This window comes from Hypanus sabinus, chromosome 14 (assembly GCF_030144855.1).
Source record: "Hypanus sabinus isolate sHypSab1 chromosome 14, sHypSab1.hap1, whole genome shotgun sequence".
Taxonomy (NCBI): Eukaryota; Metazoa; Chordata; class Chondrichthyes; order Myliobatiformes; family Dasyatidae; genus Hypanus; species Hypanus sabinus.
In genome coordinates this window covers 43,421,551-43,565,729 of record NC_082719.1, presented here as the reverse complement: position 1 = coordinate 43,565,729, position 144,179 = coordinate 43,421,551, and the positions used below count along the sequence as shown (strand labels likewise).

Below are 144,179 nucleotides of genomic sequence, written 5' to 3'. Positions count from 1 at the left end.
AATCAAATACCTCAGACTTTTTTTGAGCTCCATTACTAGGTTCAGTACCACATGCATCCACATCTTGAACACACTCAAACGGGACATCTGCCTCTTCCAGGCTTTCAATACCCGTACCCTTTTCAAATTCTAAATTCCCCTGATCCTCCCAGCTATTCTCTGGGCAACTCCCTTCCGGAGTAAACTCAACCCCGCGGGCTGAAACAACCTCATCTGCCAACCCAGCAGACTTCTTCAAGGCAATGGCATCCTTTTCATCTAGGGCTGCCCTCATTTCATTATCGGGAACACATTTAAAATTTTCAACTTCTTCAAACAGTTCTGCCAAACCAGACAGATCATCTATGTCCAACCCTGGACCTTTTAACAGCCTTATCTGCTTCTCATCTTTACTCCGTGCCTCTATAAATTTCCTCCTGGCTAAGGGCAGGTCTACCTCCTCTCCCTTACTCTCTTTCACTTTCCTATTCTCCGTTTTACCACCCTCTAACTCCTCTTGGCACAGGGTCAGTAAAAATGTCTCGGCCAAATCGATACTGGCCGGATTTAAACTGGTCTCATTCTCAGGTGCCTTTCTCGACATGCTGCGAGTGGTCGCGCACGCGGGATAGATCTTGGAATCTAGGGGCGGGACCTCAACAACTTACAGGCTGGCTCGGCAGCTCCATGGCCGACCAAACATCACCACCAGCTAAATCATTACCCAGAAGGATGTCTACGTCAGTTCTCGGAAATTCTGATCGCACCCCATTTCAACTGGTCCAGATACCAGCTCACAATTTATAATGATCCTATGCAAGGGCACCGCTTCTGTCCCTTTTCCTATGCCTCTCAAAGCTACCTCTCCAGTCTTGCGACCAAAACCTAGTACCGTACTGCGAATCAATGACAGCTCAGCTCCCGTGTCTCTCCAGATCTGCACTGGAACTGGTGTGTCTCCCTCTTTCACAGACACGGTTCCTTCTGACTGAAATTTCTCACGCCCCTCTTGTACTCTATCTACCTGGGGCTCTCTCGTCGATTTTCTGATCGATGCCTATAGGTACTGCTGCTCTCCCTTTTCCTGTCTCCTTCCTCGGAGCAAAGCACTTAGATGCAATATGACCCACCTTTCCACAACTAAAACAGGTCAAGCCAGGACCTCTCCTGCTGTCTTGCCTTTCCTCCTCCTTTTTACCGCTAGCTCTCAGCTTAGTTTCTCCCTTAGCTGGCGGGCTTTCTCTACCATTCCCACGGTCTCTCTGGTAACTTTTATTCGAGGAAAACTTTGCCTTGTGGGTTAGGGCATATTCATCTGCGAACCTAGCAAATTCAGAGATGGACTTATTCGGCTTCTCATTCAAATACATCCGGATATCATCCGAAACATAACCTTTAATTTCCTCAATCAGAATTAACTCCCTGAGACGCCAAAAATCCTCTTCCACCATTTCTGCTGCACACCAACGATCCAAGAGCACACCCTTCTCATAGGCAAACTCTGCATACGTCTGATTCCACCCTTTCTTTAAATTTCTGAACTTTTGTCTATACGCTTCAGGTACCAATTCATAGGTCCGAAGAATGGCCTCCTTTATTTTCTCATAATTCTCAGACTCCTCCTCCTCCACGGACCACGCTGCATATGCTCGTTGTGCCTTCCCTTTTAACACACTTTGTAACAACGCCACCCACTGATCTTTGGGCCACTTCTGACTCACTGCCATCTTTCCAAAATGCAAGAAATAACAATCAACATCTGTCTCCTCGAACGGAGGTACTAACCTAAACTCCCTACTAACATTAAACCACTCCTCTTGGTCTGGCCCTTGAGCTCTTCGCTCTTGCCTTAACTTCTCCATGTCCAAGTCATGTTGCCTCTGTTTCTCTTTCTCCTCATACTCCCTCTCCTTCTTGGCTCTCTCCTTCTCTTTTTCGGCCCTTTCCTTCTCCTTTTCAGCTGCTTCCAGCTGTTTTAACTGAATTTCATGCTCCCTCTGCTTCTCGGCTCTTTCCTGCTCCTTTTCAGCTCTTTCCTTCTCCCTTTTCACCTCTAACTCCTTTAGCTGGAGCTCATGCTCCCTCTTTCTCTGTTCCGCGTCCAGCCTCAATTTCTCCAACTCTAAATGAGCCGTCCCACTAGCTGGTACCTTTTCAGGGATATTTTCTAATACCTCAGCTGAAAACACATTCTTCACAATATAATACTGAGTTATGGCCCACCGCAACTCCCGCTTTTTCATCGACAACCTCACCTCTGCGAGGTTTAGTCCTTTCGCAATATTTATCAAGTCCGACTTTGTGGCAGCCTCTAGCACCTCCAGAGTCGGGTTTTCTATAAATTTGTCAACGTCCATCTTTGCTGGTTTCCCATCTGGTTACCCGCGCAACCAGACCCACATTTGGACTTAAAAGCCGATTCACTGGCCCTGCAATTTGGTATCAAATCTCAAGACGAGCCCCCCACTTTGTTATGAACCCCATAACTGGGTCACTTACCAGCAAAGATAGAGAGGTCCGTTGAAGTCTGATGTTACTATTTTTAACAGTATTTATTAGGAAAAATACACAAAAATAATATCAATGCAAATATACAGATACCATACGTCGTCAATACTAAATCTAAAAGTGCGGGTATAATAATAATCAATAAGAAATAAGCTCTATCGTTGTCTAGGGGATAATGAATTGTCCGATGGAAATATAAAAGTCACTCCGTTCATGCGGGCTGCAACCTTTGGGGACCGCTGGGTTTGCAATGGTTGGAGAGAGAGAGAGAGATTTGGAGAAAAACTTGCCGATTCCTTTTATGATTTCGATCCGTCGGAGTCTCGTTGGTGTGGCCGTTCACTTGTGGCCTCTCCTTTAGCTAAGCCGTTCTTCCGTGGTGAGGCCGCCAATCCCAGGCAAGGGAAGGACGCACACGAGCCCCCACCGGCTGTCACTACTAAATGCTGTCACAGGATTTCTAGCATTTCTCCTGGTGTGTCTAAAGGAGTTGTCCCCCAGACCCTCTTTTATCCTTACTCACGGGGTCTCAGATGTCAATCAGGCTGGGATGATGCAATCCCTCAACCAGCCCACTCTGGTTGTCCCCTGAGGGGTTTCAATGAATAGTACAGTACTCAATACACAATTTCGTCTCCAAGAGACAATAGCCGTTATCAATGGTTTTGTTTCACTGAGGCCAGGACACATTCCAAACCTTGTGGATTCTCTCTCATTTCCTGGGTCCCAGACCCGAATTAATAGCGATCTTGCGATTCTCAAAAAGGAGGGGGCGACTTTGTACCCTCAGAGTTGCATCATATTCGTAACAATTGACAGACAGACAGACAGACATACTTTATTGATCCCGAGGGAAATTGGGTTTCATTACAGCCGCACAAATTGATTGTTAGAGTAGCCATGAGATTCTGTGGATGCGGTAGAGACACTCGGATGGTATATTGCCTCCCAGGTGTGAGGGTCAGGGACCTTATGGATCAGGTGCCTGACATTCTAAAGGCTGAGGGTGAGTAGCCAGAAGTCTTGGTACGTACTTGCACCAATGACACAAGTAGGGAAAGCGAGGAGGTACTGAAAAGAGAATTTAGGGAACTAGGTACTAACCTGAAAAACAGGATCTCCAACGTAGCAGTCTTTGGATTGCTGCCTGTACTATGCACCAATGAAGGTAAAAATAGGATGATGTGGCAGATGAGTACCTGGCTGAGGAACTGTTGGAGGGAGCAGGTTGGATGGGTTCAGATCTTGCGATCATTGGGATCTCTTCTGTGGAAGAGATGACTTGTATTAATGGGATGGGTTACATCTGAACCCAACGGGGACCAATTTCCTTGCGGGCAGGTTTTCTAGAGCTGTTGGGGAGAGTTTCAACTAACTTGGATGGGAGCTAGAGTGATAGGGCTGAGGATAGTGCTGTGGTTTACAAGCAGAGGCAGCTTGTGGTGAGGCTGTCGAGAAGGATGGACAGATGACCGACAAAATTGCAGTGAGTGGGATGAGTTGCAGTGCAAAAGTGGAACAAAATCAAAATGTGTGACGGATGCAGGACTGAAGTTGTCAACATTCAGGATAAGATAAATGATCTTGTAGCACAGTTAGACATTGGCAGGTATGACATTGTGGGCATCACTCAGTTGTGGCTGAAGCAAGATTATGGTCGGGAGCTTAACGTCCAAGGATACACTTTGTATCAAAAGGACATGTAGGTAGGCAGAGGGGTTAGCATGGCTCTGTTAGTAAAAACACAATTCAAATCCTTAGAAAGTGGTGACATATGATCAGAAGATGTAGGATCCTTGTGGGTAGATTTAAGAAACTGCAAGGATAAGATGTCTCCAATGGAAATTATATACAGCCTTCAAACATTAGGTAGGATGTGGATTACAAATGACAAAGCGAGATAGAAAAAGGCAATGTTACGATAATCATAGGGATTTCAATACGCAGGGAGATTGAGAAAATCTCGTTGATGCCGGATTCCAAGAGAGAGAATTTGTAGACTGCCTATGAGCTGGGTTTTTAGAGCAGGTTGTGATTGTGCTCATTAGGGGATCAGCTGTTGTGGATTAGATGTTGTGTAATGAAACAAATTTGTTCAGGGAGTTTAAGGTAAAGGAACCCTTAGGATGTAGTGATCATACTAAGTTTAACTGCTCCAACCAGACCAGATGAAATGAACGTTGTTGATATTATGAACTAAGTTTAGAAATGAATCCAGAATTGAGTCCATTGTTGATTGCAGAAAACTTCATGTTTCGTAATTGGAATCAAAAGGAAGGAGAGTCCATTTCAGCCTACATGGCTGAACTGAAGAGATTGTCCGAGCACAGTGATGGGGTTAATGGTGCACTTACTCCATGGAATCTTCTGAGGCAATGTTCAAAATCGGCTCCTAACTGAAGCATGACTTACATTTAAAAGAACGGCTGGATGGCAGTATCAATGACAACAGAGAAGCAATCGAGTGGCAGCAAGGAATGAGAATGCAACACGCACAAAATGCTGGAGGAACTCAGCAGGTCGGGCAGCATCCGTGGAAATGAACAGTCAACTTTTCAGGCTGAGACCCTTTGTCAGGACTGAAGAGGGAGGGGGCAAGAGCCCCTTGAAAGTTACTCATGTAGTAATAATATAAAATACAAGCAGAAATGTATTAATTGTTAAACTGCAAAAGATAACAATTAAACAGTATAATCTAAGAATAAGCATTTGGATCCAACAATGGTATATTGTGTAGGGAAGTAATGGTCATAAACTTTGGCAGAAGGAATAAAGGCATAAACTATTTTCTAAACAGAGAGCAAAATCAGAAATCAGAGTTGTAAAGGGACTGTGGGAGGGGGAATTCTGTGTGAGAATTCCTACTGCAGGAATTCTTAAATACTAACTTGCAGGTTGAATTTGTAGTAAGGAAGGCAAATGCAATGTTAGCATTCATTTCAAGAGGACTAAAACATAAAAGTAAGGATATAATGCTGAGACTTTATAAGGCATTAGTCAGTCCCCATTTAGAATATTGTGAGCAGCTTTAGGCCTCATATCTTAGAAGTATGTGCTGGCATTGCAGAAGGCATCACCTGCCTTTTAATCCTTTTTATCAGTCACATCATATGCCTTTAAGTTATTTCCTTCTCTGCCAAGGTAAGTGTGGCTCTCCTAACTCTTTTAATCATTCCATCCAGGCTTCTCAGAATTTTATACACCTCTGTTGCCAATTGCAGAATATGGTAAAGCGTGTCAGACAATCAATTTGTATAATAACTATACAGGTAACTTCATTGTCATGGCAGAGTTGGGTTCCTACACTGCCTGTATACTGATTCATAACACAAAACCCTATTTCTAATTGAATCCGATGCAGACGTGACAATGCATTCCCATGGAATGTTTTTTCTTTTAACAGTAATTATAGTAATACAGCTTATGGCAGGGGGCCACTTAAGAGATTACCTTCTCAGTTTCTGAAAACTTCAAGTACAAAACAGCTTGAAAACATGAGTCATTGCAGGTGCTGTGATCTGGAGCAGAATACAAATTGAAGGCTGGAAGATGACAGGTAGAGATAGACCTGTCAGATAGAATAGAATAGAATCAGATAGAGATAGAAAGAAGAAGAAAGAGCAGATGGAAGTATGTGGGGTTGGAGGTAGGTGGCAGCCTCTTGTGTCACCACTCATCACCTTCCAGCTTCACACTGAATGGAGACACATACTTTCAAATGCATATCAAATATAAATCAGATAGCTTAAAGAGGTCAAGAATAACAGTGATTATTTAGGTTTGCAACCTTCACTTAAAGTTACTGGTCCTGTTTCAGACATCATAAAGGCAAATAATATGGATAACTGTTAGAAGAAAAATCTTCCAGACAGCAAAATGAACTTTGTACACTAAGTAAGCTGCCATATTATTCGTGCACGCATAAAGAAGTGCAAGTTGGTAAAAATAGACATTTGCTTTTTTTTGCTTTTAATGTTAATTTAATTTTTCCTCACATAGATTCCATGAGAGTGAATTTTACTCTGCATATGCAATTTTAGGGTCATGATTTGTGAATTCTACTGGTGTTAGTTCTTGTAACCTAAATGGCTGTAATGAATGTTACCTGTACTCTTTTATTGTGATTAGTTCGACGAACTCTAAGATTCATGTCATTCTTTAAAAACTTAACTGCAAAGTTTTTCAATTCTTTTACTTATGTAACTCATTAGTTATTTTCACTACTTCTGAAACACACACGTAATTAGATATTGCCTCCTCTAGATGGATCTTTTTGGGGTTAGACTTGTTGACATTGTTTCCTTTGTTACAGCCAATTATTTGGCTATAAGACAAGTCCTACCTTCCAGGCTTTGCTTGAATTGTTATAGTCAATATGTGGCTATTTCTCCAGTCCTTAGCTCTACATGTTTCTTTAACTCCTTCAATTTCCTACTGTTGCTGTACCACAGTTACTGATCATTGGGGTGAATTTTGGACGCCATGGCAGTGTAGCAAATAGCACACTGCCATTAGAGCACAATGCTAGTACAGATCAGATTCTTCCATAGGTTTGGAGTTCAACTCTGGTGCTATTCTGTAACGTCCTCCGCACGGAATGTGTGGGTTTTCTCCAGCATCTGGTTTCCTACCACAGTCACAAAGATGAGCGGGGTATATTAATTGGTCATTGTAAATTGTCCCATGATTAGATTAGGGTTAATCAGGTTTGTCGGGGATTGCAGCGGCAGCGTGCCGAGAAGGACTAATTCTGCTCTGTATCGCTAAATAAATAAAATTTGACAGAGACGCTATAGGAGGCGAGATGGAAGTTGCGCCTTTGAGGTCATCAGTGGATTCTGCAATGCGAAACTGAACTGGATTTCTTTCCTCTTTTTTTGTTGCTAATTCCGCTTTCCTTTTGGTTTTACCTTTCTGACATATTTTATTCTGATATTAACTTCTGATCAGAAAGTAGCTTATAAAGCCCTTTTTAAAAGATTTTGCAGTGTGCCTCTTATTTTTGTATAATAAGCTACCAAAAATGAACCAAGTGTATTGCAGTAACTGATTAATCTCATTAGTTTCAGATCAGAGGTTTCTGAACGTTTTATTACGCTGCACCCTGAGTGCTGAGAACAAGACATTTCCTGTACAACATACAGGCCTTGCACTGCTTTGGAGATTGCTACGGAGAATTGGTTTAAGCATACTACTGAGGTAAGAATCCATATCTTCAAAAGAAATTGCAATTTATATTAGCTAGTTCTTCTTAACGCCATAAAATCAAATGTAATGTTTAATTAGTTATAGAGGAAAGTAAGGGTATGGAATAGAAATATATAATTAAAACCGTGTGGTTCAGAATAAAAATATTTCAATCTGTGCTGAAAATTTAGAATTTATCTACTGTGGATATTTTATACATTCTAATTTATTTCTATTAACAGATTTGCATTTCATCTAATTGGGTATAAAGATTTTTATGACCTGCAGATCAACTGCAGACATTCTCAAGAACATTTAAGAGTGTCAATCAAAGGCAGGCTTGTGGGTGATACTCACACCTTGAAAGTGTGAAGGAAAACCAAAATAGATGAGGTAAAAGGACACTTCAGCTTTTAGTGTGTAGCTGTTTTTAATATATGAGACATTTCAGATATTTCTCCACAAGGGCAGCGGATTCGTGAGAAAAATCTCTCGTGCCCCACCTTGTTCTCTCGCTCTGCTTCTCTCATGAACTTAAAGGATAGTTTAGAGTAGAATTAGGATGTGCCTTGTCAGAGATCTCTAGACTTCCTCTATGTTTGCACAAAGTCAATCCAGGGAGTGGAAGTGATATAATAAGTAGGATGGAGGGACGTTCATGTAGAAAAAGGTAAGAGAGAGAAAGATGTTTTATACATTCTCCCAAAGAGCAATACCAGACACTTGTCTACATTAAATTCCATCTGCCATTTTTCAGCCCATTTTTCCAGCTAGCCCAGATCCCACTTCAAGCTTTGATGTTTCCTCGCTGCCCGCTACACCCCCAGTCTTGGTGTCAGCCACAAATTTGGTGATCCAGCTTACCATATTATCATCCAGCTCATTGATATAGTTGACAAATGACAACGGACCCAGTAGGCATCCCTGCAATACACCACCAGTCATAGGCCTCCAATTTAAAGGGATATCCTTTTTTAGGATGTACCTTCTGGTCGCAGACTCTCCCACTATTGGAAACATCCTTTCCAAGTCGACTCTATCTAGGCCTTTCAATATTCAGAAGGTTTCAAAAAGAGCCATCAAACAATGCTGATACATTAACTTTTTTATTCCTGGGGTCATTCTTGTAAATCTCTTCTGGTCTATTTCTAATAACAGCACATCCTTTCTTAGATATGGGGCCCAAAACTGCTTACAGTATTCTAAATGTGGCCTGATTGAGGCCTTATAATTCTTCAGAATTCCAAACTTGCTTTTGTGTCCTAATCCTCTCAAAATAAATGCTAACATTGCATTTGCCTTCCTATTCCTGAATCATTTTTGATTAACTTTCACCCTACTGTCAAGTTCACATAGACCATTTCTGACACTTTCCCTTTTCTATATGTCTCTGACCCTGTGTCAGGAGAAAAACCGTCCACTAACATTTATTGTAAATAGACTATTTCCACAGATGCCTGGTCTACACTTTTCCACACACTGTTTTTTGTAAGAATGTCATTCTTTTCACCCGGTTTCTCCTTCTTTGACCTATCTGCTCCCAAGAGGAGTCTTTCCATTCCAGCAGGATTCTCAGAATACGAGGTGTTGTTTCTTTGGTTTGTATGGGCCCTGGCAGTGGAGAAGACCAAGGATGGACAGGTCATTGTGAGAACGGGAAGGAAAATTGAAATGGCATGCAACTTGGAGTCCTGGGCTGGACATTGCAGACATTTCTGAATATGTTCTCCTTTTCAGGAAGTATGGCTTTCCTTCTACTATTATGGAGGAAGCCCTCTCTTGCATGTCTGTTTCTTGGACTTCTGCTTTCATTGCACCTCCCTCCATGCATCATCCTTCATCATTGCTGCCAGATGCAATCAGGTGCCACCATCTCCTCCCTACACCACTCAGTCTTCTGCAGGGATCTCTCCCTCTGTGACTTCCTGATCGATTCACTCCCTTCCCACTCCATCACTTTCCTCTGCACCTACATGGGGTGCAATATTTGTTCTTGCACCTTTTCACTCATCACTTGAACAGCCCATCCAGCTGAGGTAAAGATTTGTGTGCACTGCTCCACCCTTGCCTACTACATTTGGTGATCCCAGTGTGGCCTCTTCTGCATCAGTGAGACCAAGAAACAGATTGGACGACCATTTTGCAGTGTGTCTATGGTCTGTCTGCATTGGCCATCCTGCACTTCCAGTTGCATGCCATTTCAATTCCCCTTCCAATTTCCACAGTAACCTGTCCATCCTCAGTCTTTTCTGTTGCCAGGGTGAGGCGCATGGTAAACTAAATGAAGAACAGCTCAATTCATGTACCTCCCTCTGGCATATTTTCCTCCTACACACCCACATTCCTTCTAATCATTCTCCATTTCCATTTCTGTCCCTTTCCCATTCCACTGAGCTCCCCCATCATCATCCATTTTCATTCCTTCTCTCTCCTATATGATAGTTCCTCTTTACGCTTCCCACCCTTCTCCAGTTCCCAGATGCCTCTCCTTTAATGATTCCATTATCTCCTTCTTTACTTATTAGATCACAGTGCTCGTAGTCTTTGTGTTCCCGATAATCTCCCTTCACCATTCTATTGGGTCGTCTGGACAATGAAGGTGCATACATTAGGATGTTCTTCATTGACTACAGCTCAGCATTCAATACTATCATCCACTAAAACTAATCAATAAGCTTCAATACCTTGGCCTCAATAAATCCTTGTGCAATTGCATCCTTGATTTCTTCACTTGTAGACTCCAATCAGGTCTGGATTAGCAAAAGCATCTCCACAATCTCCATCTGCATGGCTGTGTTTAGCCCTGCTCTAATCTCTTTATGCTTATGTAACCCCCTCACTGGGCTCATATGCAAACTTGGCTCGATGGCTAACAGCAACATGACTCAGTGGTGAGAAGGCCACCTTTCATGAACCATATACATGGAGGGTTGGTATGACTTGGGTTTCAACCAAACAGGAACATCATGATGTCCAATTAAAGAAACTTTGTTTTGAGTGAATGCTGTGTAAATACAGCCCATACACAATTACAGGTTAGCAAGAAATAACAGATAGTACACCGCATAAAATTATAAAGGAAGTATATTTACCAATTTCAGCTTTATCAAACAGTTAATAGGAAAAAGGAGAGAATAGAAAATAAAAGGGCCCATTACAATTAAACCAGTCCAACATGCATATAAAGGTGGAGCTCCTACTCAAGCTTTCCTGAAAGACCATCTCAAGCAAACTGGTTCTCTCTCTCTCAGGAGTATTGGCCCTTTCTCCTTGGAGCCATTCATCTGCACAAAACACTTCTTGAAACAGTGACTCTTCCAACGGCATTCTGTAGCATCTTCCCTTCTGCCCCTCTTTGCAATGCCTGCCAAAAGACCCCAAACAAGACTACTGTCCTTTAAGAAACTCTTCCCCACAACTCTCTAGAACCTTCTCTCACATCCCACAATCCTGATTGGCTGACTCATTCCTAAACTGGACAACCTTATCTCATCCAAAGCCGGAACACACTAACCAACATGGCACACTGCTTTTACAGAAAACTGTGAATATAAACTACCTCACAGCATAGCAGTGGATATCTTAAGCAGGGCATTGCACTTATAACTTATTTATAGTAAGGTATGGTGTCTTTCATGAGTTTGCATTTTAAAGCAAGATTTTGGTGAATGATGTTTCCCACTCGATTGTGGCTGTGTAAGTAATCAGATTGAGTTAAACTGCTGCAGGATCCTGTAATATGTCCGATTCTTTTTGGTTTCTCTAGGCATTTATTGCCTTGAATTTGTTGGTCTTTTATTATGTACTTTTGATATTTTTTGTGTGTTAACCACCTGGTCCTGTATTGCCACAAGGAACCCTATTCTGTTTCTAGGATGAAACCTCCAACTTTGAGCCAGGTGTTTGAAACTTCCTTGTCAACACCTGGTCTGCTCGGATCATGGGGATGTATCTCATGGAGGGTCATGCTCTTCCACTGGTTAATGCTTTCTTCTATAGTGATAATTTCTTCATTTTTCTGGATTGTTCATTTAAGTTAAGTGGTTGGTACTTAACAGAATTGCATATACATGCGTGGAGTTGGTACTTAACAGAATTGCATATACACGCGTGGAGTTCTGAATCCTGTTTTCATTGATGAAAGTATCTCCTTAGAAGTTTTATCTGACTGTTGTGTAAATTTTTAATGATTGTTATTCCTCTTCCTCCTTCTGTCCTAGGTAGTGTTAATCTAAGGGTGTTTAAGTATACATAATGTTACCTGAAATTTGTCATTTCTGTTCTTATTTTTCTTAGTAAATTTTCCAGATCAGTTTTGGACCAAGGTATTATGCCAAAAGAATATGTTAATGTGGGGAAAGTGAAAGTCTTTATTGCTTTTGTTATATTTTTACTACTGAACTCTGTTTGGCAGACTTTTTTTAAGCCTTGAAGTAAATTCTGTTGAAAGCTTTCCCTTTATCACAGAGTGATCTGTTTTCTTTGCATGTTGTTGTCCCAGATACTTACATGTTTCGTACTCATCCATCTGTTCTGTTGTATCCTGCTGCTCTGTTTTAGATTTTATTGGCTCTATTGCACCTTTCTTTATGTTTAATGTTCTGCATTTATCCAGTCCAAAGTTCATGTTTATATCTTTTGAAAATAGTTCTACTATTTGAATTAATTACTTTAGCTTTACTGATGAAGGAGTGTATCATTTCAAATTGTCCATGTATAGAAAGTGTGTCAAGTTATAATTTGTTTTGTTGTTTCTGATTTGATACCCAATTTTTCAGTAAATTAGAGAACGTGATTAAAGCTAGACAAAACTGTAGTGGGCTTAGAGAGTCACCCTTGAAAATGCCTTGGCTTATTTTGATAATGATGGTTGTTCTCTTTTGGTTGTTAATAGATAAGGTGATTATAGTACACCAATGCTTCATCAGCTGTTGAAGGAATTTCACAAGTATTGGGTGTAGTTTATATGTTAACTTCTATTAACTGTGACTGTGGGACAGAATCAAACGTATTTGGTAGTCAATATAACACCATGAAAGTTTTCTGCCTTTGTACTAGCCTTGGCTTAGAGTTACAGAATCTATAATCAGTTGATATTTACATGCTTTTCATTATCCTTTCTGCTCTTCTGTAAGTGGTTATCTAAAGTGAGTGGTGATTAGTAGCGAGATGTATGGTGTTACAACTTTATATATAGTTTATAAACAAGCACTGCCATTCACTGTGATCATGGCTGATCATACACAATCAGTACCCCATTCCTGCCCTCTCCCCATATCCCTTGACCCCGCTATCTGTAAGAGCTCTATCTAACTCTCTCTTGAATGCATCCAGAGACTTGGCCTCCACTGCCTTCTGGGGCACAGCATTCCACATATTCCCACTCTCTGGGTGAAAAAGTTTTTCTGCATCTCTGTTCTAAATGGCCTACCCCTTATTCTTAAACTGTGGCCTCTAGTTCTGGACTCACCCATCAGCGGGAACATGTTTCCTGCCTCCAGTGTGTCCAATCCCTTAATAATCTTATATGTTTCAATCAGATCCCCTCTCATCCTTCTAAATTCCAGTGTATACAAGCCCAGTTGCTCCAGTCTTTCAACATATGACATTTTGATGGATTATTTGTGATTTCTCCTTTAGGTAAGAGATATATTTTACCTTCTGCAAAAAATTCAGGCACTTTTTCAGGATTTTTAAGAAAATTGTTGATATGTATTAATAGGAATGGATGAAGGCAAGTACATTTTATACCAATAATTATGAATATTATCTTTGCCAGTACTTTTCTATTTGTGGGTATTTTTTATAACTGTTTTTAGCATACCCATTGCAACTTCAGGTATTTGCATTTCTTAAATTAATTTTCCTCCCTAATCCAGCTTGCTTTTTGATTGTGCGTAATCCTATATGACCAGATATTAGACCAAAAGTTCATTATCTCTGTGTTTGTTGGTAGTTCTGTACTAGGGTTATTATTATTATTATTATTGGTATTTTTGTATTTGCACAACTCCTTTGCGTACCTTCGCACATTGGTTGTCTGTCCTGTTGGGTGCAGTCTTTCATTGATTCTATTGTGTTTCTTGTCATTACTGTGAATGTCTGCAAGAAGTGAATTTCACACTTTGATAATAAATTTACTTTGAACTTTGAATCAACTTTCTCCAATTTCACTCTAACTTCAGCATGCCTTTACGGATTATTTCCAATATTTTTTCATTGATTAGCTTCTGCTGTTTCGTGTCTGTAGGTCAGTCTTTATTTTGTGTCCTTGAGTCAGATTTCCAGCATTTGAAAACTTAAATGCAATTACTGTGTAAAATTAGTTTGATGAGAAAAAGGAAGTGATTTATATTTTTTGCAGATTTTTGCCATTATTTTTAGTTCTTCCCCTTTTGAACATCTGCAGTGTGGTTGCAGAAGTAAAAATGTCTCTAATTTTCAAATCAAAATATCCTTTTGAAAAGTAGTTTTCTCTCTCTTTCTTAATTGTTTAATTGTAGATATCAGAGAAAGATCCTTTATAAAAAGATTTTTCTACATTTAGAGTCTCATGTAATTGTGTGGTTTATAGCAGCAAGATGTACACAATGTTTAGGCATGGACAGTGAAATGGCAAGTGAATTTGTGCTGAGGTGATCCGTGCAATGACAGTCTTCAGCAAATGGGAGCATGACTGCTCAGTTATGACAGGGGCTGGATGAAGCTGCCAGGCACGTGTGGAAAGATCAGCAATCCTAAACTCTAGGCCACATGTTTACGTGGCTGTTACATGTTATTCCTATGACTATATAAGACCATAAGACTATAAGGCAAAGGAGCAGAAGCCGGCCATTCGGCCCATCGAGTCTGCTCTGCCATTTCATCATGAGCTGATCCAACCTCTCCTTTAGTCTCATTCCCCCTCCTTCTCACCATAACCTTTGATGCCCTGACTACTCAGATACCTATCAATCTCTGCCTTAAATACACCCAATGACAGCCTCCACTGCCGCCCGTGGCAACAAATTCCATAGATTCACCACCCTCTGGCTAAAAAAATTTTTTGCATCTCTGTTCTGAATGGGCACCCTGCAATCCTCAAGTCATGTCCTCTCGTACTAGACTCCCCCACCATGGGAAACAACTTTGCCACATCCACTCTGTCCAAGCCTTTCAATATTCGAAATGTTTCTGAGGTCCCCCCTCATTCTTCTAAACACCAAGGAGTACAGTACAAGAGCGGTCAAACGTTCCTCATATGTTAACCCTCTCATTTCCAGAATCATTCTAGTGAATCTTCTCTGAACCCTCTCCAATGTCAACACATCCTTTCTTAAATAAGGAGCCCAAAACTGCATACAGTATTCCAAGTGGGGTCTTACCAGTGCCTTATAGAGCCTCAACATCACATCCCTGCTCCTATACTCTATTCCTCTAGAAATGAATGCCAACATTGCATTCGCCTTCTTCACCACTGACTCAACCTGGAAGTTAACCTTAAGGGTATCCTGCACGAGGGCTCCCAAGTCCCAGTTGCATCTCAGAACTTTGAATTCTCTCCCCATTTAAATAATAGTCTGCCTGTTTATTTCTTCTACTGAAGTGCATGACCGTACACTTTTCGACATTGTAATTCATTTGCTGCTTCTTTGCCCATTCCCCCAATCTATCCAAATCTTTCTGCAGACTCTCTGTTTCCTTAGCACTACCAGCTCCTCCACCTATCTTTGTATCATCAGCAAATTTAGCCACAAAGCCACCTATTCCATAATCCAAATCATTGATATACAACGTAAAAAGAAGCGGCCCCAACATGGACCCCTGTGGAACACCACTGGTAACCAGCAGTCAACCAGAATGGGATCCCTTTATTCCCACTCTCTGTTTCCTGCCAATCAACCAACACTCTATCCATGTATGTAACTTTCCCGTAATTCCATGGGCTCTTATCTTGTTTAGCAGCCTCATGTGCGGCACCTTGTCAAAATCCAAATACACAACATCCACTGCATCTCCCTTGTCTAGCCTACTTGTAATTTCCTCAAAAAATGGCACTAGGTTTGTCAGGTAGGATTTTCCTTTAAGGAAACTATACTGAATTCAGCCTATCTTGTCGAATGCCTCCAGGTACTCCGTAACCTCATCCTTAACAATCGACTCCAACAACTTCCCAACCACCAATGTCAAACCAACAGGACTATAATTTCCTTTTTGCTTCCTTGTCTCCTTCTTAAATAGCGGAGTGACATTTACAATCTTCCAGTCCTCCGGAACCAGGCCAGAATCTATCAACTTTTGAAAGATCATTGGTAATGCCCCCGCAATCTCCAGTGCTACTTCCTTCAGAACATGAAGGTGCAGTCCATCTGGTCCAAGAGATTTATCTACCCTTAGACTATTCAATTTCCTGAGCACCTTCTTTGTTGTAATTGTGACTGCGCATATTTCTCTTCCCTGACACCCTTGAATGTCTGATATATTGCTGATGTCTTCCTCAGTGAATTCTGATGCAAAATACTCGTTCAGTTCCTCTGTCATCTCCTTATCTCCCATTACAATTTCTCCAGCGTCATTTTCTATCAGTTCTATATCTACTCTCACCTGTCTTTTACTCTTTATATACTTGAAAAAGCTTTTAGTATCCTCTTTGATATTATTTGCTAGCTTCTTTTCATAGTTCATCTTTTCCCTCTTAATGACCTTCTTAGTTTCCTTTTGTAAGCTTTTAAAAACTTCCCAATCCTCTATCTTCCCACTAATTTTTGCTTCCTTGTATGCCCTCTGCTTTGCTTTTACTTTGGCTTTGACTTCTCTTGTCAGCCACGGTTGCATCCTTTTTCCATTCAAAAATATCTTCTTCTTTGGAATATATCTGTCTTGTACCTTCCTCACCTCTCGCATAAACTCCAGCCATTGCTGCTCTGCCGTCCTTCCCGCTAGTGTCCCTTTCCAGTCAACTTTGGCCAATTCCTCTCTCATGCCACTGTAATTTCCTTTACTCCACTGAAATACCGACACATCAGATTTCGGCTTCTCTTTCTCAAATTTCACAGTGAACTCCATCATGTTGTGATCACTGCCTCCTAAGGGTTCCTTCACCTCAATCTCTCTAATCACCTCTGGTTCATTACACAATACCCAATCCAGTACAGCCGATCCCCTAGTGGGCTCAACAACAAGCTGTTCTAAAAAGCCATCTTATAGACATTCTACAAATTCTCTCTCTTGAGATCCAGTGCTGACCTGATTTTCCCAATCCACTCGCATGTTAAAATCCCCTACAATTATCATAACACTGCCCTTCTGGAAAGCCTTTTCTTTTTCCTGTTGTAATTTGTAGTCCACATCACTGCAGCTGTTTGGAGGCCAGTAGATAACTGCCATCAGGGTCCTTTTACCCCTGCGATTTCTTAGCTCAACCCATAAAGATTCTGTACTTTCCGATCCCATGTCAACTCTTTCTAATGATTTAATATCATTTCTTACCATTAAAGCCACACCACTCCCTCTACCTACCTGCCTATCCTTCCGATACACTGTGTATCATTGGATGTTCAGCTCCCAGAGACATGCATCCTTTAGCCACGTCTCAGTGATGGCCACAATATCATACCTGCCAATCTGTAACTGTACAAGAAGATCATCCACTTTATTCCTTATGCTGCATACATTTAAGTATAACAACTTAAGTCCAGTATTTGGTACTTCTTGCAATGATTGCATTGCAACTTGATTGCACTGCAACTCATCCCAATCGCTGCAAATTTGCTCCATCACCTGCCTGTCCTTCCTGACATCCTTACTGCTCACTACCTTAGATCTATTTCTGTTTTCCCTCTCCTCCGCTCCATCATTCCGGTTCCCATCCCCCTGCCAAATTAGTTTAAACCCTCCCTAACAGCTCTATTAAACCTTCCCGCCAGGATATTGGTCCCCCTAGGATTCAAGTGTAACCCGTCCTTTTTGTACAGGTCACACCTGCCCCAAAAGAGGTCCCAATGAACCAGAAACTTGAATCCCTGCCCCCTGCTCCAATCCCTCAGCCACGCATTTATCCTCCACCTCATTCCATTCCTACTCTCACTGTCACATGGCACAGGTAGTAATCCCGAGATTACTACCTTTACAGTCCTTCTTCTTAACTGCCTTCCTAACTCCCTATATTCTCCTTTCAGGACCTCTTCCCTTTTCCTACCTATGTCATTTGTACCTATATGTACCACAACCTCTGGCTCCTCACCCTCCCACTTCAGGATATCGTGGACGCGATCAGAAACATCCTGGACCCTGGCACCAGGGAGGCAAACTACCATCCGGGTCTCCTGATTGCATCCACAGAATCGCCTATCTGACCCCCTAACTATCGAGTCCCCATCCTCTTCCTTTCTCTACCCTTCTGAGCTATGGGGCCGGACTCTGTGCCAAAGGCAAGGCCACTGTTGCTTCCCCCAGGTAGCTGTCCCCCCAACAGTACTCAAACAGGAGTACTTATTGTCAAGGGGTACAGCCACTGGGGTACCCTCTGGTACCTGACTCTTCCTCTTTCCCCTCCTGACAGTAACCCACTTGTCTGCTCCTGTGGCCCCGGTGTGACCACCTGCCTGTAACTCCTCTCTATCACCTCCTCACTCTCCCTGACCAGACGAAGGTCATCGAGCTGCAGCTCCAGTTCTCTAACACGGTCCCTGAGGAGCTGCAGCTCGGCGCACCTGGTGCAGATGTGGACTTCCGGGAGGCTGGGAGACTCCAGGACCTCCCACATCCAACACTGAGAACAACAAGCTGCCCTCACACTCGTAATTCCTCTTTCCTCAAATAACAGGAAAAATTGAAACCTAAACCTACCTTGCCTCGCCCGCTTCCTCCTAAGCCCGTTGAGCCAAAGCCCTTAAGCCTTCACTCTGCTGCCGCAAAATGATGCTGCCCTCTGTATAAGGCTGTGTCCTTTTTAAATCTTCCTCACTTCACTGCCTGTCGTCACACGACTGTGCAGTCCCGCCTCTCTTAACTCCGATGTGAAGAAGAAAAAAAATCGAGATGGCTCCCGCCACACTTTCGTTCTGATCCTCTGACTTCCTTCTCCAAATGAAACCCAATTCAGAATTTCTTGCCCTTTTTAAATCTTCCCCGCTTTACTGCCCAATGTCACACGTCTGTGCAATCCCGACTCTCTTAAATGGGTTTTGGGTTCTCTGAATACTGTGATTTTGTTCCTATGCAGTTCACCTTTAAATTGTATCTGGATCGTGTTATATAGTGGTCTCTACCTTCCTCGAGATATATCCTATTAATAAGACCATTGGAGCAGAATTAGGCTATTCAGCCTAATTAGACCATGAGTCTGCTCCATTATTCCATCATGGCAGATTTATTATTCCTCTCAGCGTCATTCACCTATCTTCTCCCCATAATCTTTGACACCCTTACTAATCAAGAACCTATCAATTTCTACTTTCAATAAACCCAATGACTTGGCCTCCACAACCATTTATGGACACAGATTTACCACCCACTGGCTAAAGAAATTCCTCATTTCGGTTCTGATGCACCATCGATAACTCTCGGAGACGTGAGGCGAGATATAGGCTTTTATTCGCTGGAAGAGAGCAGTCAGCAGCAAGAGACCATCACACAACATCCTGGGGACTGAGGGAGGAGCAGTGCCTTCAATCGCCTTTATACAGGGGTCTGTGGGAGGAGCCACAGGAGCAGTCAGCGGGGGGGGGGTCTGTGTCCAGACAGGTATATGTAGTTCACCACAGGTTCTAAAGGGAAATCCATGTATTTGAGGTTGCGCCCTCTGATCCTATAATCCCCCACTACAGGAAACATCCTCTCTACGATCACTCTATTTAGGCCTTTCAGTATTTGATAGGTTTCATTGAGACACCCCTCTCCCCAACTCTTCTTAACTCCAGGACATACAGGCCCAGAAGAATCAAATGCTCCTCATACGTTAACCCTTTCATTCCTGGGATTATTTACATGAACCTTCTCTGCACTCTCTCCAATGCCAGCACATCCTTTATTAGATAAGGGGCCCAAAATTGCTAACAATACTCTGAGTTTGTTTTCCTTCCTTTTCTTTTCCCTTCACACCCCAAAGACATGCAGGTATAGATTAATTGGCAACTGCAGACTGCTCTTGGTGTGCAGGTAAGTGGTAGAACCTGGGGCAAATTGATGGAAATGTAGAGCGAATAGACTGAAGAAAAATCAGTGAGAATGAAATTGCTCTGTGATTTGGCATGGACTTGATGGGCCAAATGGTTTTATTTATCATAAGGAAATACGGAAATTAATTGTCTTTTCATGTCACAGTAGTAGTTCATTCCTATCATACCTCCTTTGTTCCCTTTCCAAGCCCTTGATATTCTTCTTAATGTTTAGTTTCTTGGCATTCGACATTACTCCAAATAACATCCATCCATTAATTTTGTAAAAGTTTTGCATTACAGCCTGTATTTTATGATTAATTTATTGATATTCAAAGATAAATATTCTGCATCCTTCCTCATCTACCTGAATAACCTACTTTTCCCTTTGACAGCATTCTGAAAAATGTGGCTTCTTTTCCCTCACCTTTCACAACACACACAGCATGCTGGAGGAACAGGCGTGGCTCTACTTGCTTTATAATTATGACTGTTTGGTGGAGCACAGCTCCAATGCCATACTTATGTTTACTGATGACACCACAGTCATTGGCTGAATCAAAGGTGGTGATGAATCAGCAGAAAGGAAGGAGATTGAAAATCTGGTTGAGTGGTGCCACAATAACAGCCTCTCACAGCAGCAAGACCAAGAAGCTGATTATTGACCTCAAGAGGAGGAACCCAGTCTTCATCTGCGGATCAGAGGTGGAGGAAGTAAGTAACTTTAAATTCTTTCGTGTTATCATTTCAAGAGGTTCGGTCTTGGGTCCAGCAAATAAGTGGCACTACAATTACTTTGTACCATTATAAATAAAACATGGCAGTGCCTCTACATCCTTAGAATTTTGCGAAAATTTGGCATGTTGTCTAAAACTTTCATAAACTTCTATAGATGTGCGATGGAGAGTATTTTGACTGGTTGAGTCACGGCCTGGTATGGATATATCAAGTCCTTGACCAGAAAAGCTTACAAAAAGTAGTGGATACCACTCAGTACGTCATGGGTAAAGCCACCCCCACCATTGGAGTGCTTTTGCAGGAGAGCAGCACCCATTGTCAGAGATGCCCACCACACAGACCGTCCTCTCTTTTCACTACTGCCATCAGGAGGGAGGAGAGGAGCCTCAGAAACTACATCTCTGGGTTCAGGAACAGATATTACCCTGAACCATCAGGCTCTTGAACTAGAGGGGATAACTTCACACAACTTCAGTGCCCCAACACTGAACTGTTCCCACTGCTTTTTTTTGTTGTTTCTTTGTATTTAATGTGAATGCTTGCAATAAAATGAAATAAAATGAAACTCATGGTTGTATATAATGTCATATATGTACTTTGATAATAAAATACTCTGAAATTTTAACTTTTGAGATGGCCAGTGACTGGAGCTTGCAGGACATGAAGGTTACTTTGCATTTAACATTGAACCTTATAGTTTGAACATTGACTTCAGGATCTGCATCTTTAGAAACTCCACACTGATTTGTAAATTCTGAAAAATGGTAGACCTGAAGCAAGTTCATGAAATAAAATAAGCTCCCTGCAAAGGCAGAATGTAGGAAACTGCAAAGGCTGGAATTCAGAGCAGCATGCAGAATGCTGGAACATCCCAGTGCATCAGGCAGCATCTATGAAGGGAAATGCACATCGACTCCAAATCATTGTCTCCTTTTCCATCCTTAGATGTTGCCTAACCCATGGAGTTCTGCTGGCATTTTATGTGCTGCTCTCTATAACTGTTGTTTCATTCTATATTGTTTTTTTTCCTTTAAAGGTAATCAGGAAACAAAATGTAGTAAAACTTTGATAATCTGCTGTCTGACTAAATCATAATGGTTTAGCATTTAGCTCATTGGGTGCTGGTTTCTGTGATGTATTTCACATAAAATGGTCCAGGTTCCTGTGCACCCTTATAAAATAATAGATCCTAGATTTCCTGTTCCACTTCACAAACCAGTGCTCTTGTTTCCTTACTCCCTTTATTTCACATGGTCTTGGTTTATAACCATATAACAATTATAGCACGGAAACAGGCCATCTCGGCCCTTCTAGTCTGTGCCGAACACTTACTCTCACCTAGTCCCACTGGCCTGCACTCAGCCCATAACCCTTCATTCCTTTCCTGTCCATATACCTATCCAATTTTACTTTAAATGACACAACTGAACCTGCCTCTACCACTTCTACTGGAAGCTCGTTCCACACAGCTACCACTCTCTGAGTAAAGAAATTCCCCCTCGTGTTACCTTTAAACTTTTGCCCCCTAACTCTCAACTCATGTCCTCTTGTTTGAATCTCCTCTACTCCCAATGGAAAAAGCCTATTCATCTCAACTCCATTTATCCCCGTCGTAATTTTAAATACCCCTATCAAGTCCCCCCTCAACCCTCTACGCTCCAAAGAATAAAGATCTAACTTGTTCAACCTTTCCCTGTAACTTAGGTGCTGAAACCCAGGTAACATTCTAGTAAATCTCCTCTGTACTCTCTCTATTTTGTTGACATCTTTCCTATAATTCAGTGACCAGAACTGTACACAATACTCCAAATTCGGCCTCACCAATGCCTTGTACAATTTTAACATTACATCCCAACTCCTATACTGAATGCTCTGATTTATGAAGGCCAGCATACCAAAAGCTTTCTTCACCACCCTATCCACATGAGATTCCACCTTCAGGGAACTATGCACCATTATTCCTAGATCACTCTGTTCTACTGCATCCTTCAATGCTCTACCATTTACCATGTATTGAGAAGTTTTGAAAATCTGCTCCACCAAAGTACAAAGTTTGCAAGATTAATGGAGTTTTTCTGTTAGTAGTTAATCCTGGGAATGCATAATATGTTAGTTACTACCCAAGAAACATAAGATTCAATGTGTTTTTAAAATTGAACTGTCCTGCTGAAGGGTTTTGGCCCAAATCATCAACTGTACTCTTTCCCATAGATGCTGCCTGGCCTGCTGAGTTCCTCCAGCATTTTGTGTGCGTTGCTTGTAAACATGCTCATATCCACTTTCAAATTTTTCTCAATGAGACCAAATGTTACATTATTATATTTACCATCACAAATTTTCACCACTTTTTCCAAAATAAAATTCTCTCATCTTTTTGAAATGTGCTGGTGGTTAGTTCAAAAGTGCATTATTGATGTGTTTTGTTTGGCTACTGTATAACCATTGTGGACTGCATGTTTCAATTAACATTTAAGTATCACTTTGAATGTGGCACTTAATGCCATCTTCTGTTTTCAACTCAGCTTTCTCAACATATACCATTAATATTACTCATATTTTGTTTTTCTTTCAGATGTTCTAAGTGGATTTCACTTAAGAGATCTGTAAGTGTTTCATTGTGGGAAAATCATGCATTATGGCCAACTCTTCCTTCCTTAGCTGGATTTTTATCTTTAAAACTGCCTGTAGTTTGTGTTTTTCTGCAGAGAATGGCAAAGTCATAGACATTTCGTCTTCTGCACTGACAACCGTCCCAAGCAACTTACTAAACCAGGCAGAAGTATTGGATTTATCACAAAACAGCATCACTGAAATTCATAACCAGGACTTTGCTTCTCTTCACTGGTTAAGAAATCTGAACTTGTCCAGCAATAGAATCAACAATGTAGCAAATGCTTCCTTCAGGTCTAATCAAAATCTAGGATGTTTAGACCTTTCTAAGAATGAACTTTCAAGTATTGAATGTCAATTTTTATATAATGTTACATCCCTCAAATACTTGGATATTTCTTATAATCGTTTTCATTGCCTGGCCCTTGGGAAAGCATTTAGGTTGTTGAAAAATCTGGAATATTTAGGCCTAGGCAGTAGGGAAACAATAAACTTACAGAAAAATGATCTGAAAGAAATATCAGAAAAACAGTTTCAAGAAGTTTCTATCGGATTAAAATATTTGTCTGAGTATGTTCCCGGTACTTTACTGGTTTTGAGAACAACTAAACTCCACATTATTTTGCCATCTGCAGGCACATCAGATTTACTTGAAAAGCTCTTGCGTGATGCCTTCATGTCTTCTGATACTTTGAAATTATCAAACATTGATTGCTTTCAAACATGTATCAATTATATTAAAGGCTTTCAAACAGTAGAAAAATTGTCAAGGGTTAGTAGTTTGTCAGTAGAAGATTTTACAATCTCTTGGCAAGATTTAATGAGCATAACAGAGCTTATTTGGGAGACACAGGTTAAACATTTAAGTCTTTTGAGCGTAACATTAAATTACATTGAGGATCCTGAATTTCAGTATTCAGACAAAGTATTGGAAACATTAATTATTAGAAGATTAAGAATTGCTACATTATATTTCAATCAACAAATCATTTATGATTTCTTTGCCAAAATAAAAGTTAAAAGTCTAGCTATTTCTAATTCGAATGTTATATTCCTGACCTGTCCAGAGCAAGGAAACCTTTATCAGTTCATGGACTTTACAGATAATTCAATTACCAGTGATTTTTTCTTGCAAGGGTGTGATTCCCTGATTTTTTTGGAAACTCTTATTTTACAGCAGAACAAATTATTTCAATTTTACAAATTGAGTACAATGACCCAAGATATGAAATCCCTTAAATATATGGATGTGAGTCAAAACCAACTTAATCTTAATGAGAAAGGAAAATGTCTTTGGACCAACAGTTTAAAGAAACTGAACCTGTCATCAAATAGTCTGACAGATTTGGTTTTTACATGCCTACCCAGTAACCTGGAAGTCCTTGACATGGAGAAAAACAATATTTATACTGTGCCCAAAGAAATACATAATCTGGAGATGTTGAGAGAATTATACCTTGGCTCTAATAAGTTGGTTAGATTGCCTGAATGTGGCAACTTTAGAAATCTTGAGATGTTGTATGTTGAGGAAAACTTATATCAAGAACCTTCTACCAATTTCCTTCAAACTTGTCAAAGGCTGACCAGACTGAATGCAGCCTCTAATCCATATGCATGCACCTGTCATCTGAGAGACTTCAGCAGGATGAAGGAAAATACCCAAATAGAACTGGTGGGATGGCCAGAGTCATATCAGTGTACTTATCCAGTGAATCTTAGAGGAACTCTACTGAAGGATTTTCAAATATCAGAAATGATGTGCAACACAGCTCTTTTATTGGTGATTATACTGGGCAGTATGTTTGTTTTAGCAGTTGTAATGGCACTGACATGTCATTTTTTGGACTTGCCTTGGTATTTGAGAATGATTTGTCAATGGACCCGGATGAAGCGCAGAACGATGAAGACAGACAGCCGCCAATTAAGTGAACATTTGATCTATCATGCTTTTGTGTCTTATAGTCATAATGATTCTGCGTGGGTGAAGGAACAGTTGTTGCCAAACTTGGAAGAACGAGAAAACCCATTCAGGATATGTCTTCATGAAAGACATTTTATTCCTGGCAAAGGAATTATTGAAAATATAATCAATTGTATAGAGAAGAGTTACAAATCAATATTTGTTTTGTCACCCAACTTTGTTCAGAGTGAGTGGTGTCATTATGAACTGTATTTTGCGCAGCACCAGGTAGTAAGTGAACAGTCTGATAATTTGATATTGATTATTTTGGAGCCAATTGCTCAATACATGATCCCACCCAAATATTATAAACTAAAATCACTTATGGCAAAGAAGACTTACTTAGAATGGCCTAAAGACAAAAGCAAACAGAGACTATTTTGGGCCAATTTGCAAGCAGCAATAGGAATAAAACTAGCTGTTTCAACAGAGGAGACATGGCTGTAAATTGTGATCAATTGAATTCTGAGCTGTGTCTTAATAACTTTCATTGCACTCTATTTTTAATTCTCTTCATCTAATAATATTGTTTTGTAGAATTATATTGATAGAAGATAATCCAGAGATTACTGATGCAATTATCCAAGAAAATCTCTTTCGGTGGAGTTTTGGCTGCAATCACATGTTGTCTTCAGACTGAAAGATCAAATTGAAGGAAAATAGTAACATGCAAATAAAGGAAGGAAAGCAGGAACATTGGATAAAAGTTGGAATGGTGGGAGGGGAAAAGTGGGATGGGGTGGGCAGAAGGGTAGGAGATGAAGAAATGTACCCAGTAGGCACACTGAAGTTCTAAAATGATAGTTGGAAATTTCTCCATACAGCTAGAAAGGGACTTTGTGCATGAGGTACTACAGACTCTATACAGCAAAGCAAGTGCTTGAAATAGACATAGTGCATTCAGCACTACAGGCTCCATATATCAAAACCAAGGAGTTGGAAATGCCTTTTTTTTAAAAAAAAGAAAGACATGAAATATGCTGGCTAAGCCATGTACAATCATCCATGAGATATCAAAAGATGTTAGGCTTCAGGGTAAGAGATAAGCTCCAGAAAAATTGTGGAGGTTATTAACCTATATTGACATGACTGAGGCTAGAAGTGAGAGAACCAATGTCTAGAACCAGGACATCCTGACATACATCAACCTTCTAGAAGTGGCAAGACCCTTAAGAATAATTACAGGAAAATGATAGATAAACATCTTTTATGCATGCAGGTATGAATGTAATTTGATTGTCTCAAAATTCTTCCATAGCTGCAACTGATTTTACCTTTGATTTCTCTTTTGTTTTGGGACTACTGTAGCCATTGTCCTTTTTATAAGAGGTGCTCTTTTATTTTTGCTAGTTGCTTTTTCATCTATCATCAAACAAGTATTATTTTTGAGACACTTTGATTTCAGTATTAGATTCATTTAAATTATTCAAGTATTTCTTTGCTGATGATCATTTGAAATTTGACAATGTGAGTTCATAACCTATTACAATCCATGATAGTGTGATTGAGTGTCTTTCTTTCCCATCCTAACGAGGGCCTCAACCAAAAATGCCGACTATCTATTTCCCTCCATGAACACTGCCTGACCTGCTGAGTTCCTCCAGCATTTTATGTGTGACTGTGATTCATAGAGCTATTGAGCAATACAGCATTAATGCAGGTTCCTCAGCCCAATAAATCTAGTCTGACCACTGTGCTCACCCAGCTGGTCCCAATTTCCTGCATTTGGCCCATATCCGTCGAGGCTCACCCTTCTGTGTACGTGCTCAAGTGCTTCTTAAGTGGTAATATTATAAATGCCTTAACCAGTTCTTCTGGCAGCTAGTTCCATATCTGCAACACCCTCTGCATGGAAACAGTTGCCCCTCATGTCCTTTTAAATCTTTCTGCTCTCTCCCTAGACCTATGCCCTCTAGTTATTGATTCCACCACCCTAGGGAAAAGCCTGATACCATCCACCTTATCTATAAACCTCATAATTTTAAACTTTTCTGTACAAGTTGCTCCTCATTCTTTGACATTCCAAAGAATAAAAGCCTCACCTGACTACCTTTCCCTATAACTCAAGCCCTCAAGTCCAGACACATAACAGTGTCATCGGAACTGTACACAGGACACCAAGTGCAGGCTGGCCAACGATCATAGCTGACTCAAAGCTTCAGCCCTGAGGATATTCACTTAAATTTATGATTGTGTACAAAACTTTCAAAAAAAGAACTTCATGATATGCATTTTAAGTTGATGCCTTTGTTGTGGATTTATTTTGAATAAAGTTTACTGAAGCAACAGCAAAAAGAAAGAGTGCTTAATCAAAAACAAAAAAAAAGCTGTTTCATTCTTGAAGAACTACAAGTTACAGTTTCTGGTGGGAAATAATCTAAAACATCTCGTTTTATGCATTTGCAACCCAAGTGTAATTTAACCATTACGAGAAAAGGCACACATGCTTGCTTTAAATCAATTCAGTCATATATGTGTCTCCATTTACTAAACCATTTTGGTGTTCATGTTCTGGATGGTAAACATAGATATGATGAGCTGAAACATGCCTGTCTTTGTATTACAGGATCCTATATGACAGTTCTTTTAATTTGATGATTGAGACATGCTACTGAATGTTTTTAAACTACCAGCTCAAACGATGTTCAAATAAAATGTTTTGGAGTTATGACTGGTGCCTCTCAAAATTGTGACATGCTTTAAAAACCAATTGAACTTTTATATAGAGAAGAGATGTTCTCTCTGATTAGGAATGTTACAGGTTCATATTACAGTTTACTAATGGCAGAATTGTGCTTGATTCTTGTAACTTGACCATGCTGTCGCCCTCCTTACCCATTTACATTTGTCAATCTGCCACACCGGTGGATTTTCTGCAACTCTGTGGACCCAGATGTCTTGGAAGTCAGGCTATGATGTCAACGTGAAGCGGACCACAAGTAACTAGTAGACCTGTTTGATCCTATCTCACAATCCCATGTATGGTTGTGCTGCTTGTGGTATGGGGACTTGTTGGGTCAGGTCATCATGTCCAGACCTACTGCAGAGACTTCAATTAACTCTGAAAAGTAATTGCATGTCTCTGATGATCAGAAAAATTGAAATATGTTTCAACATATTGAGATAACCAAATAAAAAATGTTAAAGTACACTTTAAAACATTTTCAGTGATTCAAGTGATTTAGAAATTGAAGTGTAAATAAAATCAAGAAAACATCTTTTAAATTGAAGCTGGCTTCCTTGTTCAGATGGATGAGATTTTGTTACATTTGGCAGATATCACAGGCATAAAGTCATTTGCTCGGGATATTTGTGCTACTTCCATGGACTCAATACAGAATCCATCATTGGCATATCACATTCATTGAGATCTATTCTCTAGCTTTCATCTGATATTGGAGTTGCAATACCCCGTGGTAGAAGTCAGAAACAAACTAACTTCTGGTGGTTAGCTGGCCATTTATTACAGAACCACCCACTGGCTGAAGATTAGTACCTACTGGCTTAATATTTATGTTGTTTTAATGGATTTCAATTCCTGAAGATAAAATAAAGGCTTGGAAGGATTTCCTACAAGTTTTAATGATATAAAACTTTAGGAAAAAAGTAAAAGGTATTTTTTTCCTTGTCCACAGCAGAAGTATTATTTAAAGTTTAAGTGTAGTGACAGAACTGATTCTGGTGACAGTTTTACAGAGATATCAGCTCTTTTCATTGAAGTCCTTTTTAATTCATCAAACAAAAATTTTTGTATTGCTGGATGTGAAAGTGTTCAGATTTACACATATATGAAATAAGGCACTATTACACACTGAAATTCTTAAAATGAGTAGATATGTTCCCAATTGAAAGAATGAAATGAAAATTTGACCCATTAGGCTGTCAAGACAAATTGCAGAATCTACAAACTATTCATTCTCTCCATTACTGACTTAGATGAAGTCACTGTGTGTATCAGGGCTGAACTTAGACCATAAGACCATATGGCATTCGAGCAGAATGAGGGCATTCAGCCAATGAAGTCTGCTCTGCCACTTCATCATGGCTGATCCCAATCCCATTCAAGCCCATACACCTGCCCTCTCCCCATATCCCTTGATGCCCCGACCAATAAGGAATCTATTAACTTCAGCTTTGAGTTTACCTATGGACATGGCCTCCACCACACACTGTGGCAAAGTATTTGACAGATTCACCATGCTTTGGCTAAAAAATTCTTCCTTTCTTCTGTTCTGAAAGGTCGCCCCTCAATATTGAGGCTGTGCTCTCTAGTTCTGGATACCCCCACCAGAGGAATCATCCTCTCCACATCCACCTTATTTAGACCTTTCAACATTCAGTAGGTTTCAATGAGATCCCCATGCATTTTTCTAAATTCCAGTGAGCACAGGCCCAAAGCTACCTGATGCCCTTCATATGTTAACTCCTTCATTCCCGGAATCATCCTTGTGAACCTCCTCTGGACTCTCTTCAATGACAATATATTTTTTCTGAGATAAGGGACCCAAAATGTTTGGCTTGACTCGTGTCTTATGAAGCTTCAGCGTTATCTCCTTGCTTTTATATTCTATTCCCCTTGATATAAATGCCAATATGGCATTTGCCTTCTTTGCCACAGACTCAACCTTTAAATTAACCTTCTGGGAGTCTTGCATGAGGACTCCTAAGTCCCTTTGCACCTCCGAGGTTTGAATTTTCTCCCCATTTACATAATAGTCTGCACTCTTGTTCCTTTTAACAAAATGTATTATCATACATTTCCCAACACTGCATTCCATCTGACACTTTTTTGCTCATTCTTCCAATTTGTTTAAGTCCTACTGCATCCTCAGCACTATCTACCCCTCCACCTATTTTCATATCATCTGCAAGCTTTGCCACAAAGCCATCAATTCCACTATCTAAATCATTGACAAACAATGAGAAAAGTAGTGATTCCCAATACTGATCCCTGAGGAACACCACTAGTCACTGGCAGCCAACCAGAAAAGGCCCCCTTTATTCCCACTCGTGGCCACCTGCATGTCAGCCATTCCTCTATCCATGTCCGTATCTTTCCTGTCAGGACTTTATCTTGTTTAGCAGCCTCATGTGAGGCACCTTATCAAATGCCTTCTGAAAATCTAAGTGTAACAAGCTGTAATGTTTCACTGATAATGTAATGGTTTCTCTGTAGCAGCAATGTTTGGGTTATGACTAGAGATAACAGGGTTTGCAATGCTGTTGTTCTTTCTTGAGAGTCTGGAAGAGAGGTTTTCACAGGCTTTTGCTGGGGAGAAATGAGGAGAGAAGATGCAAATGGAGGGAGTTGGTAGACCGCCAGATTGGAGGAGGCTGATGGTGGATGATTGGCTTATCAGTTAGCTCCAACATTGCGCAATGGACTGTTTCATAAGAATGGGCCCTTATTCTTTTCTTTCGTTGTCATCTTTACTAACCGTATGGTCAAAGTAAGAATTGTAAAGCTTAATCGTTTAATCGCATGTTGTGTACTGCTTGTTATTTCGAGGTATTGATTTGTAACTTATTTTTTCATTAGTCTCCAAGACCCCGAAACCTCGTCCTTAATAATAGACTCCAATACTTTCCCAGACACTGAGATTAGGCTAACTGGCTTATAATTTCCTCACTTTTGTCTTCCTTCCTTCTTAAAGACTGGAGTGACATTTGTATTTTTCCAGTTCTCCGAACCATGCCAGAATCAAGTGATTCTTGAAAGGTCATGGTCAATGCATCCATTATCTCTTCAGCGACCTCTCTCAGAACTCTGGAATGTAGTCCATCTGCTCCAGGTGACTTATTCACCTTAAAACCTTTCAGTTTGCCTAGCACTTTTTCCTTTCTAATAGCAATGGCTCTCACTCCTGCTCCCTGACACTCATGGACATCTGGCATACAGCTAGTGTCTTCCACAGCAAAGGCTGAAGCAAAGTACTTATTAATTTCATCTGCCATTTCTTTTTCTCCCTATTACTACCCCACCAGCATCATTTCCCAGTGTCCATTATTAACTCTCACCTCCCTTTTATTCTTTATATAATTGAAAACACTTTTAATTTCCTGCTTTATATTATTGGCTAGTTTGCTCTCATATTTCATCTTTTCCCTTCTTATAGCTTTTTTAATTGCCTTTTGTTGGATTTTAAAAGCTTCCCAATTATTTAACTTCCCACTCACTTTTGCTACTTTATATGCCCTTTCCTTAACTTTCTTTGTCAGCCACAGTTGCTTAGCCCTGCCATTTGAGAACTTATTTCGAAGGGACAGATCTATCTTGCGCTTGGTGAACTATTTACTGAAACTTCAGCCACCTCTGTTCTGCCGTCATCCCCACCAGAATCCCCCTCCAACCCACCTGGGCAAGCTCCTCTCATTCCTCTGTAATTCCCTTTAATCCATTGCAATACTAATACATCTGACTTGTGCTTCTCCCTCTCAAATTGCTTATATAAGAACTTACTGATGATACATATATAGTTGACAAAGGACATTATGAGGAGGGCATAGCTAGAGATTAGAATCAATTTTTTAAGTCTATTAATCACACATAAAATATTTTAGCATTTGTGCCCCTTTCTGGTTGAAGTCCTGCCACTTGGGAAATTAGAAGCAACACGTACAAAGTGCTGGAGGAACTCAGCAGGCCAGGCAGCATCTCTATAAAAGAGTAAACAGTTGACGTTTGAAGAGTCTCAGCCCAAAATGTTGATTGTTTATCCTTTTCCATAGATGCTGCCTAGCCTGCTGAGTTCCTCCAGCAATGCATATGTGTGTTGCTTTGGATTTCCAGCATCTGCTGATTTTCTCATGATCTAGGATTCTCAGTCTACAACCTTTGTTTTTAACTTACAGTCTGAAATTTCTCCATTTGCTAGTTTAAATGGAAAATAGATACTTTGATCACAGTGTCTCTTCTAGAGACACTGCCAAGAAATACATTCTGCTTTCAGAAGCACTGTCTGAGATCACAGTTGTAACCCATAATACACTTCACTGGCTCTGTATGATCCCATACTTCCAATGACCAAATTGATTATTTACTCCCATCAACCACATCCATAAATATAGAGAAAAGTCTGCACAGGCAAAGATATGTCTGAAAATTATCCTGTCCTGGTGATGCTCATATCTGCAAAAAGCCACACAACAAATACCAACAAACGTCCAACGTGCAAAAGAGGCCAAATTGTGCAAATAGTAGAAAAATGTTAACAAATAATACATGGAACTCCAGACAGTCAGGTTCACCAAATCCTTCAGGAGCTTGTAAAATCCTAGCTCATTAAGATGGTTCAAAAGTACATTTCTTAAGGGGAAGTTGCAGATTGCAGTGATCATAGTTCAGAAGAAGTATATCTATTAGAGTATCTAGGAGTTTAGTGCTTGAAAAACATCACTGTATATTGCCAGCACCATTTACATACAATATGCATGTATGTGTATGTGTGCATGCACGTTTGCAGTATGTGTTTGTGCATACATCTATATGAGTGTTTGTATATGTGTGTACACTGGTGAATGTGTGTGTGTGGCTGATTGAGAATAGATTTTAGTTGTGATTTTCCCTACATCTGAATAACTAAGGATGGCATGAGAAGTGTCACATGGGACAGCTTCAGGAAGACCACCAGTGACGTGAAGACATAAACCAGCACTTTCTAAGGAACGACAAGGATTCAGATATTTAACTGAGTCCAGAATTGCACATTTCCATCCCACATAGTAAGTCACCAACCAGCAGTTTTCTGTTGTCATAAAGCCCACTGGCCTTTCAAGTTTTATCTTGTTCTGAAATTGAGGATGACTTGCTTCCAAAGCAGGCAAGTGCATTCATTGTTCATGAGGTGCTTCTTTCCATCTCCTGCATTCAGGACTTCTATGTGTCCCCAATTGAAAACAATAAATCTATAGATGACTCAAAACCCATTAAAATAATTGAAATAAATATAAACATCAAAATATTTTAAAAAATGCTTGCCTTACCCTTTGAACCTTGTAAGTCCATCTGTTTTTATTAAGTCTCATAGGTATATCGGGCCTTTGTTAGCCTGGGGCTCATTTTTGGAACCAGTGAGGACAAGAATAGGAAGGGTCTTGGTCCGAAATGTTGACTGTATTCTTTTCCATCAATGCTGCCTGGTTTGCTGAGTTCCTCCAGCATTTTGTGTGTGTTGCTTGGATTTCCAGCATCTGCAGATTTTCTCTTGTTCTCAATGTATGGATTTTGGCTTCTCGATATCATCCTGAATGCTTACTCTTTAATACTTTGAATAGTCATAAATCAGAGAATCAAGGGTCATGATTTACTTCTTCAAGGGAGCTCTGAGTACATCCCTGCATTTTGTTGGGCTTTTGGCAAGGTCTGGTATGAAAAACTGGTGGCTTGGTAACAGGAGGCAGGGCATGACGGCAAGGGGTTGTTTATATGCCTGGAAGAGTGTAGTCTACCTGACTTCTCATTGTATACTTTAATGCCAGATAGAATGTATGAAGTATGATTAATAAGTATGAGATGACATGAAAATTGGTAGCATTATTTATGGTGAGGAGGATTGTCAGGCTTCATGACAATATTGACCAGCTGATAAGAAGGAGGAACAATAGCGGGTGGAACTTAATCCTGCTTGGTGTGACATGATGCACTTTTGGTGGATTAATAGGGATAGGATACACATAGTGACTGGAATTTTGAGGAAAAGTACAATCTTGTTTTAAATGTCCACGATTCCCTGAAGGTTGCAGTACAGGTAGTTAAGACGGAGAAGAAGGCAAGCAGAGTATTTGCCTTCATTAGCTAAACCATGAGAACAGGAAGGTTATGGGGCAACTGTCCAAAATACTGATTGGTCCACAGCTGGAGTGTTGAGTGCAGCTCTAAATACCACATTATTAGGATGAATGTAATTATACTTAATTGAACAGAATTGTTGAGGGCGCTGAGGAGATTCATCAGGATGTTGCCCAGGATGGAGTCTTTAAGATTTACAAAGAGAGGTTGGATTTGTTTTCCTCTGAGTGGAGGAGGCTGAGGGTACACTTGATTTTAAGGGGCTTAGATAGGATAGATAATAGGAAACCTTTCCCCATAACTAAGGTAGGTAGAACTTGAAGGCATAAGTTTAGCGTAGGGGGTAGCAGGTTTAGAATCAAAGTGACAAGACTTTTCTTTCACCCATAGAGTGTTTGGAATCTCGAATGCACTGCCTGAGTGAGTATTGGAGGTGATGCACCATCAATAACTCTCTCTGAGACGTGAAGTCGAGATATCGGCTTTTATTGACCGGAAGAAAGGACAAGCAGTAGTTGACCACCATACTACATCCTGGAGACTGAGGGCCGGGCTCAGGCCTCAATTGCCTTTATACCGGGGTCTGTGGGAGGAGCCACAGGAGCAGTCAGCAGGGGGCGTGTCCAGACAGGCACACGTAGTTCACCACAGGAGGTAAGCACACTTTCAATGTTTAGGCATGTAGATGAGTGCTTGAACCAAGTGCTGGTAAGTAGAATTGGTATAGGTGGGTCCTTGATGGTTGCCATAGGCATGATGGGCCTAAGAGCCTGTTTCTGTGCTGTATGTCTCTGTAATTCTCTGACTCAACTTTTCTCTGCACCCTGACAATTTCTTGCTATGACAGAGCCTGGAAATAGAATGCCTTGTTGAAATCTGGTGATGCTCGTGTGAGTAATGTGGCCTGTTGCTAGGGCCTCAAAATTGGGTATGTCGGTTTGGGAGAAGATACTGACATTAGGTTCACTCATCCTTACTGGAATTTTGAGGATTTTACAGAAACAGTGCTGGTGGTGGTACTTCTCCTGCTCCTTGTGGTACCTACTGGATGTGATCCAGTTTGGAGAAGCATGGACGTAGAACAGCAAGACCATGGATGCTTGACATCAGGAACTACCTCAGATGACCAAAGCTTGTGCTAGTGCAGTGAAGGCTGAAGTAAATTTCATCATCATTGAGGTGGGGTCGGGGGCTTAACGTATAGCAAGCAGTTCACATTTTCCAGGGTCTTGCTGTGAGCCTTTATGCTGCTGTGTTACGGAGGTCAGTGAGAGGGGCAGTTGGGGTTATGTTGGCATTCTGAGCAACAGGAACCACTAGGGGGCAATCTAACTACGTCAGAGCAAAGTAGAGTTCTTTCCTCTTTTTAAAAAAAATTTTTAGCTGCATTTTAATTTTTACTATAATGAAACACTATGCAAGTAATAGGTGATTGATATCAATAAGGAAACAATAGAATGAGGAAGAGCATTCAGGTGAGCAACTACTGTTGTTGAAGTTGTCAGACAAAAACCATACCTGTTTGCTGGCATTATTTTATCAAAGATATTGAGAGACATGGAAAAACTAGTAAAATTGATACAGATAATTAAAAAATATAAATGTATAGATGATTCAAAACCCACTAAAACAATTGAAATAAATGTAAACATCAAAATATTTTAAGATATGCTTACCTTACCCTTTGCACTGCATGGGTCCATCTGTTTTCAGTAAGTCTCATAGGAATATCAGGCCTTTGTTAGCCTGGGGTTCATTTTTGGAACTATTGAGGGCAAGAATAGGATTATTTGGCAGATGAGTGCATGGCTGGGGAACTGGTGCAGGGGCAGGGTTTCAGATTTATGGATCATTGGGATCTCTTTTGGGGAAGGTATGACCTGTACAAAAGGGATGGGCTACACCTGAGCCCGAGAGAGACCAACATACTTGTGGGCAGGTTTGCTGGAGCTGTTGGGAAGGGTTTAACCTAATTTGGCAGCGGGATGGAAACCGGAGTGATAGGGCTGAGGGTAGAGACGTTGGTTTACAAGCTGAAGTAGTGTATATTGAGACAGCAAAATTGCAGTCAGTGGGAGGGCTTGCAATGTAATGGGGAAAACTGAAAAGGATGACAAATACAGGGCTGAAGGTGTTATATTTGAATGCAAGCAGTATGTGGTGGTAAATCTGTGGAACTCATTGCCACAGATAGTTGTGGAGGCTAGGTCATTGGCATATTTAAGGCAGAGATTGATGGGTAATTGATTAGCCAGGGTGTGAAAGGTTATTGGGAGAAGGCAGGAGAAAGGGCAGGCTCAATGGGCCGAAAGGCCTAATTCTGCTCCTATGTCTTATGGAACCACTAGCCGCAGCCAAGGGGATTTGGTCCATTAACTTAGCTACAGAGAGTAATAGGCCCATCCAGCCCAATGAGCTGTGCCAGCAGCAAACCACCTATTTAACCCTAGCAGGACAATTTACAAAGATCATTTAACTTGCTAACCGGTACGTCCTTGGACTGTGGGAGGGAACTGGAGCACCCAGAGGAAATCCACACATCCAAGGGGAGAACGTACAAACTCTTTACAGACGGTACCGGAATCGAACTCTGAGCACTAACCTTCTGAGCTGCAACAGCTTCACAGTAACTGCTCTGTTACTATGGCGCCCATGTTGGGTGTATTTGGGCATGTCATAACTTTTATCTCCCTCTGGACTGTTGACAATTAAAATGTGGTTTATGGAAGTGAAGTAAGCTTAAGCTAGTTAATACATTTTCTTTTACTGTTTCATTTCCTATCTATTAGGAAGAGTTGTCTTTAATTCAAGTAAATCCTTGGATTGATTGTAACTTGCTATTGCTGGACAGATACAGTGTGTTTAAAATACTCTCTGTTTTTGCTGGTCTTGATATTTCCAAGTGTATCCTGTGTTGCTAATTCATGTTCAAAATAATCCTGGAGGTTTGGTCTCACAACCTCCTTCCTGCGGCCCCACCCTTTTGACCAAACTACTTCCCATCTATAATGCGGTTTATAGAAAACACAGCACTAAAGAAGTCCCACCCTTCCCTATTCATTCATACCGTTGAATTAACACCAGCTCACAGCGCAATCCCATTTCCACTCATTCCCCTTGTTGGTTGCTCCCTACATTCCTATCAAGGGCACTCCCCCACCCCAACCCCATTTTCTACATTGAGGGACAAGTGATGATGCCTAATTATCTTATTGATCCAGATGTCCTCAGGAAACCAGAGGAAATGCAGGCAGTAACATCGAAAACATGTAACCACCCCTACCATCCCCACAGACCACTCTGGAGATCAGGATTGAACATGGATCACAGGGTCTTCGAGGCAGCAGCTGCCCTAATTCCACTGCTGTGCCACCCAGAAATTTCTCACAAGCCTTGGTGGGATTTGAACCGAAGGTTTTAATCATTCCTTGAACTTCTAGTCCAGCAATTTAACTACTACACTATCACGATAATAGCTCAGGCTGCCATTTAAGTTCAGTTCCAGCCTCCTGTCATACTTCCTCATCTAACTCCATCTGTGCATCCTTCTCCCTCAGGGGTTTATCCAACTTTTAGACATCTACGTTATTTTCCTCAGCCGCTGAGTTTGCGAGACTCGAATTCTCACCAGGTTCTCGGTAAAGACACCTACATTTCTTTTTTATTTAGAGATACAGCAAGGTAACAGGTCCTCCTGGCCAACGAGCCCACTCTATTTAATTCCATGCATGTGCCGATTAGTCTACTGTCTTTGGAATGTGGGAGGAAACTGGAGCACCTGGAGGAAACCCTTGGACTCCTATGAAGTCATAAAAGCTCCCTACAGACGGCAGAGGAATTGAACCCGGGATGCTAGCATTGTAATACCGGTATGCTATCTGTTATACTACTGTGCTGCCCTTTGATTTCTTGTTGATGCTCTCTAGCTCTATAATTGGAAGCAAACATTCATTAAAAAAAAACATGCACGCCAAGGATTTTTACTGCAACCAAAAAGGTTGTATTGCAACAGCAGATCACTTGGGATGTAACTGATGTCAAAATTCAGGGGGTCTGTAGCTATGCAGCCTTGTGTGACAAGAGGAAGAGGGCATTGAATGCTGGCTTTATAGAATAAATAAAGGGAGAAGGACTGAAACTGGTTATTGTGATACTGGGAGGTGGAGATACTGGGTAGGCTGGGAATCAGGAATGGTAGAATTAGATTGAGGAGTCAGAGGAATGGGACTCAAGTTTTGGGGAAAGGGGTTGGGTTAGAGGTGAAAGTGGGAATAGTGGGCTTGAGTGAGGCCTGAGGATGGAAGTAGGTAATTCACTACCTGAACTGTTTTTCCATTTGCATCGTGAAGACAGACTGTGCTCTTCATTGTTTTTTGTTATGCCACTGCATGGGAAGTGGGTAATGGTGGCAAAGGCATATCTATTGACTGGTTCCAGTCGTTCATGAAAAGATGGCAATAGATTGTCTTCAGTGCAGACTCCATGGTATACAGTCCTCCCATATTGTGGTTAAGGAGCAAATTCCAAGGTTTTGACTCAGAGATGATGAAGGCCTAACATTATATTTACAAATCAGAATGTGGTATGAACAAGATAAGAAGGATGTGATTGTGCTGGAGAGGATACCAAAGAAATGTTGCCTAAATTGTAGGATTTCAGTTCTAAGGAGTGACTAGGCTGCATTCTTTTTCCCTGGAGCAAACGAGGCTAAGGGATCATCAGACAGAGGGGAATAGATAATATATTCCACTATTTCTCTTCTTCTGATGGCAGAGAAACTAAGGATAGAGGGCATTGGTTTAAGGTGAGAGATGAGGGGTTGACTTTTTTTTCTCACAGAGGGTATCTGAAGTCTGGAACTCTCTGAAGAGGTGATGGTGCCGGATACTTTCATGACATTAAAGAAGCAGCAAGCCAGGTACCTGGATTGCCAAGGCATAGAAGACAATGGACTGGGTACCAACAGCTAGCATGGACATAGTGGGCCGAAGGCCTTTGCTTTGTGCTGTAGGATTCTATGGTTCTCTGCGGAGGTGATGGTGTTTCCAGCCAACTACTGCCCTTCTCCTACGTGTTTGGGAATGTATTACTTGAGTCATTAATCATATGTAAAATTTTTATACTGTTTGTATTACATTTGCTCAGTATTCTTTCTAGAAAAATATTGCAGTTATATATCTTCCATTCTTTACAGCCCGAGCACGAAGTCTTCTCCAGTAAAAGGACAGGGAGGTGACTTGGAATGCTTTATACCTACAGATTGCACAATATTGGCAATTTACCTACTGATCCTCTGCTCTGTTGAAAGTCTTGACTGAGGTCACAACGTTAGAACAACATTACAACATTACTGTCAAAATGTGGGCGTCAGTGTAGCAGGAAATAGTTATGTTTTTGTTTGTCCTTCTGTACAAGGCATGAATCACAATGTAATTAATGACATGTGAATGATCTCTTAAGGTATTGCTCATGGCATCTTGGGGGACAGGACATTCTGTAATAGTTAATTTTGTTGAATAGTATCCAGATAAAATATCAGTCTTTCATCAATGTTCATGCAGTCCTCTATCTCTTATTGAATAGTTGAGCAGGTTCAAAAGATGTGTTTCTATTTCTTATCTTCAAAATATCAAGTCAATCTTGGTACCTGGTAGAACAATCAATTCAACTTCATTCCTTTACTCTATTTCTCTAGCCTTTGAATTACTATCCCTTAAATACATATTAAATTTGCTTTTGAAAGCAATGATTGACCCTCTTGTCCTCTCCTTGCAGGTGGTATGTACCAGATCCAAATTATAACTGATCTCTGCATTAAAAGTGTTTTTTTTTCCATTATATCCTTTACCCTTCAGCTTTAATACATCCTCCAGTCCTGAAACCATCTGGTAATGGAAACCAACAAGTATTTTCCTCACATGTGTTTGCCTGACAATTTTTATCTTGCTGAACGATTAATTTGGAACAGTTTCGAAGACAATGCTTTGCTGGGATCCCACATGTTTATTTTAACTGTTAGAGAATTTCTTTGCAGGATCTGCGCCAGAGATCCAAATTACAGGGCTCATTCACACAGGCTGGTGTCATGTGCCCTTCATTTCATTATAGAATTAGTGATATGTGAGACACAAGTGACAAATTTAGAACATTTTCCTCACATTTATTTGTCAGTAATCATTTCCTTGTTCCCTACCAAGGATTGATGGTCATTTGTATTTTTTAAGATTTTATGAAGAAGCTTCCTTGGTGAATCTCTAATTATTCTGATATTTCAATTTCTAATATGTAATTTTACACTCAATTCAAGGTGAGTTCAGCTGCCTCAGCACTTCAGATTCTGCATAATTTTGTCTGTTGTGTGGCAGCAAGTGTACAAATTCCCAGTAGTGAATCACAATGTGCCTGACTCAATAAAAAATACATGTCTGGATGTGGCCTATGAACAGAAGTAGAACAATTATAGTTAGCTCTGCTCAAACTCTTAATGGCAAGAAATGGCTAATGTTCCCTTAGTCACAATTTCACAGGACATTCTATCTTAGTGTGCACATAGATTTTCTGCTGGTGTTCTGAATGAACTTGTTCACAGATATGCCCGTAATGGAGCACCTTCAGAGCAGACACAGTAGGGTAACAGGTCCAGCATGTCATCTAAAACTTTGACGAACTTCTGTAGATGTGTAGTGAAGAGTATGTTGACTGGTTGCATCATGACATTAGTAAGGTAATACTAATGCTCCTGAACAGTAGAGCCTACAAAAGTAGTGGATACAACCCAGGGTACAGGAGTATCAGGACCCATACCACCAGGTACAGAAGTAGTTATTATTTCTCAACAATCACGCTCTTGAACCAGAGGGGATAACTTCATCCTCCAATTACAGAATTGTTTTCACAATCTATGGAGTCACTTTCAAAGTCTCTTCATCTCATGCTCTCACAACTTACTGTTTATTTATTTCTTTGTATTTGCACAGTTTATTGATTCTTGCACATTGGTCGTTTGTCTGTCTTCATCGGTTCTATTGTGTTTCCTGTATTTACTGTGAATGCCTGTAAGAAAATGAATCTCGAGGTTGCGTATGGTGACACATATATGTACATTGATAATAAATTTACTTTGAACTTTGAGGCGTCTGGTTGGATTCCAGGAGGGCAGCAGGATCTTTCGTACACTTCCCAGCTCTCAGACTTGGAAATCTGCCCACTGAATGTGAGTCAGATTGATCTGGGACAATCAGGCTCTGATTGTTTGGGATACAAACATTTTACTTAAAAAGGTTGGTTGGTGATGGTGAGGGGTTTTGGGCAGTTGTCATTCTTGCCTCTACAGCTGGTGGTGTTAGAAAGGGTGCTGGCTCCCACCAGTGGAAGGCTGCACCCTAAACTATGCTGGGTCTATGGTGACTGACAGTGAGGTCACCTCACAATGGTGCTGTGAGTATTTATTGATGTGGAACATTTGTTTTCTCTTTGCACAGAATTTGATTATTTTGTATAACTCTGATGATTTAGACCATAAGACATTGGAGCAGAATTAGGCCATTCAGCCCATCGAGTTTACTCCGTCATTCAATCATGGCTAATCCCAGATCCCACTCAACTCCATACACCTCCCGTATCCTTTGCTGCCCTGACTGATCAGGAAACTATCAACTTCCACCTTAAATATACTCACTGACTTGGCCTCCACTGCAGTCTGTGGCAGAGCATTCCACAGATTCTCTACTCTCTAGCTAAAAAAATTCCTCCTTACACACAAAATGCTGGTGGAACACAGCAGGACAGGCAGCATCTATAGGGACAAGGGCTGGTGACATTTCGGGCTGAGACCCTTCATCAGGATTAGTCCTGACGAAGGGTCTCGGCCCGAAACGTCAACAGTGCTTGTCCCTATAGAAGCTGCCTGGCCTGCTGCGTTCCACCAGCATTTTGTGTGTGTTGCTTGAATTTCCAGCATCTGCAGATTTCCTCATGTTTGCTCTTTAAATTCCTCCTTACCTTTGTTTTAAAAGGTCACCCCTCAATTTTGAGGCTGTGCCCTCTAGTTCAGGATACCCCCACCATTGGAAACATCCTTTTCACATCCACCCTGTCTAGTCCTTTCAACATTCGGTAAGTTTCATTGAGATCATCCTGCACTATTCCAAATTCCAGTGAGTACAGGCCTAAAGCTGTCAAATGCTCCAGATATGTTAACCCCTTCATTCCCGAAATTATCATCTTGAATCTCCACTGGACTTTCTCCAATGAAAACACTTTCTGAGATATGGGACCCAAAACTGTTGACAATACCCCAAGTGCAGCCTGACTAAGCCTCAGCATTATCTCCTTGCTTTTATATTCTATTCCCCTTGAAAGAAATGCCAACATTGCATTCGCCTTCTTTACCACAGACTCAACCTTATGGGAGTCTTGCATGAGAACTCTCAATTCCCTCTACACCGCTGACATTTGAACCTTCTCCCCATTTAGATAATACTCTGCACTATTTTTCCTTTTACCAAAATATATTAATTTTTCCTAACACTGTATTCCATCTGCTCCTTTTTTGCCCATTCTTCCAATTTGTCTAAGTCCTGATGCAATCGCATTGCTTCCTAGCACTACCTACCTCTGCACCTAACTTTGTATCATCCGCAAACTTTGCCACAAAGCCATCAATTCCATTTATACTTAACATAGACTCATGTGATAAGTCTTACACACTTCTCTAGCTGATTGGGCATAACATTACAAAACATGTACATAGTATTGAAGAGAAGTACAGGTTTTTTGTGTACATAGAGTTTTATTGACAGATGTATGATACATACACACACATATATATGTATGTATATATTGAATACAGAATAAGAAGACTGTACAGTACAAATTTGTGTTCACAGTTTGATATGACAAAATGTCATTACTAAACTCCCATGGGACAATCAGAAATGTTGAAGAAATAGTAAAAAATATCTTAAAAATTTCACATCTTTAATTATACTGACTGCATACACTATTAAATGATTTAAATAAAGTTAACAAGACTTAATATAAACCCAGAATTACTCATTTAGTCTTAACTCTTGAAATATATTCCTATGTTGTTCTATATTTTCCAGCACAATTTACTGCTTAAGCTATTAGCAATAATCTGCTGGAGTATTCAAAAGCAGGCTTGCAGAGACACTGACCAGATGAAATAATCGTAGCCATGTAACAGTGGAATGCTTAAATCTCAAGTGAAAGTACATAATGGTGAAAACGGAGAATTATTTTTACAAATATGTGTAATAACAATGATTTGCAGAGAAATTTCACTGATCCCCACAAGAATTTGATTTAAAAAAAAACTACAGATCCTGAAAATCTGATATGAAGCAGAAAATACAAGAAACATTCACGAGGTTAGGTGGCATCCGTGGAAAGAGAAATAAAAGTTAACGTTTCTGGTTGAAATCCCTTTGCTGGACGCTATTTGGCCTACTGAGTGTTTGGCATTTTCAGTAAGAATTTATAATATTCTTTTGAAAATCGGAAGTCTTTTTCTAACAGAGTTAGCTTTTTTCTCTCACCAGCTTTACCTTCTGTTGCAGTCATCTGCACCAGTTGGCAATCTGGAGTACGTGGAGAAGTTTGAGGGCCTGTGAGGAAGAGGGCAGTATGAACAGGATTCTATGACTGCTACAATGATGATGAATTGCTTTCCCCACCATTCTGGTTGCCCATTGACGTTGGTAAAATCCATCCAATTTGATTGGGAGGGAGGGACATAATTAAGCCACCTTCTGTTTTGAATTCTTCACCCATGAATTATTTTGCTAATGATTAACTTTTTCTTGAATTCCTTTGAAACAAAAGCAGCAACTATTTAAAAAAAAATCAGTTGTCATGCAGAGATGAATTAATTTTCAGCATTCCCCTCATCCAGAAAAATGATGTTAAATTCATGGATCAGTGGAACTACTATAGAAAAATTAATTTAACTTCTAGTTAACCAAACAAATACCGCTGTACAACAGAAACAGTGCCTGTGTGCCACTATTAAAAGCTATTACATATTAAAATTAAGGAATATTTTTTCTGAAAAGTGTAGGATTGACAGCTACATACATTGCTTAATATCATCACTGTACACAGTATAAACCTGATTAACTCTTCACCTTACTCATGCTTGGATTGGTTCAGATCTCTTTTTATAATTGCCTCTCTATATGATTATGAAAATAAAAAAGAAAACCATATTTGTTACCACCTTGACTTTTAATTTCATCTGTTCAGGATCACTTTTATACCATCACAATAAGCTTCTCTAACTATTATCCCAAAACCAAATTCTAAACCAAAATGTATGTTCCCCTCAAAAAATAATAAAAATTCACATTTTAGATGTCTAAGATGAGAAGAATAGATTCAAACTGTGTATGCATCCAAATCCTCCTTCCCATCTCAGTCTATGACACAGCACATTATGTGCACTTCGTAGTCTTTTAAAACTCTTTCTGCTTTATTATTTATTTTTAAAGCAGAGAGGCAATTTATTTTTATATCTCCTCTCCAAAAAATACTCCCAGATTATTATTCATGTTGTGAACATTACCTGATTACACCCATTTTCAAGTGCATTTTATTTTAAATTCTTCAACATATCACCCACACAGCTTCCTTACAGGAAATAGTTCACTCTTTAATATGAAACATAGAATATGTATGACTACTGTCCATAAGGCAGGCCAGCTGCCACAAGGTGTTGTGCTCACATTTTTAAATTTTTAGCAACATTTTACCAAGTTATATGTGAACTACTGGTTTCTACTATTCTTGTCCTATTGCACAGAATGTAACATCTTGTGCCCCTGAAGCAGAGCGTTACCTGTAATTCTATTCCAGACAGACATTCCTATCAGCCATGACCTACTCTCAATCTACTGATTTGATCATCTAAACGTTTACTTCTTCTCTGCATCCACATGTTGGTTGAAATTATAAACACTATAGAGAGGGTAAAAATTCACCTCTGGTCACTTGCACTAACACAGATTTTAATCCAAAGGCACTATTATATTAGTGAAAACAACTAAAGATGAATATTGATCCCCTTGGATCTGATTTTCTATGTGGTGAAGTTCTGATCTTCCCTGTAGAAAGCTTAACTTTACCAAGATGATAAATTTAAAAACCCAATTTTCAACCAAAATGAAGTGAGAGAAAAAGAAACTACTCTAGCTCCAGTTCTGCCCCTGAACTGATTGGCTTGCTGTTGGGTTGCAGTCCATGGATCGAGATACCTCTATACTCTCCCTGAGTTATTTAATGATCAGTTAATGTTCACCTGCGACCATAGGATAGTGCAGGCCCACTTAATCATTGACAACTTCACAGCCATGTCCTTCCCTGAGAGCCACATGTACATCTGCTTTATTGTAGCAAGTTATTGATTTTGATTGCCAAAAGAAAGTCCTGCAACTTTTATTTTTTTCAGAGACAGATTGTTATCAGGAGCATCTGGGCTGGGATTAACTAACTCTGTACCAATTGGAGACTGACTTATTTACCTTCTTTTCTGGACTCAGTCAATGCTTTAAACAACATCGGAGGCCTGTATAAATGAATCCATTTCAAATTGCAAGAATATAATCTATGGAATATGGTAGATTGAATTGCATTAAATACATATTCCAATCTGCTGCAGGAGTCACAATGCATATCTTACAGGAAATGTTTTCCCAAATCATGGAGCTGAACTGAAACCTAGCATGCTGATAACTACTTATTTCAGTCTCTAAGTATAGGGAAATAATTCAAGATGTGTATTTTAAAAGCTAAGATTTATGGCTGAGGACGTCAGCAATGTGTGGCTTACAAACATATTTTCATAGGTAATTGAAACTTATCTTAATATGTCATAATGGTTTATCATTGTGTGTCTTGCTCATTTAAAAGTTTAAATGAAAAATATGCCAATCAATGTATTGGAAATGTTAGTAGTGATTAAATTTGATAAGCCATTCCAATTCAGCTAAAATTCTCTTCTCAAAATATGGAAGTAACAAGAAAAAATTGGATTTTAATACACTCCATTTTGAAATATTTTAGTGACTGTAACAGTAATGTTACACAGACCTGTCCTAGTGGTATGTAGAAAAACTAGTTTTGCCATTTATATGCTCAGAGTATTCAATTTGTTGACTGGCTACAATGAGTGCTCATAAAACTTTAACAACTACATGCAATGGTCCAATAGTAAAGAAACTTAACAAAGAGTTAACTAATTGATGTTGTTTGAAAAGCTTAATATTATTAACCCAATACCTTAAAATAATTAAGCAAGATATTACACATGTTGCAGTAAATGCCTTATTGGCAGATTGTATTTTCTTGCACTGATTTTCACAATTTTTCTTTTCAACAAATATACCTAATTTCTTTAGGATGTTCTGGGTTACAGTTTACAGGAATAGACCAAATGCTGTATTTGGTTAGTGCATTATGAAACCAGCAGTACATTCCACTGACCATAGGAATATGTCAGGAATAGCTGTACAATTAAAGATGTGTTATGCTGTTAGAATAACTAATAATAAGAACTAAAATCTTTGAGACATATATTGAAACAACCTCCTTTCTCACTCAGGTGACTAAAGAGTTGTGCTTGCTGATGTAAATTGATGTTTTGCCATTGTTCACAATTAGGTCAATATTGTTAAATTCAGTACGTGATTGCAAGACTTTTTGAATTATTTGGGTTATAAGGAAGAAAATTTTGGCAAATCAGTGTAAAATTTACTGGAAGTTTTACAAGTGACTGGTAGAGATTGAACATTTAGATTTTTTTTGTTATTTTTATCAATTTGTTCTGTGAACTTTTTCATTTGTGTTTACCCACTTTCTTATGTTGGTGAAAAGAAATCTGAAAAGTAAAAATATGTGATCCAATCAACAATGAAAAGGTAGAGGAGCATTACTATGTTCCTGAACCACTTGTTTATAACCTCAGGTGCAAAGGATTGACTTTTCTTCTTCTTCTTCCTTTATGAAATTTCAGAATCATTGTTGTAAGTCTTGAGAAAATGGTAATTGTGCCTTCTGACGGATGAAATTTCTGATAGCTTCACATGTGGGCCAATATGAAGAGAAGTTATTGCTGACGTATCTTTGGTGCTTAACTTCGTGAACTGGCTTGAGTTGATACTGAAATACAAATTTAACCACTGAATGGAGTTCACCTTCAACAAAAATACTGAAGAAATGTCACTGGATATTTGGCTACATGGCAATAAAGGTCATAGTGAGCAGATTTCCTCCAACGAAGACAGAAGAGATTTCTGCAGATGCTGGAATTTTTGAGCAACACGCTCAAAATACTGGAGGAACTCCGATTGTATCTTGAAGTCTTTTCTCCTTTCACAGTTGTTAGGGATTGAATTTTATGACGTCCTCCACCCTCACAGTAAAAATATTATAATTCGAAGCACAAACCAATCTCTGCACAATAAAGAGATAGCACTGACAATGTTTTTTGACAATATAATCCGCTTTAGATAGGATGTAGTTTTGGTGGAGGATATAGCAAAGAGCAGCATTCTATGGTGATGAAAGAATCTCTCTGGCAAGAACATTAAGGCCTATTAATCAGAAGAAATTCTGACAATTTCAATGAACTGATGAGGCGATAAAGTGGGGAATGTTACGCACTAATATAAAGTCATCCTTATTGTTAACCATGACTCCTGCACATAGCAAATGAGTTCTGTTTGTGTTTCAGGTGCTGAGAGCATGGAAGTGTTCATCTGTTGAAGGATTCAGCCCAGCTGAATCTTGGTTAAGAAAAATTATGTGAATAGTTTGCATCTGATCTGGATTACATTGTGAACAGTGAGAGACTCAGACCAGCATGTGACGCTTTCTGTGCAGGGCAAGGTGGTCTGAGCGAGAGAAGCTGCGGTCACAGTCAGGGCACTGGAAAGGTTTGATGCCTGTGTGCTTCCGGTAGTGCCTGGTCAACTCATCCGAGCGGGCAAACTTCCACGTGCATCCTTCCCAAGTACACTTGTAGGGTTTCTCACCTTCAGGAACATGGAAAAAATGTAAGTTCAGTCATAACACAGCATTTGAAGTCTAATTAAATTGTGGACATAATTTAATTTGATGTGTTTAAACTGTGGACAAAATGGAAGTAATGCCAGATCTACAAAACAATGTAAATGTGAATTAAGATAGTCTTTGACCCTGCAGTAATTTGGTTTAAGGATTATTCACTATTTCAGCTGATCCATTAAAACCCTGCAAACTCAGTAATACTTAAACGATTGAAAATGTTTCTTGAAAACAGAGACATTTGCAAAACAATGAATTGAACCCACTTATAGCTGAGTGAATTAACTGGCATTACCATCAATCTGTTAGAATGTATACTTTCACTTGGATCTATGAATGTAGAGCTTGATTTTAAAGTTCATTAAAATTAATTTGTTCTCCACTGGTGTTAGTATGTTCCAGGCAAACCAAGAAACCTTGCTAATAAATAATAAAATGGCATGCTAATGAAAAATTGCTAATGATAGATACAGAATAAACATTGTAATAAATTCAAAGAATGTAGGAAGTGGAACAAAATTTAATTCACTCACTTTAATTCAGAATGGGTCTCTTTTAAAATACCCTGACACAAAGCATACTAAAGTTTTGATTACGATAGTCCTTCTTATTATTACCTGTATGTGTCCGCCTATGTGCCTTGAGGTGTGAACTCTTTGTGTATACTTTATTACATCCCTCAAAGTCACATCTGTGTATACGACGTTTCCTTTGAGTATCTGGTGACTCAATAGGATGTGGTCTTCCAGCAGTATGTACGATAACTGAAGGAGTATGACTCCTGAAAAGAGAGAGAAACTTTGCATCACTTTTCAACTAATCACCTAACAGTAGATTATACACACAATGACAACACCAATCATTTATTTCCCCCTGCATCTTTTAGAAGGTCAAAACATGAAAACTCTAGAATGAACACTGATTTACGCTTCCCTCATTACACACGATGGATAGGTATGCCGTCTGTAAAAGTTCTTTTCTTTGTAATTCTCCTTAAGTGTTTATATTCATGGTTAGCTTCAAATTTGCATAGTCGTTGCCAATCATGTTATATTTTTAGTCACTTCATCTTGCACAATACAAATCACATTTCTCTCTCGTTATAGTTCAGCATTTAGTTGATATGTGCAAAAGATTTATTGGTGAGATATGATGAATAATGAAGATGCTTTTGATAACAAATTTTAAAAAAAGTAATAATTTTTGTGAAGCACAATAATCTTCAGCTTGAAGAAATATAATATTGTGATTACTCTTTTTTGAGATCTCCTGAGACCAAAGACTTTTGGTTAATCATTTCCCAGTGAGAATATGAGCAAAATCATGTCCGTTTAGAACAGTATGCACCTATAAAAAGTAACATTGTTTGGAATGAGCTGACCATTCCTGATTAGTTAGGAGCATCCGGATTGGCATCATTCTTCTTATAAAATGTACAGGAAACCCTCAAAATATGTTTCCCCACAGGAGCTTCTGAAGAAAATGGACGACTTTTAAGGTGGCCATATGCCTGATTATATGCATTCCCGACAGGGCAATCCCATCAGCCCACTCAGTCCCATTTCCCTTAATCTAGCCCTGTCAACCCCTCCACTGGAACACTACCTTCTTCTTCCCTGCAGCCCTATAATGGTGTATAGGGAACGCTATCATATTTTAAAGGACTTCTTACGATGTCAAAACATAACATAAGAAATAGGAGCAGGATTTGGCTATCTGGCCCGTTGAGCCTGCTCAGGCATGGCTGATCTGGCCATGGACTCATCTCCACCTACCTTCACATAACCCTTAATTCCCCTACTACGCAAAGATCTCTCCAACCTTGTCTTAGCTATATTTACTGAGGTAGCCTCCACTGCTTCATTGGGCAAAGAACTCCACAGATTCGCCACACTCTGGGAAAAGCAGTTCCTCCTCACCTCCATTCTAAATTTACTTTTCCTGGTTCTGGTCTCACCTACCAGTGGAAACAACTTTCCCGCCTTTATCTTATCTATCTCTTTCGTAATTTTATATGTTTCTAAAAGACCTCCTCTCATTCTTCTAGAGCCACATAGTTGAGGGAAAGCATGGGGTAGGGAAGACAAGAGGATCTCCCGGAAGTGTAACCACACCCATCAAGCAATCCACTGCTCGGATAGTGTACTGAGCCAGGAGAGGCACTACGTCAATGCAAAAACAAGCGATGATCAGTGTGGCAGGCCAGGCAACACTTAGATTTGAAGGCAAGCAACGTTAAACAAGATGGGGTATTTGGAATGTTGCTTTGAAGAAGAAAACTATTGGCATCATTTACTGCCTTCAAGATCATAAGGGTTCCTGACAGGATGGATATGAAGAATGTTTCATTTTGTGGGAGAAATTCAGAAATAAGGGTCATGGTTTAAAATATAAGGTTGGGTATATAAGATAGGGGTGAGTTGGATTTTTTTTCCCCACAATGGGCATGCATCTTTGGAATTCCGTTCTTCAAAGGATAGTGAAAGCAGATTCATAAGATAAAAGTGAATGAATTCTTTATAATCAAGAAGGAGAAATATTATTGTGGGAAGACAAGAATGGGTTTGCATTTAGACCAGCCACATCCTTATTGATTTGCAGAACAGGCTTGAAGGGCTGTGTGGTTTACTTTTGCTCCTAATGCTCATGTTTGTGTTTCGGTTTGAATGTAAATCCAGGTGAGGCAGACACAAGGAGTTTGTTGTTAATTCCTTTTACTCAAGGCATCTCATTCAGTAGAATGGGTTTGGCACCAGGAAGCTGCAGATGTCTTTCCTCTGCATGCCAAGGCAAGACAAGCAGAGGAGACATGCAAGCTGTGGGTTTGGGTCACAGATCAAAGAGGAGAGTTTGCGACAAGGGAACTCAGTGTGAAGAGCAGGGTTGGGGCATCAGTAATTAGTTGCGGTGAAAAGCTAAATACTGAGAATCACTGCAAAGCATCAGAGGGGATAGGTGCTACTGGGGCTTTGGGATGTGACGTGCTCAATTTCATGAAGGGATGATGGGTGTTGTTTCATTATTGTCATGAATACCAAGATAGAGTGAAAACACTTCTGTGTTAAGTGCCATCCTGGTGGATCATGGCATACATAAGTACTGAGAGTTAGTAAAAAGAAACCAACAAGCAGGAGTGTAGGAACTATAGAGAAAGTGCAATGCATGTAAACAAGCAAAGTGCAAGTCGGATTGATGTGATAGATATTCACTGTTCGTGGGCATTGTTTTTTTTTTACCAAGCTCACCTTTCTAAACATAGATGTGAGCTTCTGAAGATCAAAGTGTTGATTTTAAATCATTTAAACTTCCAGCCAAATGTAATTGTTTAGCTTCTGGTCATAAGTGGGAGCCAGACTTCAGTTCTTGATGTAAATGGCAAGCAGTAATTAGTTTGAAGCTGAAAACAGCTTAGAAAACAAACACATTGTCTATAGAGCTGACACTGGTTCGCAGCACCTGCTCTGCTGCTGAAGAGATACAGTATAAAACCAGCTTATTTAATTTGGCATGTTTCAAAACAGAAAGCACTGGGTAAGTTATTTAGTCCAAGGAAGCTTGCAGACCAGATGGAAAATATCACCTAATATATCAATAGCTGACCTGTTAATAAGTTAGGAAGTTCATGGAGCCAGCTTCACAGCATTGATTTTGGGAACCTGGGAACTCTATCACCAGAAACTTTTAAATCAGTTGTGTGAAAGGATTTCTGAAAGGAATATCACGTGTGTGAAACTACTCAAGTGACAAAGAAATAGCATAAATCAAGATAGTATTTTGGGCTTTTTAGGAATAATTAAGAAACACTAAGCAGCATAACAGAAACATGGGGTGAACTAGAATCCATTTCCCTGGTCTTCGATGTCTGCAATGGATGACTGGTTTGTCTGTGACTCTTTGGTATGTATTTTTAGCTTATAGGAATTATAACAGTGATTTGGAAATACCCTGTATTTTAGAAATGGTTTGTAATTTGGAATTATTTTATAAGATAGAAATCCTCTGTGAGTTTTAAATGTGTTTCAAGAATGTTGTTTGGATTTAAATGTGTCTGAAAAATAAAGAACTGTATTTAAACTACTTTTGTTAGTTGGAAGCATATCTTCCTTGGTGGGGGGGGGGGGGGGGGGACCCATGACTCAAAGAACGGGCATCAGCAGCTAAACTCACTGTGGAGGGTAAAATGGAAAGTGAACTAGTTACAGGAAAGGTAGTTACCATATAACCTCCCTTTAGTGAGAGCACTTGTGGCTATTTATATCCAATAGAGGTTAAGGTCTTTGCTTGAGTTTAGAACTACCTGGTCAGCAAACCCATTACCAATATATGGGAAGAACAATAATTCATCTTTAGCATATCAGAGGTCTGTTCAAGAGTCTGATGACAATGGGTCAGAAGGTATCCCTGAGTCTGATGGTGTGTGCTTTTGAATTTTTGTATTTTCTGTCCCGCGAGAAGGGAATGGCTGCATGTGATAAATTTTCAACTCAAAGAGCACTGGACATCACAGGCTGTTCAGGAACTCCACACTTGTTTGGGAACTGCTCCCTTACATTCCCTAAAGCAGGCCTTCACACTCTGCAAAGAGTGGTCTGTGAGTGCTGATGCCATACTGAGTTTCACAACCGTGATGTCCTGATTCAAGTTGTACACTGTTGATCATCGTGTAAGTGAAAAGACAAATTTTGCAATGAACCCAATCAATCCTAGATCACAGATTTTTACTGGAGTTTTCTAATTAATTCACATTATGTGGCGTAATGAGACAGAATTTCCAGAAATTGTTACTGACAGAAGAATATACAGCAACAATGTTTTATGGGAAAAGCTTAAGCATTGGAAATACTATTAGGAATTAATAGATCAGAGATCTCCCAATCCAGTGGTCTTAAGCTGAGAAATCTCACATATTTCCATTCACTTAGTTCTAGTTGTAAACATTTTTCCCACTCATTTGCCAATATCTAATAGTTTAGAAATACATTCAAGGAAATTTACTTTAATGTCATTCTAACAGAGAAACATGCATCTGCTCATTGGACAGGTTCTAGGTGGCTTAAATTTGTCCAATCATCATAAATATGGGGGAGAGTAGGACACGTATTTTCTAAAGTATTAACAGCACATAAAGAATCTTGTTAATACTGAAATACAAGAAAATATTGTATCAAATGGCTCACAGACGTGTTCCACAAACTACAATGAGAAAAATGAGCACAGACTAAGTGAGGGCAATAACACAAGGAGCTACCTCAACATTCACTCTCTGAAGAATGGGGTTCAACCAGTTAGTCAAGCCACAATATGGCATTGAAAAATAAAATTATGCAAATCATAAAATATACCAACAAATGTTGTTTGCTTGAATTTTCTGACTGTATTTCTAAACATTTTGAGTGACATATTTCAGCAGAGTTGTTCTTCAGCTATGTCATTTATGTCCTAAGAGATAAGAACTCATCCTGATGAAAATACTTTCATCTTTGTTTCTGTTACAAGTGTGTCAAGAATGTAATGAATTTGACATTATAGAACAAAGAACAATACAGCACAGTACAGGCCATTTGGCCCACAATGTTGTGCCGACCCTTAAACCCTGTTTCCCATATAAACCCCCACCTTAAATTCCTCCATATACCTGTCTAGTAGTCTCTTAAGCTTCACTAGTGTATCTGCCTCCACCACTGACTCAGGCAGTGCATTCCACGTACCAACCACTCTCTGAGTAAAAAACCTTCCTCTAATATCCCCCTTGAACTTTCCTCCCCTTACCTTAAAGCCATGTCCTCTTGTACTAAGCAGTGGTGCCCTGAGGAAGAGGCACTGGCTGTCCACTCTATCTATTCCTCTTAATATTTTGTATACCTCTATCATGTCTCCTCTCATCCTCTTTCTCTCCAGTGAGTAAAGCCCGAGCTCCCTTAATCTCTGAATGTAATGCATACTCTCTAAACCAGGCAGCATTCTGGTAAATCTCCTCTGTACCCTTTCCAGTGCTTCCACGTCCTTCCTATAGTGAGGCGACCAGAACTGGACACAATACCCCAAGTGTGGCCTAAGTGAAGTGAGTTTTATAGAGCTGCATCATTACCCCGTGACTCTTAAACTCTATCCCTCTACTAATGAAAGCTAACACTCCATAAGCTTTCTTAACTACTCTATCTACCTGTGAGGCAACTTTCAGGGATCTGTGGACATGTACCCCCAGATCCCTCTGCTCCTCCACACTCCTGCCATTTACTTTGTACTCTACCTTGGAGTTTGTCCTTCCAAAGTGTACCACCTCACACTTCTCCAGGTTGAACTCCATCCACCACTTCTCAGCCCACTACTGCATCCTATCAATGTCTCTCTGCAATCTTTGACAATCCTCTACACTATCCACAAAAGCACCAATCTTTGTGTCATCTGTAAACTTGTCAATCCACCCTTCTACCCCCACATCCAGGTTGTTAATAAAAATCACGAAAAGTAGAGGTCCCAGAACCGATCCTTGTGGGACACCGCTAGTCACAACCCTCCAATCTGAATGTACTCCCTCCACCATGACCCTCTGCTTTCTGCAGGCAAGCCAATTCTGAATCCACCTGGCCAATCTTCCCTGGATCCCATGCCTTCTGACTTTCTGAATAAGTCTACCGGGTGGAACCTTGTCAAATCCCTTACTGAAATCCATGTAGATCACATCCACTGCACTACCCTCATTTATATGCTGGTCACCTCCTCAAAGAACTCTATCAGGCTTATTAGACACGTTCTGCCCTTCACAAAGCTGACAGTGACACAGCACTACAAACTTTCTACTTCAAATACTGGCAGTGTAATTGTAGAACCATTGAAAAAATGTAGTTTCTCGGTAACAGTAACAGCTTATCTGCCTGCTGTTGTTGTTTTCCCTTGTGCTACCTTAATGCAGCGTTGTGGTAAAATGATCTGTATGGATGGCTCACCAAAGCTTTTCACTTTACTTCGGTACTTGTGACAATAAGAAGCCAATTTACCAATTTAATCAGTCCTATTTAAATGGGAAAGAACTGTTCTTGCCACATGACAACGAACAGTTTATTTCCAAAGAATAATAAGCCACTGAGAAACTGTTTAATGCAAAGTTGCAGAGTTCTGTGTTACAATTTGTGACTGTTGACTATTTCCTAGATGAAACATAAAATGCTCGATATACTCAGTGGACCAGAGAACATTTATGGCAATAATAACAAAACTGCAGATACGATCGGTCAGAAATAAAACCCAAAAATGCAAGAAGTGCTCAACACCCAAGACAGTTACTGCGGAAAAACAGAGATAACTAACCTTCCACTTCATCTGAACCTTCATCCGAACAACCATCTGTTTTCTCTTTCAACAGAAGTTGTGTGTTGAGCACTTACTATATTTTTGTTTTTATTTCAGACTTATCGCATCTGCAGTTTTGCATTTAGTTTTGAGTTGACTTTTTTCAGAAACTTTCAGCAAAGGTACTTTATAGTTACTACTAGGAATATACTTTCACCCCGCTAACTGTGCAGAGAGGTGAAAAGTTCATACCCATGGCATCAGAAGAAGCTTATCACTAAAACCTATCTTTCACAACTCTTGAGAAATGAGTGAATGCTTTTGCCTTTCCAGATTTGAGTATCACCATGACTCAAAGAGATTTTTATTGTTCTAGCATCATTGTCATCATCATCAAGTGCCATGTCGTATGACACAGGTGATTGTGGTCTGGACCATGATTGTTCTCGGCGAACTTTTTCTACAGAAGTGGTTTGCCATTGCCTTTTTATGGGCACTGTCTTTACAAGACGGGTGACCCCAGCCATTACCTGTACTCTTCAGAGATTGTCTGCCCGGTGTCAGTGGTCGCATAAACAGGACTTGTGAGATGCAGGTGGGGCTAAACTTGCACTGCACCTTGCCTTGCCTAGTGGTGACCTGCAGGCTAATGGAGGGAAGGAGTGCCTTACATTTCCTTTGGTGGAGACACATCTCCACAGCGCCACCCAAATTGTTCCCAAACCATTGTTATAAATGCCTTTCTGAAATATTGTGCTTTCTAAACGAATAACTATAACAGTTCTATATTACATTTATTTTCAGCATTATTTTGCACAAAAAAACTTCCAGACATTTATTGTAATATTGTGTGACAATATTTGAGGGACATTCCCCTTTTGAGAATTCCACTCTGTAGGACTGACCTCATTGAGTGAAAATTTTTGTCCATTATGTTTCGATATTGGCAGGGCAATGTATTTTTTCCCATAAAATATATAAAATCTTCCCCCATTTCCTCAACTGTCTTTAAAAGTTCAGAACTCTGGATTTTTACTGTAGGAGCCCCCCTCCGATCTGCTATTAAACATTTCCTGTTGTTTTGATACAGCCTGTAGGGTGTGGCTTCTCTCGAACATTGATGTCAACACCTAAAAGTAGTTTCAACTGTGGGCCCCACCCACAGGATGTCTGCTGCAGAGTCACCACTTCATAAGCAGATTTCCAAAGGCTTCGTTTGTTTATCCAGTCTAAAGCAAATAGGTGTTTAATTAGAAGGTGATCTGAAATTCACTTATCTGCTGAAAAGCTGCTGTGAGATTTTATGAGTGGGGTCTTTTAATAATGATCATGTTGCTAAAATTAACGTGGAAAGAAACTACAAATTTTTAAGTATGACCAATCACAGAGCTAATTAACAGCACTTTACCATCAATTAACATGTAAAGTTGCTGATTTATTCCAACCTTTATTTCGAGTAGACTACACACATGGAATGCCGGAAGAACTCAGCAGGCCAGGTAGCATCTATGGAAAAGAGTAAACAGTTGATGTTTAGGGTCAAGAGTCCTGATGAAAGGTCTTAGCCCGAAGCATCAACTTAGCTCGAATGTTTCCTCTTTTCCATAGATGTTGCCTGACCTGCTGAGTTCCTCCAGCATTTTGTGTGTGTTGCTTGGATTTCCAGCGTCTGCAGAATTTCTCTTTATTTAGATTAATTCTTTACAAAATATTGATGCTGAAACAAGATTATGCATGTTTAATTGCTGAGGGTGGATGTATATTTTAGACTACATGGTAACTCTTTTAAAAATAGCTGAGAAAGTGCCGAGCACAGTATGAAAGCTTCTTTTAGAGCAGAAACAAGTCACCATTAAAAAACAATATTAATGTGTAGGACATAAATCTAATGGTGACTATAGTATAACAGATGCAATACTTTCTTACTCTACAAGGAGACCTGAAGAGAGTTGGTTTTCACATTTCAGTTTGAAATTCCTTTATCCTGGGAAGGGTTTTTGATCAGAACTCTGTCCTCTTTCTGATGCTGCCTGATAAGTGATTTCATTTCAGATAGCTAGCATCTGTAGTTTTTAAAACTTTAATTCATAGGGTGTCAGTGTCTAATCTCCTCTACTTCTGTTTTAAACAATGAACCTACCAAAAACTCTATCCCAGCCCATGTTCTGTATTCATTGACCCACCTTGTCTCCCAATCTACCAGCACTTCAGTTCTTCAATACTTATTCTTGTTTTCAAATCCCCTCTTTTGCTCAAATAACTCCTTGAGATCTCTGACTTCCGTTGAGTCAGTAACTTTGTCTCTATTTGAGACCCTTCCACGGGACTGAAAACCAGTATAAAAAGGGAAGAGCAACAGGGTGGAGCAGGAGCTGGCAGGTGATGGGCCTTTTTAATTGTTTTCAACTGACAGCACAATACTGAGGGACCAGGCCTAAATGTGTAACCGACAGGAAGAGGGACGATTTCACTTCTGTTAAAGACTTTGTGGAATTACTGGGCCTTGAGCAAAGAATGGCCTGCTGGGGGAGTGCAGCAGGTCAGTCAGCTGGACGAAAATGGAAGCACTTACAGTGCTTTGCGCTGAGATTCTTTATTGGAACCGAAAGAGCAGAGGGGGAGATCGCTAGTTAAAAAGCAGAACCATGGAGCAGCAAGCGATAGTTTAATCCAGGTGAAGCTAGGTTAATTGGCAAATGGGATCAGGTGGGGGAAGAAAGGGCAGAGATAGCAACAGAGGTTGGGAGACAACAGTTGGCTGCAGGTTATGGAATCTGATCAAGGAATATGAGAATGTAACAACTTGCATTTTGAGAATTGCTGATCAGATTTTATCCAAGCAGTCTTATTTATCTCTAAATTAACAACTTACAGGTTCCACACCAAGCATGTTGGCTTGCAAGTCCAGTATCAACACCAAGTTTCTAAAACAATATTAATCACTTTGGGGAAAATTGTGCGGGTGGAGAGAGTTAGATATCACTGACTAGCCCTTAAAGGGTATTTAACTACTAAGCAAAATATAAAAATGGATCAATATTAGCGGAGGTAATCATGTTTTAGAACCCAAAACAGCTGATATTAAACTATAACAATTCCATTCAGCAACGTGTATGCATTGTTGGATTACAGAAATAAATATAGACCTGCTTTATTAGTTTACGTGGCACACAAGAAGCTGATGCACAATAATGTTCATAAACATCTCAGGATGGAAGCTTGTTTTTTTTGTAGTTTTCTAATCTAACCCAAGGCAGTGTCTGGGAACTACAATTAACCAACCTCCCGGTTCTGGGTTGGGTGGGGTGGTGTTAGTGGTCTTGAGCTTGTTACTTGCTAATTACCCACATGTGTCAATGAGGAAAGGATGAAGCCCAGTGAAAGTATTAACTATACTAAATAAACTCAGTCCACGTTCCATCTCAAGAATGTAAAATAGCAACGGACAAGAATACATTGGCTAAAACGTAGCTCAGAAGGGCGCTGGTGTCTTTGGACAAAAGAGGAGAGAATTTATCACCAGAAGGAGAATATTTTAGTATCTATTTAATTTTCTACTGAACTGAAGATTGTGAACTGCAGCTTGATACTCTACCACAGTGTAATATCTACATAGCAGTGTGATATTTTTCTGCACTATATCGACTTACAAAGCATCAACATAACATTCATATATTCCATAATTTATCATTTAAGCCTGACATACTCCATTAAATGTATGGGGTGTCCAGGGAGGGGTGGCACCTCTGGTGAAGGGGCTTGCTGTGTCCATTCTGGGGCAGTGGACACTTCGCTATTCCATGTGGCTCCAAGTCACTTTTTTACACGCAGCAGCGGCCGCGCCCGAGTACGCTGCTTCAACAGGCTGGCTAAAACAGGTGAGATCTACAGTGAGAGCCAATGGCCAGGAAGGCAGCAATGCAACACTCTGTGGAGAGTGAAGAGCGCAACAAGCCTCAGAAGATGTCATGGTCATCTATTGCAACCAATAGGTGACCTCAGTTTGTGATGCTTGTTGCAACACTGGCCCAGGACGTCTAAGGTCAAGAGAGTGGAACTGCCTTAGTGCAATGGCTTTTGCACTTTAAAAATTCTTCTGTACAGATTCCCTGTCATTGTTGGACAGAATGGGCAACTACCACTCCACTAATTAATGAAACCATAACTGGTTCTCTAATGAGCTGTCAGAATTCACCAATTCTGACATAAGTGTTTCAATCATGAACCTGGAGCTCTCAATGACTTGACGTTCTCTCCATTGGGACTAAAGATAAATTGTTTCCATTTCAGTTTCTTGATGAGGCCAATGTCGCACCCACAGAGGTGGTGAAGTGAGTGTGAGTGTGAGCTTGAAGGTGTGAGTGAGTGAATAGTTGCAAGGAGGTTCACTACTTCCATTATTTTCACTAGGCGTCTGTGTGCTTCTGGAAAAAAATGCATAATATTCATTGCCGGCAAACTCTTGGGAATAGGTATTCATAATCCCTCGAATGGGGAGAAAAATGGTATGTAACCAAAGCAGGAGGAAATGCTTTAAATTAAAATATAACTTAGTGTATCTTTACATCCTTCAAAAGAGCCATGAATGTCGGGGTGTGAATAGAGAGCAAACAGGCAAGTTATTTCCATGTGATACAGGACAGAGAGAAAAAATATCAGCATTTCCCTAACTTTAGTCTCTTCAAAAACAAACACAAAATTATAAAGCAAAACCTAACAAATAGATTTGAAACTGTAGTTGAGAAATAACAAAGGAAATCTCATAGCGTCTGTCTGAAATTTCACTTCCTGTTACTTTAAAATAGGTTATGTTTTAGCCCTTTTCATATCTCCAACAGGCCAATAGATTATAACAGCAATATGTTTATAATACAGAAATTGTGTTCCAAATGCCAGTTTAAAAAAAAAGTAGAAAAAGCAAAGGTAATTTATTAATCTGAATTTGCATTTAAAATAAATTTAGAAATAAAAATGGTATAATTAAATTATTAGTTGTCAGAATTCTTGATTGATTTACCATTTATAACTGTAGTGAGCCTCCGTTAGTCTCGATAGACCATGGATTCGCACCTTGGAAATTTTCCAGGGCGCAAGCCTGGGCAAGGTTTTTTTTATGGAAGACCTGCAGTTGCCCAAGCTGCAAGTCTCCCCTCTCCACGCCACCGATGTTGTCCAAGGGAAGGGCACTAGGACCCATACAGCTTGGCAACGGTGTTGTCGCAGAACAATGTGTGGTTAAGTGCCTTGCTCACTACACACTAAGTTTATAACTACACACTAAGGATAAAATAAACAGATAATATGATAAATCCATAGCTCAGAAGTATTTCAGATGATATACAAATAAATGATCTTTTAAAAAATTCAAACAGCTTTCTAAATCCTTTGATTCTCTTGAAGAGCTGGGATTGGCTTGCAAATAAATCACCAATAATTTTACCTGTTCAGTGATTGCTTAAATTGCTTTGCTGAAGATAATGTGGAAGAACATATGTGTCTCACTGCTTCGAAGATGGAAGTTTTTGGATCATAACATTTCAAAAACCTGAGCACAAACTGAAGTTCCCATGTAATGTGATGGATTACTCTACAGTCACAGACGCTGCCACTTGAATGAAATATTAAAGCAAGAAAGATCCTTTGGCATTACTCGAGATGGAGAAGGGGTGTAACTTCCTTTATCCCGGCCAATATTTACCTGTCAGTTAACATCACTAAAACTAAAACTGGTTACTACGGAGACAGAAGAGATTACACATGCTGCAGTCTGGAGTAAAAAGTGGTAGGTGTCAGATGGAAACAGGTAAGGGAAAGATGATGGACAGGAGATAGAAACAGTCAGGTGGATAAGTATTGTGGATAAAAATAGGTGGGTAAGTACTGTGGAAAAGGTGAACAAAGGCAAGGGTAATCTTGTACACAATCAGAAAAGTTCACCGATGCCTTTACTTTCTGAGGAGGCTGAAGGGAGCTGGATTACGCACATCCGTACTCACGTTATTCTACAGATGCACAGTCAAGAGCATTCGAACAAGCTGCATCACTGCATGGTACTGAAACTGGACTCTGGTGGGCAGAAAGGCTCTACAATGGGTAGTCAAAATAACCCTACATATCTACCAGCACCGGTCTACCCGCCATCAAAGAGGTATAAACAGAAAGGTTCCAGAAAAGGGCCAGTAACATCATGAAGGATGTCACCCACCCTGTTCATTGACTGTTTTCCCCACTCCCATCAGGGAGAAGGCAACATTGCATCCATACCAGGACCACATGACTGGAAAAACAGGTACTTTCCCCAAGCAGTAAGGCTGATCAATACACCCACTAACCCACCACTCCACATCTTCAGCCACCACTAACTTATCATTTCCTATCATTCACCTTGTGTACAGACAGTCCTGTGGCTAACATTCCTTTATGGAAATACAGTCAGTATATAAGCTAACTTATGTATTTATATTTGTTGTGCTTTTTAAATTATTATTTTGTTCCTTATCTTACGTTTTTTTTGTGGTGGATCTGGAGTAACAATTGATTGTTCTTTTTTATACTTGAAATGGCATTGAACAATCTTGAATCTTCAATTTTGAGATAGAAAGATCCAGAAAAGGAAGAGAAGTGCCAAGACATTGTCCAGATGAATTTAATGGCAGGGTGGATCTAGACAGCAAAGGTGATAAAATTGACAAGTTCTGCAGGAGTGCAAGATGTAGCACCAATGCAGTCATCAATTTAGTGAAGAAAGACTTGGGAAGGATTGCCGTAGTACATTTGGAATAAAGACTGTTCCACATAGTCAACGAAAAAGTGTCGCTGGGGCTAATGGTTACATCCTTAATTTATAGGAAGTGAAGGAGAAGTTGTTGAGGGTAAGAACAAGCTTTTGCCAGACAAATGAGTGTGTTTATGAAGAGGAACTGGTTGGGTTTTGGAGGTTGCTATCGTACTGTGTGCGGAGGATTGTTGTGCATGAATTGATGGTTGTATTTCCTCCATGATAATGCTGTCTGAACTTAAATAATTGGTAAAGCACCGGGAAGCCATGAAGAGGATAAAGAATAGTGTCTATAAACGTAAGCAGTTCTTTTAATAAGTCAAACTCTAGGAAATGGTTTCATCACAATATTTGATTTAAAACGCTATGGTTCTACTGAATTCATACAAGAATCTTCTTCTGAGAGTTTTTCTTACACTGACCAATTTGCAAGGTTTTGTTATCCTTTTTGAAAGCAGTAACCTTCCTGTGGTGTAGAGACCTACTTTCATGACAGGCAAACAACTTCTGCATTGGTGATGAGAAAGGCTGGTGGGATGGCTCTGAGAGATAATACTTTGCTGGTGAGCAACAGAATTAGGAACAAAGGGTAGGGGAGAAAGCAGCTCCCCTTCAATCATCTCCTCATTTCACTCTCTAAAGTTACTCACTGTAGTTATTAGCCTTCGTATTTTAATGCAGCTAAATAAATGCTGAGCGGAGGTGCATACTTACTCGTGCGACGGGACTGGCTGAATGGGACTGACAACTGAAGACGACACCTCGTTGATGCAGTTATCTAACAGTTCATACTCCTGCTTGTGATTCATTGCTTTCATCACCATATCTCTTTGATCATCTGAGTCGAAGATCTGAACTAGTCACAGAGAAAGAATGAACAGTCAACACATGATAACACTTTACCTGTAAAGATCAAACTACCTTAACCTTTGAAATCAGGCAGCATCCTCCTCCGATCTCGCTTACTCTTATTTTTGTTTTTTTTTTCCAAAATCTAATATTCAAAAATATATGACTTTTTAATGTTATTAGAAAAAAATTTAAATCTGTATAATAAGAAAATGTTTTCCAATTCCACTGGTTTAATAAATGTAGGCTTATTATTCTGCATATATTTTAATCTTTAAATAAGCTACAGCCCAGCGCCCCACTGTTGAGCAGCGAACTCCACACAGAGGTCAGGATTGAACTGAGGTCATCGGAGTTGTGAGGCAACAATATTAAATATTGTACCACCTCTGGGACCTGTGCTATCACTTTCTGATCAGAGTCTCCGGGAAAGAAGTGTTTATGTATGCATACGCATGAAGTTCTATGTATTCGATGAGAATGGACTGCTGCTCTTCACTATCAGACCTGACAGGTGAAAGGTTGATGAGTGCGGGCAATGCACGGAAGTGAATCCCAGCAAGGAGTTAATACTGTCAAGAAAAAAAGGATGTAGACAGGAAAAGGTCAGAGATATATTAAGTGAAGAAATGCCAGCTGCACAAGATGCCCCAGGCTTTTGAAATGGAATAAGATGGTGAATAAATAAATGAGACAAGATGGCACAAGGTAACTGATGAAAATATTTCATGGGTCTCCATGATGCTCACCTTCAGAAACAGCTCTGACCTGAAAGCATAACAAATGTGGAAAGGAACGTGATAATGAACTACTGTACATCAGGACTCCAATGCACAATGTTAATAAGCTGTGAGTGTGGATTGCACCTCAGGTTCTTGAGCAATTGGATTTGGTTAGCAAAAAAAAAGATTGGAAGTAAAATAGTTTGAGAAAACTAACCATAATGTTGTTGGATTGTGTACAGTTCTGGTCACTGAATTATAGGAAAGATGTCAACAAAATAAAGAGAGTACAGAGGAAATTTACTAGAATGTTACCTGGGTTTCAGCTCCTGAGTTACAGATAAAGGTTGAACAAGTTAGGTCTTTATTCTTTGGCGTGTAGAAGGTTGAGGGGGGACTTGATAGAGGTATTTAAAATTATGAGGGGGATAGATAGAGTTGACGTGGATAGGCTTTTTCCATTGAGAGTAGGGGAGATTCAAACAAGAGGACATGAGTTGTAAGTTAAGGGGCAAAAGTTTAGGGGTAACATGAGGGGGAACTTCTTTACTCAGAGAGTGGTAGCTGTGTGGAACGAGCTTCCGGTAGAAGTGGTAGAGGCAGGTTCGATTTTGTCATTTAAAAAAAATTGGATAGGTATACGGACAGGAAAGGAATGGAGGGTTATGGGCTGAGTGCAGGTAGGTGGAACTAGGTGAGAGTAAGCGTTCAGCATGGACAAGATGGTTTGTTTCCGTGCTGTAATTGTTATATGGATTGTTTAATATCTCAGATAATTAGTTCGGCACAATGCTGTGATCTGATTCCATGCTGGTCTGCTCTATGTTTCCGGGGGTTTACTACCGTGGTGACTTGTAACTTCCGCCCTTGCAAGTTATTCTTATTTACCTCCTCTTGAATGTCTACAAAACTGCGGATGCTGCTGCCTAGGGAGATATCGGGGACCAGGTATCGCACACTGCATCGGAAAACCTAATGAGGGAGAAGAAATTTAAACGTGAGCAAATACACAAACAAATTGAAGCACAATCCACATTCTTCTTACAATGTCCATGGGTTAGGTTTTGTGTGAGACGCTGGCAGCTCCATTTGGAAGCGCCAGCAGTTCCCTGCAGGTGTCATCAAGCTGGGGATTTCAAAGCCTATCTGTGAGAAAGTGGAGCATTGAACATGCTATAAGGCTTTTGCGGGCGATTTCAAAACAGGTCACGTATCAGAATCAAGGTGTTGCAATTCCTCACCATTCAGGATGTGGTTTTGATTTGAGAAAGGCTATGAGGGGCAATACTTTTAGGAACACAACTTTTGAGTTTTTTTTTCAGTTTTATGTTTTCCACCTTTTTAAAACTTCAATAATATTTTTCATTCTGAATGTTTCCAGATTATCAGGGTTTTGAAAACTGTATTGACTAGTATAAAAACTCTGGCTTGACCACGTTACACTAAAAAGGACTTTGTTCTAATTGTGTTTTTGTTGTAAAAATGTGTATAATTTATGCCTAACATGATTTTATTGTGAATGCTGTTTATATGAATCTATGTGTCATGATGCTGCAGACATGTACTTGTGCTTATGGTAATATACTTCACTTTGACCTTTGTAGTTTTCACAGCTGTTAAAGCCAGATCACATGACTCAGCTAGTCATTGAAGTTCATTCAGAGTTTCTGTGAGAAGGACTTGTTATGCCCCTTGTCCTTTTCTTACCCAAGTGACGGGATTTACCAAATACCTGGCTAACAGTTCTCTTAAACAGATTCACTATGCATCAATGTCATACCAAGTTGGCGGATCCTGCTGCGTGCAAATTTCCTGCTCTGCTAGCTTACAGGTAGTAATCTCACAATGTGGAGATGGGTGTGGTGGGAAATGCTTTAAAATATGCTGAAGTCATGAAAGATGGATTTTAAATAAAAGTGTTGACATCAAACTTTAAAGATAATCAGTAACACATGAAATCGGTGAATATTTGCCCTGTATACCACTAGGGTCTAATAACGTAGGCCCTTGTAATTACACTGTGCACTCACCTTGCTGATTATTCCTCATCTCGTCCTTTAACATAGTGGGAACCATTATAGGCTGAGTATATACGACAGGTTGTACCACCACTGGGTGAATCACGGGGTACAATCCTGAGCCTGGAATGGTTGATCGAGATAATAGGTGGCTCGTCAGCACAGTGGGGCTGGTTAATGGCATGCTGTTAGGCGGCTGAGGTGACCTCTTATTAGGTGAGCCTGAACGAGATACATTCATCGTAGGAGATGTCGAAGATAGCACAGTCAATGAGTACGGTGAGGAAGGGGAACTTGACATACGCGGAGAATGTTTCTTGTTCAGTGAGAGATCTACTGGCTCGATTTGACCTGCATTGGTCTCAAGCGATTGAAGAAGTCCAATGTGGGAGCCAGGGTGTAAGGAGTAAGTGATGTTGTTCTTGTTCTCAGATTTAATATCATGCTTTAGGCGCCCCAGATGTGGGAACGGCTGTAAGAGAAGAATGGAAATTGAATTAGCTTTGACTAAACTCAAATTCACAGCTTTGATGTGATCCAGCTGGAAACCTGCATAAATATAATGTGAAAAGAATTTCTATTTCCAGCTTCATGCATTTCACACTACTGGTCTCAGGACTGGGGTTTTGTGCTCATGCAAAGCCAATTGAAAATTTCCTAAGCCTGCTGGGAGCTGACTTCATTCCAGTTGGTCCACTGCATTTTCTCCTGAGTTAACGTGGAACTTCATTGGAAAGAGAGAGTCCTATTACGTTTACATAAATAGTGGTGTTGGGTGTGAAGAGCCAGACAAAGTCTTTGAACAGCATGCCAAAACATCCAAAGTAGAAATGTTGTCATAATTAAATAGTAATTACTTTGAGACCGACCTTAGCTATTGAGAAAAATGCATATCTTGACAAGATATTTATGCATCATTTCAAAAAGAACTTTAAAGTTGTTGAAACTGAAAAAATTAGCTAGAAACAGACTCCACCTACCCTTCTATTTAGAACACTTGTTGACTTTATGTGACTTCAGGGTGCAGCAGGAAAGCCTAACAGCCTGTTTGGTTGCTACATCTTCACAAGACTTATCAATATGAGATACTACATAGTTCCTTTACTACATTAGATAAGACTGAAATCAAAGTAGTTGATTAGCTATATTTTGATAAATAGGATATAAAATACAAAGTTCTTGGATTTTTCTGCCCACACCATCAACAGACGTTGGATTCTCCACATGCGTCAATCAAGATGGTTTAGAGGAATATGGGCCAAATGCACGCAAATAGGACCAGCTCAAGAGGACACCCTGATTGGTATGGACTGGTTGGACAGAAGGGCTTGTTTCTGTGCAGTATAACTATGATCCTAAGATCAGCTCCCCATTTGTAAGCCTAGAGCAGATCAGCTGAAGGGAATATCAGAGATGAGAGCGCATTTTTCATCCAATATTTAGAAAGCCACAAGGAAGATTGCAAGTCATGCCATCTCTCTAATCCAACCCTCAGTTATTCTAATTATTTATGAAGAGACGAAATGGAGATTCACAGTACCTGGATTTCACAATGCTGACTAACTAACAATAACTCAGCATTGCAAAATGCATTTGGACATCGAATGTTTAATTGATGGCTCTGCCATAAATTGTGATATGTGGCAGTGTATGCATTTCTTTCCTGGTCCATATGATTTCAATGGTCTTAGTTTCGTCAGCAGCTTGGTTGCTGGGTTGTGCCTCTAAATTTAAAAAAATCAAAAAATAGTTTTGTGATTGTGTGTGCTATCGTAACTATTGTAACTATATGTGCTGTGTGTGACCATATGTATTGTTCACCTTGGCCCCGGAGGAACACTGTGTAAATGCATAAATAGTAATTTTTTGTGTCTGTGCACAACTATATATATATTAAATAAAAGCAAATGGCTTTAACTGGTGTATTCTCATTGCAGTGAGAGAGAGAGAAAACGATGTGCGTGCATAGACAACAAATCAATACGCAGCGCTAAGGGGGGGGTCATTGCTCTAAAAGAAATAGATCCATACATTACACTTCCTCCCGCTTTAGATTAATGTTACATAAAACTGTACGTATATAAAATATTCAATTTCTCTTTCATAACCAATATTCCAAGCAGATAGGTTTTCACAGTAACAGTCCATAACTAACTTCACAATTCAGTCTTTTGGGTGGCGCCCTGTTTCTTTCAGGACAGCGCTTCTGGACCTGTGGAGCGGCGTTGGGTTTGGGAGGCGCCTTGTCTATGACAATGTTCTTGGTTTCTGGTGTCACATTGCCGTCAGTGACATTGTCACTGAGAGGTAAGTACAGTGACCGTAATGAGTCCATCTTGTTCGGTGCAGTCAACTCAGGTGTGTTCTTCAGTTGAGAATCCAGTACCTGATCCACATAATGCCTCCATGTCTGATCTCCAACATCCACTGTGTACATCAGCGGTTCAGTTCTTGTAGCTGTCTTACCAGGTGTCCGCTTGTCTTCTGCTAGGACTTCCTGTCCAATCTCAACGCTCCTTACTGCTTCATTTGGCAACTGGCTGAACTGTTTATTCTGCACTTCTCTCCATAGATCTGGTTCAGGAGATCTATGCTAGATCTCAGATTCCTGCTCATGAACAGCATTGAAGGTGTATCGTTGTCCACCTTGTGCTGTAGAGAAAGGTCCATTGCTTTAATGGAGTTCTTGAAGTTTGGATAAACCTTTCAGCTAACCCGTTCGGTGGTGAGGGGCTGACTTGAAATGTCTGATGCCATTTTTCTTCATGAACAGTCGGAATACTGCTGACATATATTGTGGTCCATTGTCACTCACAGTTTGTTCTGGTAAGCCATCCCTGGTGAAGGTAGTCCACAGAGTGGAGACAGTCTTTGCTAAGTTGGTTGATTTCATTGGTATAACTTCCGACCACTTTGAATAAGCATCCACAGCAATCAGAAGCATGGAGTCCATGAATGGGCCTGCAAAGTCAACATGTCCTCTTTGCCATGGTGAGGATGGCTACTCCCACAGGTGTAACAGTGCCTGTAGGGGTGCATTTTGAACTTTTTGTCCAAGTCTTCGTTCTGTTTATTTATTCCTTTCTCAAGCACCTTCTGATTGGCATTGTGACAGCCTCTGGTTAGTGCTACCATTTGGTCTGCAGTTGCTTGTTGATGTCACACTGAGAGCTTTGATTGAGTGCCAATCTAGTTGGATTTTTCTCAAGCATTTGAAAAGTGCTGGCTGTCCACTTCTCAACACATAAAGCTCTAACTGCTGTGTTTGGCCTCCATACGTCACCTTCACTTTCAATTAACCTTTGGGAGACACTTTTTTGCCTGTGTAGGTCTTCAGCATCACTTAATTTTGTGTTTGAGACTTCTCACGCGTTGCGCTCTTCGTCTGCCTCGCACACTCTCTCTATGTGACCTTGTCTGTGACACTTCCTGCAGACCTTTTCTGTCAACCAACAGTCATTTGCATCATGGGAAGATTTGCCACATCGATAACGTCGACTGGCTTTTTGTACTATTCAGGGACGTTTTGTGCATTTCGCATTCTCACCTCCTTTTCTGTAGTTCTGCTGCAACTTTTGCTGCACTCTCTAACGATATTGCAAAGGTCAATGCCCACTCCAAGGTCAGGTCTCTTTCGGATAGTAGCCTCTTTTCAGTGCTTTGACTACGCATGCCACATACAAGCCTGTCCCCTAATGCATCAGAAAGTCCATCTCTGGAGTCACTGTACTGAGAAAGTTTGTGCAGTTCTGCAATGTATTCAGAAATGCTTTCATCTTTTGACTGGTTTCTTTTGTAAAATCTAAACCTCTCAGCTATTGCCAGCAGTGTGGGGCTCAAGTAATTCTGCAACATTGTAACGATTTCATTGAATGGCTTTTCAGGGGCTACTAGGCCACGTAAGACACTGTATGTGCCTGAGTCCATTAAGTGAAGAAGTATATGGGCTTTCTTTTGCTCTTCCACGTTGTTAGTGCTACAATATAGTTCAACCCTGTCGATATACAACTCCCAGCCTTCATTAGCACTATCACGATCGTCAACTTCTCCGACTGAAACCATTGCCATGTATTTTCACTTTAAATTCAGTGCGTCTTTCACTGTTGCTCACGCCTTTGTTAGCATCCGTGGCAGCCTTCTCGGTGCTGTTTAACTCTCACCGGTTTGTCTCATAATCATGCCGTAACTGTGGGTGCATTTGGTCATATTTTCTGACGTTTAGGTTCGTACTCGTCGCCAATTTGCTGTGTCTGTACACAACTACATATTAATCAAGTAAAAGCACACATGCCAGAGGCAGCTTTAACTGGTGTATTCACATTGCAGTGAGAGAGAGAGAGAACAATGAGCATGTGTAGACAACAGATTAATGCAAAGTGCAGAGTGAAGTGGGGGGGGGTGTCTTTACTTTGAAAGAAATAGATCCATACATTACACAATTAAACTTGGTGCTTAAACTTAAACATCTGTCCAAACTGAAAATTATTTTTCAAGAAATTATTCATGAAGTTACTACTTCTTTAAGCTGTTAAGAACACAATTTGTAAGGTATTAGTCTTGTACGTGACAGTGTTGTGACTTAAAGTGGAAAAGCTTAATGTCTCCATCTGATACCCATCTCTGATACAATCATTGTATGTTAACCATGCCTTTTAAACAATAAATAACTAATGTTATAGGAAAAGGGCAACTTTAGATGAGGACATCGAGCATTTGTCATGATATCAAAAGAAAAATCATATTTCACAGGCATTTATTGATAGTTTTCTGCCCGTAAGCAGTGAAGTCGGTCTTATTTGAAGCTTTCCAGGAGAATTAAAATTTAACGTAATTTCAAGGCTAATGGGGGGGGGGGGGGGCAGTGTTAACCCTTTCTGCCCGTGAAAGCCAGATTCAAGATTGTTTATTGTTATTTCTAGTACACATGTATAAAGGAGAATTAAATAATTGTTTCTCTGGATTGGATGCAGCGCAAAAGCACAAAAAAATAAAGAACGTAATAATAAAACAATACACAATAAATATAAATACATAAGATAGCTTCTATACATAGATTGATTGCATGTCCATAAAGTGATGAGAGGCATAGCAGGACTGCCTATAGATAAAGCGACTCTGACAGGAAATAGCAGTGGTGGTGTTGGGTAAGTGGATGAAGGTGTTGACCAGCCTTACTGCTGAGGGAAAATAACAGTATTTGAGTCTGTTGATCCAGGTAGCCTCCTCCCTGATGGGAGTGGGATAAGCAGCCCATGAGCAGGAGATAGTTAAAGCCATCCAGCCTTACTAGGAGCCGATGGAAGCAGGCAGGTCCTGGTTTTCACCTGGAAATGCAGGTATCAAAAATCAGAGGGAACCAACTGGAATTTTAACTCTTGACCAAGACTGAGCAGGAGGTACAGGGTGCCTCCTCTCACAACCTGAAGAAAGCCAAAGCCTCTCTCATGCAGATCATCCACATTTTCAGCTTGCAGGATTTTCACAGCAGCATCCTGGCTGGAATAGCTGGATATTTGGCAGGCAGAAGCAAAATCAGAGGTAAAGCCTTGGCTCTAGAGTAGTGGATGCACTACCAACTCACACCATTGCATCAACAAACATTATGCTGGAGCAAGTCAACAGTTGTGCTGTACCTGTGGGAGAAAAGGAATTCCCCCTCATTTTGGGTTAAAATGCCTACATTTGGACCTGAAAAGTCAAGAATTCCCCCCTCAACCTAAACACACAGATGCTGCAAAACCCAGATTGTCTGTTGCCTCGGATTCCAGCAGTTTTAGTCTTTCTCACATCACTGCATAGCCACTAAAAACCATCACAAAATAAACTCAAGGGCAATATTCTCTTAACAAAAAACTCAAGTATTGTAACACTAAAAAAAAACTTCTACAAAGCTTTTCTAACACACCAGCAAACTAAAAAAGAAAACAGCATTATTCATGATCTTTATTTTGTCATTGAAGCAAGAAGTTGAAATGTTATAACTATTTTTAATCATTGGGATTCAGCCAATTTTTCCCAGAGGTAAAAGAAAACACCCTTGAATCAACAACAGCTTAACATGTGTAAAAATGTAATTATGTATACTTGTGCTAATAATGTTATGAACAAAATTTCCTCACATCAAGTCCTTAACTCACTTCATACTGAGCTGCTGGTTATATGAACGTGTTTTTGGAATTCATGAAGTCTAAGGAAATGTCCTGAAATGAATTAATTTCTAAAGTGAAACAGGTCAGTAATTTGTAAATAAATAGCACCTTACCTAATATGGGAAATGGTCAGGACAGTGCTTTTTCACTTTTACTAGTACAATATCTAAAACATTTCTTCAACTGTAGCTCATTCAAAGTGAAGTGAGTAAGTGAAGATGTACCTAATCAAACAAGAAAAAAAACTGCTCTTGAACTCTTGAAGCACAGCAAAAGGTCGAATTGACAAAAACATTTGGTGCTTCACAAACCTTGTTTAAGCTTGTTGAATATTATCGCCCCACTGCAATATAATAAGTAATTGATATTTGTGTCAACATGTTCAGAATGACATGACAGTCCCATTTATTCTCTCGTCCAAATGCTTGAGAAATTTCAACTCTGAGAATGTTAAAATACTGACTAATAGATTGTCAGATTTAATAGCTCATTTACCTTTGATGTTTGCAATGATTTACAATTGTGAAGAGGTTGACAAGCCAATGACATAAAAACAGAAGGTGGTACAATGAATTAATGAACAACATTGATCTTAAATAATAATGTGTTGAATGAGATGGGACAGAAAACAAACTGGCAGCCCTGCCCTGCAGTTGCCCCAATTGATTTTTTTAGAAACGTAGAAAGCCTACAGCACAATACAGGCCCTTTGGCCCACAAAACTGTGCTGAACGTGTCCTTACCATAGAACTATTTTTGCTTAATCTCCACTCAACTGATAATTCACGAGAATAGGCTAAAAAAATATTCAATGCATTTTGCTTGTCTTCTCCATTGCAACAGTGGCAGAATTTTAGTGGCTGTGAAGCAAATTTGTGTGTTCTGTAATCACAACAACAGTTTCTTATCTGTCAAGATCATAAAATTTGTGTCAAACATTTGTAGCTTTTTGGTGGACAAGTGATGTGAGGGGCATTAGAAATTGTAAATGTAGACTGTATTTGAACCCAACATCATAAATGGGAATGACGCTTCAACTATCAGACAAGCTCAATGCCTTTTATGCTCACTTTCAAAGGGAAAATAAAACCCTGCAGCATCCAATGACCCTCTGATCTTTGTCTCGGAGGCCGACATCAAGCTGTCTTTCAAGAGGGTGAACCCTTGCAAGGCAGCTGGCCCAATGGAGTACCTGGTAAGGCTCTAAAAACCCATGGCAACCAACTGGCAGGAATATTCAAAGACATTTCCAATCTCTCACTGCTACAGTTGGGAGTTCCCACCTGCTTCATACCAGTGCCCAAGAAGAGCAGTGTGAGCTGCCTTAATGGCTATTGTCCAGTAGCACTCACATCTATGGTGATGAAATGCTCTGAGAAGTTAGCCATAGCTGGAATCTCAGGAAGGACCTGGACCCAGTGCAATTTGCCTATCATCACAATAGGACTACAGCAGACATGATCTCAATAGCTCTTCACACAGCCTTGGATCACTTGGACAATGCAAATACCTATGTCAGGATGCTGTCTATTTGACTGTAGCTCAGCATTTAACACCATCACTCCTGTAGTCCTGCTTGAAAAGCTACAGAACCAAGGCCTCTGTACCTCCCTCTGCAATTGGATCCTCAGCTTCCTAACTGGAAGACCACATTCTGTGTGGATTGGAAATAACATCTCCACCTCACTGATAATTAACACTGGCACTGCACAGGGATGTGAGTTTAACCCGCTGCTTTACTCTCTCTACACTCATGACTGTGTGGCTAGGCATAACTCAAACAACATCTATAAATTCGCTTAAGGTACAGCCATTATTGGCAGAATTTCAGATGGTGATGAAAGGGCATACAGGAGACAGATATACCAGTTAGTTGAGTGTCGTCGGAGCAACAAACTTGCACTCAATGTCAGTAAGACCAAAGAGCTGATTGTGGAGTTCAGGAAGGGTAAGACGAGGGAACACAAATCAATCCTCTTAGAGGGATCAGAAGTGGAAAGAAGTGTCAATTAAAGCACTCGGAAACTTCTACAAATGTACCGTGGAGAGCTGTATCACCATCTGGGGCGGTTACTGCACAGTATCGAAGTAAGTTGCAGAAACTTGTAAAATTAGTCAGCTCCATCATGGGTACCAGCTTCCTTCGTATCCAAGACACCTTCAAGGAGGTGTGCTTTAGGAAGGTGGCATCCATTATTAAGGATCCCCACCACTCAGGACATGCCCTCTTCATGCTGTTACCGTCAGAAACCTAAAAGCACACACTCAGTGATTCAGGAACAGCTTTTTCCTCTCTGCCTTCCAATTCCTAAATGGACATTGAACCCATGAACACTGCCTCACTGCTTTTTTATTTCTGTTATTTTACACTACCTTAATTATTTACTAGACACACACACATATCTTACTGTAACTGTTTTTCTCTATATTTATTTATCATGTATTTTATTGCACTGCTGTTGTAAAGTTAAAAAAATTCATGACATATGCCGCTGATATTAAATATGATTCTGACTCTTTTTCTTTTCAGTTCAGTGGAAAGTGCGCTTTTTTCATCATTATATTGTATAATTCCCTAAAATTTACCAAAAGGTTAATATAGAAAAATAAATTAATACTGCAGAATTATTGTATTCTGCCTCCCATCAACAAATACAGTTGACTTTTTATTGTAAACGTAGTCTTTACATAAACACTTGAATCTTCTCCATTTCAATTATAAATAAGTAGCTTTCCTGCAAACCTTGTTTAATCTGCTATGAAGGGCAAATTACCTAATTAACTGCTATATTTCACCTGCTTATTCCTCCCCAATTTAATCATGGAGAGCTTCATCCCAAACATTAATTGCAACCTTGATAGCATTGAACACTCACTGAGTTTTGTTAAATATGAAGTCTTATTTGACCAAAAAGGATCTAGTGCTTTCCTGCCGTATAAGATGAATAAACTCTTCTTGGGTTTCCAGTTGGATACAGGTATCGACTATAGCTAATGTTTCGATGATAAACTCTGCCCTCTTCATCATGGATGATGGCTGGGCATGTCTAGTCCGGAGGTAATTATACCCCTGTAGTTTAAACAGTATACATCCCAATGTTCAGTTTATGATGGAGATGGAGAAGAATAGTTGCCTCCTGTTCCCGGACATTCTAATATGATGGAAACTGGATAGTAGCCTCAACAAGGCGGCATTGGTCTTTAAGGACTTCCATCACCCAGGACGTTAGGGATGAAAAGAGAGGAGGAGGTGGAGAGTATCTTAAATGTATCTATTTTAATGCTAGGAGCATTGCAAGAAAGGTGGATGAGCTTAAAGCGTGGATTGCTACCTGGAATTATGTTGTAGCTATTAGTGAAACATGGTTGCAGGAAGGGTGTGATTGGCAACTAAATATTCCTGGATTTAGTTGCTTCAGGTGTGATGAAGTAGGAGGGGCCAGAGGAGGAGGTGTTGCATTGCTTGTCCGAGAAAATCTTATGGCTGTGTTTTGGAAGGATAGATTAGAGAGCTCTTCTAGGGAGACTATTTGGGAGGAATTGAGGAATGGGAAAGGTGTAGTGACACTGATAGGGGTGCTTTATAGGCCACCTAATGGGGAGCGTGAGTTGGAAGAGCAAACGTGTAAGGAGATAGCAGATATTTGTAGTAAACACAAGGTGGTGATTGTGGGAGATTTTAATTTTCCACACGTATTTTGGGAAGCTCATTCTGTAAAAGGGCTGGATGGTTTAGTTTGTGAAATGTGTGCAGGATAGTTTTTTGCAACAATACATAGAAGTACCGACTAGAGATGGGGCAGTGTTGGATCTCCTGTTAGGGATTGCAATAGGTCAGCTGACAGATGTATGTGTTGGGGATCACAATAGCATTAGCTTCAATATAATTATGGAGAAGGACAGGACTGGACCTAGAGTTGAGATTTTTGATTGGTGAAAGGCTAACTTTGAGGAGATGCAAAGGGATTTAGAGAGAGTCGATTGGGTCAAGTTGTTTTATGGGAAGGATGTAATAGAGAAATGGAGGTCATTTAAGGGTGAAATTATGAGGGTACAGAATCTTTATGTTCCTGTTAGGTTGAAAGGAAAGGTTAAAGGTTTGAAAGCACCAGGGTTTTCAAGGGATATTAGAAACTTGGTTTGGAAAAAGAGGGATGTCTACAATAGATATAGGCAGCATGGAGTAAAGGAATTGCTCGAGAAGTATAAAGAATGTAAAAGGAATCTTAAGAAAGAGATTAGAAAAGCTAAAAGAAGATACGAGGTTGGTTTGGCAAATAAGGTGAAAGTAAATCCGAAAGGTTTCTACAGTTAGAGAATTGGTCCCTTAGAGAATCAAGGTGGTCAACTATGTGTGGAGCCGAGAGAGAGGGGAGAGATTTTGAATGATTTATTCTATTAAATATATAAATGATTTCTTCTATTAAAATATTAAATTGTGTAAAGTGTGGGAAACAAGTAAGGAAGTTATGGAACCTATGACAATTAAAGAGGTGCAAGTATTGGCGCTTTTAAGAAACTTAAAAGTGGATAAATCTCCAGGTCCTGACAGGATATTCCCCAGGACCTTGAGGGAAGTTTGTGTAGAGATAGCAGGAGCTCTGATGGAGATCTTTCAGATGTCATTAGAAACGGGGATTGTGCCGGAGGATTGGCATATTGCTCATGTGGTTCCATTGTTTAAAAAGGGTTCTAGAAGTAAGCCTAGCAATTATAGACCTGTCAGTTTGACATCAGTGGTGGGTAAATTAATGGAAAGTATTCTTAGAGATAGTATTTATAATTATCTGGATAGACAGGATCTGATTAGGAGTAGCCAGCATGGATTTGTGCGTGGAAGGTCATGTTTGACAAACCTTATTGAATTTTTTGACGAAGTTACGAGGAATGTTGACGAGGGTAAGGCAGTGGATGTAGTCTATATGGACTTCAACAAGGCCTTTGACAAAGTTCCACATGGAAGGTTAGTTAAGAAGGTTCAGTCGTTAGGTATTAATGCTGGAGTAATAAAATGGATTCAACAGTGGCTAGATGGGAGATGCCAGAGAGTAGTGGTGGATAATTGTTTAACGGGATGGAGGCCGGTGACTAGCGGGGTGCCTCAGGGATCTGTTTTGGGCCCAATGTTGTTTGTAATATACATAAATGATCTGGATGATGGGGTGGTAAATTGGATTAGTAAGTATGCCGATGATACTAAGGTAGGAGGTGTTGTGGATAATGAGATGGGTTTTCAAAGCTTGCAGGGAGATTTATGTTGGTTAGAAGAATGGGCTGAACGTTGGCAGATGGAGTTTAATGCTGAGAAGTGTGAGGTTCTACATTTTGGCAGGAATAATCCAAATAGAACATACAGAGTAAATGGTAGGGCATTGAGGAATGCAGAGGAACAGAGAGATCTAGGAATAACTGTGCATAGTTCCCTGAAGGTGGAGTCTCATGTAGATAGGGTGGTGAAGAAGGCTTTTGGAACGCTGGCCTTTATAAATCAGAGCATTGAGGACAGAAGTTGGGATGTAATGTTAAAATTGTACAAGGCATTGGTAAGGCCAAATTTGGAATATTGTGTACAGTTCTGGTCACCAAATTATTGGAAAGATATCAATAAATTAGAGAGAGTGCAGAGACGATTTACTAGGATGTTACCTGGGTTTCAGCACTTAAGTTACAGAGAAAGGTTGAACAAGTTAGGTCTCTATTCATTGGAGCGTAGAAGGTTGAGGGGGGATTTGATTGAGGTATTTAAAATTTTGAGAGGGATAGATAGAGTTGATGTGAATAGGCTGTTTCCATTGAGAGTAGGGGAGATTCAAACGAGAAGACATGATTTGAGAGCTAGGGGGCAGAAGTTTAAGGGAAACTCGAGGGGGTATTTCTTTACTCAGAGGGTGATAGCTGTGTGGAATGAGCTTCCTGTAGAAGTAGTAGAGGCCAGTTCAGTTGTGTCATTTAAGGTAAAATTGGATAGGTATATGGACAGGAAAGGAGTGGAGGGTTATGGGCTGAGTGCGGGTAGGTGGGACTAGGTGAGATTAAGAGTTCGGCACGGACTAGGAGGGCCAAGATGGCCTGTTTCCGTGCTGTGATTGTTATATGGTTATATAGGACATATCCTTTTCTAATTGCTATCATCAAGGAGGAGATACAGGCACCTGAAGATACACACTGAATGCCTTAGAAATAGCTTCTTCTCCAATGCCAACAGATTTCTGAATGGACAATTAACTCATTATATTTTTTCTCTTTTTGCACTACGTATTTAATTGGATTAATATTGTATTAAATTGTATTTATATTTAATTAATATTATAATGTACTGCTGCCACAAAACAACTATTTCTCGACACATGCCAGTGATATTAAACCTGATTCTGTATCTGACTCTTCCTTTTAGCTGGAGTCACTGTGGCCTGGTTTCAATTTAAACTTGTAAAATGGGACTTCTGTGTTCTCCATGGTATTGAAAAACTGTGCTGTCAACTAATTCCAGATAACAAGTGAATTTAAACACCACTTTTACAAGTAAGGAGAAACTTGACTTTAGCTGCTTATGCTAAATGAACAATATAGTAACAATTGGGTGTGGTATTCCACTTTTGAAAACTGGTTCCACTTTGGAAATTGAATACAATGTGCAGCTGCTGCTTTTCAACGAATATTTGGTACGTGCAGTCGAAGACAGTTCCTGATCTTTTCCTACACGTGTTGTGCTATCGGAAGGATTAACATCAAAGAGTAATCCATAACAAATGGAGGTTATTTTCAATAATCCATGGCATTTTCTATGGGTGTTGGAGCTCTTAATTGGAGACTTCCTTTTATCATATCTGTGATGCTTGTGTTATGGGCTGTAGCCATAGGACGATTGGCCTTCGTCTTATTTATATTTTGCTCCCTTTTGGATCCATCAGCCTTGTCTGTCAGTAGCTGAACAGGGAAATTGAGATTCGGCTGTGTCATAGAATCCCAGCCCACAAAGATTAGGATGCTAAAGTCAGATGTGTTGATTGGGTAGGTCTGGAGGTTCTGATGTGAGTTAGTTCAGTATCACTTTGCAATTAAACGACATGACCGCACTATGGGCAGGCTTCATATACAGCAGTGGTACAAATGATTCTCATCCGTGAGTTGAAGCCTAGTGAGGAATCACTTCTTTGGGAAGAGAAAGATACGGCCAGGTAGAAACCGACAGACTCTAGCTGCATCAGTTCAGTGCCACATGCTTCTTTACAATGCTAAAACATACTCAGCAAATGCAACTCCTAACTTTACCTAATTTGATGGGTATTTATAAAGCTGTTTAAAGGAATTTTGTTTTTTTTTAATTTAATGCCCTGTGACACTAATACTTTATGCAGTGCTAATGACTCCAGAGGCACTGTAGAGACAGATCTGCCTATAATTAACAAGCTTTCCAATCTCCCTGGTCACAAACCTTTGCAAACTTACTGGGTCTTTCCCAGTCTTCCTCTTGTTTATGTGTCTGATGAAGCCCTATGGTGCTCAGGGCCTTTCCCACTGTCTGGCTAGTCCAGCCACAGAATTTCACTAGTGCCATAGGAACATGCTAGAACTGGGTGTGAGGGAGGCTGGGAATGAATCTGCATGTTGGCAGAGCTGGCCAACATGGGTATTGGATCTGAATTGAACAGCTTAGGGAAGATCATGATGACTGAAGATTCCAGGGACCAAAACCTACAGTTGGCCTCTACCTTGTGCCCTGCCCCAGCCAATGGCAGATTTTCCTGCAGGCCAGTTATTGGCCTTGGACTGGAAATCCTGCTGCTCCTGTTATTCCGTACTCCAAGCTCGTGAACAGAAAGCAGTGGTATGGGCAGCCAGAAAAATTGACTCTTTCATTCAAAACATTCGTGAAGAGATATGGAAGTTGCTAGAGAGGAAATTATTCCTCCCTAACAACTTCAGTATACCTTTACTTTGAATGATGAAGCCACAGGCTGAATGTGCTCATTCCTGGCCAGGTTGACGCTGCTTGGATTGACAGAAACCCATTGTTGCAGAAGGAAGAAGATTGATCTCACACATCAAGCTCTATGGGAAGCCCAGCACAGGACTATAGGACTGATGGCAGCAAATCAGGAGCACGACAGATGATGTAGGCCAGAGCCAGCTGAGCACCTGGGGAAAAAATCCTGTGAATGCTGGGAGCTATGTAAAGGCCTGCTGGCCCGATATGGAAAATATGACTGGGTAATAGCCCAGCAGACTTGCTGGACTTCCTATCAGTACTGCAAAGTCATGAAAAAGATGCAACAAACGGTATTTTTGATCATATTTAATGAATAACAAATTTATTTGGTTGGTGATTCTGACGAAAAACTTGTGAAGAAACTCTTCTGCAGTGGGACCAACAAATGCTAATAAAATATTTTACAAAATCAAACAAGAAATGATGCATAGTTCCATTTGACTCTGACAGATATTATACAAGTAATTCACCGAGAAGGCCAATCAATGTAGGTTAGAAACTCTATACTCTTCAGTGCTAGGCTGGGCCGGTACAAGTTCAAAAGGCTTAGGGGGTTGACAGGATGGGTACTGGGTAGATGTTTTTCCTGATATGAGCACAGTTTTAAAATAAGGGGATGGTCATTCAAGTCAGAAATGGAAAGTAATTTTTCCACGATGAGGGTGCTGGAAACTTCTCAGACGGCCAGCAAAGCTCAGCTTCCTAGTCTAGGTTTTCAAGCATCAGGGGAATCAAGGGATAGAGAGCTCAGTGCATCAAAGTGGCATTGGGTAAATGAGGAGCTTAATCCTACCGAGTGGTGGAGAAGCCATGAGGCCCGAATGTTTTTATGTTTTGGCGTAAGCAGGGACCTTCAATGCATTTAAATACATTTAAATACCCCAGTGTGGTACATGTTGGATAAGGCAGTGAAGAAACACTAACCTGATTTCTTTTTCTGTACACTAAGCTCATGTATATGTTTTTCCAACAGAGAATCACTGGGTGTTTACAAGGAATAACAACTCTGCCCCACACCTTTCCTTTTACTCCATTATCAAATTGCATAGGCTGCCAATCAAGATGGCAGCTTTATTTTGTATGCCTTGGCCATTAATTGGATAAACTCACTGGAGGATTCAACAAAATTATTGCATTTTAAACCCCATTGAAAAAGCCAAAGAAACAATGAAGGAGGGATTTCTCCTGCAAGTGATCGTAACCATTCCACATGCACTGCAGGAATATTTTTGAAGATGGAAAACAAGTGCTAGCTGAAATATACTGGATGTAATTTACAGTGACATGTTGCTATGAATAGCTTAATGATGAAAATTCTTGTTTACCATTGAAGCTGGATCCATGGGATTTTGCTTTCCAGGCAGACAGTCAAACATGAGCATCTTGAGCAAACTCCAGTCCCAGAAAGAGTCGGCTTTTCGACCTGTAGAAGAGAGGATTTTGACCATGACCATTGTACTCATTCTGTGCCGACATGCAAAACATAACCCAGGAGGATTAAACGCTTGCAGTATGAGAAGCACTGGTGGAAGCAGGTACTATATGCCCACCATTCAGTGTTGGGTCCCTTTCCTCAAAGCCCTATAAAACAGGATCATCCCATAAATACTGAAGCTATGGGTTAATACCAATAATTGCACATGACTTACTGGCTTCCAGCTTCGCAGAAAAATAAGTTTTTTTTCCAATACACCACCATAAGAAAGGATAGGAGAACTCATCTGCTGGGTGAGTTCTCAACTGATGAAAATATCCCCAAAGGTCAACTGCTATTATTTACCTAGATGGAGTGAGTACTTCTTCACTGTGTTATCTTCACAGTGTGTTGTCTCCACAAAGAGAACCCTCTTAACCAGTGCAAGCATTCATGAATGTGAATGCTCTGACCATTAAATGGTATTGATAACAAATCAAGGTTGAAGGCTTTGCATAATTTGCCTCTGTTTTATTGATAAATGATGAATGTTAAGTTTTAAAGTAGTTTAAATGGAGTAAATACAAATATTTGCTTTTTTTTAGCCTTTTGCAATGGTTAGATTTTAGAACTAAAACGTATACATAAAACTGAATTTTTAATTATGCCAACATTATTTTAAATATTGTTAATATTCATCATTTTGAATGGATTCATTTCCCACTTTTTTGTGATAATGTAAATTAAAACATCAGGTCTCTATGGAAGCTCAGTACACATTCAAGGATGTACTTTATTAGTTAACATATATTATACATCATGCCAAATTGATTGAGTAATGTACTCTTGTATAAAGAATGGATTTACAAAGCATAACAAAACTTTTGAGAATTTTGGATACAGCAATAAAAAAGAATATTTATAACTGCTACACAAAATGATTTAAAGGAAAACCATAATCCTACATAATTGCGTCTTTTTTTATAGATTCAAACGCAACTCTAGAAGATTTTTACGCTTTTTTAAAAGTTTTGCGGTGGCTTCCTGTTCATAATAAATGTGTTCACCAGAGACTTTTTAATACAGATGGGCAACTTGTAGAAAACAAAGTTACTATAAAAAAGTTTGATTAACTTGGAACACATATGTGATTAAACACGGTCCTCATACAAGGAATTTAGAGAAGGAGCCACAGAAAAGTGCACACAGGAACAAGCTCTATGGATCACCTAGTCCATGCCAACCCATTTAAACAGCTTACTCCCATCGATGTCACCTGGACCATAGCCCTTCATACCCCTACCGTCCATGTATATATTCAGCCCTCTCTTAAATGTTGAAATCAAGCTTGCGTGCACCACTTGCACTGCCAGTTCATTCCACACTCTCACAACCCTCTGAGTGAAGAGGTTTCCCCTCGTTTCCCCTAAAACTTTTCAGCTTTCACCCAGAACCCATGACCTCTAGTTGTAGTCCACCCAGCCTTAGTGTCTTCCCTTATTATATCCCTCATAATTTTGTATACTTTTATCAAATCTCCCCTTAATGGTCTAAATTCCAGGGAATAAAGTCCTAGCCTATTCAATCTTTCCTTATAGCCTCTAGTCATGGCAAAATCCTTGTAAATTTTCTTTGTACTCTTTCAACCTTATTTGCATCTTTCCTGATGGTAGGTGACCAAAACTGCAGACAATTCTCCAAGTTAGGCCTCACCATTGTCTAATACAATTTCAACATAACATGTCATCTCCTGTACTCAATACTTCAACTTATGAAGGATAATGTGCGAAGAGCTTTCTTTATGACTGCTACTGTACTGCCACTTTCAATAAATTATGGGCCTATATTTGCAGATTCCACTGGTGTACTGCACTCCTCAGTGCCCTACTGTTCACTGTATAAAAACTACCCTGTTTGGTCCGAATGAAGTGCAACACCTTGCACTTGTCTGCAGTAAATTCCATCTGTCATTTTCAGCTGGTTCACATCTCATTGCAAGCTCTGATAGTCTTTCCCGCTGTTCTCTATCTTGATGTCATCCACAAATTTGCAGATCCAGTTAACCACATTATTGTCCAGAGCATTGATATACAGTAAAAGACAAACAACAATGGAGCCAGCACTGATCCCTGTGACACTGCACCAGTCACAGGCCTCTAGGCACAGAGGCAACCATCTACTAACACTCTCTGGTTCCTCCCACAAAGCCAATGTCTGATCCAATTTACCACCTCATCTTGAATGCCGGACAACTGAACCTTCTTGACCAATCTCTCATGCGGGGTCTTGCTAAATGTCTTCTTCAACTTTCTTGATACCTTCCTTGCAATACTCTATAAGATCGGTTACACATGACCTTCCATGTTCAAGGCTATGCTGACTACCCTAATTAGTTCATGTCTATCCAAGTACTCATATCCAGTCCCTTAGAATACCTTCCAATGACATTCCCTCTGCTGATGTTGGGCTCACTGGCCTGTAATTTCCTGGTTTAGAGCTTTTCATAAGCAGCGGAACAACACTAGCTATCCTCCAATCCTCCTGTACCTCACCTGTCACTAAGGATGATTTAAATATCACTGCTAGGGCCCCTGCAATTTCTGCTTTTGTCTCCCACAGGGTCAAAGAGAACACCTTGTCCACCCGAATTTGCCTCAGGACAGCTAACGCCTCTGTATAGGGTACATTACCTCAATGCTGCTTTGCCACACTTGTATAAACTCTGTGTTTGTCTCTGAGTAAACACAGAGCCAAAAAAAAATCCATTTAACATCTCTTCCATCTCTTCTAGCTCCACACATAGACTACCTTTCTGATCTCCTAGAGGACCAATTCTTTTCCTCTTAACATATTTCTAGAATCCCTTTAGGATTCTCTTTCATCTTGTCTGCTAGGGCAACCTCATGCCTTCTTTTAGCCCTCCTGATTTCCTTCTTGAATGTCCTCTTGCATTTCTTGTACTCCATAGACACCTCATTTGTTCCTACCTGCCTAAAGCTGCGATATACCTGCTTTCTTTTTAAAACTAGGGTCACAATATCCCTTGAAAACCAAGGTTCCCTTGCAAAGGGCGTCCCACTTTGAATATGAGCGTATCCCATCACTGACTGGATTAATCATTTGTAATATGATCTAATAAAATGGAAATCTCAATACAATCTACTCTGAGAATGGTTGGAATGCTCCACGGCTAGTGATTCTCTGAATGAAATTTCCAACCAATCTCAAATAAACAGAAACACATTTAAAATTGCTGGAGGTTCATTTTTGTAAAATTAGGCAGAGGATTCTAGCTCATCTCAGTCCTTCAGGTGCCTGATTGCTGTCAAAGTTAAAACTATAACTCTTGTAATAACATTTTAACTGTTGGATTAGTTCCATGTCTGACAGTTTGATAGTATAAGAATAATTTTAAAAAATTTGACCATACCTAGGTCAAACAAAATACAGTCTTAAGACCCATTTTAATTTAACGAAGCAGGCTGTCCTGTGTTAGTGAATTTACTTTTCTTTCAGTCAGCACTTTCTAGCTTGCAAATAATTCCCCAGTCATAAGGAGTGATAGGTTCTGCCGTCTTTGTTCGGGACAACACAATGGGGCAGGAATAAGCTGCCATCCCTTTATTTACTCAGAGGTATAATTTTACACAACTGGATCTATCAAAGGGCGGATCACTCATCACTGTTTTAGGCACTGAGGATAGATGGCCCAAGCAACAGCTGAGAAGAACCTGTTACAGTAGAATAGGTGTGCTAGCTTTTGTTAGAAGTAGAATGTCTCATGGGATAAGTGGCATGGCAGGTCTCCTCATCCACCCAAGCTCCTGGGAAGAATTATATTCTCCAGTTTAGATGCTAACAATCTTTTAAGGGCAACAACAAAGTAACTGTAATAATCGTCCATCCCATAGGGGAAAGCAACATCAATAATCTTGTGACAGAACTAGACTGGCTGAACTAAAACTTTCCTGAGAAGTGCTTGTTACACCCTTATTGTTATGTTAATATTATTCTATAATTCCAGGGTTTCTACAGAAATAAATCAGATCCAAATGAAAGGAACAAAATTCCATTTATACACTATCAATCACCCCCTGGGGTTACCTCATATCCAGGGATGTACTTTTAGATTGAATTGCTGTTGTAATACAAGGTGGGTGGTGACAAATGAGGCCACTGCAAGTCCCTAACTTAGCCACAAGAGATTTCGCAGATGCCGGAAATCCAGAAGAGCACACACAAAGTGTTAGAGGAAGTCAGCAGGTCAGGCAGCATCCGTAGAAATGAATAAGCAGTCGATGATTTGGGCTGAGACCCCTCATCGGCTAAGTAATAATGGCCAGATTACCTATTTGATGATGTTGAAGGATAGATATTATATGTGGCATGGGGTGATGGTTATATGGGCATGGAGGACTGATGGACTCTTTTATTGCTATATGATGCTATAATGCTGCAACTAACCGGCACAAACCAATAATAACAAAATGATTATATATTATTATGAGGGTTTGGAATGGGGGTAGTGAGGGTGGAGAGGGCTGTTAAGGTGAGGTGCAAGAGGTTCTTCATTAGAAAACTGTGTCCATAAACCTTTGCTGGGAGCTACCGGCCAGCAAGACTGCAGGTTCTCAAAGAATAATCTTTTCAAGATTCAGTTATATCAAGGCTGATTTCTCCAATAGGTTCTTAACTGCCCCAACTTGCAAGTTTATGTAAAATTCAGTAGGAAACCTGAGGAAAGTTCATAGACAGGAATCATCCACTGAGCACCTGACCTTAGCGAGAGGAAGGAACCGCTTATGCAGGAACAGCTGAGCACAATTGTGAGAGCTGGTGCACTGAGCTGGTTTTGCTTAAGGGCTCACAGCATTATAGTAGTTCCCTCAATGTCATCTAGCTTCAGTCAATGCAATTCATGCAGTGGTTCACCTCAACTGGAGGAGCTTCCATTGGACTTTTCTGCTCTAACAATAAAGATGAATATTAATCAGTTGATATTAATTGGGCACCCTTTCTCTCCGACTGCAGAGAGCAGACTGCTCAGACATCTTTCTCAATGCTGTGGTCACAACCATGTCTGTGAGCAGAAGTGAAAGTAGTGATTGTAGTAATTTGGGCCAGATAATGAAAACAGGATCAATTTCACAGCAGACGGTCAGGAACCACTTCTGCTAAAGCAAATAGGGACAACATTTAAGGGCTTTGGGTAGAAACCAGGGGTACCTGGCACCAATCAGAATTCCTGCTGTAGAGGTTAGGGTGGGAATAACAAGAGGATCATAGCAAAACAGAGCAGTATTATGCACTCCTATAAATACACACACATACACAAACACACACACTTACACATAGAGCCCATGTGCTTACAAACACACTCACACACTTACACATAGAGCCCATGCGCTTACAAACACACACACACACTTCCTATGCATTCTCATAGTAGAGGCAAAGCCATACCTTTAATGAAGCTAAAGCTGGAGACTGATAGTTAACTGTATCAGTATGTGGACTTTGCAACAAGAGGGGAGAACACGTTGGACCTGGTTTCCACAAACATCCCTGATGCGTACCGGGCAGAACCCCATTTCCACTTCAGTTACTCAGGCCACATCTCTGTTATGCTAATCCCAGCATACCGACCGCTCGTCGGGCACTCCAGACTGGTTCAGAAGCAAGTGAAAACCTGGCCAGCAGGAGCCATCTCTGCTCTTCAAGTCTGCTTTGAGCACACTGACTGGCACATGTTCAGGGAGGCTGCAACCGATGGTGACTCCACCAACTTAGAGGAGTACACGGCATCAGTGACCAGCCACATCAGCAAATGCACCGACGACGTCACTGTGTCCAAGACCATCACTACACGCTCCAACCAGAAGCCATGGATGACAGTGGAGGTGCGTGGGATGCTGAGGACCTGTGACTCTGCCTTCAGAGCAGGCAACAAGGCAGCCCTAACAACAGCAAGGGCAAAACTGTCGCGGGCAATCAGAGAGGTAAAGCGTGCACATGCCCAGCGAATCCACAGCACTTCCAGGACAGTGGCATGTGGAAGGGCATCCAGGACATCACCAACTACAGAACATCACCTGCCTGTGCAGATGATGCCTCCCTCCCAGATGCGTTGAATAACATCTACGCTCGTTTTGAGGTGGGAAATGTTGTGGTGGCGAGGACGACCACTCCTCCTCCCAATGACCAGGTCTGTGTCTCACCGTGGCCGATGTGAGGAAAACCCTATGCAGGGTCAACCCATGGAAGGCTGCTGGACCAGACAATATTCCTGGCAGAGTGTTCAGAGGATGCGCGGACCAGCTAGCAGATGACATCACTGACATCTTCAACATCTCCCTGAGCAGCGCCACCGTTCCAACGTGCTTCAAGGCTGCCACCATCGTCCTCGTGCCGAAGAAGTCTTCAGTGTCCTGCCTCAACGACTACCATCCTGTTACTCTCACATCCATCATCATGAAGTGTTTCGAGAGGCTCGTCATGAGGCACATCAAGACCCTGCTTTCCCCCTCACTGGACCCCCAGCAGTTCGCGTACCGTCTCAACTGCTCAACAGACAACGCCATTGCCACCACCCTCCACCTGGCCCTAACCCACCTAGACAAAATAGACATATACGTTCCGATGCTGTTCATAGACTTCAGTTCAGCATTCAACACAATCATCCCACAGAAACTGATTGGAAAGCTCAGCCTACTGGGCCTGAACACCTCCCTCTGCAACTGGATTCTAGACTTCCTGACTGGGAGCCCTCAGTCAGTCCGGATCGGGAGCAGCATCTCCAACACCATCATACTGAGCACGGGGGCCCCCCAGGGTTGCGTGCTCAGTCCACTTCTGTTTACTCTGCTGACCCACAACTGTGCTGCAACACACAGCTCGAACCATATCATCAAGTTCGCCGATGACATGACCGTGGTGGGTCTCATCAGCAAGAACGACGAGTCAGCTTACAGAGAGGAGGTGCAGCAGCTAACGGACTGGTGCAGAGCCAACAACCTGTCTCTGAATGTGAGCAAAACAAAAGAGATGGTTGTTGACTTCAGGAGAGCACGGAGCAATCACAGTCCGCTGAACATTGGCGGCTCCTCTGTTGAGATCATTAAGAGCATCAAATTTCTTGGTGTTCACCTGGTGGAGAATCTCACCTGGTCCCTCAACACCAGCTCCATAGCCAAGAAAGCTGAGCAGCATCTCTACTTTCTGCGAAGGCTGAGAAAAGTCCATCTCCCACCCCCCATCCTCATCACATTCTACAGACGATGAATCGAGAGCATCCTGAGGAGCTGCATCACAGCCTGGTTCGGGAATTGCACCGCCTCGGATCGCAAGACCCCTGCAGCGGATAGTGAGGTCAGCTGAGAAGATCATCGGGGTCTCTCTTCCTGTCATTACAGACATTTACACCACACTCTGCACCCGCAAAGCTAACAGTATTGTGAAGGACCCCACACACCCCTCATACAAACTCTTCTCCCTCCTGCCATCTGGCAAAAGGTACGGAAGCATTCAGGCTCTCACAACCAGACTGTGCAACAGTTTCTTCCCCCAAGCCATCAAACTCCTCAGTACTCAGAGTCTAGAATAATATCTACGTCATTTATTATTATATTGTAATTTGTCCTCTACTGTGCCTATTATCTTGTTTATTAATTATTGTACTGCCCTGCACTGTTTTGTGCATTTTATGTAGTCCTGTGTAGGTCTGTAGTATAGTGCAGTTTTTATGTTGTTTTACATAGTCTAGTGTAGTCTTGTGCTGTCTTACATAGTCTAGTGTAGTTTTGTGTTGTTTCATGTAGCACCAGGGTCCTGGAGGAACATTGTTTCATTTTTACTGTGTACTGTACCAGCAGTTTATGGTTGAAATGACAATAAACTTCACTTGATTTGTAAATTTACCAAAATGTGTGAAGAGTGTTTGCATGATGAAGGTTCTCTATTAGTTTTTAACAAAAAGATTAGTTAACAACTTTACTACATTTGCAGAGAAATGAGTGGGTTTAACTTTCTTATCAACTTGACACAAAACAATTTCAAACTCCAAAAGCCCCTACATCAGTTAAAATTTCTTATCTCACACTGTTTGGCTGGATAGATCCACCGACTCCAAACAATAAGGTAATTTTCCCACACATGGATCAAAGGAAGCAGAACTGGGCATTTCCACAATGCAGGATATAAATGTATTATTCACAGAAAAATGAACCACTACCCTTCCATTGTAGATCATGACTAGGAGGCATTTGAGAATTCTCCTAGAGCAGCTTCAATTCCAAAAGGTAGACTTTTGTTCAAATAGAGGGTGTAAAAACCTTGTGTTACGTTGAACAGAAAATTAGTTCTGCTTCTGATAGGAATTTGCAGTCCCCTTGAATAGAGATAAGTAAGATACTGTTCCCTTTGGTTTCCACCTTTCAATTTCAGAAATTCAAATTACACTGCCCTGTACTTAAATAAAACAGCACTGCGTTTCACCTCCTCAATTTGTCTTGCCGCAGTAGTTTATCTTTAGATCTATTGTCACCCAGGGTCACAAAGGTAGATTTATTGCTTTGCTTGTGGGTTAGCACTACAGTGAAAAACTCACTGTTTCTAAATTATTCTCCTGTACACTATATACGGTGTGACTTCCCGCTATTCAGGACAAAGACAGGTGTGTAAAAAGGGTCCAAAGGATCATTGGGGACCCGAGTCACCCCAAACACAAACTGTTCCAGCTGCTACCATCCGGGAAATGGTACCGCAGCATAAAAGCCAGGATCAACAGGCTCTGGGACAGCTTCTTCCACCAGGCATCAGACTGATTAATTCGTGCTGATACAATTGTATTTCTATGTTATATTAACAGTCCTGTTGTACAAACTGTTTATTACAAGTTACTATAAATTGCACATTTAGAGGGAGACATAACGTAAAGATTTTTACTCATGTATGTGAAGTCAATTCAACTCAATAGAAGATACATTTGACAGTAAGATGTACAGCTGAATTAGGCCCATGCAGACTGCTGAGCTGTGTCTTGCTTTGCAACTGTCCTTTGTAGATACAGTGGTGTGTGATAAATCAAGCATTCAGCAAGTTAGAATATGTTTATGATCTATTACATAACAAACAACAACATATGTAACATTAGGAAGATGTGTAGCTTTAAGACAAATCTCTGAAAACCTGAAAAAATATTAAAATGTCTTAATTGGTGACTGTTGGGTAGACAAGCAGTGGAATTTAGGGGGAGTTGAAGGGAATACTATCTGGGGCAAATTAGGGTGGATAAATCCCTAGGGCCTGACAAGGTGTTTCCTCAGACCCAACGGGAGGCAAATACAGAAATTGCCTGGGCCATAGCAGAAATATTTAAATCATCCTTAGAGTCAGGGGAGGTACCAGAGGATTAGGGAACAGCTCATGATGTTCCGCTGTTTAAAAAAGCTCTAAACATAAACCAGGAAACTATAGGCCAGTGAGTTTGACATCAGTAATGGATAAGTTATTAGAAGTTATTCTAAGAGACCAGATATAAATACTTGAATAGACGGGCTGATTAAGGATAGTAGGCATGGCTTTGTGTGGTAGATCATGTTCAATCAATTTTATAGAGTATTTTGAGGAAGTTACCAGGAAAGTGGTTGAAGGCAAGGCAGTGAATGTTCTCTACGTAGACTGTAGCAAAGCATTTGACAAGGTTCCACATGGGAGGTTGGTCAGGAAGGTTTGGTCACTCAAGATGCAAGATGAGGTAGTATATTGGATTAGACTTTGGTTTGTGGGAGAAGCCAGAGAGTGGTAATAGTGGGTTACTTCTGACTGCAGGCCTGAGACTAGTGGAGTGCCATGAGGATCGGTGCTGGGTCCATTGTTGTTTGTCATCAATCTGGATGATAATGTGGTTAACTGGATCAGCAAATTTATTAATGACACCAAGATAGGGGCGGTAGTGGGCAGTGGGAAAGGCTATCATGGCTTGCAGTAGGATCTGCACCAGCTGAAAAATACAAGATGGAATTTAATGCAGGTAAGTGCGAGGTTATGCACTTTGGTAGGACCAAACAGGGTAGGTCTTACACAGTGAATGGTGGGGCATTGAGAGGTGTGGTAGAACAAAAGGATCTGGGAATATGGGTTCATAATTTGTTGAAAGTGGCTTTAAGGGTAGATAGTCGTAAAAAAAGCTATTGGCACATTGGCCTTCAAAAATCAAAGTATTGAGTATAGAAGATGGGATGTAATGTTGAAGTTGTATGAGACATTGATGAGGCCTAATTTGGAGTATTGTGTGTAATTTTGCTCACCTACCTACAGGAAGGATGTAAATGAGATTAAAAGAGCACAGAGAAAATTTATAAGAATATTGCTGGGTCTGGAGCTACAAGGAAAAATTGAATAGGTTAGGACTGCATTCCTTAGAATATAGAAGATTGAGAGGAGATTTGATAGAGGTATACAAAATTATGACGAGTATAAATGTGGTTAATGCAAACAGGCTTTTTCCATTGAGGTTGGGTGGGAGCTCGATTTCAATGTTTAAGAGAAATTTGTTTTGGTACACCGATAGCAGGCATATGGAGGGCTATGGTCCCGGTGCAGGGCGATGGTAGTAGGAAGTTTAGGTGACTTTGGCATGGACTAAATGGGCCAAAGGGCCTGTTTCTGTGCTGTACTTCTCTATGAGGAGAGAATAAACTGAGATTGGTGTACAATTAGTGTGAATGGATGCTTGGTTGTCAGGGTAGACTCCGTAGGCTGAAGCTCTTGTTTTTCTGCTCCCTGGCCATGACTCATCACTGCCATACAGATAACTGCTATGATACAGACTACTAAAATGCTTGGTGTCAAAAGCAGTCTTGAAATGGTCTTACTAAAAGTGCGGTACCAAAATTAATCAATAATTGCAAATACAATGCATGATATTTTTATGCTACTGATAAAATTTCCCTACAATCCAAGTTAAACAGTTGGCAAATATTTGTATTGATATAATCATTCTATAACTGATTTACATACCAGGAGTCAATTTACGTAGGTTTCACAATGGGCACAGTGTACCCTGGCTCTAAGCTTCCTTTTATTCATTTACTGAGAATGGATGTATGAATGTATTCAGAAAGGTCGGGGAAAAGGGAAAACAATATATCTTTCGGGAAGGTCACTGAGTGAACTTTAGCAGAACTGAATTAATGTCAAAATAGCTGTGTTGATTTTTCTGTGTTTGTTTTTGCATAGGGATCACAAGGGAAATGATCAGTAGGTATATATTAACCACAATTGCTCTCAGCCCTGATGGAAAAAAATCTGTTCCTTTTATAACAATAGCTTCATGATCTTCATTTATTATCAGAACAAAATAGCTCTAAAGACTTCAGGATATAGAAAACTTTGCTGTGGAAGGAGCTACTTCTGAGGTGTAGTTATTGATGCAAAGTAGGAAATGCAGATGTCAAATTGTGCTCTGTAAGCTTCCATAATAACACTGGATTAAATTATTTGATGATGTGCTTTAGATGTCATTTGAGAAATAACTACTAGTCAAAACAATTTCACTACTTTCTCCTTCAATTCTTTCTACTTCACCAAGACCAGCATTTGCCAAAAGCGACACTGTTGACAGAGAGGTATGTCTTCTGAACTCAAATGCAGAGCTGGGCTAGATTTTCTGCTCAAGGGATTTAAGGCTGAAGACTGACATCAGAATCGTCAGTCTGGAAGTTCAGTTGTGTGCTGTAATATTGATAGCCATTATGAGATTGAATTCCTGAGAAAAGTCTTCCATTGCACGAAATCTGGACAGAATATGTGGATTGTGAGGTCTGTAATTTTCCACTCGCTCCTTCACAGAGGTGCTTGGACATGAGTGAAGGCATCTAATGTCACTTCTGTGACTTTCACCCAGGCACGTGCATCTCATGCAGGTTTCTTACAAAGAAGCATTCCTCAGTGTGCATCTATGACATTCTTTGATGTAAAGGACTTGTTCCTACCTCCATATAGGTGCAGTGTCACCAAACACATAGTTCTCACCTCATCAGTCCTCAATGTTCTGCCTGTAACTAAGTACCTGTTCCTTTACATTCATCTATTCTCACCGTTGCCTTTCATGGTTGGAGCCCTGACCATATCCTAGAGGACTCAATCAGCAACTCCTCTCACTGATAGCCCTGCCTTCTCTCCCACTCCTCAGAACCTGTTTCCTATGCAGTTCCAATGAACCGTGACATGGGCGTTTATCTTTATGAGGCATTAAGTTCCCCTTCATATTTAAAAAACTGATAAATATTATCTTTTTAACGTTTCAGAGGTAGCTGACGATTCAAATGGCTCACAACACCCATCCCTGATAAACACAGCCTGACAAACTTACATAGAAATGACGCACAGTTTTCCCTGCGCAGAAGGAGATTAAAAAGGTAATCTGTTGAGCAATTTGCTTAGGGTGGAAGCCTTTGTAGATGAAATGTTATCTGCATAGTGGAAGGTGAAGGGAGATAGTATCAATATAAAACTAAAATGATATATTCAGAATGAAAAAAGTACAATATATTAAAGGCAAAATGTTGTATCTATATTAAATCTCTTTTCAGTCACACTTGCAAATCATCACAGTGATTCTGAGCAAAACTGAAGCAACTCAAACTGACATTTTGTGGCTCCAACATCAATACAAGCCCACAAATCAAATACAATTGACACAAAAACAGATGATGCTGAGGCTAATCCACAGCTGAAGAAGATAAAAGAAAAGTAAATGGTTCAGGTACAATTCTCCTTTAAAACTGGGTAATGATGTGAAGTCTCCTTGCTGAATTATTCTTCTGTCCTCCCTTCACTGATGTAAGTGTTCATTTTCAGCATTCTCTCTGTGCCAGTTTGCAGGTTTTATCTGTCTTTTTACCTGAGCAGATGAATGATGCACTGTATATATCCACTTTAACAAAGAGATGGAGGGTTCATTTTATTACAGTGAAATTGCCATTATTCATTATTCTGGCTTCTACCACGGGGACAAAGCCAGGATTGAGAGTTTACTTTCCTGCCCAGCATGCTCGTATTACTCATCTGCATTGTGGAAGCCTTCATTCCCATGCTTAAAAAACATAGTTATACTATGCAGGTGCAAATCAAACTTTGGTCTGATAATTCTCACTTTCAACATGAACGACCCTTTCTTAATTGAGTTGCCATAGCGGCTGCCAATAAGTTCTGACTACTTACCATTGGACCTGTCAAACTAAATATTTTGATGGAGATCCAGTCCGTGACGGGCTCTGTTGCAACTTATAGCTGCTATGTACTGAGGAATTATAGAAAGTTTACAACCATTCAGCCCAGTATGACTATGCTAATCAAGAAAGAGTTGCACAGCCGATGTCCAGTTTCTGGAACTAGTGAGTCTGTAGGTCAAGTATATGCCCAACTATAAATGAACAGTGCTGCTGGTTTCTGCCTCTTTCATCCTCCCAGGCAACAAGTTCACATCCATATCCAGATCCAATCTTTCCTTATGGCTTCAGTTTTTCAGTACTGGTAATACCTTTGTCAATCACCATTGTACCCACTCCAGTGCAATCAGATCTTTATTCTATGGAATCCTCAGGTTATAATATAGTACACAGTTGCAGTACTATCTCCATGATCAATACTCATTAAAAGATGTCTTTTAACTACTTTATTGACTGGCACGACCATTCTTCCATTTTCTGTGCATTCCTTGCCTTAGTACATCGTTCTAGATGCAATACTCCATACTTCTCTGGATTAAGCCCCACTTGCTTGTTTTCTGTCTAAGTAATCAGACTGTTGTTGTGTGAATGAAGTCGCTGGAGAACAGTACTGGTAGATATCAAACAGCCTCTTTATTCAACAAAACAAGGTTGAGAAAGCATCATATTGAGATGTTTGGATGGAAAGGTCTGGCTGGCCCAATGCTACGTGATATTTTATGAGCTAAATATCAAAGGACAATTCCATATTTACAAAGCATCCATAATGCTTTCTTTGAAACTACACAAAGTTTACACCTCCAGATTCGCACCCACACCACAGACAGCTAAATGAATTTTAACCAACATTGTCTGGTCTGTGATTCAAGGCTTTTAGGAACCTATTGTTCAGAGCTGCATTTTAAATTAAATTAATCTATATTCAGATTTGAAGATTGGTGGCTGGAGTCATTTGCTAGATGTGCTAAACCCAAAAATCACTTTAACAAGACCATCTATGTACTCCTTGAATCTTGAGTTTTGCTCCTCACTCTCAACCAGATACCCAGTCTTTGTAGACAACTTTATAATTTCCAAACCTTGCTCATAGTTCACTCTTAGCACACCTTCGTAGTGTCAGTGAAGCTGTTCATGTGAAGCATTAGTAGCTGCATCAACATATGCCTTACTAGTAGTTTGAAATAAAGAATGGAATGTTATTTTGATTTTACGTTATATTGCTATTTTAACTATGTATATCAGAATTGGAAAGATAGAATGCCTCTATAATTAAACATGCATGATTGATAGTTTTATTTAAAAAACTGCAGATGTTGGAAATCTGAAGTAAAAACAGAAATTGCTGGATTCACTCAGCGGGTCAGGCAGCGTCTGAAGAATTTGAAGGAGACCATTAGTCAGAAAACCTTTCCAACCTGATGTGTTAACAGTAGTATCTTTTGACATTGTAGTAATGGGAGTTAAAATGTTGATATAGTGAAGTGAAAGATGATAGGAGGAGAAACACACACAAAATGCTGAAGAAGGTCAGGCAGCATCTCTGGAGAAGAATAATCAGTCAAATGTTTGGGCTAAGAGCCTTCACTGGGACATTGCCTGTTTATTTGGGTTTAGAGTCATGGAGTTAGAGGGAAACAGACCTTCTGGCCCAAAACATCTATGATGACTGGGCATCCCAGATTCTTACGATCTTTGTCATTAAGCTATATTCCTCCCTGTGATCGTCAGCCCAGGCAGCTAAGGAATGGATCCGAGGTTCTAAACGGCTGTGCTAATTGAATCCTAGCTTTGTACTCAGGCTTATAAAAATAGAATTTGAACGGAATATATCCCTTTAGGGTGGCTGGCAAGATCAGAATAAAAATGTCAGAACAAATCAGTGGCCCACAGAAGCATCAATACAATCAGGATATTTTGCAAGTACATTTCTAAATTTAGGTATACAACCTTTTCTATCACCTCTTATCTGTCACTGGTCCAATAATAATCTCTAACTAAATGACAGAATGCTATTAACTATTTTATAATGTAGATGTAATTCTGTGCTGGATAAGTCTAAACTAGTTTTAATTGTGCTTCAAATTATTTATATTTATACACAAGTTTAGATGCTTTTGAAGACTGCCATGAATTTTCTAATGTATTGTCTTTGCCTCTGGCATTCTTTTGGTTGCTATTTTTGTCTTTCATTTTCCTGCTCCGCTGTTTGTAATTGTTCTGCCTATATGGCAGTTGGGACATCTGTCCTATGGTGCCAAATATTCTTGTTATGTAATTATCTGCCAAATGGTGTAGGCTGTGGGTTGGTTCATTCTCGTGCTACTTGTGAAGAAATGACTTGCCAAGAACTGTGGGATAAATCATATCTTATACTGTGCATCACAAAACCTCAGCACACCCATAGGCTGGTTTGTTGTGACCAAAGTTAGTGCACATTTTACCCAACAACAAAATAATGTATTTACCTTGTGATGTCAATATAGGCGTGGTACACTTCTCACTAAACACTTGCTCATTGTGTCAGAACCTGATCTTCAGAAGAATGCTGTCATTATTCAAGTAACAAAGCCAGCCCAATACCTTTTTAAGCTTCAACATTACTTCTTTCACAGGGTGCCAAGTAGGAATAATTAATCAGCATTGATGCTTCACATGACAGCTTTTGTGTCAAGCAGCACCACTGCTTGGGAGTGCAATCCCTCGAGTGCCAAGTTGAAACACAATGTCGGCCATAATTCAATGGAGCAGAGGTGCATGGGGTAGCTTGGTACCCGGCGCGGAGGCTTCCAGAACTCATGCAAGCACCAAACAGCAGGAAGAAATCTGTTTTCATGACTTTGAGAGACACTTGTACCTACCCCTTCCCCAGACTTGTGAACTTCTGCTGTTGTGCAATTTGTAGTGCAGGTTTTTATTTGGGTTATTTCAGGGACAAAGCTGCAGGGTAATATGGTGTTCCGGTTATTAGCAAAGGAAATATTCCTTGTGGTCTTTTGAAGTAGGTGCATTGTACAAGACTGCTTAGGGTTCAGCTCCTTTGAAGAAACAATAAGGATGGTTCTTATTATGTGGATAGTAGAAGCGCTGATGACCTCCTGGTGAATACACTGTAAATGCGGCTTCAATTGTCAGAAATGGTACAATTCATTGATGGACAAATAGATATTCCTTAGTGGAAGCTGAGCTTGTGTTGAGTGGAAGATCTGAGTGGAAGCTGAGTGGAAGATAAAGCTTGTTTAAAGCACTGAGAAAGAAATAATGTTGATTTTATTTATCATTTGTGTTGATATTGTTCCCCTGATGCAGTGACAAGCCAATGAGGATCTGGGACACACCGCTAATTACACGACACTCAGAGGCTGCTTTATTAGGCACAGAGTGGAACCCGGTGTGGTCCTCTGCAGCTGTACTCCATCCACTTCAAGGTTCAAAGGTGTTGTGCTTTCAGAGATGTCCTTCTGCACACCACTGTTATAATGATTGGTTATTTGAGTTACTGCCACCTCCCTGTCAGCTTGAACATTCTCATCTGACCTCTCTCATTTTCGTCCACAGAACTGCCGTTCACTGGATATTTTTGCATTTCTCACCATTCTCTGTAAACCGTAGAGAGAGTTATGCATGGAAATCCCAGGAAATCAACTGTTTTGGAGATACTCAAACCACCCCTTCTGGCACCAAGAATCATTCCACGGTCAAAGTAACTTAGATCACATTTCTTCCCCATTCTGATGCTTGGTCTGAACAACAACTGAACCTCCTGACTAAGTCTGCATGCTTTTATGCATTAAGCTGCTGCCAAATATTTGCACTAATGAGCAGGTGTACAAGTGTATCTAATAAACTGGCCACTGTAAGTCTCAATGGGTCCATTAAGAACCCAGTAATGAGCTGCAGTTCCCCATTTTCAATTTAGCACAAAATCAGGATCTGTTTGCTGTTGAGAAATGTATGTTACTGTATATACAATACAGTACAATCTTATCAGTTATTCCAGGGGACACTGATATTTTGTCATACATGATGCCAATTAAGTCATAAAAATTCCAAAGCCTTCATATGAATATGAGAAGGCAATGTGTGATGCCGAGATACTTACAGAGAAGTGAGGGTAAAAACTATATGATTTTATGACAAGAAGTAAATGGATTAGAGCTGGAGAAGTGAAGGAATGTCAGTGATGGGGTCAGCTGAAGACTTGGCTGCCTTTAGCAGAGTTGCGGGAATCATGAATCACGAAAGCCACAGGAACACAGAGACCTTCTGTGACTTGTCGCTCTGGGGCAGACTGTGTTGATAGGGTGGGGCAAAGCCATGGAAGGATTTAAAACTCAGAGGTTGCTGGGCACATGCCAATGAATACATTAAGCACAAAACTGATGGCTGAATGGGATTTAAAGTTGGGGAACAAGTTTTAGCTGAGTTAAGGTTTACCAAAGGAGGGAGGGGGAGGATGCACAGGATAGTATCCCATGGAAGACAATACATTTAAATTCATTCTCGTTACTTATTGATTGTTAGGATATTCAGTTTCAAACATAATTGATTCAGAACTTTACTGTGCTTCTTGAGTCACTAATTTCAAAATATTTCATGTCAATTGTTTTCCTGGTTTTGATCATGATTCATACAGATACAAGTTTGCAAGCATTGCTGATCAGTATCCAAACACATTTGAAACTTTTTACGGAAGTGTTCCTTCTTTGCCTGTTTGCAGCTGCCCAGTGGGAGGCATTGGAGTCAGGCGCTCCATCGGAATGCCAGAGGTGGTGTGGCATGGTGTCCAGGCTGGACTCAGTGCTGCCGCCCAGTGTTAGCTTGGCAGAAGACGAGCTGCAATGTGTTCGACTGTAGACTGCTGCAACCTTAATGGAGTCAGGGACCTGGACTATAGTTTTTTGCTTGACTGTATCTTGCTGCTATCTTTTATGTGCTTGCCACCTTATCTGTGCTATGTGTGCCTTGTGCTGTGGTACTGTGTTTAGCATCTTGGCCCTGGACTAACGCTGTTTTGTTTGGCTATATTCATGGGTATTCATGTATGGTTGAATGTTAATTAAATTTGAATTAGAACATGAACACCTGTGGAAGGTATTTTAAATTTAAAACTTTTAAAAAAGCAACTGAGTCATGCCACTTGAGTGAGGAAACTCAGCTCTTTGCCAAGATAATACTTATTTGTTCTTGTAGATGCTGAGCTCATCAGTGTTATGACCTGACCTGCTCTTCTGGCTGGTCACACAACAGTAACGGCTGATTGCACCAAGGTAGAGTGGAGCTATAGGCAAAACTTTGTTGAACAAATTTCCTGTTTATTATGAGTAACTCTATAAAGTATTGCAAAGTGAACAAGTGGGATGAAGTCTCACTGAATGAAACTGATCCAAAAATACTGTTTAAGTTAAACTGGAAAGAACCAAACTCACCTAAATTTAAATTGAGTTATTAATGTCTGAGGTGGGTGGTAAACATAAATGTACCCAACATTTGTTGAAATTTTGTTCCTTGTCTTCACCTATTTGAAAGTCACACACCAAATACTGACTTATCCATTTTAGATCCTCTCATTTTAGATCAGCAGTGTAATTATATTTGCAGTACTCATTGCAATTATCCAGTTCTTCACAGCAATCCATGCCCATGTTTAGAGATTCACCCTCAACAACAGTCAAAAAACCAAGAAGCAGGCCCCTTGTCTCACTACACCCAAGTTGATTTTAAAACCGTAAGAAAATAAGACATAGGAGCAGAATTAGGCCATTCAGCTCATCGATTTGCTCTCTGCCATTCCATCGTGGCTGATTTATTATCCCCCTCAATCCCATTCTCCTGCCTTTCCCTATAACCTTTGACGGCCATACTAATCAAGTACCTATCAACCTCCGCTTTAAGTATACCCAATGACTTGGCCTGTACAGCCATCTGTGGTAATGAATTCCACAGATTCACCACCCTCTGGCTAAGGAAATTCCTCCTGTTCTCTGTTCTAAAGGGGCATCCTTCGAATCTGAGGCTATACCCTCTGGTCCTGACTCCCCCACTACAGGAAACATCCCCTTCGTGCCCACTCTATCTAGGCTTTTCAATATTCAATCAACTTCAGTGAGGTTCCCCCTCATTCTTCTAAACTCCAACAAGTACAAGCCCACAACCATCAAATGTTCCTCACATGTTAACCTTTTCATTCCTGGAATCATTCTCATGACTCTCCTCTGGACCCTCTCCAATGGTAGCACATCTTTTCTTAGATATGGCAACCAAAACTGCTCACAATACTCCGTGTGGTCTGACCAACAACCTACATTGCCTCAGCATTACATACTTGCTCTTATATTCCTGCCCTCTCAAAATGAATGCTAACTTTGCATTTGCCTTCCTTACCACCAACTTAACCTGCAAAGTTATCTGCAGGGAATCCTGTAGAAGAAGTCCCAAGCCCCTTTGCACCTATGATTTTTTGAATTTTCATGCTAGTTTACACCTTTATTCCTTCTACCAAAGTGCATGACTATACACTTCCCTACATTACATTCCATCTGTCATTTCTCCCAATATCTAACTCACTGTTTCCTCGGCACTATCTGCCCCTCCACCTATCTTCATATTGTCTGCCAACATGATCACAAAGCCATCAATTTTGTCATCTAAATCATTGACATATAATGTGAAAAGAAGTGGTCCCAATACAGACCCCTGCGGAATACCACCAGCCATTGGCAGCTGACCAGGAAAGGCCCCCTTTATTCCCACAATTTGCCTCTTGCCAGTCAGCCAATCTTCTATCCATACTAGTATCTTTCCTGTAAGGCCACGGACTCTTATCTTGTTAAGCAGTCTCACGTGTGGCATCTTGTCAAAGACTTATGAAAATCCAAGTAAACTAGCCACTGAATTTCATTTGTCTATCCTGCCTGTTATTTTCTCAAACAGGTATTTCAGGCAAGATTACCCCTCAGGAAAACCATGCTGACTTTGCTGTAGTTTGTCATGTGTCTCAAGTACTCCAAAACTTCATCCTTAATAATGGACTCCAACATCTTCCCAACTACTAAGGTCAGAGTAACTGGCCTATAATTTCCTTTCTTCTGCCTCCCTCCATTCTTAAAGAATTGGGTGGTATTTGTGTTTTTCTGGTCCTCTGTGACTATTCCAGAATCTAATGATCCTTGGAAGATCATTACTAAAGTATAATCTTTATTAATCCCATTTAACATCACTTGTTCCTGGTAATCCACATGCTTCTCCAGGTACTTTTTAAATGTTGTGAGAACACACATCTTCTCAGGCAGTGTGTTGCAGGTTGCAACTATTATTCGGGTGAAAAAAATCCGCATCTGCCCTATAATTCTCTTTTTAAAATCAAGTTTTCTGATGTTGGACTTGTTTGTTAGTTTGTTCTTAAGTCAGCTTCCTCTGGTCTAAGGGAAACAAGCCTAGCTTATCCAGTCTCATCCCACACCTGAAATGCTCCAGCACCATATTAAATTGCCTTTGTTCCTTGTCGAGTGCAAAGTCCAAACATATCCTTGCTATAATACTGTATGGTGATCAGAACTGCACACCGTACGCCACATGTGGCCCAAACAAAGTTTTATGAAGTTGTATCCCCATGCTAAGACTTGACTTATGAAGGTGAACATTCTAAATGCCTTCTTCACCATTTTTCCCACTAGTGATGCCACCTTTAGGGATCTATGGATCTGTACATCAAATTCCATTTGCTCCTCAATACTCCCTCAGATTCTATCATTCAAGTTGTTAGTTCTATTTGTTTCAAGTATCCCAAAATGCATAATTTTGCACATGCCGAATAAAATTCTATTTGCCACTGCTCTGGCCATTTTGCCAATTAAGCAATATCTTCTTTAAGCCTAAGAACTATCCTCCTTGCTGTCAACAACATCACCAACATGTATGCCATCTGTGAATTACCAAATATGCTTCCCACATTCTTAGCAAAGAAATTCCTGGCCTCTGTGTTTGACATCAATTGCGGGGAAGGTATTGAAAACATTTCTGAAGGACGATTGATCTACATTTGGAAAGGAAATGATTGATCAGAGATAGTCAGCATGGCTTTGACCTAGAAGATCCTGTCTGACTAATTTAATTGAATTTGTGAAGAGATAATTAAAAGATATTGACAAGGCAGTATGAAGGGTGTAAACATGGACTAAGGCTTTTGCAAGGCCACATGTGGAAGATTGAAGTCCATGGGATTCAAAGCAAGTTGGCACATTGGATCCAAGGATGGTTTAGTAAAAGGAGACAGAGAATGATGGTGAACAGTTGCTTTTGTGATTGGATTGTAACGTATATAACAAAGAGGACAGATTCCAGCACAGATCCCTGTTCAACACCACTGATCACAGGAACCCCAACACAAAGGCAACCATTCACCATCATCTTCTTTCTCGCATAGATGAACTGTAAATACAAATTAAACAAATTAGAGGCTTCTTTTTTAATGAAATTAGTGTAAGCCCATTATGAGTTGTGACAGTGAGAAGAATCTATCGCTTTGCATTTCAGACCAGTGCCCAAGAAGAGCAGGGTGAGCTGCCTACTGTCACAATCGTTCTGCAGCAGATGCAATCTTACTGGTTTTCCACTTGGTCTTACCTGGACATCAGCAAAGATAGGCCAGGCTGCTATTTATTGATTACAGCTCAGCTTTCAACATTATCATCCCTCTAGTACTAGTCAACAAACGTCAAAACCTGGACCTCTGTACCTCTCTCTGCAACTGGATCTTTGACTTCCTCATCACAAGGCCACAGTTAGGCAGATCGGAAATAATATCTTCTCCTCACTGACAATCACCACAGGTGCACCTCACGAATGCATGTTTAGCTCATGACTCCACTCTTTCTGCAGTCTTGTCTGTGCGGCTAGGCACAGTTCAGATTCCATTTATAAATCGCTGATGACTCAGCTATTGTTAGCAGAATCTCAGATGGTGATGAGGAGGCATACAGGAGTAAGATAGATCAGCTGGTTAAATGATGTCATAACAACAACAACAACAACCTTGCTTCAGTAGGACCAAGCAATTGATTGTGGACTTCAGGAAGGAGGAATTGTGGGAACACACACACCAGTCCTCACTGAGAGACCACCTTCAAGTTTTTGGGTAACAACATCTCAAAGGATCTATCCTGGGCCCAACATATTGGTGCAATTATGAAGGTGCGCCAGTGCCTTAAGAGCTTGAAGAACCTTACTATGTCACCAGACTTTAACAAATTTCTATTGCTATACCATGGAGAGCATTTTGACTTGTTTCACCATCATCTGGTGTGGAGGGGCCGCTGCACAGGATTGGACAAAAAGCTGCAGAAGGATGTAAACTCAGCCAGCTCCATCATGGGCATCAGCCTCCCCCTTTTCAAGGACACCTTCAAAAGGTGATGCCTCAGAAAAGGTGCAATCCATCAGTAAGGCCCCTCACCATCCAGGATTTGCCCTTCTCATTGCTGTCATCAGAGAGGTGGTACAGGAGCTAAAAAAGTGGCCACTTAGTTTATGCCTGTGGCTTTCTGCCGCTGTAGCCTATCCGTTTCAAGGTTTGACGTGTTGTGCGTTCAGAGATGCTCTTCTGCACACCACTGTTGTAACACGTGGCTGTTTGAGTTAGTGTCACCTTCCTGTCAGCTTAAACCAGTCTGGCAATTCCCCCCTGACCTCTCTCATTAACGAGGCACTTTTGCCTAAAACACTGCCGCTCACTGGATCGGCTTTTCTTTCTCGTACCATTCCCTGGAAATTTCAGAGACCGTTGCTCGCGAAAATCCTCGGAGACCAACAGTCACATGATCGGCTGATTTGCATTAACGAGGTGTACAGGTGCACCTAATAAAGTGGCCACTGAGAGAATTTTTTTGTCATTTATGGTAATTTTTCAATATTGAACTGTACTGCTGCCAGAAAACAACAAATTTCAAGACGAATGTGAGTAATAATATACCTGCTTCTGGTTCTGTTTTGGTTTTTGGAGAGTTGTGGGGAGTGCAGTTGTTGGGTGGGGTGGTGAGTAGCTGGGTGTGGAGGTAGTAAAGATTAAGGCAACATTACCTTCCCAAAGTAACTACACCCTATTGACATAATCCTTTAACCTGAAAATATAATTGCACAAGACCTTGTGACAATGTTTAAAATGGCTCTGGAGCTATTTGCGTCCTTGTCTGCTTCACCATTAGATGAAAAAAAAACTAATGAGTGCTCCCACGTTACTTGGAAATTGTTTCAAGATTTTTCAGCAGCGAAGTCAATAAAATTTGACATTTCTCCCTCTTATTTGTTTGCCTGCTAAAGTAGCAACCTTGAAATCCCTGTTGAGTGTTATGGATCAGACTGCAGATTTCCAAGTCAGTTTTAAATTCAATGTTAATGATCAATGTACAACTACTAACTTGTATTCAGTGCTCTTGTAAAAATCGATACCAGATCATGACGTAGCAGGGTCTGCAAATACACAGCCATGTCACCAAGCTGTTTATATGTCCGGTAGCTGAGCAAGTCAGACTTCATTTCAGATTAAAGTTTATACAATGTCTGGATGTTAAAAACATACAGAATATATGGAAAAGGATTCATGGTTCTGCTATTGTTAATGCATCATTTAAATAAATCACATTTTATTAAACTATGTTGAACAACCTGCTGTAGCTTAAATTATTTATTTAGAAGTATTCTAATTCCTCAGATGCGACGACATGAAAGGTCACAGCTTTTTTGAAAGGGTCAGAATAAGCTTATCACATATTTCACATTAATGTAGGATAGTTCTATTTCTGTTCAAGTCCCAGGTCATTTTTTTTTCTTTTGACACATTATTGCACAGGCCCCATTTTATCTTTTTAATGTTACTAAACCATCTTTTTCTAACTCAACTCATTTTCCCATTGCCCTACTTCTTTGGCCTCATTGTGAAGGGAGATTGATTGTTTGAGCAAAGAGAGAAGCCGGAGGACAAAAGCAATTTCATCACGATGATATCTCCTGTAATGGTAGCAAGGTGCACCGTAATCAAAGTTACAACATTGTCTATTGTGACTGCAAGCAACGAAGTGGCTAAACAAGAGCATTCTTTAATGATTATGCTGCATTTCCAAAAGTTCCCCATCTCCTCCCACACTCCTGAACTTTTCACTTCCTAGATGATGCATCGGAATTCCTTGTGTTTCAATATCTGAAACCTGAGGAGATTGTGTTACAAGCTTTATATTTCTCTACTAAGATACCGGCACTCAGGGAGATCTAAGTTGGCTGCTATAGGAATCAAACATACAAGGAGAATTCTAAACAAACTGAAGAAAATAGTACAAGCTCCCGTTACTTCTCCGTCACTCATCTCACCCATCTAGATCTGTTAAGTGTATTTGCCATTGGCAAAATACATAGTTATTGGCTATAGCCAATGGCTGTAAGAAAGTGGCGATGAGTGATGTTCTAGAACCTCTGCGGTCTATGGGCTAAAGTGCTGTCATGATGTGGTGAGGCGGGCATTGTACGCCATCAAAAACTGCTTTATTATCAGGGCATTGCAAACAGAATTAAAAGCTGTGGTAAGCAGCCTCACTTCTGGCTGAATAATGGGAGGAGTATGAGTGATGAGCAACGAAGGATAATTTTGTCCAGAATACTGCACTGATGTAAATAAAAATAAACCTGCTGGGTTTTTTTCCAGAATTTTGTTTGGTTTTATTTTTAAAAACACTTAAGATATTCTGCTTAATGTAGCTGCACCTGCATCATATGGTCCCCATCGGAATGAGGGTGGCATGCGAAATCTGCCTGGTCATGGCATGGCAGAACGTGGCAGAATACAATTCCACTGCGGCTAATCACCAGGAGGTACTATTGATGTTCAGGGTTGATCTGTACTGAGTCTCAGAATCAGGATCAGGTTTATTATTACTGGCATGTGTTGTGAAATTTGTTAATTTAGCAGCAGCAGTCCAATGTAATACTTAAAATAGAAGATAAATAAATCAAATGCAGTATTTGTATATTGGAGATTAAAAATTGTGCAAGAAATAGAATACATATACCATAAATGTAGTACCATCAACATGAAGAACAGTATCCTTATGTTGAAGAAAGGACTTTGCACACACAAAATTATTTGGAACTCACAGTTGGCCATGCTGTCAAAAAGAGAAGCACTTGTAACGTGCAGATTAGTGAGGACAAGATCAAGCAGGTTCATTTCATGTGCTGCTTTTCTCAAGACATGCCACCAACTCAGTTTGACTTCTATATCCTTCAGGGCTCAGATGGTTCAGTTAGTATCATTGTGCTGTTGGAGATATGTGCCAAAGTATTCCATACAATGTTTGCTTCGTGTCCGAGCTACTTTCAAAACCTCCTACACCACTGGTAATTCTTAAAATTGATGCAGCCTGTTTGTGTTTGATCTGATGCATTGAGATCCCATGGGCCAGTTGTCAATGCTGAGGGCTTCCAGAGCTGTTTTGTCTTTATTGTTTAAACTGCCATGCCCACCAAGTTTTATTCTGATTACTGTCTTTGAAGCAATTTGCTATAACAGTGGGATAGTTTACCACTTGAGAGGGCAGCTTAAATCAATCACTTTGCGGAATGTGCTGTCACTTGTACATCAGAGTAGAAATACTTGGCAGATTTTCTTCGCTCAAAGATATAAGAAAGCAAGTAAGTTTTTAAAACAGAATTGACTACCATGGTCACCATTGTTAATATTAAAGTAAATTAAGATTGATTTAAATATAGGTTTGCCAGATATTACAGTGTGGTCTGCATTCATATTTCATTGACCTGCACCCCAACCCCTTCCCAGTAGTTCTGCTTCATTAGGAGATTTGGTATCTCACTAAAGATTCCTGCAAATTTCTAATAAATGCATGTTGGAGAGTATTTTGATTAGTTGCATTGCAGCCTTGTATAGAGACTCCAATGCACAGGATTGAAAGAGGCTGCAAAGGGTTGTAAACTCTGCTAGTCCCATCATGAGCACAACCCTTCCCCACCATTGAGGACATCTCCAATAGGTAGTGTCCTGAGAAGATGGCATCAATCATTTAGCATGTTCACAACCTGGGTTATGCCTTCTTCTCATTACTACCATCACAGAGGACCAGAAAGAACATTCAGGAACAGCTTCTTCCCCTCCATCACCAGATTTCAGAGTGGCCCATAAGTATGACCTCATTATTCTTTTTTTTTTGGCACTATTTATTTATTTTGTAATTTTATGTCTTTGCACTCTACCAACACCTCAACACAACAACTATAATTTCATATGTCAGGGAACTGGAACCACAATGTGATGACCTTTGACTCATACAGGAGAATGAGGAGGTGACAGCCAAGAGCTACAGGGAGATAGTCACCCCCAGCTTGCGGGAGACTGGTAAGTGGGAGACTGTCAGAAGAAAGAGGGGAAATGCACGGACAGTGCAGAGTACACCTGTGGCTGTTCCCTCAGTAAAAAGTATAAAACTTTAGATGCTATTGATGGGGATGACGCACTGGGGGGAGCCACAGTGACCGGGTCTCTGGCATTAAGTCTGGTGCTGTGGCTCAGAATAACAGAGAGATGAAGAGGGTTGCAGTGTTGTTAGGAGATTCCTTCATCAGGGGAACAGAGACAAGGTTATGTGGGTGCAATAGAGACACCCAGATGGCACATTGCCACCCAGGTGCCAGGATTAAGGATGTTTCAGGTCATGTCCACAGTGTTCTCAAGGGAGAGGATGAGTAGCCCAAAGTCTTGGTATATATTAGCACCAATGATATAGGTAGACAAGGTGTGGAGGTCCTGAAGAGGGATTTTAGGGAGCTAGGTAGAAAGCTGAGAAACAGGACCTCCAGATTAGTAATCTGTGGATTGCTGCCTGTGCCATGTGCTAGTGAGGGTAAGAATAGGATGCTTTGACAGATGAGGTACTGGTGAAGTGGGGTAGGGGAGTTTTGGATATCTGGACCATTGGGATCTTGTGGGCAAGATATGACCTGTATAAAAGAGACAGGTTACACCTGAACCTGAGGGGGACCAATATCCTTGCAGGTAGATTTGATAGAATGACAGTACTTGGGAGGATTTAAACTAATGCTGCAGGGAGTTAGTTTAACTGAAGTGATAGGGATGACGATATGGCAATTGGTACACAAGCAGAGGAAGTATGCGGTGATACTGGCCGACAAAAGGGAAAGATTGCAGGCAGCGGGATGAGTTGCAATCTAACGGGGAACAAAATCAAAAAGGATGACAAATACAGTACAGGTGTTAGATTTGGATACGGGATAAGGTAGATGATCTTGTAGCACAGTTAGAAATTGGCAGGTATGATGTTGAGGTCATCATCGAACTGTGGCTGAACAAGATTGTAGCTGGGTGTTTAACATCCAAGGAAACACATTATATCAAAGGGATGGGCAAGTATGTGGAAGGGATGGCTTGGCTCTGATGGTAAAAAAATGACATCAAATCCTTACCAAGAGGTGGCATAGGACTGAAAGATGCAGAATCATTGTGAGTAGAGTTAAGGAACTGCAACGGTAAAAAAAGCCGTGTTATATGCAGGCCTCCAAACACTGGCCAGGATGTGGGCTCCAAACTGTAGCGCCAGTTAGAACATGCATGTCAAAAGGACAATGTTACGATAGTCATGAGGGATTTCAATATGCAGGTAGATTGGCAAGATCAGGTTGGTGCGGATTTTGGAATCCAAGATTAGAGAATTTGTAGATTGCCTGTGAGATGGTTGTTTAGAGCAGCTTGTAGTTGAGCCCACTGAGGGATCCATGATTCTAGATTGGATGTTGTGTGAAGGAGCTTCTGGTAAAGGAACCTTAGGAGGCAGTGATCATAATGTGATAGAATTCATCCCGCAATTGGAAAGGGGGAAGCTAAAGTCAGATGAATTACTATTACAGTGAAGTAAAAGGAATTACAGAGGCACGAGAGAAGAGCTAGCCAATGTTGAGTGAAAGGGAACAATAGAAGGGATGACAGCAGAGGAGCAATGGCTGGAGTTTCTGGGAGCAATTCGAAAGTCACATAATAGATAGAACCCTAAAACGTATTCAGAGAGCAGGATGACATAACCATAGTTGACAAGCCAAAGCCAATATGAAAGCCAAAGAGAGGGCATATAATAGAGCAAATATTTGTGGGAAGTTGGAGGATTGGGAAGCTTTAAACAACCAGCAGAAGGTAACTAAAAAGCCATAAGGTGAAAAGATGAAATATGAAGGTAAGGTAGCTAATAACATCAAATAGGGTACCAAAGGTTTGGTATACAGTGTCAGTAAATGTATGGTCAAGAACTTTAGCAGAAGTAAGAAAAGCACAGACAATTTTCTAAATGGGGATAAAATTCGAAAATCAGAGGTGCAAAGGGCCTTGGGAGTCCCTGTTCAGGATTCTCTAAAGGTTAACTTGCAGTTTCAGTTGGTGGTGAGGAAGGCAAATACAATGTTAACATTTGTTTTGAGAGGCCTAGAATAGAAAAATAAGGATGTAATGCTGAGGCTTTATAAGGCACTGGTGAGGCCTCAGTTTTGGGCCCCTTATCTAAGAAAGGATGTGCTGACATTGGAGGTGGTCTGAAGGAGGTTCACATAAATGATTCCAGGAATGAAAGGCTTGTCATATGAGGAACCTTTGATGGTTCTGGGCTTGTAATCTCTGAATTTATAAGAATGAAACCTGTCATTGAAACCTATCAAATGTTGAATGGCCGAGATAGACTGGATGTGGAGAGGATGTTTCCTATAGTGGGGAAGTCTAGGACCAGAGGGCACAACCCCAGAATAGAGGCATGACTATTTAGACCAGAGATTAGGAGGTATTTCTTTAACTAGGAGGGATGGTGTGGAAGAATTCTTTGCCACAGGTGACTGTGGATGTTAGCAGAGGATTACTGATAAGTCAGTCAGAGACTTCTTGCTAAGGCAGGGTGTGAAAAATTAAGAGGAGAAGGCAGGACAGTGATGTTGAGAGGAAAATGGATCAGCCATGATGAAATGGCACAGCAGACTCGATGGGCCAAATGGCCTAATTCTGCTTCTATGTCTTATGGTCTTATATAGACAGTGATAACAATCCTGATTCTGATCTTAGTCTAGTAATGTACTGTAACTACTCCCACTACAGAGAGCTAGCAAACAATTCTCCTTTTCTTCTGTTAATAAATGTTTCCGTGGCACTTTACATTCCTGTCTTTCCACACCCATTTGTGTGGTTTTTTGTTAGGGCAGCTTAACCTGCCCAAACAAGACAGAAGTTTGGGACCGTAACACACCCAGTCCCACATAATGAAACCAAACAACTACTTCAGTGTGTAAGTGAGCTGAATCAAAAGATGACACTAATGAAATGTAAACAATTACATATCACAAGACATTAACCAATTAAGTTACATATGCAACCACAAGTAATTAGTTTGGTTTTACTAATTTTCCAGATTACATCTATAATGTTGTCTGCTTAATAAAAATTTTCAATGAAAGCTAGAAGAATATAATCTACATCTTACAAAAAAAAAGTTAGAAAATTCTACCATAGCTTACCAACAATTAGTGAAAGTAAAAGCATACATTGAGAAGTGGCCCTAAAGTGATTTTAAGAAGGTTTGGAATATTCTAATTTTCTTTCACTACAATTGGTGAAATTAGATACAGCAGGACATTAAGATCAATAACCCACATTAAGAAAGCAAATGTTTATTAGTAGTATTTGTCCAACGAGTCAAGAAGATTTGAAAAAAAATAAAGGAATTTGCTGCTGAACATATTCATTTTAAAATATACTTTGTCACTCATGCTTCAAGATTAAATTTTACTTTGCATAACATTTACCCAAAGGATGCATTGAACTAAGTTGTCATAATTTCCTTCCTCGCTATCCCATAGCAACCAGAATTTGCTTATAGATTTTATTCAATTGCTATGCACAGTTGTGATATAATTTGTGTTTGTTGTGTATCAATACATGCAAGTTTGTAATATCACTGGATGCTCGTAACCTAAATCAATTTTTTTTTCAACGAATCCAACAATCATGGATACTATTTCTGGGGAATCCAAAAGAATCCACTTAACCCATGATTTCTGAAAATAACTTTATGCTAAAGCAAATTAACAAATTGTAAGAAAATGTCAGGTCCAAAAATTGTTAAAAGAACTCAAATTTTCGCAGTCATCCTGGAGGCAAAGATAACCCCCACTTCTCTAATGTACTTTTTTTAAGACATTGCCTTAAGCCTCTCTCCTCAACCCTCACCTCCGAGCAGAGAGCTCAACCTGACATCACTGTACATTTCAGAGGTAGGTTCACTGCCAGGTCTCACCATCCATGTTTTCTTCTGGCTCAGGAGGGACCACGATCATCTCCATGCCCAGACAGTCCTCAGGCTCTGCAGCAGGGCACTGACTGATGCTTGGCCTGTGGCATCATTTGTAAATTATAAGCCATGCCTGAAAAATTCCTCAAAAAGCTTTGATGATCGTCCTCACCATTTCAGTCTATCAATCCTGTAAAAGCCTTTTTGACTATTCTGAACCTTCCTGACGTTTTTAGTGAGTTCTGACAACACTTAGCTGGGGAATGGCCAATGAAGCTTTCCAGTAACTCTGGGACACCTACATTTGGGAAATTATTCCAGAACCTACTTGTTAAATGATGGCACTGCTAAAGCTCAGGAATACCATAGCAAAAATCTCTGCTTCTTCCTCTTTTCTGTGGTGCTCAGCTGGGAGGAAGAGGGTATACATGACGTAAATGAGTCATGTTAACCGAGAAGTTTGCTTTGCCCTGGTTGTGCTCCAGCTTCTTAAGTGATGGTGGAGCTACATTCATCCACGAAAATGGAGACTATTCCATTGTAGTTCTCACTTGGATGGTCAAAGGCTTTATGGAGTCAGAAACAAAATGGATTGTCACAGAATGCCTGACTGGCTCTAGCCAAAGTACTTGTATGATTTTTTTTCCAGTTAGGTCTCTGCCCAATGCTAGCAACCCTCTTGGCTGTTGATCCTGCACAGATGGAGAATGATGAATGTCGGGCATTGCTGATGATATCTTCAATTACCTCATGGATGATTACAATGCAACTAACTGGCCACTCTGGATTTTGAATGGTTTTTGTGGACAGGGCCGCACTTTTGTTGTCTTTGTAAGCTTTGTAGATGTGCTGGAACAAGATAATTAATCTCCATCTCAACAACATTTTTCTGTATCTGGTTCTCTTAATATCACATGAAATGAATCGATCTGAATGAAGACTGGCTTCTGTGATGGAAAACAAGGTGGATCATAGCACCTCTGGCTGAAGGTGGTTACAGATTGTTCAATCTTGTTTTATGAATTTACATTGTGTTGTCGTGGAGACTCCATCTCCTATTAATTGTCTGACTACAAATAAAGGACCACTCCGCACTCTCTGTATTGTCCTGTTTCTCACTCATGTAGTTGGGGCTCGTGGCTTCACCGGGTCTGCAAAACATTTTCAGGAATGCCTGGTTCTGCTCCTGGTATGCTTTTCACCTCTCTTCATTGAACCAGAGTTATTCTACTAGATTGGTGATAATTGCAGAGTGGTGGTTATCTGAAGTATGAGGTTACTGACAGTGGAATACAACATTAACCCTGCCAAGATCCACGGGCCTCAGAGTGTGGCCGGCTTGGAGTTGCTAGACGTGGCATGATTCCTCCCAATGTAGAACAGTGCTGAACAAAAAATTCATTGTGAACTTCAGGAAAGGGAAGTCAGAACACATGCCAGTCCTCATTGATCAGCAGGTGAGCAGCTTCAAGTTCCTGGGAGTCAACATCCCAGAGGTTCTATCCAGAGCTCAATGCAATCATGAAGAAGGAACACCAGTGGCTATATTTTATTAGGAGCTTGAGGAGATTTGGTAGGCTACCAAAGACTCTAGCAAATTTCTATAGATGTGCTGTGGAGAGCATTCTGACTGGCTGCATCAATGCCTGGCATTGTAACTCCAGTGCACAGAACTGAAAGATACTGCAGAGGGTTGTAGACTTAGTCAGCTCCATCATGGTCACAAGACTCCTCACCATCACAGAAATCTTCAAAAGGCCATGCCTCAAGAAGGCGTCATCCATCATTAAGGACCCTGACCATTCAGGACAAGCCCTCTTCTCTTTACTACCCCAAGAGAGGAGGGGCAGGAGTCTGAAGACCCACACTCAATGCTTTAGAAACAGCTTCTTCTTCTCTGTCATCCAATTTCTGGATGGTCCATGAACTCAAGAACACTTTTCCTCTTTGTACTAATTATTTACTGTTTTTTTCTGTAACTTACTGTATAGAAATCTTTTCTTATGTCTTGCACTGAAATACTGCCAAAAAACAAATGTCGGTGATAATAAAACTGGTTCTGATTCTGAATGGTACGCATAGCACAAGGGAATTTGACCTCATTATAAAGACAGGAACTCGTCTCTGTGTGCCTAACACTTCTACCAATACAGTCATGGAAAAACGCAAGTCAATTCAGAAGGACAAAGCCCAATCAATGTAAACACTATTATTAGTTCTCAGTCCACCTACAACAGGCTTAATTGGGCAGCAAAGTCCCTCAGCATAAGAGTGGCTGTAAGTAATGGGTACCTCTGAAACAGTTTGAAACCCCAACCAAGAATACATTCCATGTTTTTGCAACCTTCATTTCCTTTTACAAAGGCCAATTCAACATGGGGGTGAAACAATTTCATCTGTGAGGTAAGATGGCTATCAGTAAGAGGTTTCCTTGCCCATGTTTGTCCTGAGGCCTTGAGAAACTATGGGGTTTGATCACAAACAGGGGAAAATCTGCAGATGCTGATTTTCTCCAGTCCTGATGAAGGATCTTGGCCTGTAACATCGACTGTACTCTTTTCCATAGATGCTACCTGGCCTGCTGAGTTCCTCCAGCATTTTGTATGGGGTTTGAATTCAGGTTGTCCTTCTTTGTATACCACTGCATGGTAACCTCTGGTCCACCTGACCTTCCCGGGGAACATACCTTATGAAGATAGAGAGTCTGGGTCATCTGATGGTGCTATTCTGAGGATATCTATGCGACTACACCTAAGACCTTACCCAAGAATGACCTGAGTCTGACTATAGCCTTTAATCGGCACACACACAAACCTCAAAGGTGGGTGTGCAAATACCATTAGTTGCCCACTCAGTCCAGATGATGAGCTTAGTAATGATGTCCCCAAAGCCCCAGGAATTTTCGTAAAGTGTGAGAGATACCAGCTGAAACACAGAACATTTTGAGGTGTATATCTCAACAATTGCCTGACTGCTGGAACAGGTCGGCATTTCTGGTGCAGGACACAAAATGAAACAGGAAGTATGAGGAGGACTTTGCATGGCTAACTTGGCGGGGCACACGCACTCTTAGTCAAGACAGAATGGGATGTATCCAATCTTATTCTTACTATTGACTTTCAAGGCAACTTTGACACAGCCAACAGGTTTGCTAGCCCCTTTCAGAGGGTAATTAAGGGTCAGATACAGATGGGAAGGACATCAAATTTCCTTCTGATAACATACTGCCCGTCTGCCATTTGTGTTTAGAGCAACAATGAAGGTCTTCCGTCTCTGTCTGTCCATGGCGTTGCGCACAGATAAAGAAGGATTCTTCATTGCAGTTTTTTTACCAGTCAGGGTTGTTCACCTGAGCTGAACCCCCAAACATGGAGGACTGGTGAACTACTCTTGGCCTGGCCTCTACTCTCGACCTGTTTGGTATGATTGATCCGACAAAGAACCAAAGCGCAAGGCCCTGACTCCGACCATAATAGCTCTCCAGATCATTGAGGCACGTAAACCTCCAAACCCTACGACAAGGATTAGTCCCCTTTGAGGTTCCTTCTGGTAAACCAGGTGGATTTTGATCGGAAACTTGTATATTCCTGGTCACCATTCCTGATGTGGACTCTGTATATTTAATTCACCAGATTGTTTTAGTGGGATCTAACTTATACCTATGACTCATTAGTCCCGAGTTCTGCATTATTAGTTCAATAATAAAACAAGTATACTACTGTAATAATTTCTTCTAATACTTTTATGTGCTTCACGTATGTACTGTCACAGTGCTTGCACTCACACAATTATGGTTATATTTCTCTCCCCTTCTAACAAATGCAACTCATTCTAAATTTCTACAAAATTTTAAGTAATTATACTAGTAAAAAGTTACAAAAACTGAAGTGAAAATGAGAAAAAATTGCACGTTTCTATGTTTCTTTTTCCATTATCCACTTGAATAAAAGCAGCTAGCTTTGGAGAAGAATATTGGGCCGCATTACATATGGTATCCTGTCAGCCATCTCTTCCCACCCAGTAATCTCTGGGGAGTGCACATGAGCCAGCTCCCTCAGACAATACCCTCCCTTATCGGGACAGACTGTTGTCTGGTTTCCTGTCTTAAAGCCGCACTTCTGCTTGGAACAAGAACACATTACATCAGAAAGCTAGCTACCTAGGTTCTCTGTGTAAATCACATTGCAAAACGTGTTTCTGTTCGACTGTGTAGCTACTCTTTGAGTGAATAGTCTGCAATATTTTCCTGCACGCATCATTGAGACGCATCATAGAACAATGTCCATATTTTACATAACCCTTTTTACAATGCGAAAGTACATCTGCCAGAACAATTTACTGACAATCCCAATAGATTAGATTGTTTAGGAATGAGTATGTTGACCTCTGTTGGAATAAGCAATTTGATTCCAGCAAGCTATTTGCACCAGAACTGTGATTCAGATTATTAAATAATTGTCTAACAGGGAATGAAACTACTGTAATCTCAGTTGATCTTTTGAATTAACACTCATGTGCCAGTTCATTAACAATTGAAAGATGTTTCCTATCAGAATGACATAGAAAGCAATACATGCCATCAATCACAGGTGCATGTCACCTACAGATGGACATAGAAGATCCCCTATCCTGTTATTTAATTGCAAATAAAAAAGAACCATGCCGATTACAAATACAGAAAGGTCTTCATTAATGTCCAGGAACAGCATAAAGGCACACAAAAACAGTGAACACACTGTACTGGCTCACATTCACTTTAAAACAAAGAAAAAGATGGCAATATTTCAGGCAGCAAACTTCAGTCCAAAATCAAGAACAAGCTCTGATAAAATACTTAATCTGAAAAGTTAATCTGTTTTCTTGCCTTTCCACAAGCATTTTCTGTGTTTACACCTTTATCTCCACTCCAGTATTATACAGTATATGTCATGTTGCAACAATATCATTTGTCTCAGAACGTTGATATGGTCCTGAGTTGCAAAGTAAGAAAAGTTAAGAAGCCAAGTTCTCACAAATGAAGTTCATAAATTGAAGCACGTTTCCTCCCTGGCCGGGCACTCTGGGAGTGGCATTTGGCACTCCCATGTGCTCAAAGCATAAAGGTAGGGGCAGGGATCTATCCTGCATCATTTAGATTCTACATCACAAGCTGAACAGAAAGATAAGGGAAATAAGGAGCGTGTCTAAATAGAAATTAATTTTAAAAGATCTGTCAGCTAATTCCCTACGTTCACCAAAGCATCCTAATATTATACATTTGTGATCTAGTATCTTCCCAGAGAGCCCATGCTTGCCATAAATAGACATATAGTTTGTTCATCTTAGATATACTAGGATATGATTATGTTACCAACTCTTATGGTGTAAACTCATGGAACTAGGGACAGTCCAGTAGCTGATTGTCAGTGATACCTATAAACTTTTATACCAATCAGATTCAGATTCTCATTTATTTATCACATGTACATCAAAACACACAGTGAAATTTGTCATTTGTGTTAACACCCAACACAACCAAGGGATAAACCTTGTGAATATATTCAGATTCGTTTCTGCAAAGCAGAATTTATACTTTGAGAGCTTAAATATCACAAACTAAATAAAAATCCTCAAGTTGAACATATTACTGGCCAATGGACAAGAACCACAATCCACCCCCTGCGATAAAACTTGTCACCTAAATCACAACCAAACACTTACTTCGTATCTTTCCGCAGTTTATGCTCCTTTTTTGGTCAAAAAATTGTTTCTGGGCAAAAGAAACAAGCAAGAAAATGTTAAAAATTTAAATTGCAATGCAGCAGAAAGACTTACTTAAAATTTAACAATATGACTATCACTCCACCAATTCCTCACAGGCACAATGTCTAACTTACAACAACTGGGTACTTCCTTCATTCGTCTCAGCTCCCAGTCAGAAAGAAGATAATTGTTAAGTATTGCTTGATCATCCAGTATAAATCAATCTCCAACTTTTATCTGGGTGCAAGGCTTCATTTTTCCAGACAGGAGGCAACCAGGGAGTAGTGACCATCTGTACACAATGTGTCAACAGATAATGAATGACTCTGGGGGGAAGGGAGGGGCCGGGGGTTGGGTTAGGGCAGGGACAGGGCTTCAGCTCCTCTAGAAGAAAACAACCTAAACAGGAAAGAACATTGAAATAGCACTTGGAATGCATGACGCAAACCTCAGCCTTGAAACAAAGAGCAGGAAACTGCTCTTTCTGACTGAGGCAGAGTGAAACCAGGGAGAGGCATTTATACATTCTAAACAGTCTTATTTACATGGGCAACTGGGCCAGTTTGGGTCAGGGAGTTTTGAGGAAATGATCATTGGCTGCTTGCCATTCATACTGACTGACATCGACGAGTGTTCTTTGGTTAGAATGATTCTTTTAAGTTGTAATTTCAGCTATAACCTGCTTGTGGAGTTTGGTACTGCTTGCACATGTGATTCCAAATGGGAAAATGTGTCCAGTCAAGAAAACAAATTTTCTTTCAGTTGATAGAGTTCAGTTAAACCTTGCCTACAGTTCCTGGGAGTGAATGAATCCCTTTACTCACTAGGTAAAAAAAAAATTAGCTCATGGTGCCAGTAAGCAATGCTGGCGTGAATTTAGGGATGCAGAAAACAATCAGGTATTTATTAAAACTATTTATGAAACTTATGAAATTCCCAGTATCCACTTCTCATTTCTCCAAAATTGTTAGTTAAAGCCTTTAAGTTACAGATATTTAAAGTCAAAATTTGTCCTGTTAGTAAGTATTTGAAATATCTGCTTCTACACAGACCTGAATTTTTATGGCATGTTTCATGGAATCCCATAGCATCTCAGAGCCAACTATTTCTGAAGTGTGGCCACTGATTGAGGGCAGGATATGCACAAAAATACAAATATGGGAGTATTAGTTTTAAGTGCTGATAAGCTCTATCCACATTTCTATCACTACAATACATTAGGTTCTTTGTTATTAGCACTCACACCCACTACTTATTGTAGTTGCTTCCTTCACTTGCCAACAAAAGTTCTACTGCAGTAAGTTGTGACAGGTACAAAGCAACACTGCAAAGAGTTAACATAAACTTTACATAACTTTAAAATTACTTTATGGGTTCAGACCACCTGAACTTAATATGATCCATTAACGATGCCAGAAGCCTAAGCAGAACAAAGAGTTTACGTAGGCTGGCAGGGAATACCAGCACTTTCCCCACTACATCAACTTTATAATATCTAGCTGTCTCCTTCAGCCTGCTGCTAGTCTTCCCAGTCATGCCCTTTGAGCTGGTAACAGCAAAAAAATATGTTGCACGTGCTCCTAAAATGGTATTCTGAAAGCCCAGCGCAGGCAAGCTAACACAACAACGCTGTATCAACCTTGTATTTCTTTCTTTATGGCAATGTCATATATTCATTGTGAACCAGTTCAAATTAACCCCAGCTATAAAACATAACTTGTTCTCAGAAGGAGAAAATCTTCATTTTGTTTCAAAAGATCTGAATTAAGTGATAACTTGTGTGTTCGTGGATGGTTACCTCCACAACTATTTTGAATTTGACCTGTAGAGGGAACCAGATTGTGTTAAATATGATTTTTGTCAATGAAGTATTTAAGTATCTTATAAAGTGTATAATGCCTAAGAGTACAAACAAGGGTAACTGACAGAGCACCACTCATTCAATATTTATTGCTCTACCAAAGCTGCATCCTTAGCTCATGCATAATAAAGTTCTCAGTGGGTCATGTAACTTTTCCTACCAACTTAGATAGATTCGATTAGCTTTATTTGGCACATGAACATCAAACTATGGAAACATACAGCAAAATGTATTACTGTATTTACATCAAATCAAGTCAGAGAGGAATTGTTTTTGGCATCCCGCAAGCTTCGCCATGCTCCTGGTGCCAACGTACTGTAGCCTGCCTGCAAGTGACTAACCCTAACCGCACGTCTTTGGAATGTCGGTGGGGGTGAGGGATATGGAGCACCCGGAGGAAACTAATGCAGTCACGGGGTGAACGTACAATCTCTTGACAAGTAGCAGCAGGAAATGAACCCTGATTAGTGCTCACTAGCGCTGTTAAGCGATGTGCAAACCAGTAAGCTATTATTATTTAATAAATCTGTTGTTTAAGCCATTTTTTCCAATGCCTTGCTCTCAGTCAGCTTTTCTTGGATATCTATAGTCTCACTTAGATTTTATTTTGTACAGAAAAGGATTTTGTTATCTACTTTTTCAACTATCTCCAAAGCAGTGGTGCTTGAAATACTTTCCATCCAGACACTTCTATGCAGGACATAAAGAACACGTTAGAATTTTGGGTACAGCAATGTATCAAGATATTTTTATTTTTGGGTGTGGTTGTGTAGGTTTGCAGGGAAGGTTTGTTTTTGCTGTTTGAGGCATAAGGTTGCTTAGCAAGGGGAGAGTTTCTTGTACTATATAACTGGCTATTAGAATTGAGTGGACCTAGCTAACCCTTAATGCTGTAACTGGATGACACTTAATGTTGTAACTTGATATCTAAAGAAATTACTGCTTGATAACTGTCAGACACAGGACATTGTTTTCCCACTATTTTTACTTAAGTATATTAACCATACAAATATCAGATTTCTTTCAAGCAGGCCATTATTGGAAAATTTTTAACTGTTGTCGGATCACCTATCTAAAAGTTGACTCCTGTTGCTCAAAGCATATCCCCACTCCATGGAGTTTTACTTAGCCAGCTGCTGGAAAAACTTGCTAACAGAAGCAGAGAGCTGGGGATTTATCGAGCAGCGGACCTGGTACACTGCCCATCTGAGAAAAACTAAGCAGTCACTGCATTCGGGGGTGAAAGATCAAGGTCGTGCTAACTTTCAAACTGATCTGTCCAATCCCTGCCCCACCAGCACATATCCCTGATATTTTCCTGCAGGAAATATTGAATTAGACTTTGGACTCCTTTATAAAAAATTGCTACATAGCAAAACACCAGATCAAGTGAGGACTGACTGCTTTAAGGCAGCAGTACCTGCAGGTTTTCTGTGCATGTACAAGATGACAGTCAAAAGACCAAACTCTTCTGCTGACTACAACACTAATAGGAGAAAAGTCTTGGGAACCCAGTAAGCCCCACAAATGGGTAATAAAATAAGAAATAATTACAGTCAATGATTTGAAGGAGAATTTGATAGAGGTATACCAAACTATGAGTATAGACAAGGTAAATGTGAGATTGGTTAAGGGTGAAAGGTGAAATATTTCAGGAGGAATTTCTTCACTCAGAGAGCAGTTCAAGTGTGGAACAGGCTGCCAGTAGAAGTGGCACGGGTTCAATTTCAGAGGAAATTCGGAAAAGATATAGATGGGCGAGGTATTTACTTATTTAAAGATACAGTGCAGAACAGGCCCTTCTGGCCCAACAAGTTACACTGCTCAGCAAGCCACCTATTCAACACCAGCCTAATCACAGGACAATTTACAATGAACAAATAACCTCCTGACTTGTACGTCTACGGAGTGTGGAAGGACGGTGAAGTACCCGGAGGAAAACCGGGAAGAACATGCACATTTCTTACAGACAGCATAAACTGTGACACCTCGCGCTAACCACTATGCTACTGTGGGGCCCTCATAATACAGTGGCATACCATAGGTGTGGAGGATTATGGCCTAGGAGTGGGTGCAGTACTTATTTCATAAGAGTCTCTGTTGGAATATAACATTGCTCTTGTATTTACTCACAGTCATGCTTCCTCTTTGAAAGTTGTTTGATCCTCAATTGTTAGATTCTACAGATGCAAGCTTGGCTCTGATTTGCACTCTGGGAATTACGGGGTTAATAACATGGGAGACAACAGGACTGGACTATTGGCAAATGTTGAAAACACCCACGGCACCCAGCGAAAGTACTATCAATACAGATTACTGCCTGCAAATGATTCTTTTTTTTTGTTGAGTGGCAGTGTTTAAATTTTCAGTCATGTCTTGGTTCAAATAATTCGAAACAGTGGAATAAAGCACAGGATTAGAAAGCTGGACTAGAAGCCAAAAAGCAATCACACTGAAGTACATAGCCCACAACTTTATCAGCATCTTGAGTCAAAAGTTGTTAAGAAGCTGGCCCTTTGGCCCATCAAATCCATGCTGAACTATTATTTTGCTTAGACTCATCAACCGCATGGTGACCATAATCCGCGGTACATCACAGTACCGTAAGGACGCCTCGGTAGCATAGCAGTTAGTGTGATGCTACGACAGCTCAGGACCTCGTAGTTCAATTTCAATTCTGTTTTTGCTGTCCATAAGATGTTTGTACATCCTTCCCGTGGGCGAGTGGGTCTCCACCGGGTGCTCTGTATAATTATAGCCTTGCAAAAAGTAGTGGATACGGTCTAGACCGTGAAGGGTCAAGCCCTCCCCACCATTGAGATCATCTACATGGAGCGCTGTTATAAGAAATCATCATCAAAATCAGATTGGCAACAACATCTCCTCCACAATCTCCAACAACACAGGTGCACTACAAGGTGTGTGCTTACTAAACACAAAGTATACTGCAGATGCTGTGGTCAAAACAACACATACAAACAAGCTGGGTGAACTCAGCAGGTCGGGCAGCATCTGTTGAAATGAGCAGTCAACATTTCGGGCCGAGACCCTTCGTCAGGACTGAAGAAGGAGGGGGCAGGGGCTCCATAAAGAAGGTGGGGGAAGAATGGAAAAACCAATCAGAGGAAAGATCAAGGGGTGGGGGAGGGGAAGCAGGGAGGGCATAGGCAGGAGAGGTAAAGAAGGAATGTAAGGGGAAAGCACTATGGGTAGTAGGACAAGGGCATCTCATCTATCACCTCATGAGAGAGGTGATAGGCAGCTAGAAGAGGAAACAGAATGAAAGTGGGATGGGGGAAGGGAGAGAGAGGGAATTATTAGAAGTTGGAGAATTTGATGTTCATACCAAATTCGATGTTCATCGGAGGACCAGAGGAGGAGAGGATCAGCAACTTTAAATTCCTTAGTGTCATCATTTTGGAGGACCTGTCCTGGGCCCAGCTTACGTCCAATTATGAAGAAAGCATGATAGTCCCTCACCTTCCTTAGAAGTAGACAAGGATTCAGCATGACATCTAAAACTATGACAAACTTCTATAGATGTGTGTTGACAGGTTGCATCATAGTCTGGTATGCAAACACCAATGTCCTTAAACGTATTGGATACGGTCCAGTCCATCCCAGCCCTGCCCTCTATTGAGCACATCTACTTGGACCGATGTCACAGGAAAGCACCATCCATCATCAGGGACCCTCGTCACCCAGGTCATGCTCTCTTCTCACTGCTGCCATCAGAAAGGAGGTACAGGAGCCTCAGGACTCTCAAAACCAGCTCAGGAACAGTTATTACCATTCAACCATCAGGCTTTTAAACCTGAGGGGGTAACTTCAGTCAACTTCACTCACCCCATTACTGAACTAATCCCACAACCTACGGATTAACTTTCAAGGACTCTTTGTCTCACATTCTCAATCTATTTATTTATTTACTATTATTTAGTTTTTTGTTCTTTCATTTTGTATTTGCACAGTTTGCTGTTTTTGTGCATGTTGGTTGTGGTCCATCCTGCTGGGTGTGGTCTTATATTGATTTTTAGTATTTCTTGTATTTAATGTGATTGCCCACAAGAAATTATTCTCAGGGTTGTATATGGTGACACATACGTGCTTTGATAATAAATTTACTTTGAATTTTTGTACTTTAGAACATTTAGAGTTTCACCCTTGAAAATGCTAAACTACAATGCAGGAGCAACAACATGCATTTACTTTGCATCTTTAACAAAGAAAATGAGTAAACAAATACAATTTGACATCATGCTGCAAGGGGGTTTTAGATCAAGTTTTCTTAAAGGAGAAGAGAAAGGTGAAGACCAAAGTAACTTAGGGAGAGATCTTAAATTCATACCCAAGTTCTGACAATGATGGAGCAATTAAAATGAAGTGAAAGAAAGATTTACTTTTATTTGTAACATATAATCCTTTGGTGGTGCTTGATTTAGCAACACCATCATGTGATCAAGTCCTCAAGATACTTTCCTTTTACTATCCGACCTAAAGACTTAATTATCAGAAAACATGAATCAAGATCAAACTAATTCTAAGACTAATAAAATGTCAGCTTCCAAAACATTAAATGAGACTATATCCAATTTTGGAGCAAAATTATAATAAAACAAATTACATAAAATCATTGTCAATGATTACTTTTCTTGTGGTGGGTCAGCATTATTAATCAGAATCCTTTAGAAAGACACATCACACTCAACCATGCTGTTCATACTGTTGAAAAGTTAATTGTTCTGCAGAGGTGATACTGTGTGATGAGACTCATCCTGAGGATCCGTGTATTGTGAATAAGAAAAGTGTTCTTTTCCATAGTTAAATTCAAATAGAAATATCCTATCGACGTGGCGATAATGTGTATCGGTGGTTCCAAAGATCTAAGGACTTTGGCAAGACCAATGATCTAATACATGTATGGAATGATTATGTTCTGATTTACTGACCCATTGCCCATCTTTAATAACATGAGTGGTTTCACTGCTCTGCAGGCAGGTCAGAACACTTACTGACATGGCCGTATCATTCAATCCTGTGCAGCAACTGTTGCTGGTCTTTGCGTCATGGGAAAGAAGACAGCATGGACAGGCAGGGGGCAGCAGTGAGAGAAATATGACTTGAAAGAGATCCCTGCTGAATCCCTGGTTCAGGCTCATACCTGAGGGTCATCTATGTTACTTTGTGATTATGGTGCTGCACCTGAAATTGATCAGAGAGGATACAAGTAAAAATAAAATGAAGTGGCAAAGTTTGGAAAGGAGGATTGTAATTAGCAATTATAATCACTGCTGTGATGACCTCCTACCTGCTCTTCCTTCGCCTGTATGTTTCTCCCATACCTCCTGCACAATGGCACTTATCAGATTTCAGTGGGAGTCTCAAACACTTAAAGCAGGACATGCAACATCCAAACAGGGGGAAGAGACCCCAAACAGTAGGTGAGAAATTACCTCTAATTTGTCCAATGGTGTGTGAGTATTCCTTGTGGCAGGACAGAAAGTTCGTATGTTCTAACCCTGTCCATAATTAGTATTCCTACACCCTCTCAGCCCTGCCTTTCTAACTTCCACTCCCTTCCACTGAATCATTAAATATTGTTCTGGCCCTCAGCCATTTGGTGTGTACAGTTCACTGATATGATAAATCCTCACCACCAAGATGTTCTGCAACTCCCACCAGCAAAGGTATACTCGGATACGAGGTATGAAGTCAAAGCAGGCAGAATTAGTACAAGGCACAAACACAATCACGCAATTTATAGTGAGGAATTTGAACAAGAGAACTTTGCTGATTCCCATTTCCTTCCTAGGTCAGACACAACAAAGTGAATGAAACTTTCCAACAGCCACTTTGGCCAGATAGTAACACTGGTACAGTTCACCGCCAGATCTTGTCTTGTATTTTATAAACCTCAGCCTAACTGTGGTACATAAGCATTGGTTTAGGGAATGACGTATTCCAAGAAAAGTAATTTACTGCAGAAGGTTTATGTGAACCATCTACCTGCTTAATTCCAATCTAACACGTAGTAATCAAGGGACAGTTCACAGGTAGGGCCATCAGTAAAAGAAAATGGTTAGAAAATTAAGTTATTTCATTTAAAAAAAAAGGATTGTCCTGTAACATTACACGGATGTGAAAATTAAAGTGGTGTTTTAATAGTCTTTTGTTAAACTCAAAAGAAAATTCATAAAATCTGTATTAAAAGGGCAGGTCTGTGTAAAATGTGTCTGGCAGAATCCTGAGTAGAAAGACCCAAGTCCAGTACAAGAAAAACGCTATCAACTACTTTGTACAATGGCCATGGTCCTTTAATAAATGTTATCAAACAACGACCTTTCTTTCATATAATTTTCATAGCACTAAAACAGTTTTGCAGCTGTAGATATGCAAGGTCACCACAAGGAATTCAGTGGATCAATATGATAACATATAAATGTGGTTTGTCTAGTAATTGGTACAGAAAACAAATAGGTCCAATGAAGTTTTTCTATGGAACCAAACTATATAATATCTATAACATCACAGATCACACCTGAGTTGCCTCAGCATCTAAAATATTTCCATTTCCATGCGGATAGACAGATTTTTGGGAAAAAAAGCTCCTTTGTGACCCACCTAGAGAGGCCCCTGTCACAAAGGAAGATTTTCCAATACAAGACAAGAATCAATCAAAAGCTACAACATTTTCGCCTTGTCCATGTTAGAAAGAATTCACAGAACATTTAAAAACACAATGCTAGGAATGCATGTTTAGAAAAAGGCGGAGACCACCTCCTTATTACTTTTAGATCAGCCACAGAGTTTTGACATTAGTAATCAAGACCACATCTCTTTCATTGGCCTCCGAAGCTCTTATAAAGTATTCTGATCCAAGCCCTTCTTCACAATGAGTGCACAAAGTAAAGAGATCTCCAGGACCCATTTCACACAACAGCACATTGCACTTTATTTTGCTTTACCCTTCTCACTTTCACCAGCCGTACTTTGTTTCTGGCTAAACATTTTTAAATGATCAGAGAGCAACTATATCCTTCTTTGGTTCAAATGGCAGGGCAAAAACTGTTACTGGTTATTAATTTAATCCCAGGTCTCACTCATTTACAGTGGCATAAGACAAAAGAGTTGGCATTTTCAGCACGAGGGTTTAATTAACACTGTTTTGGTCGATGAACAAAATCAGTATATTATTCTTTTGGACTCCTTTTTGTTACAAGAAATAAATGTGTTCTGAGCTAGTTCAGGTAATCTGTTAAACCGGCTTCTTTCTCCTTCTGGACGTACGCTGACAGGACTGTATCTGAGAAAAAGGAAGTGACTTAGAGCAGCAACAGATGAGTAAACAACACAGAGTTTAAAACATTGTGCAGTGAGTTTAAAACACCGGTAACAAACTAGGGTCATCTAAAAAAAACTTAATGGAAGTAGAATGATGGAAGTTTGAGAAAGGGAGACAAGTGCAAAAGAGGCACAAGAAAGGGGGAATAGACATACAGGCAGAGAGAAAACTGCTACAGCTGAGCAATGCAGGAATTAGGAATAACTTCTACACAAGGTTTCTGATTAGCCTCTCCAACATTAGTTGAACTACCACTTGTGCATATCAAAACACTCCTATACCATGTATGCACTTAATACTAAAAACAATAAGGTTAGGTATCAGATAATTAAACAAAAACTTACTTGTTTCAGCTTAGTAAATTCCTCTAAGTGTAGTCCTTGGTTTTAATTCACACACACTGCTCTCTCTCTCTCTCCCTTTGAGAATGTGCATGTAATGTGAATCCTACTGCCCTGAACACAGCCAATACCTTACTCCAATCACATGATCACTGATATCTAGGGCGGGCTTAGACTGGGAAGGGTGGAGTTATAAAACCTCTGGACTCTACTCTTACCATTGCTCAGAATCTCCAGATACTCTTCTCTCATAACAAGAACTGGATGGATTAACTTGGTGTCTCATAGTGTCAACTTACTCTGAATAAAATTTCAAAAACTGCTTTGCTCTGCAGCAGAGGATGTCTTCAGTGTATCTGTCAAACCAGAGATTTCTTTTTAGCACTAAAATGTGTCTTAAGAAAGTGAAAAGCAATGAAAGTGGTCAGTAGTCTCCCTTTTGTGCTTTTAAATCCTGTTTGAGCCAGAAAGTGCAAAGAAGCATTAAGCCGGCAGGTTCAGTGAGAGGCTATTGAGGTTTTGCAGAAATGTCTTTTTAAAAGACTGAAGCCATTGATGGAGAACTGCCAAGAATTTTGAGCAAAGCCTGACTAGAAGATTGCCAACAAAGCAAACATTGCAGGCTTAGCATGGTTCAGCCCAGAAGGTTAAAGTCAGGAACCAAGACGTAATGGGTGGGATTGTGCTTCTCACTAGCCGCCCATTCCATAGACAGCTGTGTGGATCAGCTCTTTCTGAACTCGTGCATCACAGCAGGGAAGCTAGACACAGGCTGGAGGGTCAAACCTTAGTGCAGGAACTTTCCTGACCAGTACTGAATTCAGCATCAGGGCCAGAAGAGAGTTCAGGCATGTTTGGCTAAGAGTATGAATGCATTTTACATCTGGGTCTATGGCTTTACACTAGCCATGGGTGATATGAATGAATGCAATTACAAGCTTGATTGGAAAGCTAAGAGCAGATAAATGACAGCTTTTAAACTAATGTTTCTAATTAATTTCTATAACTTTGGTGCAGTTTTTAAATGAATGAATTACCTTTAAATTTTTATTATCTTTAATAATTCTTAATATTTAGGTTTTTACAACATTACCTCAATTGGCCATCTTGGGGGTTGGAGTTTGGGCTTTGGCATCCTTTGTCTGAATATCCTAATCATTGCTCACAGGCCTCTTTGCTTTGTGTGATTGCTCAGCAGCAAGGCACGGAGATTACTCAGACACATTGGGCCACAAAAACTATCTGCAGCCTTGAGAACTCAGTGGTTAGTAAGGGTGACGAGCAGGTTCGATTGAACATTGTCCAGCTCCACCTTTCAGACAACGCATCCACAAGAATCATAAGGTGATGTAGCATGGAGTCAGAGGAATTTCTCAGACCACAGGATAGTAAATCTGTGCATTTCATTGGGTATATTTACAGGGAAGGTTGATTAGTAAGGGCACAGAAGGTTATGAGGAGAAGGCAGGACAATAGGGTTGAAAGGAAACGTAAATAGCCATGATCTAATGGTGGAACAGACAGTGGAGTGAATGACCTCGATCTGCTCCTAATATTCATTCCATTTATCCATTGTAATCCCATTTTCTAGCACTCAGCCAAGAGCTTTCCAAGAACTTTGAGATGGAGCACAAGCCGATGTTCGACTCCATTTCACCAGTTAAATTGTCCATTATTCGCCGATTAAAGTATCAAGAAGGATTGAGACATTGAGTCGAATGTGGAAGGCAAGTGAGAAGTTCAGCGCCAACTGCCTTCATTTCGATCGTTGCTGGATGAGGAATCTGAGAGTGGCTTATTGATGTGTGGCTTGCTATGGCAAGTGGGTAGGCCTCTCTGACTCATCTGGTGTCCCTCTCTTTCGATGAATGTCTTTGAAATCCTGAGATGGCATTGTGGTTCTGGGGCTGATGTTACTGCTCCATTTTGTGCGGGGAGGGGGTTCTAGGGGTTGATGATCAGGCTGCCGTTCTTTTTTGTTCATGGGTTGGGTCGATATTTTTCTCTGAACAACTTCCATGCTCTTTCTTTGTTTCATGGCAATCTAGAGAAGAGGAATTTCAGAATCATGTACGGATGCATGCTTTGATAATAAATGAACCTTTGAACCTTTGAACAAAATGCTGGAGAAACTCAGCAGGTCAGGCAGCATCTGTGGAAGGAAATGAACAGCCAATGTTTTGGTAATCCTGATTCTGATTTCTCTGGATGAAAAAGAAATCATCCTATATCTCTTACCTTAAACTATTAGCCTCCGATTATAGAAATATTTCCTACTATATACCCTAGATATATGCCTTATAGTTGTGTACATTTTGAACATAATACATTCTGTGATTATTACATATAAAATGTTCCAGTTATTCAATATAAGTAAGCCAATCATTCCTTCTAACATCAGTACTCAGTTCTGTTTATGGAGTTGTTTTGGTATAGTGGCCTTCTCTCTGAGAAAAAGTCTTTTCCTTCAACATAATCAAAAATATGCATTATCAGAAATATAACATAAAAGGGACTGAATTGGCTTCCATTGGGATTGGGGACTTAAGATTTTACATCTTGACTGTGCTGGTGAATCCTTGCATTGTGGTGTTCCTCACTGAAACCAGCCGTAAAGGGCAGCAGAGGAACTCTTTTTCTGCGGCCAAGTATTCTATAGCAAAGGAGAAAGAGAAGACTGGGAAAAAAACTTTAAAGGTGTACAGTTTAATTTGAATGGAAGGATCAGGTTGTTGTTTTTCAGACAGTGCCATTGTCAGTGGTTGGGACATTTTGTGGAGTACTCCACAGAAGGACTGCCCACAAGTTGACATTTCTTGTGTTGGTCTAATGACAAAGCTGTCCGATCCTGTGGAGCAAACTTTGAAGATGTGTTGTTTGGGGACACATGAGAAGTTCACTCGACTTGGATCTCCAGATTCCATAATCACAGGGTTTGCTTGAGCCTAGTCGGTGCAACAGATTCAAATTTATAGCGTGGATGGTTCTCAAGATGAACAGTGTCACAGGCTGGAGCTGGAGCCTCTGTTGCTGCTGAGAACACTCAACAGTCAATAGGGCAATTAGTACTGCTGGTCAGTTAATTTCCCTGACCTTAGAGCCAAAAGTGCGGGCACCATTTCCCAACTCTGCAACCCCATAACCAGACTCAGTTCAGAGCTCTGACTTACTTGGCATGTCCCTGGGGCTTTCAAAAAATGTTAAAATGCAGAAAGCACCATCAGAAATGACTACAGTCGAATGAGGTTCAGAGAGAGGAGACTTAACAGAGTTAGCTTCTGCCAGGCTGAAACAAAGCAATACAATCCAGTCAAATTCCAGTAGTCTGCCACATTTGGTGATGTTAAACCAGAAATGTTTTCAAACTATCGGATGTTACTCCTATTACTATCGGATGTTACTCCTATTAATACCTAAATGCACTTTTTTGACTTCTCAAACATAATACACATTGGGATAACAGTTTTTCTAGTTGACCCAGAGAGTTTAAAGGGATTGGGAAATGAACAAGTACTCCAGACTTCAACTGCGGCTGCAAACATACCTACATTCCTTACCCCAGTGTTCTGAACTCTAACCCTATTTCCCACTGTGCACAGAACCACACTCAGGATTTCTGCCCCAGATTCACTCTAGAACCTCAGCTCAGGCTCCAGGCTAATAAGTGAGGCAGATACCAAACCATCAAGTTTTCTGAACAATGAGAGGCCAGACTATTGAAGTTTTACTTCAATAACACAGTAAAATTTATGGATAATGAGCCAAAGGGTTAAAAGAGCTTTCGTATCAGGAAAGGTGGATAATGTATGCCAGCTGTCTAAACTGATGTGAAAACTGGAGAGAATGTGAAGGATGCTCTCACCACTTCCTGTTTCAAAGAAAATAATTCAAACTTTAAAATGTGAATTGTATTATTAGCGTGTCTTTCAAAATTCAAGGTTCAAGAATGTTTAATGTCATTTCCAGTACACGTATAAAGAAGAATGAAATAATTGTTACTGCAGACCCAAGCAGCACAAAAACACAATAAGATAATGGAAACAATAATAAACAAATAAATATAATTACATTTGATAGCTTATATACACAGGTTGATTGTATGCCCATAAAGTGATGCTAGGTACAGGAGTGTCTGTACATAAGGTGACTGACAGGAAACAATAAAGTGGTGGTGGTGGGGGGGTGTGGAGGTGTGGGTTACTGGGTGGAGATGTTGATCAGCCTTTCTGCTTGGGGAAAGTAGCTGTTTTTGAGTCTGGTGGTCCTGACGTGGATGCTGCATACTGTCCTCCCTGGTGGGAGTGGGATAAATAGTCCATGAGCAGGGAGGGTGGGATCCTTCATGAGATAGCTAGCTGGCCTTTTTCCAGCACCATTCTATATATATTCAAGGGTTAAAATATAGAAAGTGCAAAAAAAACAATAAATGATGTAGAAATATCTTAGATTCTTGTATTTCCACATCTTTCAGTTCTTCATCTTGTATTTTGACTCAGGTTTCCGTGTCTCAAGAAGGCTAATCAGTGATTAATGAGCTGATGGCTTTGCTACTTATGTCAACCTGAAGTTGTGTCTTGATTGTTCTGAAACTAACAAAGAAATTCAAAGGCTGATTTTAAAAGTTTCATTCTACCAGACATCATATATTAGGCAGCCGAGACAAGGCAGGTGCATCACCCAAGAAACCTCTGACTTGAAATCTATTCTTGTCATCTCGTATTTCTGAGTGATCAGGGAATCAAGTGTTATAGAGAAAGAGAACAGAGAAGAATGGAGGCCAAGGACAGATCGTCCATAATCACATTGAATGGCAGGGAAGGCTTAAGGGGCCAAATGGCCTATTTCTGCTCCTGCTGAACTGGAAGCTTTGGAATATTGGGAACAACTGTAGATCATGGGTAAGGAAAAAGCAGGATTTAATTCCAGCTAGGTTCTGACAGAATAGCTTTGTATGTGAGGTTTATAGAAGCATGTCATGCAGGGAGTGCTGGAAATAATCTGATCTACAGGGAAGGACCCATTAATGAGGACCATTAATAGACAGCCTGAGAAAGGGCTGGAGGAGGGCAATAAGGTGGAAGTGGCTGTTCAGTGATTGTGTTGCACACAGTTCAGTTCAGCTTCTACGGCTAAAAATGGAGCACAGTCAGAATCGAGTTTATTATCGCTGATATAAATCTACACATGCAGCAACTGTGACAGAGCCTACTGATCCAGGATTGGCCTCAGTAGCCACAGTTGATGCTGCTCGAAAAACCAGTGACTACCAGAGGCACAGTATCCATGGTCGACCACGACTGATGGAGGCAACACAAGCACACACACAAAATCTACGGTTTTGTGGCAACAGCACAGTGCAAGACATAAAAATTGTCATAAGTTACAATAAATTAATAAATAAGTAGTGCTAAAAAGGAATAACAAGGTAGTGTTCATGAGTCCATGGACTGTTTGGAAATCTGATGGTGAAAGTGAAGGAGCTGTTCCTAAAGTATTGAGTGTGGGTCTTTGGGCTCCTGTATTTCCTCCCCAAAGGCAGTAATGAGAAGAAGGAATGTCCTGGCTGTTGAGGGTTCTTAATGATGGTACATCTCTGCACTTATCTGTTTTCTCTGTTTTGCTATTGTTTTGTGTAGGAGACTTGCTCTATCAAGACTCTATATGACTGCAACAGATTGACAGCAGGAGAGGGCGATTATGAGATGTAATCACTGAATATATAAAAACTGCCCGAGGCTGACAAACCATGTTGTACGGGACTGCACTGAAATAAGGAAAAAGAGGGAAATGCAGATGGTTCTTTGGGAAACCTTTGAATTCAGCAGCGGAGATGGAGGTCAGGTGTGCTGACGTCTCATTCACTAGTGTTCTGTACGTCTGCTCGACGGTGCGCAAGCACAGATACTGGGAAAGTACTAACTCACCCAATGCATTGCCCCCCTTTTTAACTGAATAAACTTCATTCATAATAAAAAAATATCATTTATAAGAATACACCATTCAATGCCTTTTCATTTAATACATTCATAGTCAAGGTTTGGCATATTGTTCTATTGTATTCATACACATCAATAGCAGTACTCCACTCTGTGGCACTCTGGGGTAGCATAGTGCTATAATAATAATAATAATAATTATTGAGGGGCTTCCTCCCCCAGCCCAGTTAGAAGGAGAAGAACTCTATACTGTGGTCCTTCCCCACCGAGCTCTTGCGGCGGATGCACCAAGTGTGTTCTTCAGCAGGTACTCTTGCAGCCTGGAATGTCCCAGTCAGTAGCGTTCCTCCACGGGCATCTCGATGTGCTGGCAGACCAACATGTTGCAGGCAGAACCAGATGGTGACTTTCACCCAGTTGATGATCTGCCAGCAGCACTTGATGTTAATCTCTGTGTGTGTTCCTGGCAACAGCCCCTGGATTTGAGAATACTCTGTCACACAGCTGCTCGAGGTGAACTGCAGCACAGGTGTTTTCATTTTTCTCCACACCCTCTTTGCAAACCTACAGTCCACAAGGATGTGACAGTACTGCCTCTTCCCCACTACAGTCACCCCACGGGCAGTGAGCTGTTGGAGTGATGCTCCAGGCATGCAGGAAAGGTCTGATTGGAGGAGCCCACTCACCGCCGGGTACCTGTTGGTGAGGCCTAGTGATGAGGCACTCTGCCAGAGGGTCTGGACAGTCTGCTCAAGAAGCTACCCCACTGCGTCCATTGAGCTCTTTTCCCTGCATTGTCTGCTGATCATTGCATGAAAGTCTTGTGGTCAAAGCTGCTGGTGTGGAAGGACTTTTCCATGAAGAATATGTCGTGCAGCAAAGTCCAGCTGACTAGGATGTTACCCGGCAATGGGGCCAGATCCATCCTACGCAACACGGGGTACAGATAGAACAATTGGCCACTGGTTCACACAGGACTGTGTGTGAGGAGGAGCATGACTCAAGCCTTTGGGCCGCTGCGTTGTTTCATAAACAACTGGCCCTGCGCTTCAATGATATGGTGGAAGTAGGCGTTTGGCAGCATCTTGCTGGCCATTTCGGGAAGGCTGTGGGGGGGGGGGGTGAGGGGGAGAGGGGAGAGATCTTGGAGAGCAGGACCGTGGCTGGGTGATGGGGATGAGGGATGGGTGTTGGGATGCCCTCCTGCATACTCTGCCCTAGTATGGTTGATGGCCGAATAACCGCTTCACTGTCAGCACTCCAGCTCTTCCGGCCCACAAATGGGAGTGATAAGAGACCCATTTAATCTTGGAGGCACCCTCTTGCCACCTCAATGCAGCTGTCAGAAATCATACAACTAGGGTGTTTGAAGCTTTAATCTGATGAGCTGCCAACATCAAGTCAGGCAGCAGCTCCAAATCGTTGTGTCACTTTGCAATGTACCTGCAGGGCGGTACTACAGAAGCCAAATTAACACCTGATTGATCAGAACATTCCTCTTGAACCTTATTTTAAAGCTTATTTGCATCCCATCAATAAAACATCCATAGGTGCAGGTACAGGTGGGCCACAAACACTAATCTCACTTTGCCCAATGTCTCTTTGGATTCTTGTGTGCAAAATAACACCAGCAGCACAAGATGACCAGCACATTGGTGATGTTGGTTAGATCAAGGCTCAAACCTACATGAGCCAACTGTAAGGATGGTGGATACAACAGTGATAGACTTCCAGAAGTCGTTAGATTCTAAAATGATCGAAGTTACAGTAATTGGAAGACGCCAGATGTTACGCTATTGTTCAAGTAAGCAAAGAGAGAGACATTTTGGAACTATGTGATGAAAATTGACTTGATTGATACAAAGTGAAATCCTGCAGGTGGAAGAATATAACACCACGAGAAGAATAAGCAGAAGACGGGAGGATCACAACACACCTCCGGAAAAGTTCAAGCCAGACGGCGGAGTTGCTATCCAAGCTGGGAAAGACGGACTCTGAAGCTGTGCATAACATTTTGGGTTAAAGCTGGTCCTGAATCTCTCAGTGCTTCTTGACATCACGTTCAGTCTCTGAGCGGGCCTGCTGCTGCTCCAAGAATTTCCTCACCCCTGAGCATAAGCCTTCATCAGAAACAGTACCGTGATGGAAGGTGTGCAAGCCAAATCCTCCGGAGAAGTAGCTCCTGAGCTATCCTTCCCTCAACTAAGTGCCAAGGGCTTTACTACATCCTGGTCCAGTCTTGAAATTGTGGGCATTCAATATGTCACCTGAGAGAGCTAAAATGAGTCACAATGCCATATAAATTCTACTGCATATTATTGCATAGATCATTAAACTCTATTGGGAAAAATCACATGTGATTGCCTACTCACTATACCTTAAAGCATGTGAAATTATTCTTCAGACCTCTGCGCTGCCATGGAGCTGACAAGAGGAGGTAATGGGATGGCGGTATCATTGGGGACAGACCCATGTGCTAGAGCAAAGTGTTGTGCCTACTTTGGCTCAAAGAGGACTTACTTAAGCAGAGCAAGTCCCACCATCTAGTTCCATCTGTTGTCTTTTTTTTCTTTTTTGGCACTGTCTTTGTCTGCCTCCATCTATCATTCACCTGCCACAGTCTTCCAACTCCACCCCAGTTCACGTTCCCTGAGCTTACACCACTCTTCAGTGCACCACTCACCCCAGTTCTTCCTTGCCCCTCTCTTCTCCTCTCCACTCTCAGTCCTGTTGCAAGGTTTGGGGTTGAAACATCGACAGTTTCTCCCCTTCCATTGATGCTGCTCTATTCACTGAGCAGGTTGTTTGCAGGCCCTGAGCAGCTCCCTGCTCGGGAGTCTGGTGCTCAGAAGCAACTGCCGTTGAGTATCTTCTGATCATTTGAGCTGTCTTACCACTATGCAATTCCTGTATGTGTATGGTACAACTGAGCCCAAACCATTATTGTTACATCTAAATAAACCATCCGGAAACCAAACACAACTGCTACCCATCACTCCCTCAAATTCGTTCATTGATCTTTCCCTCACCGATGCTCTGACTCTCTGCGCCCCCAATCTCACCCCAGTCTCTTAAAATCAGAATTTGAAAAGATGGATTGCTGGGTGACTGAGAGAGAGGAGTGGGAATAAGGATAGAATTACTTTTAATTGTCTCTGCTCTGCTACAAGCCAAAGACTCTAATGGTCACTGCAAGTCGTAGACACAGGAGAGTCTGCAGATGCTGGAAATCTTGAGCAATGTGATCAAAATGCTGGAGGAGCTCAGCAGGTTTGTACGGGGAATAAATAGTTGATGTTTTGGGCTGAGACCCTTCATCAGGGTCGTGATTCCTGATGAGTCCTGAGCATTTTGTGTGTGTGTGTGTGTGTGTTGTTTAATTATCACTGCAACCTTGGAGCTTGACTCCTTAGATTAGGGGCGTGTGTGTGTGTAGAGATCTCATTGACTCCGGCCCTTCACTGTCAGGATTGTGGATCAATAGACAATAGATAGTAGGGGCAGGAGTAGGCCATTCGGCCCTTCTAGCCAGCACAGCCATTCACTGTGATCATGGCTGATCATACACAATCAGTACCCAGTTCCTTCCCTCTCCCCATATCCCTTGACCCCGCTATCTATAAGAGCTCTATCTAACTCTCTCTTGAAAGCATCCAGAGACTTGGCCTCCACTGCCTTCTGGGGCAGAGCATTTTACATATCCACCACTCTCTTGGTGAAAAAGTTTTTCCGCATCTCTGTTCTAAATGGCCTACCCCTTATTCTTAAACTGTGGCCTCTAGTTCTGGACTCACCCATCAGCGGGAACATGCTTCCTGCCTCCAGTGTGTCCAATCCCTTAATAATCTTATATGTTTCAATCATATCCCCTCTCATCCTTCCAAATTCCAGTGTATACAAGCCCAGTCGCTCCAATCTTTCAACATATGACAGTCCCGCCATTTCAGGAATTAACCTTGTGCACCTACGCTACACTCCGTCAATAGCAAGAATGTCCTTCCTCAAATTTGGAGACCAAAACTGCACACAATACTCCAGGTGTGGTCTCACCAGGGCCCTGTACAGTTGCAAAAGGACCTCTTTACTCCTATACTCAATTCCTCTTGTTATAAAGGCCAGCATGCCATTAGCTTTCTTCACTGCCTGCTGTACCTGCATGCTTGCTTTCATTGACTGATGTACAAGAACACCTAGATCTCGTTGTACTTCCCCTTTTCCTAACTTGACTCCATTTAGATAGTAATCTGCCTTCCTGTTCCTGCCATCGAAGTGGATAACCTCACATTTATCCACATTAAACTGCATCTGTCATACATTCGCCCACTCACCTAACCTATCCAAGTCACCCTGCGTTCTCATAACATCCTCCTGACATTCCACACTGCCACCCAGCTTTGTGTCATCGACAAATTTGCTAATGTTACTTTTAATCCCTTCATCTAAATCATTAATGTATATTGTAAACAGCTGCGGTCCCGGCACCGAAACTTGCGGTACCCCACCGGTCACAGCCTGCAATTCCGAAAGGGACCCGTTAATCGCTACTCTTTGTTTCCTGTCAGCCAGCCAATTTTCAATCCATGTCAGTACTCTGCCCCAATACCATGTGCCCCAATTTTGCCCACTAATCTTCTATGTGGGACTTTATTAAAAGCCTTCTGGAAGTCCAGGTACACTACATCCACTGGCTCTCCCTTGTCCGTTTTCATAGTTACATCCTCAAAAAATTCCAGAAGATTAGTCAAACATGATTTTCCCTTCATAAATCCAAGCTGACTTGGACTGATCCTTCTACTGATATCCAAACGTGTCATAATTTCCTCTTTTATAAATGACTCCTGATGTCTTCCATGCAAAACCATTGTAAGCTGTTCACCAGATCACTTTCAGTTGGAGTAACTGCCTCATCCAAAGGGCATCTTCTTTTAAAGAGGCTACAGAGACATTCTTGCCATTGAGGAAGTACAGAGAAGGTTCACCAGATTGATTCCTGGGATGGCAGGACTTTCATATGAAGAAAGACTGGATCGACTAGGCTTATACTCACTGGAATTTAGAAGATTGAGGGGGGATCTTATTGAAACATATAAAATTCTAAAGGGATTGGACAGGCTAGATGCAGGAAGATTGTTCCCGATGTTGGGGAAGTCCAGAACGAGGGGTCACAGTTTAAGGATAAAGGGGAAGCCTTTTAGGACTGAGATGAGGAAAAACTTTTTCACACAGAGAGTGGTGAATCTGTGGAATTCTCTGCCACAGGAAACAGTTGAGGCCAGTTCATTGGCTATATTTAAGAGGAAGCTAGATATGCCCCTTGTGGCTAAAGGGATCAAGGGGTATGGAGAGAAAGCAGGTACAGGGTCCTGAGTTGGATGATCAGCCAAGATCATACTGAATGGAGATGCAGGCTCGAAGGGCTGAATGGCCTACTCCTGCACCTATCTTCTATGGTTCTATGTTTCTACAGGTTAACTTTAATGAACATTACGCTGGGCAATATGTCCTCTGAATCATATTAATGAGCAAGCTAAATGAGCAGTACCTCAGGATTTCTGTGCTACTGTCCTTAACTTGAAAGGGCATTGCAAATTCTCAAGCATTTGTGAATTAATCAAATTAATTTCAATGCGCATTGGATGTTTCTGAAACCTTGGTTTTCTGCAAATGAAACAAATCATATCATGTCAATCAGGTCAGTCTAAAAGAATGCTCTGACTATAATAAAGAATAAAGTTCCTCTTCATTGGCAGATTTTGCAGAAAATAAAAATGTTATTGATGTCATATGATTAGGTCTATTTATTTATATTTTTATTTATTTACATTTCATAATTGTAAGATTGCTCCATTTTCAGTTTGCAGTATGAGCCCCATTTGAAACATTATTTTATTTACAACAACTTCCATTTGTGCTTTGTGTATATTTGTGGTACTGGGAAGCCAGGTGGCTATCAGAGACGGGGAGGTGAGGAACAAATGTACAGCTGTTTATTTTACATCTACCCGGAATGTCATCTCACGTAACACACAGGGCAGCTTGACAGCATCCCATAAGGGTCAACATATACACAAGTACATACTTCGGCCCTGCCCTGTTCTTAATCTCAAAACGGAGACTATAAATTATTGAAATACAGCTGGGTTTGGATAGCACTACATTTCCAGGCTCTCTCCAATTTGCCCAATGGTGCCTCTGAGTGAGACAGATATTCCCAGCCACTCCTTGATGAGAATGAACCTGAACAGCTCGCACAAATAACTGACGTGTTTGACAGCCTTTTCTCTGCTACACTGGCCCTTATTCTTCTAAAATGTGTCTCTCCCGGTATGTAAGCCTGGGATGTAAGTACATCAACCATTTCAGGCATCCAATATAATAATTTCCAGATCAGGTATAGCATCATGAGGTGAAGGGCCATTTCCTGTACGGCCCTTTTCTATGTCTCAGATATTACCCCTGCACTCATCCTCTGAAATGAAATCCCAACCTGGCATTGACCAGGCTTCGAAAGCTTACAGGGGTAAAATCTATCACCCAAGAAGGATTACTGGGCTTTGCAACATTCCTAACAGTTACCAAGACCAGCACTCATCTCCCCCATCCCTGGCCTTTGGCTTCCTCTTATGTATTGGCAATCTCTTGTGATGCATTCTCCTCCATCAACTTTCTGTCCTCCCTACTGCACCTGAGTGATCCGAGTCCACCCCACGAAGGGTTTGTGAGCTAGCGGTCAGAAAAGAGAAAAGGAAATACTATAAGGTCTTGCTGGTAATTTCCATAGTTCCTGCACTTTGCAGCTCTTGCTGGCAATTCTCTATGCCAGTGGATTCCTCCCAAACCCAGCCTGCCATTTAGTAATGCCACAGCCGTGATGAAAATTAAAAATGCTTTTGTATAACATTCTCAACTGAAAGAGTGCAATTTGATTCTGCGCTGTGGAAATTGCTATTAACTCAGTCCCATTAGCAAAGTGAAATCAGGCTGCCTCAACTCAGGTCAGACAGCACTATTGCAGCAGAAAGAAGATCAGCTGGGTTCAGTTCCTTATCTCGGATGGGAACATACACATTCTCCAGTTCATCTGTAACTACAGTCCGAACTGTATGTAGCACACCCAGCTGGATTCTGAACTTCCTATGCTAATAAAGGCTTGCTTTTTATCCTGCCTTTCACAGGCACAAGAAGCTCTAGTTTTTATTGGTTGCAAAACTGATTTGTGACCAATTAAACATAACCTCCATTTCCTTCTTACTGAGTGCAGTCTGACCTGCAAAGTACATGGGCATGTTCTATTGTTATTTCAGATTTTCAGCATTCTCAGTGTTCTGTTTTTGGAAAACTGGTTAAGACAGTTCAAAGAGAAATTATTTCTTACTATGGTAGGAAGCTTGGAAGCCATTTTCTGCAAAGGAAACTCCAAATCCAGCAGTATGATAATGGCTAAATTAATATGCTTTTATGATATTGCGTAATATCAGGAATACCAGTAACACTAGGAATAGCTTGCCTTTGAATGGTGCCGTGGGAGCATCTTAGTGAAGCAATTGGGAGCAAAGTCAACATTTCCATTAGTACCTCTCAGCACAGCACCTGCTGAAAGCCCAACTTACTCGCATACATCATCAGCACGGATTCCGTGCTCGAGTATCCTGGAATGGGCCTTAAACCTGCAACCTTTTGACACAGACTTAAGATTGCAGCAGATGGAGCTGAGTTAATGATTTGCCATTATAATGTGTTGTAAACAATCCTGCAGCCCTGCTACTTGGAGATAATTAAAGAAGAAGATTACCAAGAAATCGGAAAATGTTTACATATTGTATGTTTTGTAGTAATTGCAAAGTCATTTCATGTCTTGTGTCACAGTCTGGAGTGATCATGCAGGACTGCAGTTAAGTTAAGAACACAGTCTTGGTCTAGAGCCTTAAGCAAATTCTTCCACAGTACCCTCCACCACCAACCCCAATTCTCCTTAGCCTTCTTCAGAATTTCCTGGTCTGTGTGTTCTTCCTTGTCAGTGCTGCTATTCCCTGAATTATTGATAAATGTGCTCAATTCAAAACACTGAAAGACTCCAGAATCCATGCTAGTTTTTTCCAACAGGACTTCAAATAAACACTGTGACTGTAGCAAAATGAGCATGCTAGAGTTGTCACAGGAGACCAGTGGAAGCTGGTCTTTATCAGAGGCAAGTTCTGTGGCATTGAGATGCTGCTTGAAGCTGCTGAGTTTGATCCTTGAGGCCACAAAAACCTCAAATTCTAACTCAAATTATCTTGCTTAAGGTTATAGGAATGGTCTCAGTAATCTCAATTAGGAAGATAGAAATGATCTAAGGGTTGTGTCTTCATTGTTGTCAAATTTTCCCATCTATGTGGCCGCTGACTGAAGGTCATATCACGATTAATGTCTCCTGAAGTTGAATTGTGTCAACGAAGCAGAATTATTCATACAAAATAGTAACTGAATAAAAACTGAAAACCCAAAAGCCCTGCAGATGATGGAAATCCAAAATAAAAGCAGACAGTACCCAGCTGGTCAGCCAGCATTAGGCGGGAGGAAAAGAGAATGTTTTAGGTTGATGATATCAGAGAACTTTTTCAACATTCAGAAGAGAAACCAGAAGAGAAGCTGAAGTCTTTGATCAATTTTTGCATTGTTGCCTGGGGGAGGGATGGGTGGGAATAATCATCAATGATATAGCTGGGACATAGATTCACTCCTCTATCTGCATTGTCTATAGGGCAGGTTTAATGTAGTTAATGCTCCATAGAGTGCAAACTTCAAAACGCTTCAGGGAGTCAGAAATCCTCTTTGACGAGAAGACCAAAGTGGTGCCTCTAATGCAGAAGTGACATTCTGGTACATCACAAATCAAAACAGATAATTAGATGAGGAGGATTAGATTAAAGTTTAGAGGAGATTTTCAAAGAACAATAGAAAAGCAGAGAATGAAACAAAGCATAGGATAAGAGATGGGCTTTGAGTGAGTAGGATTGGGACTAATATGTAGGAATGGAGTAAATGGAGTGAATAAGGGAAGCCTAATAGGAATGCACTCTGGATGAAGAGGGTGAGGTGCTGAATGAATTGGAGCTGTGGATTGGTGAAAGAAGAGAACTAAAGATGAGGTTTCATTATGACAATCATAGCAGGTGCCATTTTTTGATCTTGTGCTGAGCTGTGGAAACAGAACAAAAATTTCTAACTACATTCTGAGGAAAAGGGAAAAGGTGGTTGGTGACAATGATATTAGAGAGGTGGTGGATTATAAATGGGGCTGTGGCTGGAAGAGGACCGATAGGCTTTGGGTCACATTTTTTGAGGAGAGTTTCTGGGAGTGCACATAACAGACAGTCTCACCTGATCCCTCAACACCACCTTTTCGGTCAAGAAAGCGCAGCAGTATCTCCTCTTCCTGGGAAGATTGAGACCTCCAACTCTAACCGATTTTTACAGGAGCGCCATCGGGAGTGTCCTGACCAGCTGCATCACTGCTTGGCATGGGAACTGCAGGCAGCTGACCACAAGAAACTAAGGACTCCTGAGAGGATCACCAGAGATATTTATCCAGAGATTTACATACACAGGGCCATCCCTCCCATCCGTCTAACAACCCCCCACCATCGGTTAGGAGGTACCACAGCATTAGGACAAGGACTGTTAAGATACAAAACAGCTTTGTCTTCCAGGCGAGAAGACTACTGATCTCCCAGCCACCAGCCACATCTCATCACATATGAAGCACAGTAACACTATACTGTTTACTTTTTAACTTGTGTCATAAATTAATAAAATCTCTTACTATCTCTTTGTTCAGTTAGTCCTGACGAAGGGTCTTGGCCCAAAATATACTTCTCCCTATAGATGCTGCCTGGCCTGCTGCGTTCCACCGGCATTTTGTGTGTGTTGCTTGAATTTCCAGCATCTGCAGATTTCCTCGTGTTTGCCTTATTATTTGGCAATTTATTTGTGGTAATATTACTTTATGCATTGTGGGTGTGAGTTATATGTACCTTGGTCCAGAGGAATATTGTTTCGTTTGGAGGTATACATGTATATCGTTGAATGACAACAAACTGAACTTGAACTTGGTAGGTTTGAGGGGGAGAGATAAGCACAGAGGCTATGGACAAGCAAAAAGTTAAAATAAAACAGAATGGGTGAAGGCCAATGAGACGTCTGGGTCCCTGAAAGCAGATGAGATGAGGAGATTGAAGGATGAGCACATTAGAGCACAGTTGCACAGCTCACAATTCTATTTGGAGTTTACACATTCTCCCTGTTATCATGTTGTTTCTTCTAATTTCCATAAATTCCTCCAAGATGAGGAAATTTGTAGGTTAACTCTGTTGTGTAGGTGAATGGTAGCATTGGGGCCAAGTTAAAGGGAATGTGGGGATGGCAAGGATTTATTGGGCAAGAGGGTCTGCTTCTGTGAAATTTGAGCTTGTATGTGCAGGAAAATGGGGGAGAGGCATGCAGCATTTCAATAAATAAATAAACAACTAGATACAGCAGAGCAGAAGAGTAGATGTCAGTAGAGGCAGTCGTAACAATGATCTCAAATTCAGTCATGGTGAATGATCCCTTCACACTTAGCAGAAGTTGGAGGGGACAAGGTACAGGAGGCAGGTTGCTGGAGAGAGAGAGGAGTCTTGTGTCAATCTTGGTTTCCAGAGATCATAGTTTGGTTTTGGTTGAGCCATTTTGTTTTATTTTATTTTATTTATAGACACAGAGCAGAACTGGCCCATCCAGCACTTTGAGCCAGCTGTCAGCAATTACCAATTTAACCTTAGCCTAGTCTCAGAATAACTTACAATGACCAATTAACATACTAACTGGTACAATTTTGGACTGTAGGAGGAAACCAGAGCACCCAGAGGAAACCCATGCATTCCACGGGGAGGACGTACAAGTTCCTTACAGAGGATGCTGGGATTGAACTCCAAACTCTGATGCCCTGAGCTCTAAAAGTGTTGTTCTAACCACTCGACTACTACGGCAATGAATAAGTGGAACAGAATGTGAGTTTGGAGAGGGTTTTGGAAATCTAAACTAATGTCAACATGCAAGTGTTTGAGGAAGCATTGAAGATGAGATCTTGAGGTGAAACAATAGGGAGAGATAGTAGATGGTATATCCTAAACACAAGAATGGTTGCAGACGTTGGAAACCCAAGCAAAACACACA

At 40.6% G+C, this 144,179-nt stretch overlaps 2 protein-coding genes across 5 annotated transcripts; one reads left to right on the top strand and one right to left on the bottom strand.

Annotated features, from left to right (window-relative positions):
* The first annotated feature begins 20,811 nt into the window (after nt 1-20,811).
* Nucleotides 20,812-28,260, top strand: tlr1 (toll-like receptor 1). Its single transcript, XM_059988629.1, has 3 exons — nt 20,812-20,815; nt 23,122-23,152; nt 23,238-28,260. Exons 1-3 carry the CDS (start codon nt 20,812-20,814, stop codon nt 25,564-25,566), a joined length of 2,364 nt encoding a protein of 787 aa, XP_059844612.1. The 3' UTR covers nt 25,567-28,260.
* Nucleotides 28,261-44,197: 15,937 nt separating this feature from the next.
* On the bottom strand, nt 44,198-127,206 carry LOC132404687 (Krueppel-like factor 3). Of its 4 annotated transcripts, none has more exons than XM_059989032.1 (8): nt 127,051-127,206; nt 117,462-117,510; nt 81,111-81,208; nt 65,659-66,118; nt 64,517-64,600; nt 62,772-62,913; nt 48,607-48,770; nt 44,198-47,958 (listed from the first exon to the last, which is right to left on the bottom strand). In XM_059989032.1, exons 3-8 carry the CDS (start codon nt 81,165-81,167, stop codon nt 47,777-47,779), a joined length of 1,089 nt encoding a protein of 362 aa, XP_059845015.1. In that variant the 5' UTR covers nt 81,168-81,208; nt 117,462-117,510; nt 127,051-127,206; the 3' UTR covers nt 44,198-47,776. The 4 variants fall into 4 exon arrangements, with proteins under 4 accessions (XP_059845015.1, XP_059845013.1, XP_059845017.1 ...); XM_059989030.1 differs by lacking the exon at nt 127,051-127,206 and adding an exon at nt 124,377-124,411; XM_059989034.1 differs by lacking the exon at nt 127,051-127,206 and adding an exon at nt 117,638-117,774.
* Between the last annotated feature and the right edge of the window lie 16,973 nt (nt 127,207-144,179).

Coding starts and splice junctions, on each gene's coding strand:
- tlr1 (XM_059988629.1), top strand. Junction 23,153..23,237: donor GGATTTCACTTAAGAGATCT/GTAAGTGTTTCA, acceptor AACTGCCTGTAG/TTTGTGTTTTTCTGCAGAGA.
- LOC132404687 (XM_059989030.1), bottom strand. Junction 64,601..65,658: donor GATGAGGAATAATCAGCAAG/GTGAGTGCACAG, acceptor CTCCCTCATTAG/GTTTTCCGATGCAGTGTGCG. Junction 48,771..62,771: donor CAGCCAGTCCCGTCGCACGA/GTAAGTATGCAC, acceptor CTCTCTTTTCAG/GAGTCATACTCCTTCAGTTA.